This window comes from Gigantopelta aegis, chromosome 9 (assembly GCF_016097555.1).
Source record: "Gigantopelta aegis isolate Gae_Host chromosome 9, Gae_host_genome, whole genome shotgun sequence".
Classification (NCBI taxonomy): domain Eukaryota; kingdom Metazoa; phylum Mollusca; class Gastropoda; order Neomphalida; family Peltospiridae; genus Gigantopelta; species Gigantopelta aegis.
Genome location: NC_054707.1, coordinates 80,070,060 through 80,193,836, shown reverse-complemented (window position 1 = coordinate 80,193,836; position 123,777 = coordinate 80,070,060). Strand labels below are relative to the sequence as shown.

General features: G+C 37.1%; 3 protein-coding genes across 3 annotated transcripts; 2 read left to right on the top strand and 1 right to left on the bottom strand.

Annotated features, from left to right (window-relative positions):
- The first annotated feature begins 2,896 nt into the window (after window positions 1-2,896).
- Window positions 2,897-6,864, top strand: LOC121381782 (aminopeptidase N-like). The gene is made up of 4 exons (XM_041511136.1): window positions 2,897-3,172; window positions 5,921-6,000; window positions 6,432-6,536; window positions 6,693-6,864. The coding sequence occupies exons 1-4, from the start codon at window positions 3,137-3,139 to the stop codon at window positions 6,862-6,864; spliced, it is 393 nt and encodes a 130-aa protein (XP_041367070.1). The 5' UTR covers window positions 2,897-3,136.
- Window positions 6,865-7,566: 702 nt separating this feature from the next.
- Window positions 7,567-11,884, top strand: LOC121381781. Its single transcript, XM_041511135.1, has 3 exons — window positions 7,567-7,741; window positions 10,964-11,039; window positions 11,732-11,884. The coding sequence occupies exons 1-3, from the start codon at window positions 7,611-7,613 to the stop codon at window positions 11,882-11,884; spliced, it is 360 nt and encodes a 119-aa protein (XP_041367069.1). The 5' UTR covers window positions 7,567-7,610.
- Window positions 11,885-14,781: 2,897 nt separating this feature from the next.
- LOC121380593 lies at window positions 14,782-64,083 on the bottom strand. Its single transcript, XM_041509478.1, has 22 exons — window positions 63,962-64,083; window positions 63,524-63,599; window positions 60,451-60,693; window positions 58,978-59,145; window positions 56,364-56,483; window positions 54,282-54,396; window positions 53,033-53,197; window positions 50,178-50,300; window positions 38,120-38,242; window positions 36,934-37,198; window positions 36,287-36,352; window positions 34,795-34,871; window positions 33,017-33,091; window positions 32,224-32,373; window positions 30,736-30,776; window positions 28,745-28,919; window positions 28,211-28,364; window positions 27,882-27,943; window positions 25,109-25,180; window positions 24,034-24,073; window positions 21,767-21,858; window positions 14,782-20,522 (listed from the first exon to the last, which is right to left on the bottom strand). Exons 1-22 carry the CDS (start codon window positions 64,081-64,083, stop codon window positions 20,365-20,367), a joined length of 2,682 nt encoding a protein of 893 aa, XP_041365412.1. The 3' UTR covers window positions 14,782-20,364.
- Between the last annotated feature and the right edge of the window lie 59,694 nt (window positions 64,084-123,777).

Here is a 123,777-nt window from a genome sequence, read left to right as displayed (position 1 = left end):
TTAACTCAATCATTTTATTTATTTTGTGTCCATTTTCTGTTTAGGTGATTGCACCGATTAATAGAGCACAAATAATAAACGATGCTTGGAATCTAGCTTCGTAAGTAATTGTCTAACTATTAACTTCTTTCATAATGAATAGTAAATATTTAGTAAATGCACAATGTTTAAGAGCACATGAATTTTTCTGCGAAAAAGGAACACTCAACAAAAAGTATTGCAATTTGAATTTTATTACATAGTTATCCAATCTTACTATAGTGATAAAGACATTTTCAAACCATGTGATAAATAGAGAATACTACATGAGTGGCCGCTAGATACCGTTTATCTCACAAAGAGTTGTTTTAAAATGTATCTAACGAGCGAAAGCAACGAGTTGTGAGATAAATGATATATAACGGACACGAATGTATTGTTCTAGTTCTTACATATCCTCAAAAACCAGGTTTTAAGCAAATTTAAAAAATATTTTTCGACTAAAGGTTATTTACAGCCGTTGCACTTGAAGCTAATTTACGAATTACAGACCCATGATTGTCAGGTTAACTATACGTCACAATGTAATCGATTTTCATCGTGTAGTTTTTCATTGGATGTATGGCAGTGATGACCTGGTCATCACCTAGGAGCAGCCAGTCGTATGTCTTGAAATTGTTAACACATGCACATGAAAACAACCATGTGTTATCAAAAATAACGCATGGTGTTCTCACCAGCGAGGGTGTAAGAAAGTTATCTTGTATCACACACATGTGCGATCTGGACCGGAACTTGTAAGTGGGGAATTCTCTTTTTAATTAATACTGGATTTATCGCCTTCATATCTGACGTCATATCTGATTTACAAATTACATCACATCGTATTTCAAACATTACACAAGATTGCCGCAGATTATGATTCTTAACGTTGAGTAAATCCATAAAAGGAGGATTGATTAATAGATTTAAGAAAGTGTAGTTTGGACGTTATATTAATTTCGGTTTTAGTCATGTATTCGTGTATTGTAGTATATAGGTTATAAGTCCAACTGAGTTAAGAGGGAACGGATGAATTGCAATGTAACTTCATAATGAATAAAGTTAAAACTCGTAAAACAACATGTTATTAAAGGGACATTCCTCAGTTTAAAATATTTCTACGATTAAACTTACATATTAAATATATTTTCTTATTTAGAATATCAGTGTCTGTATATTCAATTTGTTTCTGGTCGTCTTAATATTTGTAAGATGCCCAAACTGTATTTTGTCTTCAAATAATTTCGTACGTACCAAAAAATATATTTTAGGAAATAAAATGAAATTTAACCTAGTACAATATTAGAACGATCAGAAACACGTTTAATATACAGCCACTAATATTTTATGCAGAAAAATATATTTGATATGTAATTACAATCGTTAAAAAGTCTCTATTAGTCGACACAATCTTAAAAATTGCAGCAAACTCAGTAATGTCCCTTTAAGTTTTATACCAATGTAAACTTAAATGATATTTTTAAACAAATGTTTGTGTAAATAAAAACGTTTCTTAACAAATTACCATTAAATTAGATATAGATTAAATCTCATTTTTAATACAGGGGTAAAGACAAAATGCTAAAATAACAAATGTATGCAGCTTCACTTGCATTGTCATTCGGTAATCGATAAAACGTTTTGTTGGGGGTGGGGGGGGGGGGGTGTTTTAACGACACCACTAGAGCACATTGATTTATTATTCATCGGTTATTTGATGTCAAACATTTTGTATTTCTGACATATTGTCTTAGAGAGGAAACCCGCTATATTGCTACATTAGTAGCAAGGGAACTTTTAAATACATCATCCCATAGACAAGATAGCACATATAACATATTTTGATATACCACTCGTGGTGCACTGGCTGGAACGAGAAATAGCCCAATGGGCCACCGACAGGGATCGATCCTAGACCGACCACGCATCAGGCGAACATTTTACCACTGAGCCCCTAGGTAAATCGATAATACAGTATGCGGAGGCAAAACGTGGAACTGCACGTGCTATAACAGCGGCTGTTACATCAGTTTAAAAACAAGATTTAACCCATGCAATTTGTTGGTAATTTGTACAGATTTAACCCATGCAATTTGTTGGTAATTTGTACAGATTTTTTTAATTTACATTTTTAAAAACATGCTATTTGAGTTGGTATGGGTTTAAAAGTTAATAATACATTTTTATATTCTAACTTTATTCATTATAAAGTTACATGCCAATTCATCGGTTCCCTTTTGACCCAAATGGACTATACGTATACAAGGTTTTGTATTAGTAGAATGTATAATAATATACAGAGATTTAGTTATGAAATAAAAGTGAATTAGAATGTTTTGGATCCGCCCTTGCTTCGTTATAATTATACTGCTGACAACCATATACAACTGTTCATGTGTATTTTATAACATTATTTTTTATGAAACGCAGAAAGGAAAATATGTGTTTCATTTTATTATTATAGTAAAGGGTAACCGAGTTTATAGCTGGTGTGGATTTAAATCAAAGTAAAACAAAATGTTAAAATAGGGCTATATAATACCCTGGCAACACACATTATTGTTTTGATTGTATGGTGTTGTTTTGTTACGGTTTGGTTTTAAAAAAATATTTTGTTGTTTTGTTTCTTTACTTTCTTTTCTGTGTGTGTGCGTGTGTGTGTGTGTGTGTGTGTGTGTGAGAGAGAGAGAGAGAGAGAGAGAGAGAGAGAGAGAGAGAGAGAGAGAGAGAGAGAGAGGTGCAGTGTTTCTCTCTCTCTCTCTCTCTCTCTCTCTCTCTCTCACTCTCTCTCTCTGTGTGTGTATGTTTCAGGGGGTGGATGTTTGTTTTTGTTTTTTTGTTGTTTTTTTTATAGGGGGTGGGGGGGGGTGAGTTGTGGTGTCTTTTCTTAGAATTTCGTTTTTCGTTTTGTTTGTATTGTTTGTTTTAAAATTTTCTCGCACCTCTCTAATATGTACTGTAATATCTGAGAAGTTTGTCAATGATAATATTTTAATATTTCAGAGCAGGCCTACTGAACGTGAGCATCGCACTGAAGACGTTAAACGTTCTAGCCAAAGAGTTCGATTACTTGTCTTGGGAGGCAGCGTGGACTTATTTGATCAGACTGAACAGAATGTTCGACAGAACGGACATATACGGCGCACTTCAGGTATCTCGGTTTATCATGCTATGAATAACCATAACTTGATGGTGTGGGGGTGACAGCAGTGGTTTCCCAGAAACAAACTTCAAAAGAGCGTCTAATGGGAGCGTCAACACGGGTAAACGTATTTGTACATTTCATGGACGAGGGACCACCCCCACCCCCACCCCAACCCCCACCAGGCCTCATGCCGTGCGTTATACATCTGCGATTCTGTACAATCTAGATTCTGACCGTATGTGTCGTTTTACTCACCACCCCACCTCACCCACTTACCCCCCCCCCCCCCCCCCCACTCCCCGCTATTTTTAGCTGATTATATTAAGTAGAAGTATGCTGAAATAATTATAATTATTCATTTATTTCCCAATAGTAATACTTCTTGAAACAGTCATTCACTATCGCATGATGAAAATAGCATGGTAATTCATCCACAGTGATTTATGTTACATGTTCATGCAATTTTTGAATTTTAAATACCTCGATATTTTAACAGCTTTTGTGTTCAAAGATCTCTTGCTATGAAGTTCGTACTGGAAGGCCATAGGCTACTTAATGCTGCAATAAAAATGTATCAGACTATCCTAAGTGAAGTTTGGTGGCTATCTAACTGATCGTAAAGGGACTATCCTGAGTTTTCGGCGATTGTTAAAGGGACACACCCTAGTTACGTTTATTTGTTAACCATTACGGCGTTGTTTTTCGCTATTAAACCCCATTTTTCACAAATAAAATTGCACTTTACTTACATTTTATTATTTAGAATACACATTTCCATTCACCTGAAGTGCTTTTTGGTAATCCTGATGTTTGTAAAACCACGAAATGCATTTTTTTCCATTTTTTCACAAAACGTGTTGTCGAGAAAAAACCGTTAAGCAAGCGAGGTCCAATCTATTTTTAATGTCACAGACGTTGGTATATCACGTGACCGTTATCATTTTGGTTCGGTTTGTTTTCTCGTGCACGGTTCGCGCAATCAACATCCGATTTGTTGTTGTTTATTTGTGAGATTTTTCATACAAAGAAATCTGTCCGTCGTTTCGTAAAATCAGTATGACACACCCGCTCGTGTAATAATCTCTATTTCTTGTATACTACTACCTAAGTTCAGATATAAACTGTTAATAGTCAATACGTAAATAATAGAACACATAATAGGAATACTTAATATATATATCAACGTTTCGATGTAAAAAAATATACCCTATTTGTGAAAATTTACTGGTGGTTGGGTGGGGGTAATTTAAAACTACGGGGGGTACTTTGAACCTAGGTTCAAATTACCCGGGGGGTAATTTGAACCTATTTCCTGAAAATCGATCATCACTGAAAAGTGTATACAGGACCCAAACGCGATTAATCGTTAGAACCCATGATGAAAAAAAAAAATGAATGTGAAGATCAAATGGTGAATGTTTGATAATGGAACAAACTAGTGATAAAACATCGAGTATGTGATATGCTAGAAAATGAAAGAAAGAGTGTGTGATAATAAAACGCGGAATGTGTCACGATGACGTATCGAGTGTGGATGATAGAACATCGAGTATGTAATGGTGAAACATCGAGTATGTGATGGTCAAGCATCGAGTATGTGATGGTGAAACATCGAGCATGTGATGGTCAAGCATCGAGTATGTGATGGTGAAACATCGAGTATGTGATGGTGAAACATCGAGTATGTGATGGTCAAGCATCGAGTATGTGATGGTGAAACATCGAGTATGTGGTGGTGAAACATCTAGTCTATGAGGATGAAACACTGAGTATAATTGTTGTGATGAAACATCAGGTGTGTTACGATAAAATAGTGCGTGTTTGACGATGAATCATTAGGTGTGTTACGGTAAAATAGTGCGTGTTTGACGATGAAACATCGGGTGTGTTACAATAAAATAGTGCGTGTTTGGCGATGAATCATTAGGTGTGTTACGGTAAAATAGTGCGTGTTTGACGATGAAACATCGGGTGTGTTACGGTAAAATAGTGCGTGTTTGACGATGAATCATTAGGTGTGTTACGGTAAAATAGTGCGTGTTTGACGATGAATCATTAGGTGTGTTACGGTAAAATAGTGCGTGTTTGACGATGAAACATCAAGTGTGTTACGGTAAAATAGTGCGTGTTTTACGATGAAACATCAGGTGTGTTACGGTAAAATAGTGCGTGTTTGACGATGAAACATCAAGTGTGTTACAGTAAAATAGTGTGTGTTTGACGATGAAACATCAAGTGTGTTACGGTAAAATAGTGCGTGTTTTACGATGAAACATCGGGTGTGTTACGGTAAAATAGTGCGTGTTTGACGATGAAACATCAGGTGTGTTACGGTAAAATAGTGCGTGTTTGACGATGAAACGTCAGGTGTTATGGTAAAATAGTGCGTGTTTGACGATGAAACATTAGGTGTGTTACGGTAAAATAGTGCGTGTTTCACGATGAATCATCGAGTGTGCAATGATAAAACATCGAGTATATTGTGATGAAGCGTCGAGTATTTGTGTTGTGGTGAAACATCGAATGTGTGGCGGTGCAACATCAAATATGTTGTGATGTATCACCAGGTTTGTGACGAAGAAACATCGAGTGCGTGATGATACAACACCGAGTATGTGATTAAATCATTGTATGTGATGATGAATATGATGAATGAGAAACAGTAAGAGTGAGATGATGAAATCGAGTAAGCGATGAGACACAATGACGAGAACGTAATGAGTGTATGTTTAGTTTGATTTTGGTTTCCTTCAGATTTTCCTGACAGACCTTGCACGGGACCAATATGCCATGCTGAACGGGGACAGTGCTACGGACAAGACCCCAATCGACCGGTAGGATCTCTTCAAACAGATTGTTTCTTCTTACAATAGCAGTTTAAATCTAGTTTAGTCATGGTATTTACATTATTAATTGAAATGCTGTTAAACATGCATACCTCATGCATGTATGAATGACGTCAGGCAACTCTGTTAATATCTCTATCAAAATTATGTTCATTTAAGAACTGAGAAATTAAATATTCTTTAATATTTGGAACCGAAAATTAATCAAATTAAAGTGTATCTGGCACTTCCAATTTATGCATCTTCTCGTATGACTGAAAATGTAATATTTACGATTTAACTTCCGAGAATGCATTATTCACGGTTTCAGCAAAAACATATACATGTATATATACTATATTGCAGTTTGTATTGTTTTATTAAGAACACTATGTACAGGTTCATTATATTGCAATTGCTCATTTGTTCTTCTCTTTTAGTCTGTACAGACGAAAGATGACCGTAGTAAGCTGTTCTGGCCAGAATAAGAGATGTCTGAACGATTCTAAACACATCTTCACACAGTGGATGCAACACAATGCAAGGTTAGACATTAAATGTGTTGTGCATGTGTTATTATTGTTTCATGAACATATTATGCCTACTAATTAGGTGCCTCCGACATTGTCATAGGTACTGGGTCAACCTTTTTTCTGTCAGTATTTTTCTAGTGAAATCTAAAATAATTATTATATTTTTAGGATAGATCCGAACTTGCGAGATGTGATTATGTGTGAAGGAGTAAGGTATTCTGGCTATCGCGAATGGATGTACACACTTTCAGCTTATGAAACGTCACAGGACAGAGTTGATCAAGCTTACCTCGTGGCTGCTCTGACGTGCACAAAAGAGGCGTGGTTACTTAAACGGTGATTATTTTCAAAAATATATTGTTGGTGGTTACATTTAATGCACAGAAATTGAATGAGTGGAATGATAAATTAGCTGTCAGGAGTAAGGAATCATAATAATATGAATCATATAACATACTGCTATGTGTGTTTTAAACGATACAGACATATTTTTTAGAAGTTCATACTTTCCTAAATACATGTCGAAAAGTATTTTAAAATGTTGTGTTTTCACAACTTTAAGAAAGAAAATAAATTAAATTAAATTAAAAAACAAACAAAAACGAAAAACACATTATAGGTAGAAACATGAGATTTCTTCAGAGATGCATGATGATGATGATGATGATGGCGATGATGATGGTGATGATGATAATGATGATGATACTGATGATGATGATGATGATGATGATGATACTGATGATGGTGATGAAGATGACGATGGTAATGATGATGATGATGGCGATGATGATGGTGATGATAATGATGGTGATGATGATACTGATGATGGTGATGAAGATGATGATGGTGATGATGATAATGATGATGATACTGATGATGGTGATGATGATGATGATGATAATGATGATGATGGCGATGATGATGGTGATGATGATGATGATGATGATGATGATAACGCTACTACTACTACTACTAATGTTTAATGTTTATATGAGAGTGAAATGAAATAGAGAATATGTTAATAACACTCATTCGAAGTCTTTACAGTGTGTTTATCAAATTTCTTTTAAATTTAGGTTGCTGAATATGTGTCTGAATTCGTCGGAGATGCGACCAGAACACATAACTATGACGATTGCGTTAATCGCCAAAAACCAAGCGGGACGCGACATGGTCTTGCCATTTATTATTCATAATTTGTCAGAATTCTTGAAAAGGTAAGAGGATAAATAAGCATGTTTTTATGAACTGAAATTAATGTTTCAATAAAGTTCAGGATAGGATTGGATACCATATAAAAGTTCAGGCACGTCTCTCCCTGGCATAATATCTGTCTTCGCTAGTGACCGAGTCCAGGACAGAAGGAGGGGTGGGGGGGGGGGGGGGGGGGTGTGTGGAGAGAGTGCCCGGCCGCAAATTATATAATTTGCATCATTTCAGGACAGTCCAAAAATAATGAGAGAAAGAAGATATATACAAAAAAGAGAGTAATTTTTACATGATATTTTGAACAAGGCCGCTATGGTACATGGCTTGTATTATAGTAATCGGAGGCCTATCAGACTTCGTGAAAATACTAGCAAAAATACCAAAATTTGTATTTGCCCAAACTGGATTTTACCTCCAAATGATTTCATAAGTGCCAAGAAAAAACTACAAAGAAAACCCCAAACAAACAACAACAAACAAACGAAAAACAATAAAACAACACAGCATGTATTAGGAAATACAATAGTTTGAGCTACGCCAAATATTAAGACGACCATAAAACATTGGCTATACAGACACTGACCGGCCTAGTTTAAACACGACAATGCATTTAATATGTACCGTTAGTCGTTAACAAGGGCTCTGTTAGTCAGTACCATCTTATATATAACTTAAGCAAACTCATGACAGTCCCTTAAATCTATAATAAATCCGTCACTGTAGACTATGAAATATATATTTGAAATCACCCGGGTTTTCTTTGCTTCCATGCGTACGAAAACCTAAAGAATAAGTACTGAAAGTAAAATTAGCATCAATTGTAAGGCCTATCCAGATGAATACATGAATAGACGCATAGTCCTAATAATTTAAATCCTAAGATAGTAAGTAATCTAATCCATTGTTCATAGTGGCAGATCCAGTGTCAAATCGAGCAGGGGTCACAACCAAACTGTGAAGCTGGCGGGTGGGGAATGGTGAGTGGTAGTAATATTGTAGTGCTTAAATATTGTTATATACAGGCAGGGGCGAATGCAGGGTTTTTCTAGGGGGGTGGGGGGAGTGCAATGCTTAAAGGGGGCGCCTGGTAACAGTATTCATAAGTACACTAACAATGTTATTACATGTATTATCTATGTGGTAATCTTCCACACAAATATCAAGCTGACCACTGTAAACATGTACCCCTCTAAAAACAATAAATGCACTATGTTTATCTGCTGGATTTTTCGTGGAAATTTTGGAGGAGTGTGTACCTCCACAACTCACGTGGGCAGTCTTTACGATTAAATTAATGCAATAAACTGAATTGAACTGAACTGATTTATAGACAGGGTAGAACATGGGGGCCATGGCCATCCTCAGTCACTGCCCCCACCCCTTTCCCCATACACCCGCAAACAATGCGGATGGCCCCGCAATATAAAACCCTCACTACGCCAATGCCAACGCACCCCAACTATGATTTCAACGATCCTGATCAACAATCAATCAAACAAACAAACACTTACCTCAGTTGATAGCCACTCAACACTTGTAGGAAACACTGCAACAGAACATCACAGTAGGTAACTGTCATCATTTGGTAGTATTAGATCCATGCACATATATATTTCACATTTATAGACATACGATTATTAAATGACAAACAGCGATCCTGTTCGCATATTTCTGAAGTTAAAACTGTAATTAGAAGAATGTACATACTATCGTTTTGACATCAATAATCATATTAAAATGTCATAGCATTGTTGACGTCACGTCAAAGGACTGTTGGCGTTTTTATGGCAACGTTTCCGGCCATTTTCGTAACTTAACGGAAAATGTCGAAATGTTTAACCCATTATGATCCCTTTCGATCGGCGCTTGATGGGAAATAAAGGTAGCCCAGGACATCGTACAGTAATAATCTATTGTCTGTCAAGGGTAGGATTGATTATGCTAAGAATATAAAGTACATAAAAAGTATTCAAGCATTAAAATAACAACCAGTTGTTTCTTGTGTTTTGTTTGTTAATCTGTCAAATTCAAAATGTAGCGTTATTATTGGGTGTTTTAATAATGCAAATTAAAAAAAGAAAGAAAATGAAATTGTTTGGATGTATTTTTGTTCATTGGCGTGAAGTGTTTTTTTTGTTTGTTTGTTGGGTTATTTTGTTTGTTTGTCGTTTTTTTGTGGGAAGGGGGTAGAAGGAATGGATATGTAATTGAAAGTATAATCTTTCCAAGTTACAAGAAAAAATCATATGGTTATTAAGTAACTTTGAGAGTGTCGCTTTAAGTGAATATATATTAAAGCCGCAATCAAGAGGTTTATTAATTGTCTTACTGTCAACAGCATTTGGCTACACTCGTTATACATGACCCTCAACATGTATTCTTCTCCACTATAAAACCGTTAAGCGGACTGCTGTTTCACGATTTCGTCTACATCAGCGAGTGACTATGATTTGTTATAGGACGTTTTTAATGGGATTCCTAATTTAGGTGCTTTCTCAATTTGTTGAGCCTATCTAATATAATTTAAAAAAAACATTTAGGTGTCACCGCATGCTTGTGGCCCTTAATGTCTTCCAAGGGTGGGGGATATGGATCCCTGTGACACCCCCTTGGATCCGCGTGTGTTAATTTGTTCGTGCAATTAGATTATAAATAAAATTCCAACCGATTTCCAAAAGATCAGGTTGTAGTCATACTGTCATACTATTGTATGTATCTCTAAATCATAAAATATTAGCGAAATTCAAATAAGTAACATATTAGCGACATAGACATTTAGCGAGGTCAGCATATATCAGAAACTAAAAAAAACAACAACGAATAAGCGTAAGTTGTAGGATCAGCTGAAATAATGTTCTTGACGTTACGCAGTTTACAGACATGTTGAATTTAGTAGAAAATTACAGTAATGTGTATGCTAACTAACTAGTGTTGTGTGCTATCCTTTTGGTTTAATCAATAGTATGTAACCATTACTATGCCTTCAGTTAATCACAGACAAAACGGTTTTTTTTTTTGGAACAATATATTGTATATCTCTTTAAATTTAGCTTCATGAAATATTAGCGTCTTGTATGGCCTCGCTAAATTCGCTATCAATTTATGCTCGCTAACATTTCCTGATTTACAGTACTTGGTAGTGTCATCTTATAGCGAAGCATTTCTGTTTGTTTTATTTATTAATTAAATATTTATTTTTAAAAATAATTTTAGTCGTTCTTTTGTTTCAGTATTGATGCCAGGGAAATTCCATATATGCTCGGGTCTATTTCTTCATATATGACAAGCTATGAACAATTATTACAGGTAAGTTGAAATTCAGATTGAACACATTTCAACACCAGATCCAAGTGTGGGGCACATGTGGACCTCTGCCCCCCCCCCCCCCCCCCCCCCCCCCCCCCCCCCCCCCCCCCCCCCCCCCCCCCCCCCCCCGACAACAGTTTTCATTTCTCGTATGCCAAACATTTATTGAGGTACACATTCTGGAGTTGGTCCATGTGTGCCCATTTATCCTTGGTCCCCTCTCTGTAATATTACCTAGGTCCGTCTTTGCTTCTTTTTTTTTCTCATGCACGTACACATATATGGTGTCCTGTTAGGGCCATTCGTGTCTTCGCACTGTCGGACCGGCCTCGGTGGCGTCGTGGTTAAGCCATCGGTCTACAGGCTGGTCGGTACTGGGTTCGGATCCCAGTCGAGGCATGGGATTTTTAATCCACATACCGACTCCAAACCCTGAGTGAAAGAAAGAAATGTTTTATTTAACGACGCACTCAACACATTTTATTTACGGTTATATGGCGTCAGACATATGGTTAAGGACCACACAGATTTTGAGAGGAAACCCGCTGTCGCCACTACATGGGCTACTCTTCCGATTAGCAGCAAGGGATCTTTGGTCCCCCCCCCCCCCCCCCCCCCCACACACACACACACATCCAATTTTGTGCTGGGAGTCGTTAAACTATTCATTCCAATCGTATGTTGTTTTACAGATCACGCCACTTCTGGCTTACGAAGAAGAGGCAATCGTATTGGCTGCTCAAAAAATGAAAACGAAAGTAACGAACAACATACAGTTTATACGCGACAACTACCCGTATGTGAAGACATGGCTACGCCAGAGTGGATACACCAACTACTTGTGATCGTTCACGGTTCAAATATCTCCAGACAGACAGAGACAGAGACAGAGAGAGAGAGAGAGAGAGAGAGAGAGAGAGAGAGAGAGAGAGAGAGAGAGAGAGAGAGAGAGAGAGAGAGAGAGAGAGAGAGAGAGAGAGAGAGAGAGAGAGAGAGAGAGAGAGAGAGAGAGAGAGAGAGAGAGAGAGAGAGAGAGAGAGAGAGAGAGAGAGAGAGAGAGAGAGAAGTTTGTTTTATTTAACGACGCCACTAGAGCACATTGATTTTTTATCTTATCATCGGCTATTGGACGTCAAACATATGGTCATTCTGACACTGTTTTTTTTTAGAGGAAACCCGCTGTCGCCACATAGGCTACTCTTTTACGACAGGCAGTAAGGGATCTTTTATTTGCACTTCCCACAGGCAGGATAGCACAAACCATGGCCTTTGTTGAACCAGTTATGGATCACTGGTCGGTGCAAGTGGTTTATACCTACCCATTGAGCCTTGCGGAGCACTCACTCAAGGTTTGGAGTCGGTATCTGGATTATAAATCCCATGCCTCGACTGGGATCCGAACCCAGTACCTACCAGCCTGTAGACCTATGACCTAACCATGACGCCACCGAGGCTGGTGTACAGAGAGAGAGAGAGACGATAACAAAATACCATAAAACATTACACCCCTGGTGTTCGCATGGACCCGTGATATACTCATGATTAGAATCAGTAGTTTGCATGGGTAGGCCGTTTTAGTGGCGAAGCGTGGGTGGGGGCACACGGGGGTCATGCCCCCCAATCAAACTTTTTTTGTTAAACTATTAAATTTTATAAAATCATACATACATACATGCATACATATATAGTGTGTGTTACAACGCCACACCCCACCCAACTAATACAGACAGACGGTAGACTTAAAACTGAGATGCAAGGACTTTCGGTACCTCTACATATATATACATGTCTACATACCGGTCTATATAAATATATATATATATCAGAGCCCTCAAAAGTACCCGGTCTCCGGCGGCAAATCGCCGTCTGAAACAGCTTTTGCCGCCGCCTACTTTTCGTTGATGGTAAAAAAAAAGTGTTCTCTTCTTTAATAAAGTCTCCTACAAAAGGGATCCAAACAAGGTGCCAAAATAGTTGTTTATTTGTCTTGAAACGCGATTAGTTCACATCGAAATTTGATTTTTCAAATGTTTCTTGGGGAGGTCCCCCAGACCCCCCGCTTTGCCCCCTGCTATCATCACTGTTGTAGCCTGCTACTTCTTAAACTATTGAGGGCGCTGTATATATATACATTGAAATGCACCCAATTGATTGCTATTGCTATATAATACACACTATAACCCTAACCCTTGTATATATTTGATTATATATTGTCTACCAGAATACACCCAGTTATACAAAATACGTTAAATATATGTACTCAGGGCTTCTAGATTATGGTAGCCCCACTCCCATGGCTTGCAATTTTCAATATTGGGCTAGTAAAGAACTACTGTCATGCCCGACGGTTAGTGAATTTGTTTGGTCAAATGTTGCAAAATATTTTGTAAATATGAATATCCTGCCCCCACCCCAATATTAGTGTTTTTAAGCTCCATCTCTCTTTAGGTGACATATTTGATTATTACTATTATTTAGTAAAATTGTATTAATTTAAGTAAAGTAGGACGGTGAATTTTTAATTGTGACTAGTGAATTTTTAATTGTGGCTAGTAAATTTTTAAATCACTTATCCCATGGCTGGTGTATTTTATAAAAATTCTAGAAGCCCCGATGTACTTTAAAAAAACATGATATCCGTTTTAAAAATACAATTCTGACTGATGCGTTTTTAATGGAGTTCAGTATATAAAACACGCCACATCCCTGTGCTTACATATACACTGTAGGGTACGTTTTATTAAAAAAAACCCATCAGCCAAGTTAATGAAATTAGTCAGGTGACCTCATTTACCTCCTCACCAACCTATCAACCTCATTCTACTAGATAACATGTGGATAGTGTATACAGTATGTATGATCTTCTTTTGTGCTTTTCATGAATCAAAAACTTCATTGCCTTGTTCACAAATGATTGTATCCAACTGTATGTATTCCACCAAGGTAATAATAATATGCAGATTAGGACCAGCCAATCTGGCCTTTTCAGCTGGAAGCTGCTATATCTTCAGTATATATCTTTTCTATGTTATTGAGCAATCTAGAATAGACCAGCCATATTAATTTGAATGGAACTTTTTTTCAAAAGCTCGTTAAAAACCAAAATTGAGAAATATGGAGAAAACCACAAAACTTGCATGTCCAATATGCTATGAGCGGTTATTTATGCACAGCGTTTACCTCAAACTGGGATTAAATCCCCTTAATATGGTTGATTTACGTAAGTGTTATATATATGAAGTTTAATTGTTTGTAACACAAATCATTGTTGCTGTTTGTTTTTTTCTTAAATTGATATCCCATAGATTTATTTGTAACAAAAACAAAAACAAAACTACACTTCAATTTTCTTACTATTGCATCCTATTCTTGGACATTATTTGTTTATATTTATAACAAATCAGTAAATGATGGTAATTTTGACATATAGTCTTAGAGAGGAAACCTGCTATATTTTTCCATTAGTAGCAAGGGATATTTTATATACACTATCCCACAGGCAGAATAGCACATACCACGGCCTTTAATATAGCAGCACCACCTTAATATACCAGTGGCAGTCATGGTGCACTGGCTGGAACGAGAAATAGCCCAATGGACCTACCAACGGAGATCAATCCCAAACCAACTATGCATCAAGCGATCAATTCACCACTGGGCTATGTGTCACGCTCATAAATGATGGTATGAGGCAAAACTGCAGTCTTAGAATGTAACCAAGTTAAGATGAGAACAAGACAAAACCAAGGAAATAGTTTATTTTATAATAATCAAATAACATGAACAAATTATGCACATGTGGAATATAACAAGCACATTAGGAACAAACCTTGCCTTCACACTCCTTACTACTTAAACTTGTAATACAAATGTGCATTCAAATCTTCGTGCAAAATGTTTTCAATATGGTGCTTGCAGAAAACGCCATGAACAGGTTAATAGAGAAACAGGCTTGATGTAAGAATTATAGTGGTCATACACTTTGGATAATCTTGTTTGTACCCAGTCATGTATTGTTCAGTGATAATTGTCCAACAGCAGGTGATATTGTGAAGACCCAACACTGGAATGATTTCTTTAATTTACTTATAATTAAGATTTAAGCACACAGTCTTGGGTATAGTACCTCAGCTATCTGAACTGTCTGTCGAGATCAGAGTTCAATGGTTACAGTGGTTAATGACAAGATATGTTGGTGCAGTGGCTTGTTAAAACTCGATCTCAGGTTGGAAACAACGCTGGGATGCGAATCCAGCACCTACCATTCTTAATGTTCATGGTTTACCCACTATTTTTCCACCTAAACCGGTATAGGAATTGTTACCAATTATACCGAGGACTTCATTGTACAATCTGCTTCTTGCTTCCTGATATAAAAACAATGAAATTTAAACATTGACAGGGATATTGAATCACTGATGATACAAGCTAAAAGAACTAAGTACCTAGTCAGCTATGAACCAGGACCCATATTTTCGAAGCAATCTTAGCCTACGAAATCTTAAAACCACTGTAAGCTGACGTTACTATGGCGTGTGCTGTAATGACGCCACAACCTACAATGGGTTTACGATTTCGTAGCACCAAGAAGACTTCGAAATATTGGTCCAGATAATATGAGAAACAAACCAAAAGCCAAATTTGGTAAAGTACAGTGTGTTACTTGATATTCTCATAGGGCAGGTCCTACTGGAAGCTATCATTAAATGTGCAACTTTAAACCATAATTATGATTATGTTCTGGGCTGCAATTATAATAATACTGGATCCCAATAGTTTGTTAAATTCGATCATTAAGGTTAGTGTTAGGTTTAGTTTAAAAAAAAAAAAACCCAAACAATGCTGGAGTATATTTTTGGATGTAATGTGTGGTATAATTTTTTTTCAAGTGGATTCGATATACAGTAGAATCTTGTTGGACTCCGAAGGGTCAAATATACCACAACTCTTGAACCAAAAATGAAGTCCCGAGTTAATACTTATATGTTGTTGACTGAACGGTTAGGTCGAACTACCCAATAGGTCAAGCACTTTCTCGAGCACTGACGGGGTTCGAGCCAACAGGATTCAACTGTATTATGAGTCCGATTCACCTACACGGTTGTGTAATGGACTAGCAACATACAAAGCACAATGTGTCTCAGGTTGACACGTAAATACTGTACAACTAATGTTCCCATTACCACCAACACCTGATCTTAAAGGCAGGATTGTGCAACAGTTGACTTACAAAATGGTTCAAGAAAATGTTGCATGAAAGTATTTAATCTGTCCCCAAAAGTACTTTACTCACCAAGCTACCAGTACATAGTAGCCCACCAATAGAGATCGATCCGAGACCAACAGTGCATCAGGCTAATGGTCCAACACTGGGCTACGTCCTTCCCCTTTGGCAAACAGCAAGTTAAACCCTGTAGTCATCATATGTCTCGTGTTATCAGTATTAACTAACGGTCCAACACCGGACTACGTCCTGCCCCTTTGGCAAACAGCAAGTTGAACCCTGTAGTCATCATATGTCTCTTGTTATCAGTATTAACTAACGGTCCAACACTGGGCTACGTCCTGCCCCTTTGGCAAACAGCAAGTTGAACCCTTTGGCAAACAGCAAGTTGAACCCTGTAGTCATCATATGTCTCTTGTTATCAGTATTTTGGTATATAACTATAAATCACAAGCCATAAACCAAAAAGAAAAAAAAAGGCAAACAAGATAACTTTGTTCATATAACTAATGCTAGTTATTTAACATATTCCAAAAATAGCATATGGGAGCAATCATTAGGCAAATGTACATACAGTATATATTTCAAATCATGTAATCCATACAACTTTGCCTTAGTAGCCCAAAAGCTGTGCAGCCGTGGCTTTAATGACAAATGGTTACTGTACTTTGACATCCTACTTAAGCTATCATTTCTGTTATATATCTGTTATATACATTTATGTGTTACCATGTAAACAGAAGTGCATGTAGGATAAACCATATTTTGACCTATTTCAAAGCTGAAATATTTATATCACTTGGTTTTATATATAAATGTAACCGTTTCATATTGTGCAGAATTGCATGTTGTACCTCTTATTGTACCTCTTATATTGAACTGAAAATGTTTATAATTTTATTATTTGAATTCTTGAGTTTATAGATATTAAACTTTATGCAATGATCAACTTATGTGTGTTTTTATATTTTGTTGAGAAATAAAAACTACACGTAAAACCCCCGCAAATAGCAGCATAAATGTTAATACTGAACAAACGTATTTGTGTATTTGTGTAAATACATAGAGTTACAGTTACCAATGAAATGTTACACCAAGAATTCTGTTACCCAAATAGTTGTATTTTCACCCTAGTTCCAAAATCAAAGCAATAATGGGAAAATATATAAATACATTAATATACACATTTAATTAGAATAAATTGGAACTGTTTGCTTACAAACCTGAACTGAAAGAGAAGAAGAAAAATACATGGAATCTCCGTTTTCAATGGCTGATATACAAGGGAATACAAATTTCATTCACATCCAAGTTAAAGACAGGATTTCAAAATTAGATGCAGGAACTGATTTATATAAAGACCGAAAAAAGAAGAAAACAAATTATATATATATATATATATCCATCGTCGATGAACTAACAAAACCTGGTATTTAAATGTTTTATGTTTTTAGGACCTGGAGACGACAAAATCTGTTTTGTTACAAGCTGATTCAGTGTAAAAAATGGTTCTTAAGAACTATAACATGGAAAATAAAGGCTTTGTTTTTAATGTTATAGTTGTTAAAGAGCCATTTCTTACACTGAATCAGCTTGTAACAAAACATTTTTTATTGTTTCCTGAAAAACATAAAAAGATGCAGATACTAACTTTTCTCAGTTCAGCAACAATATAAATGTATATTTTTCAGTAAGAAATCAGAGATTTAGTTTTTAAATGAATATTATGATTTAAGTGCATTATGAGCTCACATATTAAATATTAACTAATTTTAAAAAATATTATTATGGGTTATTTTCATATTTAACAATATCATCCAATTTTTTAAAAACTAAAAACCCCAAACATTTTCCATGAGAAAATTGATGATCATATACTGATTAAACAAAGTAATTGCTATCCTATCAAAAATTACAGGAATAAAACATATGCATAAATACATAACAAGCTTAGCCACTCGTAAAATAATTCTAAATTAATATATCACACCCAACTGAATATTACAGATAAAATCCACTAGGCAAGGTGCTCATCATAAAGTTTATTCTCAGATGCCAACACACAAACCACGGAAACAGAAATCTCAACAACCCGTCACAATCAAATTTTCCAAGGTCAGGTCAAGCAATTTGTTTTTCTCAGCACTATTATTCATTAAAGAAATTAATTTTTGAAATATAAAAAAAATCAAACATAATTACTTTTTGGAAGATATACTACCGACAAAAAATAAGGGAACGACTAATGTGAATGTAACTATCGTTGACATGCACTGTTACAATACAGTGGCGTTGCATCTGAACGCTTCATCTGATCAAAATGAAATTTCACATCATGCATGAACTGCATGTGATGCACGTGCACACAGAAGATCACGTGTATGTGTTTATGGTGGAACTCACAAACACCGATGCAAGTGAGGTAATCACATGCGTGAAAATGGCCCCAAAACGATACCTTAATGAAGAGACGAAATGGCGAATTGTCGGTACGATAGAGGGAGGTACGTCAATATGCCAAGTTGCCCGAATGTTTGGTAAATCAAAAAGTGTAATTTCTAGATTGTGGAATAAGTACCGTCAAACTGGCGGGGTTGCAACGAGACCTGGGCGTGGCAGGCCTAAAAAGACGACACCTCGACAAAATGGTACCATAACATTAATTGCTCTACGCAATAGATTCAAATCAGCTGCTGCTATCAACAGTAAATTCCGTACAATAACAGGAAGGCGAATTTTAACATCGACCGTCAAGAACAGACTCTACAAAGCCTGCCTGAAAGCGAGGCGTCCTCTGAAGGGTGTGACCCTAACAGCTCACCATAGGCGGCAACGATTACGGTGGGCTAGGCAACACCAGGGACGGGCTGTGTGACAATGGCGTTACACCATGTTTACAGACGAATCGAGGTTCTGCCTCAGATTCACAGATGGCAGAAAACGTTGTTGGCGACGTAGCGGCGAGAGATATGCCCGGGCTACAATTCTAGACCATGATCGGTATGGGGGTGGTACTGCCATGGTGTGTGGAGGGATCACACATGACAGGCGAACAGATTTGATTATTGTTAATGGAAATTTGACTGGCCAGAGATATCTGGACCACAGTTTGTGTCCTGTCGTTGTTCCAGTGGCGAGAAATATTGGCAGAAATGTTGAATTTCAAGATGACAATGCCAGACCACATCGCACTCGGATAGTCACTGATTACCTACGACAACAAGGCATACCGACAATCGACTGTTCGGGCGGAGTGTGTACGCCAGGGACCCAGCACCCGCCAACGTGGCCCAGCTTGCGGTAGCCCTTCAGAATGAATGGCGGGCAATACCCAGAGCAACCATACGTACATTAATCAACAGTATGCCATCAAGGTGTCGAGCATGCATTGCCCAAAATGGTGGACACACCAGATATTGATATACACGCCCCAAATTGGTTTTCCAGAAGTTAATCGAAATAAAACATTCACTATCATTTCACCCGTTCCCTTATTTTGTGTCGGTAGTATATTAGCCACTTAACTGGTGGTTGGGATGTTCAGACGTCAGGTTAATGTACAAAAGGAAAATCACGAACATTATGACACTGAAAACTGTCTCAATACAACCCTGAGTGGACGACACATACATGTATAAACACAAATGCCCAATTGTCAAGTCAAAGTTATTTGTATTCATGCCACCCTAACAATAATACCTCATCTTGGTTTTCAACTACATATTTGACGGTAAAAGTATCGGTAAACGTATCGGACTGTCAAATGCAACATTCTTTTTGGAGAATGCACATCACTGGCAGAGTTTAAGCTGTCATTTGTAAAATCATCAAATGCAAAAATTAAAGTTGAATTTAGTGAATACATTTCTTTATTAATTGAAAAACAAAAAAATTCGATTTAAATATTTTTTCCCCCAATTTTTCATTGACTGAAACTTGAAAATGGCTACATATTTTCTGATTCTGCTAATAATTTTTTGGGGGTCTAGCTTAAACCCGTACTTGTAAATGAAGCCTCCAATCACATGAATGGCGGTAAACATATGAGACTGTGGAATTGATCGTCTCTTGGGGAATGCACACCACCGGTAGATTAAGCCTCTAGTCCTCATCTTCCTCGGCGAGTGGAGCCAGCTTTGCATAGGTGACGGTGCGGATCATGGGACACCTCTCGTTGAGGTTCTCTATCAGGTGAGGGTGCACCCGCGTGTAGTCCAGGTTCAGCAGGGTCAGGTTTTTAAGCTTCAGGTTAATGATGCCTGAGAAACACACAAAATATATTAAAAATATCCACAGTAAATCCATCAAACTAGTTAAAGCCGAGGACACTATTTTTAAAGGTACATGTAATATGTACCTTTTCTGTTTTGTTTAAAATACATTTTTAGCTGCTACAAACAAAAGGATGACCAGAAACATATTGGACCAACCAAAATTAATAATATCAAAATGCTGTTGATAATGTATAAGTTAATGGTAAAAAGCTATATTAAAAACAATTTAAAACATGGGTTAAAACTAGGGTCAGGGGATTTAAAACATGCATAGTACACCAAATTTACTAAAATGTTTCACAGAAAATTCATTGATTAAACATTCATAGCAAATCTACCTACTTGAAGAGTGAACCAAATGAAAAGAGGAAACCTTTGGGCACTAAATGGAAATAGGAAATGTTTTATTTGATGACGCACTCAACACATTGTATTTACGGTTATATGGTGTCAGACATATGGTTAAGGACCACACAGATATTGAGGGAGAAACCCACTGTCGCCACTTCATGGGCTACTCTTTTTCGATTAGCAGCAAGGGATCTTTTATATGCACCATCCCATAGACAGGATAGCACATACCACGGCCTTTGATATACCAGTCATGGTGCACTAAATGGAAGCAGAAAATGATATTTTATATGCACTTTCCCAAAGACAGAACAGTACATACCATGGCATTTTATGTACCAGTGATTTGGTACTGGTTGTTACTGGAAAAAACCCTGAGTCCATCAAGGTGATGGATCTTACAACTAAAGGGCCTCTGGTGATCGCTCAACCACAGAGCTACATCCCATCCCCTAGTTTGACATAAAATGCACACGAAGCTACTAAAAACACTAGGATGACCACAAACTCTGGATTTGTCAAAACATAACTTTGCAAGATGTAATTACTGGGTAATGTGCAATTCAAAGGTAAAAAAATAGAAAGAAGCTATAATAGCCCAAAATATTTAACACTGAGTAATAAATGGGATCAGTACCGTTAACTGAAAATACGCCCTGACTATGCATTGTACAGATATGTGACTGAATGTGACAACAGTTTTATCATTTTCAGTCTGTTCTGATTTAACCCTAATATAGTGACACAGTGTGTTACTTTAATTATGTGGTAAACGTAAAGTGGTTCCATTAGTTTGATGTCTCGAAAAGGCTCAGTCCATGTGGTCATTCCAGAACAGGCACGAAAAGGTTAATAAAGTAAGATTTTTTTTAACAAACCTTTATCTGAGATGTTTGTTCTGCTGAGGTTCAGTTTGGACAACATCTGACAGCTGTTCAGTATCCCAGTCATGAGGAAGTGGCTCGTTACACTGAAATGTGTCAAACCATAAGCAATTGTTATTCATCCTTATTAAAGACCAGGTCATATAGAATACTACACTTGTTTTTGCTATATATCATGTTACGAAACGAGAAAACTTCCCATATTAGTATCTAATCGGACAAAATGTGAGGAAAGATACCATGGGAAATTCATGAGTTTAGTAAAAATGTTATCTAGTGAAAATGAGTGTTGTGTTTTATTTATTACCCACTGTCAAATAATGTAAAATCTGACAATTACTTCCAACATAACTCCACAAGACATGGAATATCACAAATGATAGACCAGGGAAAATGATGTCACTTACCTAAATGATATCACTTACCTAAATAATGTCCTTTAGAAACTAAACACAATTTGTATGACACACCCAGACGTTTACTAGATGGGTAATAAATACAAATACAAACCTATTAAAGGCCCCCCCCCCCCCAAATGTTTAAAAATATATTCAGTATACCTTTTTTTCCCTTCTTTTTTTTCTTCTAAATATTTATTGTCCCAGATCATATACATGTAGCAGCATCGGGATTGGGAGCCCCGAATCACTGCTTTACAAACAGATGCATGTTTTAAACAACAACACAAATATTTTTTTAAAATAACAAAACTAACAGTAGACCTTTAACTTGACCAGAAAAAGTAATTTATTCAGTTTGAACCCAACCCCACCATGCTTCAAACAGATGTTCCTTTTTTAAAATGTATTTTCAGGGAGAGCATGACCCGATTCTACCCCACAAACTTCATTCACCACCATCTAGCATGTTCCAATGATTGATTATAATACAAACTTGGCCGTTCTGGCTCTATCATGTGGTGATTGATGATAAATGTCCATAATCGACTGTGTGGGAAACTTTTAACTGTAATTATTCCAACAGTTTATGTGATGGAATTGATGTAAATATGTTGTAGTTGATCTTTGTTTTCGTGTGTACATTAAGAAAAAAATATAAAGTAAATAGTTATTAAAAGTAAAATGAGTTACTTGTAGGGGATATCCCAGTGAACACAACAATAGGTGCACGGGACTTGTAATTTAAATCATTTTTGTGTTCATATACATATAATTCTCACCGATTGTGTAATCGAACTTGATTGATTGGTGCAAACCGATTATAACCAATGATAGATGATGAAATTCCAACCGATTCCCAACAGTATCACAGTCTAGACCATAACTGCACAATTTACTGAACACACACCTGAGTAAACATTAGCTAAAGAGAAATGCACCCACAAATCACACAGTATAATTCTGCCTTTAATTTGTCAAATGTTTTTTTATTTTTTATTATTCCCATTTTTATTGACATATCCACACACAGATGTATACAGTACATACATGTATGATAAAAAGATCCACATGAAAAAAACCCCGAAGTAGCTAAGGAGATATTTAGCTAAGATCAAATATATGTGACTGACAATCAGACATACATGTATGAAAAATTCAAAAGGAGACTAAGGAATAATAAGTATCAAAAAAGAAGAGAAGAAATACAATCTAGGTTTTAAATATATTGTGACAAATTGACAATTTTTTTTTGAATTTATCATAGTTGCACACGGAAAAAGCTGCTGCTTTTGTAACTTAATAGTACTCAGTCAACTCTTTTTGGATCCTTTTCAAACTGGGTACATATGCATTAAAATGACTTTTAAATATTACATGTTATGTAACAAGTACAATGGCATTAATGGGATCATTATTTCTAGTTTTAAAGCCAAAAATTACATTTTCTTTATGATTGGTTGGTGCAAACCGATTATAACCAATGATAGATGATGAAATTCCTACCGATTCCCAACAGTATCACAGTCTAGACCCCCACTGCACAATTTACTGAACACACACCTGAATAAACATTAGCTAAAGAGAAATGCACCCACAAATCACGCAGTACAATTCTGCCTTTAATTTATCAAATGTTTTGTAACGTTGCCTTTAAAACCTTAATAAGATTTAGTATATTCAATAAAAATACATAACTGTTTTAAAACTGAGCATAAGTAAAAAAAAAAAAAAATTATTATAGTGAATATGTTAATTAAATAGCTGCCATCTTTATGACTAAACTTGTGCAAAGCTTCTATCTAGTTAGGTTTTTAAAAATATTTAATTCCTGTTTTACAAAACTAAATATAATAAGCTTACCTTGTAGAAGCCAAACTCAACTCCTCCAGTTTCGTGAAATCTATAAACAAACAGTGTGTGACTTGAGACTAACTTGATTATATACAGTCATTTAAAAATGGAACAAAACTATATGTATGTTTAGATTAAATAACAGCAATATATATACAGTCATTTAAAAATGGAACAAAACTATATGTATGTTTAGATGAAGTAACAGCAATATTTTCCCACAACATAAGTTGACAATAGTAAGCACATACACACACATGTATAATAACAACACTATATGAACTAAATTTTAGTGAAGGAAAATAGGAATATATTTGGTAAACCATATCAGAAACACATTTTAAACTAGGATAGTTACATTTAGGTGTCTGAGCCAGTTATTGTCATACTTGGTTCAGAGAGCAACAAAGTTTAAAGTTTGTTTTTGGTTAACGACACCACTAGAGCACACCGATCGATTAATGATCGGCTATTGGATGTCGAACATTTGATCATTCTGACAGAGGAAACATACTACATTTTTTCTAATGCAGCAAGGGATCTTTCATATGCACTGTCCCACAGACAGAAAAGCACATACCACAGCCTTTGACCAGTTGTGGTGCACTGGTTGGAACAAGAAAAAACCCATCAGCTGAATCAATCCACCGAGGTGGTTTGATCCTGCGACACAAGCACATCAAGCGAGCACTCAACCGACTGAGCTAAATCCCACCCTCAGAGAGCAACAATCCGAATCTGGATAACATTTATTTACATTAGTATTACTGCGAAACAGCTATATAGGGTTGCAAATGAATCACTACACATTTTGACATGGATTACAACTATTACTGTGGGTAGAATGATGGAAATACACAGTGAAAAGGTTTCATGCAAGCTCATTTTGCCTGAATATATGTATTTTTTTTCTCACAATTTTGAGGATTTGCTCCATCCCTGGGAGGGGACAGTTGTTGCCCTGCCTCGTATACTTATGAAACAGACAGATTCAGAGGATCAGTTCTCTGACGTACTGACTGCTATAACTCTGAATTAAATCCTGTTCATATAGCGCTTTGATAGTTGCTTCCTATAAACTTACGTTTGAATACTTGAACACCAACATCTGAAACCATCGTCCTATCTAAGTAAAGAACCTGTAGATTTGTGAGGCCTGGAACACAAAACAGACAATAAACTAAGTGACGGTGTCACATTCATATACAAGTGTCTAAACATGTTTTAAGCAGAGTATATCTACAGGGTTCATACACCTTGGAAACAAAAATATTCCAGACCTTTCCCAGACAATTTTTTTTTTTTTCAAGACATGTTACTCAATACATCTTCCCATGTTTTCGGGAAATTTGACAAAATGGACGATCTTTTTGTCATATGCATTGCCCAAGCGTGTACTTCAAATCTTCGGTAAATGTTGGCAATTGTTAGTCTCAATTTCCCAAATGCATGTTAGTCCAGAGATCAGAAAACGTCGTCAGATTCCATTGGTATCACACAACCAAAATTTTCTACATGATGCCGGAATTTTTTTTTATTTGTTTCCTATTACATGCTGGAAAAATATAGGGTAGGTAGGTAGGAAAAACATTTTATTTTGGAAAATAATTTTATTTATGGATATTAAATAAAGGTGTTGACTACCGGTATCCAAAATAACCTCTGCATGTATAGAAATGCATTATGCAAACCAACTATACCATTCATCACAGTGTTTTCCCTAGAAATGAAGTAAGGCATGGTAAAGTAACGTTTTGGGGGCATATTTTATGTGCAGTTTTAAGTATAAGGGCTTTTTTTTCCATTATACAATATTCAAAAGGACAAAAACCGTATGGCCATTTTATTTTCTATATCTATTTCATAACTTAATTTAAAAAAGAAAATATGTAGTACTATCCACCTAGGTGTGTTTAAAGGCTTCTTTTTAAATGGGCAACTTATAAATTTATAAAAGGCAAGGCATTTTAATTTTGAGGGCAACATGGTGCTAACCTATCTGTGGGAGAGTACATACAAAAGACCCCTTGCTGTTTAATAATAGGCAGAAGGTTTACTCTCATACTAACACTTAACTTCTGTACTGGTCCAGGACAGACTTGGTTGAACCGTAATTGGATAGAAACCAGTAAATAAGTTATAACAATTTCTTTTAATGAAAACTGAAAAGAAGGGTTCTATATTTATCTGTCCAACAATAACATTAAAAAAACATGTTATGAATATTATCTTTCCTAGTGTATCTAAGAAATGGTAGACTTACCAATTTTATAATTTGCAATGTTAGTTTTATTCTGTATGCATACAGTATTAAAGTACACACTTGGTTTGAAGCAATCAATTGGTCCAATGAATAGAAATGCAGTACAAATGCTCAGGATGCTCAAACGAATGTTGAAAAGTAAAGTTTGTTTTATTTAACGACGCCACTAGAGCACATTGATTTTTATCTTTAATATCATTGGCTATTGGATGTCAAACACATGGTCATTCTGACACTGTTTTTAGTGGAAACCCGCGAAGTTCCCAGTGACCACTTACTAAAAATAACGAAATGCATCGAGATCTTACTGACATATTTAATCATTTGATTTGGCAGTAAACTCCATCAGTATTGGTAAACATTCCCTCCCCTAGTTTATCGGGAGGTCACTAAATTTCTACAAGGCCAGTTTGTCGCTGGAGTAAATCATTAAATATAGTTGTTATTATTATTATTATTAATCGGAACACCTCGCTACGCTAGATGTAGAGTAAATCGGAAAAGATCGCATATATTCGTGAAAAAAAATTTCCGACTCTTTGCCCGATATCTCACGAAAGTTACTGAACTTCAATTTGAAGGGAAGTAACTCCATCAATCAATTGTTAGAAGAAAACATTTTGTGGCTAACGGGTCGCCAATAAAGCTAAATTTGCGACAGTAAAACCACCGATATACGTCTGCAAATCGGAAAACACAGTAGGGTTATCCCCTAAATTACACCAAATTAGTGCTTGTGATAGTTTTGGAACGTTTTCGTGGAAATCGTTGTTATATTAAAAAAACATTTTTGGATATACAAAAAAAGTTTTAGGGTCGGCAGGTTCAAATTAGGGTCGGTCAGGTAACCGGAAACAAACAATATTTTATGATACGCCTGAGTCCTAAAGACGAATTTCCATACTTTTTCCAAACCAACTCGCAAAAATTGTATTTTTCCATACTTTTTCCAGGTCTGGAAAATGGATTTTCAAAATTCCATACTTTTAAAAATGTTCCAGACTGTACGAACCCTGTATCTAGATCAACTGATAGGTGTGATTAAGTTTTTTCACCAACCTCAAAGTGACTGCAGGGATGACATTAACAAGTGGTAGGTGACTGTACTTTGCCACCTATTTACTAAACTGTTGGGTATCGGACTTCCAGGGATATATAGTTCCTGAATGATGTTGATTTTTTTAATGATTTAACTTGTGCTTACATGCATCTGAAATCTTATTCCTGACTGGTTATTGTTATTTGTATGTATAATGTCAATGGTTAAGTTAAAACAAAGCCATCAAGTCTTTATCAGGCTTTGGCATCAATCTGCCGTGGCCGATCCAGAAAATCCATACAAAAAAAATCATTCAGTTAATTTTATAACATTATCTTATTACCAATTTGAAAGACTTAATAACTTGAACACAATATAGCTACAGATATGACAAATACATCTTACTGAATATACCTGCAAACTTTATCCATTAATGTTATTTCTAAGTATTAAAACCTGATAAATGGAAATGAATTAACAAAACTGTCTATATTGAAGAAAATGGTTTAAAAACATACTTTATGCCATTAAATATATATATATATACATATATACCTTCCAAATAGAACATTCCCTCATCTGTCAGCTTTGTGTTGCTCAAGAGAAGTGTAGTAAGACTGAAAACACAAAAATAACTATTAGTAAAAAAAAACATTTCAAAATTTCCGAAAAAATAAACAAAATACTGCTGAGAAAATCAACAAAAATTAAAAATACAAAACAAAAAGATGAAAAATTAAGTAATGAGAAAAAGAAATGACATTTTGTTTTAGTGACACTGTATAACCAGTGAATACCTTGTCAAAGAATAATTTATTAACTGGAATGACAGCTACGTATTTTCAAACACTTACGTTATACATGACCCTCTCACCATAACTAACCTGGTTATTTTTCCAATGTGTTGTAAACCATTATCATTGATGTGGATAAAGTTTGTCAAATCCAATGCTGTTAGCTTCATGTTCACCAGATGGCTGAGCCCGCGACTTGTTGTTGAATGTCGACTTGGCAAGTACAGTGTGTGTAACTTCAAACCTAGTAACACAGTAACAACAAAGCTGTATCTGCACTGAACACAACAATTTATTTTAGAAACCATTTGTACTAGATTTACACCAGATGCAAACAATTGTTTTGTTTATGTTACACAATGTCATGAGACATGAATAAGAATTGATCATATTTTTCAGAAACAAAACAGGTATATAATAAATTACAGGACTAGCTCTGCCACTCGCCAAATTCGCCAATTACAAATTTTAAGAACAAATGGCAAATTTTATTTTAATTTGACAAAAACATTTGTGTAATAATTGGTATTTTGTAGGGAAATAGATGCAGGTTTTACATTTTTGAGATAATTTGACGACATTTTGTGATCACCCAGAGCTAGCTCTGTTAAATTCTCATAATACCTGAGATATACTGCAGGGCCAGGTCACCCACGATGTTCTCGTTGTTGGCGATGCTAAGACAGGTGAGCGCCGGGTGATGCTGAAGACACAGCAGCGACTCTGTGACGATAGTCGTCTGAGCAACGTCCAGTACCTCCAGCTGTTTCAGATTCTCTATCCCCGATAAACTGTGTATCTGTCAATAAAAAACATCAACTGTGTATCTGTCAATAAAAAACATCAACTGTGTATTTGTCAGTCAAAAACATCACTTGTGGATCTGTCAATCAAAAACACCAACTGTGGATCTGTCAATAAAAAACATCAATTGTGTATCCGTCAGTCAAAAACATCAATTGTGTATCTGTCAGTCAAAAACATCAATTGTGTATATGTCAGTCAAAAACAGCAACTGTGTATCTGTCAGTCAAAAACATCAATTGTGTATCTGTCAGTCAAAAACATCAACTGTGTATCCATCAGTCAAAAACATCAACTGTGTATCTGTCAGTCAAAAACATCAGCTGTGTATCTGTCAGTCAAAAACATCAATTGTGTATCTGTCAGTCAAAAACATCAATTGTGTATTCGTCAGTCAAAAACATCAACTGTGTCTCTGTCAATCAAAAACATCAACTGTGTATCTGTCAGTCAAAAACATCAACTGTGTATCTGTCAGTCAAAAACATCAACTGTGTATCGGTCAGTCAAAAACATCAACTGTGTATCTGTCAGTCAAAAACATCAATTGTGTATCTGTCAGTCAAAAATACATCTTGTAATCAGTAATTAAAAAACTATCAAACTTGTTATAATTTATCAACAACAAACAAATATAAATAGAAAATGTATTTACACTGCATGTATTTTACGTACATGTATTTGCATTGCAGTGTACTTTAATTTGTATTCACTTATTGTAAATTTTGTTCAAATGATTTATTTTGTATATTACAATAATTATTATGTTTTGCTTTGTTTGTTTTGTAACAGAGGGTCTCAGGGAAGTTTACTTCGAACTAACTGTGCCAACTTTATTAAATAAAGTGTTTATTATTAATATTATTTTTTAATTTATTAAAATTGTTAGTTATTATTATCATTACCAAAAATGAACTTGGAACACCAACATCTGCAACCATTTTTACTTATCATCAAAAACAAACATATTTCTTTTTATGTATTAAAAATGATCATAATTCCTATGACTTATGTATGAAAAAAAATCACTCCTCAGTAAAGTGTCTTGAACATCCATTAATAACATACTTTCAATATATTTCTAACCATGAGGAGCTTAATAATAAATATAGTTGGAACAGAAGTCCAGATATAAGAACATATAATGTATTTAGATAGTTGAAATGATCAATCCCAGTCTGTGTGCCCAGTGGGCTATTTCTTGTTCTAGCCAGTGCTCCACAATTAGTTTAACAAAGGCTGTGGTATGCACTATCCTCACTGTGATATGCTGCATATAAAATATCCCTTGCTGCTAACTGGAAAGAGTAACCCATTGCATGGCGATAGTGGGTTTCCTCTCTTATTGTCTGCGTGGTTCTTAACCATATATTTGACGCCATATAACCATAATTAAAGTGTTGAAGAAAGGAAGGAAATGGTTTATTTAACGACGCACTCAACACATTCTATTTATGGTCATTTACATTGGACATATGGTTAAGGACCACACAGATATTGAGAAAGGAAACCCGCTGTCGCCACTTCATGGGCTACTATTTTCAATTAGCAGCAAGGGATCTTTTATATGCACCATCCCACAGACAAGGTAGTACATACCATGATCTTTGATATACCATTCGCGGTGTTAAAGTGTTGAGTACATTGTTAAATAGCATTATTCCTTCCGTTCCTGCTGTAAATAAAAGGCACAATACAAATTATCCCAAAGGATACATGTAAGCAATGCTTTGAAGACAACATTAAACAATCTGTCCCTTTTACAACCATTTCTACCTTACCATAAGGTGTTGTGCCTAACCTTAACTCACTTTTGTTTGTTCCAGGTACAAGGACTTCAAACTGGGTAAAACTGAAACAGAACAAACAGAAAAAACATTGATTATCTAATCAACTGTCAATTATAAGAGCTTAAGCAGCATGCAAAAAAACTTTCACAGAACATTCGAACACCTCCCCTAACACTACTATAATAGTAAATGAGTTAACATCACTTAACCAGTAGGGGTGCATAGTAGGTGGTTACAGGTGCCTCTTAACAATGCCAGAAGTAACTACTGAACACTCCCCGAAGTGGCCAGACTAAGCCCACAGCTAAAAGCTGATGGGGAATGGCACCTGTCATGGTTGGAGAGACGAGGACTGGCATGTGGAGGTGGACAGCGAAAAAGTTGAAAGATATGAGGAGTTGCCAGATCAGGAAGAAATGAGATGGAATTCAAAGGAGAGAAAGGAAAGGGGGCAGTGGGATAAAAATAAAAATAAATTAAAAACCCCAACAAAACAACAACAACACCACCCCCCCCCCCCCCCCCCCCCCCCCCCCCAAAAAAAAAGAGAAGAAAACCCATCACTTAAACACTCCCTATAATATGCCACATATTGATACCAAATAGTCATAATTTAAAAAGTGCTCAACTCTTAAACCATAAAGAACTGAGTTGTGTGACCAGATCAGCCTTGGTGACACAGTGGTTAAGCCATCGGACTACAGGCTGGTAGATACAGGGTTTGCAGCCCGGTACCGACTCCAACCCAGAGCGAGTTCTTAAGGTCTCAATGGATAGATGTAAAGCCACTACACCCTCTTATCTCTCACTAACTACTAACCAACTAACAACTAACCCACTGTCCTGAATAGACAGCTCAGATAGCTGAGGTGTGTGCCCAAGACAGCGTACTTGAACCTTAATTGGATATAAGCATGAAAATAAGTTGATATGAAATGTGTGACCAGTGGAGCATATTTGAATTGTAACTGAATATAAGCAAATATACTCAGTTAAATAGAACTATACACAAAAGCCAATGCTACTCCCTTTATAACCCCTCATCTGAACATTCACATTAAACAATACCCAGGTTCACAGAATGACACACAAGCTCAAGCACTCCCAATAAAACAACTCAACCCTCTGCCCCCAAAAATGCATCCAATCACTTAACAAAACTACACATTCCAAAGACTTTCCCATTCCTTCCTTGTATTGATAGCAATATAACAGAAGCATCAATGTTTTAAATAATGTCAATGAAAACAATCGTCACTAAAGCAGTCTGTTAACTAGTGACAAACATAGAATGTCTCAAAAGTTAATAGTAAAATGAAATAAAAAATTTTACATTGTAACTGCATTGCAATCTTTATTCTTGATTAACATATTCCTCAGATCAAACAAAATCTGTTACACCAAGATGAAATATGGTAAAATAATAAAGCGGAAGAATTCAAACAAAAACAATCCTTGGTTGCATTTTTTAAAACCACCCCTATGTGCAAGCCTTGTTAGAATTATTACCGTGTAGATGTGGAATTATACTGTGTGTGACCTGGGTTCGATTCAGATTAAGGTTCTGAAGATGCTTGGTACAAGTTGACAAAAAGTCTATAATGCCTGAGTCAGTTACTCCTGTGTCCTCCAGATTTAGACCTTGTAAGTTTGGCAATTCTGCAATAGGAAGGAAATGTTTTATTTAACAACACACTCAACACATTTTATGTTTGGTTATATGGCATCAGACATATGGTTAATGACCATACAGGTATTGAGAGAGGAAACACTGGCTAGAACGAGAAATAGCCCAATGGGTCCACTGATGTCGATCGATCCTAGACCGACCGAGCATCAAGCAAACGCTTTACCATTGGCCTACATCCCGCTCCTTCTACAATAGAGAATGCTTATTAGAATAATCTTATTATGCTTTTAATGTGAGTACATATTATTTTCAATAAAAATACACGATATAAAGTTATAGTATATAACAATTACATAGTTCAGCTCATACAGATCTGTTAAAACTCTGTCATTAAATATTATAATAACTGGGCCCATATTTTCCAAGCCATCTTAGTGCTACGAAATTGTAAAATCATCATAGGTTGTGACATCACTACAGCACACGCCACAGTGATGTCATAGTTTACGATGGTTTTACAGTTTTGTAGGCTAAGATTGCTTTGAAAATATGAGCTCTGGTCCATAATTAAGAAAATCATTTCTATGCACAAAGAAAAACAAAACCCATCACTGTTATTCATTTGCTATACATTAAAACAGGTTTTAAGTCAAACAAATACAAAGTTTTTACCTGAAATTACAGTCAGACATTTGTTGGTCAACTGTTTACAGGAGCCCAAATTCAGAACTTTCAATTTCTTCAAACCTTGTAAAAGAATGGCATCGTTTTAGTCAAGGACACTTCAACACACTATTTAATTAACATACATGTCTCAAACAGGTGAAATGAACGTTTAGAAATACAGTTAATCATACTGAAATGTTCCACTAAAATACCTTTGTGAAATCAATTTTTTTTATTCAATGTATATATACTGATGGAAAGAAATAAAGGATCACACAGATAGCAACAAGAAATAATGACTGCATCAAAAATCAATTGATATTGTCAGAAGTTGACTGGGAACATATAGGCAGCTCATTCAACACTACAGACATTCAATCTCATATTACAACTTGGTATGAAATACAGACATTATTACACTTGTAGTGAATTAAATATGGTGTACAATTTGATGTGTTCCCTTATTTCTTTCCATCAGTACATGTATATGACAGAACAACAGACCTCGCCATTTAAGGGAAGCATCACTCTCACTACCCATCACTCCTCAAGGAGAGTAATGTTTATCTCCCCTGACCATGTAAATTTATATGGTATCAATATGGTAATACATTGTATCTCAAATGGCTCCCCACCTGTATGTATATGTATGCATACAGGTATGTGTTTGTTTTCATATGTATTATTATTATTATTATACCGGCCTGGGTGGTGTCGTGGTTAAGCTATCGGAAATAAGGCTGGTAGGTACAGGGTTCGCAGCTCAGTACCGCTCCCACCCAGAGCAAATTTTAAACCAACAGTCGGTAGATGTAAGACAGCTTCACCATCTTCTCTCTCACTAACCACTAACAACTAACCCACTGTCCTGGACAAACAGCTCAGATAGCTGAGATGTGTGTGCCCAGGACAGCGTGCTTGAACCTTAATTGGATATAAGCACAAAAATAATTTGAAATAAACAAAATAATAATAATTATTATTATACAATGTATTTTCATGTCATTATTAATTTGTTGTGTAGCCATGCTATATGGATATATAGTGTGATCTGTAAATGTGGCATGTTATGAAATAAGTAATAAAAAAAACCCAATAATAATAATAATAAAAAGGCTCCCCATAATCTAAGTATGGGGAGCAATTAATCACTCGCCTCTATTTTTTTCACGGGGAGGTCTGACCAATGACTGTTATTGTATTGAAATTCCAATCTGTATATGCGAGTTGAGGAACCCTATCACAATGTTCTGCATATTGCCTGCTACACCTGATACTACACAAGTAGCCATGACAATGGTTTTTTTAACAAAATACAAAGACAGATAGCCCGCTCCAGTGGATAGTCGACAGACTACATGCTTGAAACAATCATGTCACATAAGCACCATGAACACTGTACGAATACCTGACTGGGTAAACTGATTGCTAAGGAGTTGTTTTGTATTGTAATTTCCACCTAAAATAGCATTCTAATATACTGGTGGGATTTTTTTAAAGTTTAAAGTTGATTTTGTTTTATTATAAAATCTGTTTGAAACAAATATTTTGATTTGTCTCCATGTTTTTAGCCCTGAGAAACAGAAATGATCAAACAGACAGCACCATCTGGTTTTCCCCGGGGAGTATTTTTTGGTGGTTTAAAATGTATAGCCCGCAGGCAGCATGTGGGAAATTACGGTAATGTATAAAAACCTGTTTCTGTTTATCAGATAGGTAGCTGATCTCTTATATTATGACATCTTAATATCTGTACAATGAAAACATAAACAATGCATACATACCTGTTATTGCTTTAAGCCCATTATCGGTTATAAGAGAACACGAATTTAAACTAAGGTTTTTCAAATGAACATGGTATCTGAAATTAGAAAAATAATACAATATATACCACCACAATAAAGACCGTAAGTTTAGCAATTCGTTAAAATAGTTACGGTATTATACAGATAATTATAAATATCTTTAAATATTAGTTCACCTATTATTTTTTTAATATACATATATATAACACCTCACTCTAGTGTATACAATTAAATACTATGCAGAAAAAGACTTGTTGCAATAATTATTGGTTAATAGACACCCAATTGTAATCAATTATGTGATTCACTCAATTTTCTGTGAAATAAAGAATCAAATTTAATCAGGGGATAACCCTACTGTGTTTTCCGATTTGCGGACGTATATCGATGGTTTTACTGTCGCAAATTTAGTTTTATTGGCGACGTGTTAGCGGAGCCAATAAAACGGTAAATTTGGGACTGTAAAACCACCGATATACGTCCGCAAATCGGAAAACACAGTAGGGTTACCCGTATTTAATTAAACCGTTTGCTGGTTGATTTTAAATAGGAATTTGTCACATTTTTAGTACGAATAAGCATATAAACGTCACCAGCTGGTGACGTCATTAGGCAAACCCATTAACAGACGATGGGTGGTCGAAAAGTTAGCGGTTCGAACATACATATAGGTATGTAAGTTGACATATTTAATCAACTCTCGTGATTAGATAACGACTAATAAAGAATATGTTCATTTCTGACATAAAAACATCTCAGTATTTAACGACTTCTGTACGTAATATGAACCTACAGAAATTGTCTTTATGATCCAATCAGATTTGTTCTTACAAATGTGTTGAATAAGAAAATAATTCACACGTTTATTGCTTGGATAATTGTTTGGCATAACAAAATCAAGTAACTAAAACTAATAAACAGTCATCAGTGTAGCATACATGTATGAAGCATCCTCTAGTAGCTTCTGAAGGTGCAATTCAAACGAACTGCCATTATTTTAGTGTGGAACTGAGATTAAATATAAACATGTTAAACCTCTATCCTGATACTGATGCCAATGTGCTAGTCTTGTATTTCATGTCATTTCAACATATTTTCGTGCTTATATCCAATTAAGGTTCAAGCACGCTCTCCTGGGCACACACCTCATGTCCGATGGCTTAACCAAGACACCACCGAGGACGGTGCTTGTCTTGTAGTCTTGTATAATAAAGCTAATAATTCTTTGCATAATGGCAGTTTCATCCAAACAAATATATATATTTTACAGAAGACACTGTGATATCACTTGACAAATATAAAAACAAAATGAATAAGTCTTAGTTGTAAACCATTTTATACTATTCATATGCTCCAAAATAAAATTTGATGTCCCCACCCTTGATTTCTTTTGGAACAGTGTTTCAGAAGATCCTGGAGAGATTTGTACATAAAAGCCTACTTGTTGTCATTCGAAGAACTACGCACTTACTTAACAGTGTTCAGAAGGTCATTGGTAGCATAAGGATAACAATCCAACAGCAGTTTGGTTAAATAGCTGAAAAACACACACAAATGAAAAACAAATTTAGTATAATTTACAGCAACATAAACAGAAGTAGTCAATATTTGATATAATGGAGGCCTACTGCAATATTTAATTACAAACTGACTAAAGTTCCATTCATTCCAGTAACTCCCATGTAAATACCCCAACCCTCATTCCATTACAGTATGAAGAAGATTGTTTTGTTTAACGACACCACTAGAGGACACTGATTTATTAATAATCAGCTATTGGATATGAAACATTTGGTAATTTTGACATACAGTCTTATAGAGGAAACCCGCTACATTTTTCCATTAGCAGCAAGGGATCTTTTATATGCACCATCCCATGATAGCACATAACACAGTCTTTGATATACCAGTCGTGGTGAACTGGCTGGAATGAGAAATAGCCCAATGGGCCAACTGATGGGGAAACAATCCCAGACCGACCACACATCAAGTGCTGTACCATTGGGCTACGTCCACCACCATTACAGTATGAATGTAAACCAACTGATAAAAAGTTTAAGAAATAGGAAATTATAACTACATGAGTGTATGCACAGATGTGCATTATGAAGAACGTACCAAGGAACAAAGAGCTGAAGAATCTTTGGTTTCAACGCTCTGTCTTTGAGCAGCTGACTGATAAGCTTCTGTGCCAGGTCCTCAGCAATCCCACCCAGCGAGACATACGGGTTCCGGGGGTTGCTGAGACGACATGACACGTGGTGTAAACACAGCTGTAGCAGACTAGTTGGGTGGTACATCAGGTGTGAACAGCTCTCGTCTGCAGCGGGCTCTGGGGCTTGTGCTACATCAGGAACAGCAAACCGGCCACGGGCGGCCTCGGCTGCACCAAGGAAATAAATAATATTAATAATAAGACGATAGCAGAGTAGTCAGTCTGAAGAAAAAGTCTGATTTGTTTAATGACACCACTAGAACATATTGATTAATTTACCATCAGTTATTTGAGGTCCAACATTTGATAATTTTGAGAGTCTTCAGAAGAAAACCAGTAGCCAATAAACAGGAAAATAATATTGTGTCACAAACACCTCACCATATAAACTACGGCTATGGAGGCCTAAAAATGTGTTTCTGGGAACCAATCATACCAAGAAAAATAGGGTTGACTATAATTCTTTTTACAATATTTTCTTTTTCCCTGATATTTTATATTAATATGTAGGTGAAAAGAATACATACATAACATTTTATCTGCCATACCTGCCATATCGGGAATGCACCGGCCTTGGTGGCGTCGTGGTTAGGCCATCAGTCTACAGGCTGATAGGTACTGGGTTCGGATCCCAGTTGAGGCATGGGATATTTAAACAAAATACCGACTCCAAACCCTGAGTGAGTGCTCCGCAAGGATCAATGGGTAGCTGTAAACCACTTGCACCGACCAGTGATCCATAACTGGTTCAACAAAGGCCATGTTTTGTGCTATCATGCCTGTGGGAATTGCAAATAAAAGATCCCTTGCTGCCTGTCATAAAAAAGTAGCCTATGTGGCAACAGCAGGTTTCCTCTAAAAAAACAGTGTCAGAATGACCATATGTTTGACATCCAATAGCCGATGATAAGATAAAAAAATCAATGTGCTCTAGTGGCGTCGTTAAATAAAAGAAGCTTTTATCGGGAGTGCAGTAACTTCTCTTCTGTCTTTCAATGATCAGGAATTACCCATACCTGCCATATTGGGAGTGCAAGCGAGTGCAGGAACTTCAGTTCTGTCTTACAATGATCAGAAAGCTACCCTTACCTGCCATCTCGGCAGCAGTCCTATTCTGATGACGTCGCTCATCACCGGGATGACCTTCTGGCACCAACACCTGACCCACACCCTGAAACACCTGTCCATTGGGGTCCTCTCCCCAAGCCATTCCTGGAAAATACAAATAATATAAAAAATATACACCCCTAAACATCTTCCACTGTGGGCTTCTCCCTAACACATTTATAATAAAACAACAATCTACATTCTGAAATATCTGCCTCTTGTGGTTGACTTCCAACTAATTCCTGAAAAATGTAAAAATAATTGTAACAACGTACATTGTTAAATATCTATCCATTGTGATCTACTTTGCAACCCATTCCTAGAAAATACAATAATCATCTATATTCTCAAGTATCTGTTCATTATGGTTGACTACCCAACTTATTCCTGAAAAACACAAAAATAAAAACAATCAATATTCTCAAATATCTGTGTATTATTGTTTTCTCCGCAAGCCATGTATTTAAAACATCGGTATAATTGAAAGACACTGTCTTATAAGTTTAATCCAGATGTACTGTGTATAGTGCTGTATCTGTATATATGCACCTCTTCTCTGATGTAAAGTGTCCACCGTATCAAAACATGAGGGTTTTTTTACTACATTGTTCTCACTAACCACTAACAACTAACCCATTGTCCTGGAGAGACAGCCCAGATAATTGAGGTGTGTGCCCAGGACAGCGTGCTTGAAGCTTAATTGGATATAAGCACGAAAATAAGTTGAAATGAAATGAAAAAAGAGATAGAGAGGACTGTATGTAAACAAACCTGCATTGAGGCCTCTCATTAGTGGAAACTGGTTGTATCTAAAAGACTACTGGGTGTTAAACAAAGAGATAGAGAGGACTGTATGTAAACAAACCTGCATTGAGGCCTCTCATTAGTGGAAACTGGTTGTATCTAAGACTACTGGGTGTTAAACAAAGAGCTAGAGAGGACTGTATGTAAACAAACCTGCATTAAGGCCTCTCATTAGTGGAAACTGGTTGTATCTAAAAGGCTACTGGGTGTTAAACAAAGAGCTAGAGAGAACTGTATCTAAAAGGCTACTGGGTGTTAAACAGAGCTAGAGAGAACTGTATCTAAAAGGCTACTGGGTGTTAAACAGAGCTAGAGAGAAGGACTGTATCTAAAAGGCTACTGGGTGTTAAACAAAGAGCTAGAGAGAACTGTATCTAAAAGGCTACTGGGTGTTAAACAAAGAGCTAGAGAGGAGGACTATATCTAAAAGACTACTGGGTGTTAAACAAAGAGCTAGAGAGAAGGCCTGTATCTAAAAGACTACTGGGTGTTAAACAAAGAGCTAGAGAGGAGGACTGTATCTAAAAGACTACTGGGTGTTAAACAAAGAGCTAGAGAGGAGGACTGTATCTAAAAGACTACTGGGTGTTAAACAAAGAGCTAGAGAGGAGGACTGTATCTAAAAGACTAAAGGGTGTTAAACAAAGAGCTAGAGAGGAGGACTGTATCTAAAAGACTACTGGGTGTTAAACAAAGAGCTAGAGAGGAGGACTGTATCTAAAAGACTACTGGGTGTTAAACAAAGAACTAGAGAGGAGGACTGTATCTAAAAGACTACTGGGTGTTAAACAAAGAGCTAGAGAGGAGGACTGTATCTAAAAGACTACTGAGTGTTAAACAAAGAGCTAGAGAGGACTGTATCTAAAAGGCTACTGAGTGTTAAACAAAGAGCTAGAGAGGAGGACTTATTTAAAAGGCTACTGGGTGTTAAACAAAGAGCTAGAGAGGACTGTACCTAAAAGACTACTGGGTGTTAAACAAAGAGCTAGAGAGGACTGTACCTAAAAGGCTACTGGGTGTTAAACAAAGAGCTAGAGAGAATGACTGTATCTAAAAGGCTACTGGGTGTTAAACAAAGAGCTAGAGAGGAGGACTGTACCTAAAAGACTACTGGGTGTTAAACAAAGAGCTAGAGAGGACTGTATCTAAAAGACTACCGGGTGTTAAACAAAGAGCTAGAGAGGACTGTACCTAAAAGGCTACTGGGTGTAAAACAAAGAGCTAGAGAGGAGGACTGTATCTAAAAGACTAGTGGGTGTTAAACAAAGAGCTAGAGAGGACTGTACCTAAAAGACTACTGGGTGTTAAACAAAGAGCTAGAGAGGACTGTACCTAAAAGGCTACTGGGTGTTAAACAAAGAGCTAGAGAGGAGGACTGTATCTAAAAGACTACTGGGTGTTAAACAAAGAGCTAGAGAGGACTGTATCTAAAAGACTACTGGGTGTTAAACAAAGAGCTAGAGAGGACTGTATCTAAAAGACTACCGGGTGTTAAACAAAGAGCTAGAGAGGAGGACTGTATCTAAAAGACTACTGGGTGTTAAACAAAGAGCTAGAGAGGAGGACTGTATCTAAAAGGCTACTGGGTGTTAAACAAAGAGCTAGAGAAGAGGACTGTATCTAAAAGACTACTGGGTGTTAAACAAAGAGCTAGAGAGGAGGACTGTATCTAAAAGACTAGTGGGTGTTAAACAAAGAGCTAGAGAGGAGGACTGTATTTAAAAGACTACTGGGTGTTAAACAAAGAGCTAGAGAGGACTGTATCCTAAAGACTACTGAGTGTTAAACAAAGAGCTAGAGAGGACTGTACCTAAAAGACTACCGGGTGTTAAACAAAGAGCTAGAGAGGACTGTATCCTAAAGACTACTGGGTGTTAAACAAAGAGCTAGAGAGAAGGACTATATTTAAAAGGCTACTGGGTGTTAAACAAAGAGCTAGAGAGGAGGACTGTATCTAAAAGACTACTGAGTGTTAAACAAAGAGCTAGAGAGGAGGACTGTATCTAAAAGACTACTGGGTGTTAAACAAAGAGCTATTGAGTGTTAAACAAAGAGCTAGAGAGGAGGACTGTATCTAAAAGACTACCGAGTGTTAGACAAAGAGCTAGAGAGAACAGAACAGAACAGAACTTTATTACACTCAGGCCATTATGCAACGGCGTTAGAGGAACATACATATTCTGATTTTGACAAGATGGTTAACATGAGAATACAAATAATAGGAATACATTGCTTGGTACATACCATATACGCAAATATTTTCGCGGCTAAAATAATTCGCGATCGGGCTTACATTTTACATTTTCACGAGGAATTATTTTTGCGATTGTGTCCCCCGATAATAAAATCAAAATTACCCATATTTCATTTGCCAAACTCTTTTCAATGACGATTTCACGAGCATGCTGTCAGCTAGACGTCAATGTTGTATGTATGTCTGATAAGACATGTTATTGATGGAACACGCACATGCTGTCAGCTAGACGTCAATGTTGTATGTATGTCTGATAAGAGTCTTAAGACATGTTATTGATGGAACACGCACATGCTGTCAGCTAGACGTCAATGTTGTATGTATGTCTGATAAGACATGTTATTGGTGGAACACGCACATGCTGTCAGCGAGACGTCAATGTTGTATGTATGTCTGATAAGACATGTTATTGATGGAACACGCACATGCCGTCAGCTAGACGTCAATGTTGTATGTATGTCTGATAAGACATGTTATTGATGGAACACGCACATGCCGTCAGCGAGACGTCAATGTTGTATGTATGTCTGATAAGACATGTTATTGGTGGAACACGCACATGCCGTCAGCGAGACGTCAATGTTGTATGTATGTCTGATAAGACATGTTATTGATGGAACACGCACATGCCGTCAGCGAGACGTCAATGTTGTATGTATGTCTGATAAGACATGTTATTGATGGAACACGCACACGCTGTCAGCGAGACGTCAATGTTGTATGTATGTCTGATAAGACATGTTATTGATGGAACACGCACACGCTGTCAGCGAGACGTCAATGTTGTATGTATGTCTGATAAGACATGTTATTGGTGGAACACGCACATGCGATAGACAGAATTGAAAAACACAGATATCAGAAGAAATAACTTTTAATTATTGGTGGTACCCAAAACCTTCCATTCAAGGTTACAAAGAAAACTGAGGTTACGTAACAACAGACTTACGCTCAACTGTGTGTCACTTCGATCAAATCCACGTGGACCTCTGACTGCTTGATTTTGATATGTGTTGGGCGTGTAGAGATAAGACTATATATTATAAGGTAAATAATATTATACCAAATCGGAAATAATTTCGCGCGTAATTAAATTCGCGGTGCTATCAAAGTGTTCGCGATTTTCGCGGTATATTTTATTCGTGAACATATTTGCGTATACGGTATATGAATACAAATACAAAGATATGTGTATTAATAATATAAATACATGATATTGCATTATAGAGATATGTGTATTAACCATATAGATGCATTCTGCGATGTAACAAAGTAGAGGTATATTGTAAAATATAATTATTCAAAAAATTTCAGTTACAACTGTGTACTTTATAATTATTGGTATTACAATATATAGGTATAAATAAAATAAATAAATAATAATAATAATAAAAATTAAATTTTCATAAAATAACAATAAGACATAAAATAATGTAATACGATTTAAAATATATCAAGTATAGTTCTATGTTGACCGTTAGTTTCATTAACTGGTTAATGTATGGTAATTTTGGTTGTTCTTGGATATTGTTGTTATGGGCGTTTAAATACTTGAAAAATTATATTCATGAATTTGGCTAATTTTTTTAGTGTGCTTATTCTTTTACTGATCATAAGTTCTCTGAATTTATATATATTAGGTCGTATATAATAATATGGACGTAAACATTCTTTCCGGGTATTATTGAAAAAATTACATACAAATAAATAATGAAATTCGTCTCCTATGTCGTTTTCATCACAAATAGTACAAAGTCTATCTTCTAATAGAACTGTATTCCAACGTCCAGTCTCAACAGGTAAATAATGGTTAGAAGTCCTAAATTTTATCATAACAGTCCATAATTTTTCAGGAATAATATTAAGATAATTTTCAAAATTTAGTTGGTCTTTGAAATATTCATAGGTTTTACCTCTCGATGATTCTGAAATATTATTTTTCCATTTTTGTAAATACTGGTCATTTTGTCGTATGCTAATTTGTTGTGATAGCCATTTTACTGATAGAAAGGTTTGTGATAGCCATATATTACTCATTCCTAGATAATCTAAAATATTTTTAACAGCAGTAATCCAGTTATAGTTAGTTCCATTGCTAATATGGTCTCTCATCATTGATTTGTATAATAATAGAGATAGTTTAGATTGTTTCCCCGAGATAATTCGTGCCCAATAACAAATTAATCTTTTGTGGATAGTCAACTCGACTGGCATTCTACCAAGTTCACCATATAACATGCAAATTGGGGTAGCTTTTTTCACAGGGAGAATATGTCTAATAAAATTGATTTGAACAGAGTTATAGATGTCGTTGTTTTCGAATCCCCATATTTCACATCCATATAATAATATTGGCAGAACCATCGAGTCAAACATTTTGAGTTTACATTCTATTGATAGATGATGATCTTTTGCTTTTGCCAGAACGAAATACATAGCCTTTGTCGCCTGTTGTTTAAGTCTAAACTTAGTATTTTTGAATTTATTTAGTTTAGTAAAAATGGCACCTAAATATTTGTATTCTTTGACATTTTCGAGAGTAGTTTTTCCAATCTTAAAAGTATATTTATAATCTTTAGAATTTCCATTAAAAATTAAGACTTTTGTTTTTGTAGTATTTATTTTAAGTTTCCAAATATTACAATACTGATCGAATATATTTAACGTGTGTTGTAAATTGACTGCACTTGTTGCTAATAAGCAAATAAGATGTATTCCAATGTCTAGTGTGTTATTTTAATTATCTGCGATGGAAGAAACACCTTCACAACAGTGGTTAAGTAAATAGTTTTCTAGATCATTTAGATACAGGGAATATAAAATCGGGGATAAATTTTCACCTTGACGTACACCATTATGGCATGCGAATAATGGTGATTTCTTGTTATTTACAAATATTAATGATTTTATACCTTGATACATTTGATATATGATTCTAAAGAATTTACCATTTATGTTATTTTCTAGTAACTTGTGCCATAGATGTGCTCTTGGGATCATATCGAAAGCTTTTTCAAAATCCACAAATGCGCAATATAGTTTCTTTTTCTTTTTTTTCAAGATATCAATTAGTGAATGAAGTGTAAATAAGTGATCTATAGTCGAATAACCTCTACGGAAAGCAGCCTGGGCTTCGCTCATAACATCGTTGTCTTCAATAAAAGTAGTTAACCGGTTATTTAATACTGTTGTAAATAACTTTGAACAGCAACATAGTAATGTAATTGGTCGATAGTTTTCAGGGGATGAACTACTACCTTTATTTTTAAAGATTGGTATAATTATTCCAGTCAGCCATTCTTCTGGATACACACTATGGTCTAAAAGTATATTAAAGAGTTTAACATAGAATGGGAGCAATAAGTGGGCTGTCGATTTAATATATTCGTTAATTATTTTATCTACACCTGCTGCTTTATTGTTTTTTAGTTGTTTTATTGAAATAAGTATTTCGTCCTCGCTGAATCTTCCATTTATGATATCATCGTTGCTTACTTGGTCTACGAGATCATCAATATTTATGTCGGGCACTGTATCAGCCGATAGGTCCATAGGAGGACTGTATTTAAAAGACTACTGGGTGTTAAACAAAGAGCTAGAGAGGAGGACTGTATCTAAAAGATTACTGGGTGTTAAACAAAGAGCTAGAGAGGACTGTATCCTAAAGACTACTGGGTGTTAAACAAAGAGCTAGAGAGGAGGACTGTATCTAAAAGACTACTGGGTGTTAAACAAAGAGCTAGAGAGGAGGACTGTATCTAAAAGACTACTGAGTGTTAAACAAAGAGCTAGAGAGGAGGACTGTATCTAAAAGGCTACTGAGTGTTAGACAAAGAGCTAGAGAGGAGGACTGTATCTAAGACTACTGAGTGTTAAACAAAGAGCTAGAGAGGAGGACTGCATCTAAAAGACTACTGAGTGTTAGACAAAGAGCTAGAGAGGAGGACTGTATCTAAGACTACTGAGTGTTAGACAAAGAGCTAGAGAGGAGGACTGTATCTAAAAGACTACTGAGTGTTAAACAAAGAGCTAGAGAGGAGGACTGCATCTAAAAGACTACTGAGTGTTAGACAAAGAGCTAGAGAGGACTGTATCTAAAAGGCTACTGAGTGTTAGACAAAGAGCTAGAGAGGAGGACTGTATCTAAAAGACTACTGAGTGTTAGACAAAGAGCTAGAGAGGACTATCTAAAAGGCTACTGAGTGTTAGACAAAGAGCTAGAGAGGAGGACTGCATCTAAAAGGTTACTGAGTGTTAGACAAAGGGCTAGAGAGGAGGACTGTATCTAAAAGACTACTGGGTGTTAAACAAAGAGCTAGAGAGGAGGACTGTATCTCAAAGACTACCGAGTGTTAAACAAAGAGCTAGAGAGGACTGTATCTAAAAGACTACTAGGTGTGAAACAAAGAGCTAGAGAGGAGGACTGTATCTAAAAGACTACTGGATGCTAAACAAAGAGCTAGAGAGGACTGTACCTAAAAGGCTACTGGGTGTAAAACAAAGAGCTAGAGAGGAGGACTGTATCTAAAAGACTAGTGGGTGTTAAACAAAGAGCTAGAGAGGACTGTATCTAAAAGACTACTGGGTGTTAAACAAAGAGCTAGAGAGGAGGACTGTATCTAAAAGATTACTGGGTGTTAAAGAAAGAGCTAGACAGGACTGTATCCTAAAGACTACTGAGTGTTAAACAAAGAGCTAGAGGGGACTGTACCTAAAAGACTACCGGGTGTTAAACAAAGAGCTAGAGAGGACTGTATCCTAAAGACTACTGGGTGTTAAACAAAGAGCTATAGAGGAGGACTGTATCTAAAAGACTACTGGGTGTTAAACAAAGAGTTAGAGAGAACGGTATCTAAGAGACTACTGAGTGTTAAACAAAGAGCTAGAGAGGAGGACTGTATCCTAAAGACTACTGGGTGTTAAACAAAGAGCTAGAGAGGAGGACTGTATCTAAAAGGCTACTGGGTGTTAAACAAAGAGCTAGAGAGGAGGACTGTATCTAACAGACTACTGGGTGTTAAACAAAGAGCTAGAGAGGAGTAAGCAGAACAGCTACATGTACTGGTTATCTCAAGAGCCAGTAGAGGTCAGATTTCATCCAATCAGTGATGACGTTATTAATCTCTTTGTCTAAACATGTGCTAGCTCAGGTTGTCAAATGCTTCAACGGTGCGATCTTTTATTAATTTTAAGGACACAGTACTGAATATTCGTACTTTTTATACATATAAGGGATTTAAATTCATAACTTTTATTCCTTTTTTATATTATTTATTCCATTATGTAAAATATATTCAATTTGTGGGGTGGGTTTTTTTTTCCCCTCCTCCCCCCCACCGTTAACGATGACATCAAGTGGGACCGATTGACAATTTTATTTTTCCCCACCCCTGACATGTATATATACAAGGGTTAGGGTTATAGTGTGTTTTATATAGCAATAGCAATCAATTGGGTGCATTTCAATGCATTTCAGTGTATATATATATATATACATATGTATGTAGACATGTATATATATATGTAGAGGTACCGAAAGTCCTTGCATCTCAGTTTTAAGTCTACCGTCTGTCTGTATTAGTTGGGTGGGGTGTGGCGTTGTAACCCACACTATATATGTATGCATGTATGTATGTATGATTTTATAAAATTTAATAGGTTAACAAAAAAAGTTTGATTGGGGGGCATGACCCCCGTGTGCCCCCACCCACGCTTCGCCACTAAAACGGCCTACCCATGCAAACTAGTGATTAATATTCTACTTTTTACCTAATCATTTATAGAAACCCTTTTTAACCCTTTGTATAAACACTTTTTAACTTCCTTGTAAATAAAGTTTATTTAACCATTAATTAGTATTTTTATCTAATCAAATGTATAAACGTTTTTAAATTTTTTATTTTTTTTTACTAACACTCTCCCCACCCCTCTCGTTGTGAGCACAGTTTCTGGCCCTAGTCAGAAATCGTGCTCGGAACGAGCGTGCTTGAACATTAAATTGATATAAGCACGTTAATTCCCGACATCTGACCTGACAGTCATTTGTGGGCATACATACATACATACAAACAAAGAGCTAGAGAGGAGGACTGTATCTAAAAGGCTACTGGGTGTTAAACAAAGAGCTAGAGAGGACTGTATCTAAAAGACTACTGGGTGTTAAACAAAGAGCTAGAGAGGACTGTATCCTAAAAGACTAGAGAGGAGGACTGTATCTAAAAGGCTACTGGGTGTTAAACAAAGAGCTAGAGAGGACTGTATCCTAAAGACTACTGAGTGTTAAACAAAGAGCTAGAGAGGACTGTATCCTAAAGACTACTGAGTGTTAAACAAAGAGCTAGAGAGGACTGTATCCTAAAGACTACTGAGTGTTAAACAAAGAGCTAGAGAGGAGGACTGTATTTAAAAGGCTACTGGGTGTTAAACAAAGAGCTAAGTCTTCAGAGGACTGTATCTAAAGGAGTGTTAAACAAAGAGCTAGAGAGGAGGACTGTATCTAAAAGGCTACTGGGTGTTAAACAAAGAGCTAGAGAGGACTGTATCTAAAAGACTACTGGGTGTTAAACAAAGAGCTAGAGAGGAGGACTGTATCTAAAAGGCTACTGGGTGTTAAACAAAGAGCTAGAGAGGACTGTATCCTAAAGACTACTGAGTGTTAAACAAAGAGCTAGAGAGGAGGACTGTATCTAAAAGGCTACTGGGTGTTAAACAAAGAGCTAGAGAGGACTGTATCCTAAAGACTACTGAGTGTTAAACAAAGAGCTAGAGAGGAGGACTGTATCTAAAAGGCTACTGGGTGTTAAACAAAGAGCTAGAGAGGACTGTATCCTAAAGACTACTGAGTGTTTAAACAAAGAGCTGTAGAGAAACAAAGGAGAGGAGGACTGTATCTAAAAGACTACTGGGTGTTAAACAAAGAGCTAGAGAGGAGGACTGTATCTAAAAGGCTACTGGGTGTTAAACAAAGAGCTAGAGAGGACTGTATCTAAAAGACTACTGGGTGTTAAACAAAGAGCTAGAGAGGACTGTATCTAAAAGAGAAACTACTGTATCTAAAAGGTACTGTGTTAAACAAAGAGCTAGAGAGGACTGTATCCTAAAGACTACTGAAACAAAGAGCTAGAGAGGAGGACTTAAAAAGGCTACAAAGAGCTAGAGAGGAGGACTGTATCTAAAAGGCTACTGGGTGTTAAACAAAGAGCTAGAGAGGACTGTATCCTAAAGACTACTGAGTGTTAAACAAAGAGCTAGAGAGGAGGACTGTATCTAAAAGGCTACTGGGTGTTAAACAAAGAGCTAGAGAGGACTGTATCCTAAAGACTACTGAGTGTTAAACAAAGAGCTAGAGAGGAGGACTGTATCTAAAAGGCTACTGGGTGTTAAACAAAGAGCTAGAGAGGACTGTATCCTAAAGACTACTGAGTGTTAAACAAAGAGCTAGAGAGGACTGTATCCTAAAGACTACTGAGTGTTAAACAAAGAGCTAGAGAGGACTGTACCTAAAAGGCTACCGGGTGTTAAACAAAGAGCTAGAGAGGACTGTATCCTAAAGACTACTGGGTGTTAAACAAAGAGCTAGAGAGGACTGTATCTAAAAGACTACTGGGTGTTAAACAAAGAGCTAGAGAGGACTGTATCCTAAAGACTACTGAGTGTTAAACAAAGAGCTAGAGAGGACTGTATCTAAAAGACTACTGGGTGTTAAACAAAGAGCTAGATAGGACTGTATCCTAAAGACTACTGAGTGTTAAACAAAGAGTTAGAGAGGAGGACTGTATCTAAAAGGCTACTGGGTGTTAAACAAAGAGCTAGAGAGGAGGACTGTATCTAAAAGGCTACTGGGTGTTAAACAAAGAGCTAGAGAGGAGGACTGTATCTAAAAGACTACTGGGTGTTAAACAAAGAGCTAGAGAGGAGGACTGTATCTAAAAGACTACTGGGTGTTAAACAAAGAGCTAGAGAGGAGGACTGTATCTAAAAGGCTACTGAATGTTAAACAAAGAGCTAGAGAGGACTGTACCTAAAAGGCTACCGGGTGTTAAACAAAGAGCTAGAGAGGACTGTATCCTAAAGACTACTGGGTGTTAAACAAAGAGCTAGAGAGGAGGACTGTACCTAAAAGGCTACCGGGTGTTAAACAAAGAGCTAGAGAGGACTGTATCCTAAAGACTACTGGGTGTTAAACAAAGAGCTAGAGAGGAGGACTGTATCTAAAAGACTACTGGGTGTTAAACAAAGAGCTAGAGAGGACTGTATCCTAAAGACTACTGGGTGTTAAACAAAGAGCTAGAGAGGAGGACTGTAGCTAAAAGACTACTGGGTGTTTAAACAAAAAGCTAGAGAGGAGGACTGTATCTAAAAGGCTACTGGGTGTTAAACAAAGAGCTAGAGAGGACTGTATCCTAAAGACTACTGAGTGTTAAACAAAGAGCTAGAGAGGACTGTAGCTAAAAGACTACTGGGTGTTTAAACAAAAAGCTAGAGAGGAGGACTGTATCTAAAAGGCTACTGGGTGTTAAACAAAGAGCTAGAGAGGACTGTATCCTAAAGACTACTGAGTGTTAAACAAAGAGCTAGAGAGGACTGTACCTAAAAGGCTACCGGGTGTTAAACAAAGAGCTAGAGAGGACTGTATCTAAAAGGCTACTGGGTGTTAAACAAAGAGCTAGAGAGGACTGTATCCTAAAGACTACTGGGTGTTAAACAAAGAGCTAGAGAGGAGGACTGTATCTAAAAGGCTACTGGGTGTTAAACAAAGAGCTAGAGAGGACTGTATCCTAAAGACTACTGGGTGCTAAACAAAGAGCTAGAGAGGAGGACTGTATCCTAAAGACTACTGGGTGTTAAACAAAGAGCTAGAGAGGAGGACTGTACCTAAAAGAGTACTGGGTGTTAAACAAAGAGCTAGAGAGGAGGACTGTATCTAAAAGGCTACTGGGTGTTAAACAAAGAGCTAGAGTGAAGGACTGTATCTTAACCGACCTGCGTTGAGGCCTCTCATTGGTGGGAACTGGTTGCCCATCACCTCCATCAAGCCGCGGTTCATCCCTCCGAACTGGCCGGCATCTTCATCAGAGTCCTCATCCTCTGCACCCTCCATGTCCTCTGAATCAAAGCACAAACAATTTTATTACACAAGCCTCAACACATTTCCCATTCCTACCTTCACAGGATAAAGATGATATCCTACATCATTAACTAGTCATTCTCTATTTGTTATACCTTCGAAGACATCTATTATACGTAATATTTCAAATATTAAAAATGTTTTTTTGTTTGTGTTTTTTTAAATGAATGATTTAAAGACAACAGAGAGGTTTTGCTACCACACCATTACTGACAGTAATATGTGACCACTTTGAGTGTAGGACGTGACATGACAGCAATTTGCTTTCCGCCTGCTATATGTAATACATTTCGTAGCCAATATACAATTTCAGAAAATAATAATAAATTAAAAAAACACTTCTAACAATGCTGCCATCCATAACCTTCTGACTACTACAGGCGAGATATCTCGCTGGAGGTCACATCAGTCAACATACTGTATACTGCATTCTACAATTCATATTTCTAGCCGTTTTGCACATGGCACTCACTGGAAATGGAAATATGATAAAAGAAAAAAGATTTCTTTTTAAAATGGTGGCTTTTATTTTGATTTTTTCAAATGAAAATACCTTGAAATTATGAGTTCAAAAAGTGGTTTTTGGCAAGTATTTTCACTTGACAACAATGGCGGCACATCGCGGTCATTTTCAGGGATCGATATCTGATTGTGACAGCTAATTTGATAATAAATTTGATCGTTTTACCAACAACGAAAATCACCAGATATTGCAATATGAATCATAGTTCAGGTTTTAAAAAACATTCTGGTCAGAAGACCACTGTTATCGGGAATAATGGACATAAATACTGGACAGCTGGCCACAAATGCCCATAAGTAAACACAACTTTTTCTAGTTTTTGCCTAATTTTAATGACCATTAACTGATCTAAAAATCATAAAAATTACAAAAACCCATGAAAACAATACTTACCGATTCATATATGAACTTTATTTCATGTACCGTATTTTCCGGCCTATTACACGCACTGGTGTATAAACCGCACCCCTTGTTTTTAGACGCAGTTCCTACCTTCGTTTGTACATAAACCGCACCTTTAAATAAGCCGTGGTTAAAATAAAGCCACAAACTTAATTACAGTTAATTATTGTTTGTATTTAATAATAATAAAGAGATCCAATCTCCCCTAAATACAAACAATAAATAATTGTTGATTGTGCGGCTTTCAGTTTGATTTCACCTAATGGGAAAGTTTTGTAAACAAACCCCGCTATTTTTACAAAACATTTTATGCACTAGAACTTGATAATGCTTTGTTCGTAATCTTGTATCAGTTGCAAAGAAAAAAATATACATGATAACATTTTATTTGTTCCAGTATGATTACAAATCGTGAACCGAAAAAAGTGCACAAGTGAAAATTACTAGTAGATCTACTCACTCGATTGCAAAACACGTTTCTCTCTAACCTAACTAGCATGTTGTGTGCAAAAGTTACATATTCAAACGAGGTCGGGTCAAGCTGGATATGTAGGCCAGTGGCAGCGAACCGAAACTAAGCATGGTCCTATCGATCGTTTACAGTTTCGACATTGTTTTATAACTTTTAAACGACGGCCTTTAATATATATATATATATATATATATATATATATATATATATATATTTGCTGAGAATTATATATGTATAATAAATATATAATTACATGTAATATAATGAAATACATTACAACAACGTTATGCTCTGTATAAATTAGCGGGCTAATTAGATTGGGAATGTCGACATTTAATACAAACATTACAGGTACTCCGATTATGTGATTTTAGTACTGAACTTAAATTCTGATATATTAATTAAAAACATTACAAACAATTAAGAAACAATGGCGTTAAAGATATCAAGAAACTGTTTTTGATGTCATGAATGGCCATGACATTGTAATTGTATCATATGACATTGTTTAGGCTGCCACTGGCTTTTTATCTGCAATATCGAACATGCAAGTGGGGTGTGTTTACTACAAAGTATAACAACATTACTTTGTATTATATGAGGCGACTTACTTCATTTTAGAACATCAGACAAACCCATCTGATGTAATGTACTACTAATAATAAATGTTACAGAAATCAAAACTAAGAAAGTTCGCGGATGAGTCCATTTTTGAAACTGTAAGTATAACAATACACAAGTGTACTGTTTCTAGCCTGACTAGACTATTAATAAAGAGCCATTCCATCATAATACTTCAGTCCCAGTCATTTGGTATGCTATATTATTATGAGAATGAAAAAAAAAGGTACCGTTTATACACACAGCGGTTACCGTAAAATTCTTAAATAAAGTGCACCATTTTATAAACCGCACCTTGTAATTCACAGTACAAAAGTAGCGGCTTATATGCCGAAAAATATGGTGTTTATAAAAAAAATAAGTGAATATATGTGCGTAAAAATTATAAACTTGTACCCACTCAACGTAGTTTTTGTTAAAAATTAATCCAGTAGTCTATTTGCCAAATGATCAGTACTGTTACTTAATCATAGCGGTCCGAATCTAAGAGCTGCCTGTTTTTCTTAAAAGCATTAAAGCATTGTAAATGTATGTAGTTGCATGCATGTGAGACCTAAACAGGTTTGTAAATTTGGTCCATTATGATTATCCATAACGGCAATGGTGTTGTTGCCATACCTCTATAATATAAAATCACTTGGTGACAAAAACAGATTTACCAGCCCTAGTCAGTGATCTGTTTCCATACTAACCCTCTGTGTTTTCAACAGCAGCAGCATCTAGCCGGTGTCCACGTCCCCACTGCTGACGCGGTCCAAAGCGCTGGTTTATTCTCTGTTCAAAACCGTCTGTGTCCATTCTTTCTGTGTCTTCATTCTCGTCATTCTCTGCTTGTTCATCCTGCATTTGCACAGACTCTGCACCACAGAACAATCAGGAAGGAAGGAAATGTTTTATTTAACGATGCACTCAACACAAGTTATTTAAGGTTATATGGTGTCAGACATATGATTAAGGACCACAGATAAATTGAGAGAAGAAACCAGCTGTCGCCACATCATGGGCTTATCTTTTCGATTAGCAGCAAGAGATTTTTTATATGCACCATTCCACAGACAATGTAGTACATACCACAGCCTTTGATATGCCAGTCGTGGTGCACTGGCTGGAACAAGAAATAGCCCAATGGGCCCACCAACGGGAATCGATCCCAGACTGACCGCGCATTGAGCGAGCGCTTTACTACTGGGCTACATACTGCATCCATAACAGTCAGATTATAAAAACATGTAAGTACAACAAAACGAGAGTTTATACAAAATTATTTTAATAATCATGAAAACTATCATATCATCAGCCTCTTAACATAACTACCTTACTAATTTTTAGAGCTTCTGAGACAAATGGTGGAAAAAGAAGATTTTTATATAAACAAAAATGAATCCTTTAAAAATTATTTGTTACCAAAAAAAAGTTAATCTTTAAAAAAATTCAATTCTGTTTGTATAAAATCTGGGGGGTTTTCACTGGTCTCAAAAGCTTTAAAAAATTAATTAAGCAATATGCTAAGAGGCTGATTCACGTTTTAATTGCCAGATTAAAACAGGCTGAAGTAAGAAATTAAATAAAAATGTGACCATTAGTGTACATTTATTGTAATAGATGTCAGGCTATTGGACATTTTTCATGCTTATTATTATTATACATGTCATTAGATTCCAGCAGGGTTCCTGATACCTATGTCAGTGCATGAAAAAAATATCTGTTCAAGAAGTCTAAAACCCAGGACCCAAGATATTACCAATTTGTACGTGCACAGAAGAATTCATTCTTAATAAACAAGAAGCATGTTAAATAATTACCCACGGTTTGGTTTTCAGTGTAAGAAAAACAATATATTAAGGAAACATAAAACTCTTAATTCTTCTAAGTACCCAGTAATCCATGAATAGAAGAATCGAGTCCCATGACATAAAGGAGGGAGGATGTAAAAAGATTTACCCATGGCTTGGTTTTCTTGTGGTTTCTTAAGAACGAGAGATCCAGACGGGGAGAGACCAAGCTGCTGTAAGGTTGAGCTGAAATCATCTCGGGTGAATTCTCGACGGGGAAATGGCTGATTAAAGTAAATAATTAAGAATATCAAAGGAACCAATAAATAAATTTCTTAAAGAAATGTATGTACAACAGCACACTAACGGACGTACAACAGCACACTAACGGACGTACAACAGCACACTAACGGACGTACAACAGCACACTAACGGACGTACAACAGCACACTAACGGACGTACAACAGAACACTAACGGACGTACAACAGCACATTAACGGACGTACAACAGCACACTAACGGACGTACAACAGCACATTAACGGACGTACAAAACCACCGAATTACATGTACTATTTAGCAGGGCTAGCTCTGGATGAGTAAACAAATTCAACAAATTATCTATGCCTATCTCATGGTCCATTCTTTGATGTGGTGAGGTACATGTAGCTTGCATGTCTCAATGACTTGGAGAGCTTTGCCAGCTGGAGCATCAGCTCCTGGTAGGGTCACCCAAGCTGGACTGGTCAAAGGGTAGAGACTAGACTAATATTGACTGGACAGACAGAGGACTGTCTATGAGAAGCAAACTCCAAAATCAAAACTGGGCTGGAGGGGCTCAGAATCCTAGTAAGGAAACTCTCCTAGGAGAAGGAAAACTCCAAACTCAAACCAAGTCCACTGAAGTCAGAGTACAGAAGCTCATCATCATCTATGCAACTTTAAAAATGGCAGAAATCCAGTTATTTTTCAACAAAATATTAAGAAATGCAACATTTCCTTGGTAGCAGAGTTAACCACCTTTAATACATGTAAAATCATCGAAAAATTTAAGTCATTTTTAAATATCACATTGCTAAAGGTACAAAATTATACGTGTAGATCTATAGAAACAATGAACAGTACTTCTGACTGCATCTTACAGTTTCCTGCTTATAATATTATTAGTGGTGTACATCTGGGGTTTTCTTGTGCTACAGCTCAAGACAGCGTCATGATGTGACTTGTATTTAGCATGTGCCAAAAGTTTGAAGATACCGGAGTTTTGTAATTACCTTTTAGAACTATCTCCTAGTGAATTGTCAGGATGTGTGACAATTCAGGAAACATCAAATGATGGTAAACATATAAGCATATATACTAAGTTTATTTCCATATAACATTTGAAAATTTTACATCTGGAGAGCCGGCTAAATTGATACATGTAGTTGATTATACCCTCAGTAATAAATATAATTGCATGACTAGATGAGAAAAATTACTATTTCAAGTAAGAAATTAAGGTTCAGCACACAATGCCATAGAGTGTCCTACCTTCAAAATGCATTGAAAACTACTAAATAATCCAAACTAATAGTGTATACATGTAGAAGACATTTACTGAAAACATATGCAATACACATATCAATGAACAGCAAACTTAATGTAGTTTTTTCACAACACAATAATACCAACTATAAAAAGCCGTTTAGAAAAAAAGCAAAATGTATAATTGACCTCTTGTAAGTCGGACAGAGTTAAATCTTATCCTTATAATGAAATAATGAAAACAAAATTAATAATAATAATTTCTAATGTTATGACAAAGAAAGAAAAGAAAGAAATGTTTTATTTAACGACGCACTCAACACATTTTATTTACGGTTATATGGCGTCAGACATATGGTTAAGGACCACACAGATTTCGAGAGGAAACCTGCTGTCGCCACTACATGGGTACTCTTCCGATTAGCAGCAAGGGATCTTTTATTTGCGCTTCCCACAGGCAGGATAGCACAAACCATGGCCTTTGTTGAACCAGTTATGGATCACTGGTCAGTGCAAGTGGTTTACACCTACCCATTGAGCCTTGCGGAGCACTCACTCGGGGTTTGGAGTCGGTATCTGGATTAAAAATCCCATGCCTCGACTGGGATCCGAACCCAGTACCTACCAGCCTGTAGACCGATGGCATACCACGATGCCACCAAGGCCGGTCTCTTACGACAAAACAAGTTCAACACCAATCTGATAACTAAAGATTGTGTAATACCTGCATGAAACACATCTGACTGGTGCCCTTAAACTTGGCATACACAAAGTCCCACACGGAGTTCAGTGTCGCGTCCGGAGCAAATGATTCACGCAGACATCGGCCATCAGGAAGACGAATCTGAGGACAACAAAACATTATAACGTTCATATTTCACTCTGAATACACTGTCACTTGATTTTCCTGCTTAAAACATAACGTTCATATTTCACTCTGAATACACTGTCACTTGATTTTCTTGCTTAAAACATAACGTTCATATTTCACTCTGAATACAGCAGATTTTCTTGCTTAATACATTTAACAAGCATTCTGAGAGTGACAGTATTGCCTAAATCAATACACGGGGCTAGCTCTGCCACTCGCCAATTGCAAATTTTAAGAATAATTGGTTAATTTTATTTTAATTTGGCCAAACAAATAAAGTAATGATGGGTATTTTGCATGTTTTTTAGATAATTTGGTGAAATGTTTTGCTAACACAGAGCTAACCCTGAATGCATAATTGCATGCAACAAATTTAATGTATCTTTTAAGTTCAAGGGCTATAACTCTGTGAAAAATGGGTATGTTGTCATGAAAGTCAAACTGGATCAATAACAGTATATTGTAAAGCTATACACAAAATCTTGAGGCATTGCGAAAAAAAGTTTTAAAAACTCTATGTGGGACAGACAGACATAAAAATTAAACATACAGTCCCCTCTGGTTGGACCAGTAGGGGATTAATAAAGGTCCAAGTATATGTTATACTTGCCACACATCCATACAGTAAGTCCAACTCGGGATGCACTGTTCAGTGAAGACGTGTCAAGCCATTACACTGACCTCTCTCACTAATCACTGCCCAGGTCAGGCAGTACAAATGGACACATGCTTGAATCTTAACAGGATATATAGAGGGGATGATTTTTTGCGATTACGGAAAAACGGACGGAATCGCGGAATTTAGTAACTGAAACAGAATTTGTGATTTTTAAAAAATAACCTTTAAAAGTTGTATTTCTGGTTCAAGCACCATAATAAATATTTTTGGTAGTTTTAAGATTCAATATTGATAATATACGCATAGTGTTTTGGTATGCAAACTTTCATGGAGTGCACTGTATGCCTAAATATTTTCAGAACCGTTAATTCTCGGAAGTTACACTTAATTGCTGTAAGCTTACAACAAAGCATGTGACTGTTCACCCGTGTCACTTTACACAGTGAAATTTAACTTGAAATATAGAAATAAACATGTACTAATACAATTTTAGAATGTTGATTATATAAGATTTCTAGTACATTCAATTTCGATATTTTTCAATAATACTTATGACAATTCATAAGCATAGCCAATTCACACAACGCTTTCGTTGGAAAACATAATTTCGTAAAACTTCGGGCATATTCGTTAATCTGTACGGAAACATTTCACATTTATAGTCCGTCCCACGGGGAACGCCCTTTTTCATGCTACGGAATTTACTACACACGTTATTTATTTAAATTGCACACAAAAATAGCATTTTACTTTTCTTCTCACCGGTTTATTATTGTAACACATGTAGCACGTGCTACAGACCCTGTGGTTCAGGGGGCCCCGCGGTGAGGCATTGTGTACATTTTCCCCAGGTCATTTTTCCCCCCTCTCCCCGAGGGGGTTGCAAAATATATATCTTGGGAACCGGGCCCAGCTATTATTTGTGCTACAGGCCCCGCTGATCCTTAAACCGGCTCTGAATATATAATTCTAGGCAAATATATATATTTTTTTAAAGTTATAAAATAACGTCGAAACTTTAAACGATCGACAGAACAGTGCTTAGTTTCGGTTCACTACCACTGGCCTATATCCAGATTGACCCGACCTTGTTTGAATACGTAATTTGTGCACACAGCACGCTAGTTAGGTTACAGAGAAACATACATGTGTAATTGAGTGAGTACTAGTAATTCTTACGTGTGCCCTTATTTTTTTTTGGTTCACACTTTGTAATCATACTGGAACTAATAAAATGTTCTCATGTATTTATTTATTTATACATATTTTTTGGCAACTAATGTAAGATTACGAACAATACATTACCAAACTTCTTGTTCATATTTTTGTGAAAATAGCGGGGTTTGTCAATGGTGTGTTTTGTTTATAAATGAAACTTACCCATAATCCATCAGATGAAATGAAACTGAAAGCCACACAATCAACAATTATTTATTGTTTGAATTTAAGGGAGAATGGATCTCTTTATTATTATTAAATACAAACAATAATTAACTGTAATTAAGTTTGTGGCTTTGTTTTAATCATGACTTATTTACGGATGAAGGTGGGAACCAAGTATTGCGGTTTATACACTTCTTTTTTGTTTCAAATATTTTTTTACAGGTATTTAAAAAAACAGCAATAGCAAACCAGCTCAGAGCTGGAACAATAAAAATATATATATAGTTTATAACAATAAAACATGACATTAATTGAACACAAAAATGGAAAAAAACCGGAACTTGCAAAAATCTGAAACGGAATGTGGCAAAATCTGAAACGGAAAATGATCCCCTCTAGATATAACTATTGAAATAATATTAAAACTGAATTAAATGCTTAACAGATCTGATCCAGCCAAATTACCTGTAACAGACACTTGTCACCTGCCGGTTTCTGTGGACTGGAAGAATCTAACTGTGACTGTTGTGGTGCTGATGATGTGGAGGAAGTTTCACCACGTGGTGGATTCACTCTCATCATCTTCTGTTTGTCCCGGTCCTCGGCAATATCCTTGAGAATCCTCTCATGTTCCTAGGATAACAAGATAACAACAATAACGACACATCAGCACATTTTACCATTCAGGTATTCAGTGTATTTCGACACTTGGTTGAACTAAAGAGAAGACCTACCAATACCACACAGACTACATTTCTGAAAAGCAGCGAGGGACTTGTAATATGTACTTTTCCCATAGCTAATATATAACTCAGCCTTCAATGTACTGACTTGGGGCACTGGCTAGGATAGGCAAAACCCCAGTCTATCATGGTCATCATGAAATCTTCAATGCTGACTAAAGAAGTAACGTAATGATATTTTTAAAAGGATGACTATATTTCAACAGTTTCATTTATTAAAATGTGGTAATGTGTAGAATTTAGAAACCTGCAATATCAAACATGTACATGCAAGTCTCCTTGGCGTCTAGATTATTGAAGCTCCACTCCCATGGCTAGCGATATTAAGATTGGGCTAGTGAATAACTACTATCACCATGCCTGATGGGTAATGAACAAAAGTTGTCAAATGTTGCATGTTTAGACTATTTTGTAAATATGAATATCCTGCCTCCCCAATCTAAGGATTTTTTTTTTTTAGGTGACATATTCGACTTACTGTTAGTAAAATTTAATTTACTAATAGTAAAGTAGGGATAAGGTATTTTTAATTGTAGCTAGCAAATGTTTTAATCACTGATCCCATGGCTAGTGTGTTTTTATAAAAATTATAGAAGCCCTGGAGTCTAACTGAAATCTCTTATAATCTTGTTGGACATGCAAGAGTGATATACTGTGTAGCACTATGACCAGAGTTACAGACTGCACTAAAGTCAAGGCAATGAACAGTGTGCCAAAAATATCCACACCCAAATAAGGACAAACATGTCTCCTCAAACCCACTGGAATGTTAAGCTTTAATTAGATTAAAATAATCTAAAATTTATTTCTAAATATCTATAACCCTAACTGCTGTTAGCACCATTACTGCATTCAAAAGACTTCACTGTACATGTTGCACCCAAATTGGTTAGATTTAAAGCTGGACATGCATTTGACATTATGATTATAAATTGCAATTTAAATACAATGGATGTAATTTTATTATCTTAATACAAATACACAAATATGGAAGAAGATACAAGTCTGGTAATTTTGAAGACAAACGAATCATAATTATATACTCCACAATAATGCATTTAAGTAAATGGCAAAATACCATCTGAAGATATTCTGTTATAACTACATGTAACTAAACAGACATAATAGATTTTTGAATAATCAGTTTGTATTACCCCACTATTAGGCCCTGAATTTGAAGACAAAAACTTCTTACCTTTTTAGCATTGATCTTTTCCTCCCTGGCCCTTTTCTGTGCTGCCTGTCTGCACTTTTCATCATAATCTTTGCGGAACTTTCTCTGTCCGTCATTCATATGCAGTCTGCTGACAACGTCTGACTTTTCGCTCTGTGACTGTTCTCCAGTCCCGGCATCACTGGACGGGACAGGAAGAACTGGAATTGGAGCAGCAAATGGGTTGTGTGAAGCACCTGCTAGAACTGGCTCAGCTGTCACACTCTGAAAGGCAGAAATATTCATTAATTTCAACTTACATGTATTTCCATGCTTATATCCAATTACGGTTCAAGGACACTGTCCTGGGCACACACCTCAGCTATCTGGGCTGTCTGTCCTGGACAGTGGGCGAGTGGTTAGTGAGAGACAGAGGGTGTAGTGGTCTTACACCTACCCACCGAGTCATTAAAATTTATTCTGGGTGGGAGCCGGCACTGGGCTGTGAACCCAATACCTACCAGCCTTATTTCTGATGGCTTAACCACGATACCACCATGGCCGGTAGACATAAACCATGCAATATGCTCAAGTTGTATGTTAAAAGTATATATGCATGAGAACAAATGAAAAAGACATAGCAACTCATTCGACGCATAAGATGTTACAAATTTCTAATAAACGAAAACACCAACGCAGGTTTTATTACCAAATGCGACACCAGTTATGAACTGTAGCCTTATTTAAATGCAAATGAATGGATGAGGCAATGAACATTATTAATTATGTCTTCTACTATGTACAGAAGAATCAAAGTTCCATATTAAAACTCTAACTTAGTCTTTAGTCTTAGACTAATTCACTCCAGTCTATGCCCAGCAAAGATAACAGAAGCTACACCCAAAATAAAATCAGTCACGTGCAAACACTTTATATACGATTCTCTTGCTTTTGAGTAGAGTTGCAAAATCCCCTATATATTTGTACATGTGAAATATCAACAGTATGTATCTGTACTAGAGGTCAGAGTTTCTAACAGAGAGTAAAATGGGTAAAACATAAGCTGAAATATATTGCAGATGAGTTTGTTTTAATAATGAAATCATCTTTTCAGGAAATAAAAGCATATTGTAAACTCAGTGTTCTCACTGCTCCATTTAAGCGGGGCGGCCCACCCTGCTATTCCATTTTGCCACCCTCCTTTCACGTTCTCCGCCCTCCTTTATTTTTGTGCACCCCTCTTTATTTTCCAGCACCTATCTCCGCTATTTCCAAATGCACACTTTTTCCACACAAAAAACTATCAGTCTGCACACTGGACATCAATGGAAACAAGCCGCGTTGTGTACAGGTACTGTAATGTAATTTAACAGTATTTTTAACAGCCTCCATTTTGTCCCATATCTGTATCCATTTGTATGTTTAATAGACACAATAAAAGTTATATTTTATTTGAGCAATGAAAACATTTTCATTTTTTACGGATTCGACAATCTCCGATTGAAAAACCCCTCAATTATTTGGCGCCAGATTTGTCACGTGATCAGAACGGTCATTCTGTCTTTTGTTTCCACTAACTATTGTCTGATATTTTGTCCTCAATTGCAGATATAATTCGTTGTAACTGATGATTTTCACTTTCTGTCATTTCTGTCATTCTGTTTATTCAGCAGTTCTTTATAAAATATTTTAAACTTTTAATTTTGGGGAGATATGAACGCTTATAAAAACAATGGAAGTGGTAGTGTTTATCATTAAAACCATTTACCGTGAGTGCCAAATAATATATACACCGCCTTTACAAAAACGAAATTACTTTTTATCACAGTGATCAATTCATTTGATGAAGATGGAAATAACAAAAAATGTATTCAATATTAGGGGATCACTTTACAATCAACTTTATTGTTTTTCGTATATCTTGAAATCTTTATTAAAAATAATATTAAAACTTTGATCGATTCAGCAAAACTGGAACTGCCCGTGAATGTCAGACCAGTATCATCTTCGGTTCAGTTAAAAGATGAGTCTGCTTGTATTTCGTATTTATAAACCTTTTTGTTGGCAAAATAAGGAGTATGTCTTTTCACAAAGTCTACCAACACACAACAATATGGTAACCAACCTCCCCCCCCCCCCCCCCCCCCCCCCCACCTTTTTGCTTTTCGTTTATTGGTTGTTGGGTTTTTTTTGAAGGGCAAAGTGCCGAGCGGCCGCCCTCCTTTAATTTTCACCCAGCGAGAACACTGAAACTCGATTAATATTGACTTTAAGCATATAGATATTTAAACATTATAAACCTAACTGGAATAAAAATGTAAGTACCTCATTGAGATGAATTTAGATTTTAAAACTCAAAGAAAATGGCTACTACTAAACACTGCGTATATACCCTCGCTATTTTGTTTTCCTCTTGAAACCATGGAAATAGGGTACTGTTTGCCCTAGCTTGCTTCAGCATGATTCAGCACCATGTCTCCTCAGTAGTTTACCACTATATTGCCTTAATCAGCACCATGCTGTCCTCATATTAAACAAGGTTTTTTCAATAATTATTCTAAAACTGCATTTATAAAACATTCAGAAATGTATTATTAATTTATAAAATATCTATTTTGTAATTCATTTATTATTTAAAGCAAAAACATTAATTACATTTTTTTTTTTTTTTTTTTTTTGTTGTCTTCAATGAAAAAAACAAGAGCCCTGAATATAGTTCAAATGCCCCCAGTGTTTTGTCTACCATGCCTTGCTGAGGGTAAAATTATGTACACTAAAATTGTGGAAAAATTGGATATATATTTTTTTTTCTTCAGATAAATGATAACAAGAGAACTGTTGTTTAAAATTTATATATACATGTAGTATAAGAAATAAAGACTCATTTTCATAACATTTCAAATTCATAACACCTAGTAGGGGCACTTGAGATCTGATTTATTTTTTATTGTGTAGTGTACCCTCAAATTATTTTCTGGCAGAAAACCTAAATAAGGGGAAGATAAAGTGTAGAAGAATCACATATCTGTAGTGGAACAGGTTTATGAATAGGTGTACAAAATGCACCTATCTAAACTGAACTAAATTTATTGAAAGATGAGACAAACAGACATACCCGGTTTGGGTTCAGTTTAAGAGAAGGTGTAGAGATATTCGACCCTTTGACAAATCCAGGTTTTCCAGCTATCAGCCTGCAAATATTAACTGAAACTAAGACTACATACAATGTATATATTAGCCTACACATTATTTCTTTTTTGAAATGTCTCGAGTGAAGAACACAGATTTAAAAACTTCAGCACCAAACAATTAAAATTAACTTGCAACAACACCTTAAGTGTTTGACTTTTTATACATTAAAAAATAAATTAACCGTCACTAAAATAACTAAATTTTAAAGATTAAAATGTTATTATAAAAAATTAAAATAACTAATACTAGTAAGTACTACAAACAAATCTTCAAGAACACTTTCACGTTAGATCTTCCAAAATAATCTGCAAGCTACAGTTTAGTTATATTTTAGTTATCCTTTCTTCAATGTCCTGCCTACCATTCTACTGCTGTTTCCACAGTGACCTTGCCCTGCTGTATTGCATCGTGACAATCGTCCAGTTCAAATCCCATGGACATCAGTGCCACAATCAGGTCATCCACAGTCTGAAAAAAATACATGTGTCATTCAAGTGTCTGCAATAAATGTCAACTACCGGCATTAAAGGCTAACTGGAATCACCAGTTGGTTGTACATGAATAACATGTCTATTAATTTATTTACATGTGTCATTCAAGTGTGTGCAATAAATGTCAACTACCGGTATCAAAGGCTAACTGGAATCACCAGTTGGTTGTACATGAATAACATGTCTATTATTTTAATTACATGTGTCATTCAAGTGTGTGCAATAAATGTCAACTACCGGTATCAAAGGCTAACTGGAATCACCAGTTGGTTGTACATGAATAACATGTCTATTAATTTATTTACATGTGTCATTCAAGTGTGTGCAATAAATGTCAACTACCGGTATCAAAGGCTAACTGGAATCACCAGTTGGTTGTACATGAATAACATGTCTATTAATTTATTTACATGTGTCATTCAAGTGTGTGCAATAAATGTCAACTACCGGTATCAAAGGCTAACTGGAATCACCAGTTGGTTGTACATGAATAACATGTCTATTAATTTATTGACATGTGTCATTCAAGTGTGTGCAATAAATGTCAACTACCGGTATCAAAGGCTAACTGGAATCACCAGTTGGTTGTACATGAACAACATGTCTATTAAGTTAGTAACAGGGCAGCTCTGGCACTCGCCAAATTCACCAATTGCGAATTTCAAACACATTTTACGAATATTATTTTAATTTGGGTAATATTAGTTTTAATTTGGTGAAATAGTTTCATGAAATAATAGATATTTCATTTGAAAATAACTGGGTTTCTACAAAAACATTTAATAGGTAATTTGTGAAAATTTTCTGCAGACCCAGTGCTAGCCTGGAGTTATTTTTTAATTTATTCATAATTCATGAGCAACAGTGCATTATTAATTGCAGAGTGAAGGCTAGGTGACAACCAAATCAAAAGAAATATAATATGTGATTGAATTAAGACTATAATTTTATTTTAAATTATTAAATAGATTTTGTACTTGTAAGCTGTAATGCATTTGCAGGTTTTGTAGGTTATATTGGGCAGTATGCAGCCCAGTGGTAAAGTGCTTGTCTTAACCGGTCGGTCTAGGGCAGATCTGCCAGTGGGCTCATTGTGCTATTTCTCATTCCAGCCAGTGCTCCACAACTGATATAACAAAGGTTATGGTATACACATACTATCCTGTCTGTGGGATGCTACATATAAAAGATCCATTGCTGTTCATTAGAAAATGTAGCCCATTGTGTGGCAACAGCAGTTTTATTTCATTATCTGTGTGGTCCTTAACCATATATCTGATGCTATATTACTGTAACTAAAAATGAGTTTAGTGCATTGTAAAATATTCCTTGTTATTTTGGATCAGATTGTGCTACATGTGTCCTGCATAAAAAAAATGAGGATACACTGCAGGAAGGGGGTTACAGGCTTAAGCATTTCCCAAATTCAACTGGGTAGATGTGTAAACATGTCATATAATACTCGCAAACTGGCAAAACAATTGCGTCTTGACTTGAGGTGTATAACGAAAACTGATTACGTGTTGATGAGAAAATAGCATTACATCCAATTTATGATTATTTCTGTTCCTGAAAAGTAATGCATAATAAAATTAAAATAGTTTTATGGTACATAGCTGTTCATGCAACAGGGTGTGTTATGTTCTTAATAATAATCAATGTATGCTTGTACATATTCCAACGATTTGTTGTCAAAAACCTAATACCTGCGATGCCATTTTGTTTTTCTTCTGTGAACGTTTCCTCCGTCAGCATTACCACCGATGCCTCGGACATAAGACAGGTAGGTACTAGGCATTGGGTTCGCAGCACGGTACCAACTCTCGTCCAAAGCAAGTTTCAGCGACTCAATGGGTAGGTGTAAGACCACTGCACCCTCTTCTCTCTCGCTAAACCACTAACAACTAAAAATTAACCCACTGTCCTGGGCAAACAGACCAGATAGCTGGGGTGTGTGGCCAAGACAGTCTGCTTGAAACTTAATTGGATATAACTTATAAGCACAGAAATAAGTTGAAATGAAATGAATGAATGACCTCCGATGAGTCACTGTGGCTTTGTATAGCTCTCAGTTACATTAATTAATATTATTCTTACACAGCTCTAATAAAAGGGACAGCCTTCAGTTTCTGCAGTTATTTTGACTTGAAAATTCAGAATTGTCATTACTAAATTTTTAATTCTGTAGTTTATTAAATGTTAATTGTGTCAGGGCTTCTAGATTATGGTAGCCCCACTCCCATGGCTAGCAATATTCAATGTTGGGCTGGTAAATAACTACTATTGCCATGCCCGACGGCTAATGAAATATTTTTGGTCAAATGTTGCAGTTGTCTATTTTGTAAATAGACCGGCCTCGGTGGCGTCGTGGTTAGGCCATTGGTCTACAGGCTGGTAGGTACTGGGATTAAAAATCCCAGTCGAGGCATGGGATTTTTAATCCAGATACCGACTCCAAACCCCGAGTGAGTGCTCCGCGAGGCTCAATGGGTAGGTGTAAACCACTTGCACCGACCAGTGATCCATAACTGGTTCAACAAAGGCCATGGTTTGTGCTATCCTGCCTGTGGGAAGCGCAAATAAAAGATCCCTTGCTGCCTGTCGTAAAAGAGTAGCATATGTGGAGACAGCGGGTTTCCTCTAAAAAAACAGTGTCAGAATGACCATATGTATGACGTCCAATAGCCGATGATAAGATAACAAAAATCAATGTGCTCTAGTGGCGTCGTTAAATAAAACAAACTTTGTTTATTTATTTTGTAAATATGAATATCCTGACTCCACCCCAACCCCCAATGTTAATGTTTTTAAGCTCCATTTCCCTCTTTAGGTGACATATCTGATTATTACTATTATTTAGGAAAATTGTATTAGCTTAAAGTAAAGTAGGGCTAGTGAATTTTCAATTGTGGCTAGTAAATGTTTAAAATCACTGATCCTATGGCTAGTGGATTTTAAGAAAATTCTAGAACCCCTGATTGTGGATATTTATACATGAAATGTCGAATCTTTTATTTTTATGAATGACAAGTATTTTGACATATAGAGAATACTAAGCGAGTTCTGGTAATATACTCTTCAAAAGAAGAAACGCAAAACCACATTGTCGTAACATTTGGAGAATTGATTTAATTATTGAATGGTGAGTCCGATAATTACCAAATGTTGCAGGATTGTTCACAATTCACTCTAGTCCATTGTGAGTAAGTGATAGGACACACCACCAAGGTCGAGGTCATCTGGAGTCAATACCGGGTGTGGCCTCCGCGTGTGTTGACAACTGCCTGGCACCGCCTGCCCATTGAAGCAACCAGAGTACGGATGACGTCCCGGGGGATGGTGGCCCACTCGGCCTGCAAGGCTGCTGCCAGCTCGGGCAGGGTCTGGGGCTGTGGTTGTCGCTGTCGGAGGCGTCGGTCCAACTCGTCCCATAGATTCTCAATTGGGTTCAAATCCGGTGATATCGATGGCCAAGGAAGGACATTAATGTTGTTGTTCTGTAGGAAAGCCGTTGTGAGACGTGCTGTGTGAGGCCTGGCGTTGTCATGTTGGAACACTGCGTTGGCGTTGGCCATAACTGGAACGATGTGTGGCCGGAGGATCTGGTCAATGTAGCCCTGTGCATTCAGGTTGCCCTGCACGTGGACCAGGTCAGTTCTGCCAGTGTGTGAGATGGCTGCCCACACCATGACACTACCCCCGCCGAATCTGTCCACTTCCTGCACGCAGTTTGCCGCATAACGTTCACCACGACGCCTATACACGCGACATCTTCCATCATGACGTCGGAGCAGATATCGGGACTCGTCACTGAACCACACCTGTCTCCATCGCAGTTGAGGCCATTGTCGATGAATCTGGCACCACTGCAGTCGGAGTCGACGGTGTTGTGGTGTTAAGATGACACCTCGAACTGGACGTCTGGCACGAATTCCTACCTCACGTAGGCGGTTCCGTACGGTCTGGTCGGATATCCTGCGCAAACCTGGTATTGCTGCGGCTGTGGAGGTGGCAGTAGTCAATCGTTCCCGAAGGTGGCGTACCCGGATGTAGCGGTCCTGCCCGGGGATAGTGACCCGTGGTCGACCGGATCTAGGGAGGTCACGTGTTGATCCATGTTGCTGGTAACGGTCCCACAGTCTGGAGATGGTGCTTGGGGACACATGGAATGCCCTGGCAACGGCCGTTCTGGATTCGCCTGCGTCTAGTCGGCCGATGGCATTGTTTCTCTGCGGTTCACTGAGACGAGGCATGTCCTGGATTGTCAACTGTCGGCCAGATACAGAGGCCAGGCAAGCGAACACCCTGCACTTTTATACTGTCGGTGTTCATGTTGCACGTGCAGACAACGCACGTGCAGTGGTGACATGGTTTGCACGTGGCTGCGTTTTTGCGAATATTCACATTTTGGAACTTTATTGTACAGTAGCTGCGTTTTATCGAATGTAACCGTGGGAATGTGTTTGGGACATGCAATGACCTTATATTCACAAAGCATGAACCGGTAGAAAACATAAAATCGGAGTTATAACCCATTTGTACCCTTTTGCGTTTCTTTTTTTGAAGAGTATATAATTTACATTACAATGCCTTTCAGTCAACTTGACTGAACGGCATTGTAATGTTAACGACGTTCACCCTCGGTAGCCTCATTGGGCTTTTACTCGTTTCAGCCAGTCAGGTCAGGTCAGGTCAGAGTGTTTAACGTGCACATCCAGAGCAACTGTTGTAGCGCACGCCTGTCCTGGGCACAGGTGCGGGCCTCGGCCGGCTCCTCCGTCCAGGACAGGAAAGGGGTTGGAAGGGTTGAAGGGGGGACCGCCTGCATTGGCGGGTGCAAGGGAGCATCAGCAGTGCGACCAAGGCCGGTAACCGGCGGACGGTGGTATAGGATAACCCACGACTGCATATGTAATGTATAGTAAAGGTCGTGGTATGTGATGACCTGTTTGTGAGAGGTGTATACGAAGGATCCCTTGATTGTAATGAAAACAAGTAGCAGGTAAAAATATCCACTGAAAACTATGTGCCAGAATGATCAAACATGAAATCTAGTAGCTGATAATTAATTAATTAATTAATATTATACTCACTAGTTGTTAGTTGTAATGGAATCGTTATACAAAGTAAACTTCACGATGTATATAATGATGGACAACTCACGAGTTGTAATGTAGATGGTATCTTAAAATTGAAGTGAAGTATTTTATACTGGATGTTAAACATGGTAATTTGATAATAGATATCTTCTAGCGTGCTAAAATTTCGCATTCACTGTGCACTGCCATAATAAAGTAAGTCACCTCACCAGCCTTTATTTTTATTTTTAACACCATCTTAACTAGTCACTTTAAAAAAACACAGTGTTCACGTATTCTCTCATATAGTCGATGGGTCCATTGGCTGTTTCTCGTTCCATCCAGTGCACCACGACTGGTATAACAAAGACCGTGGAATGTGCTATCCTGTCTGTGGGATGGTGCACATAAAAGATCCCTTGCTGCTAATCGAAAAGAATAGCCTATGAAGTGGCGATAACGGGTTTCCTCTCTCAAGACATGTTTGGTCCTTAACCATATGTGCGACGCCATAGAACCGTACATAAAATGTGCTGAGTGCGTCGTTAAATAAAACATATTCTTCCTTCCTTCGCTCATATATTAAAAATGTCTTCCTGTTTTTAAAAAGTAGAGAAATGCAGAAAAACTTATTAACAAACAAAACGCTGTTGTAAAAGCCGATATAACCACGTCAGATAATCGTAATAATACCTAGATCGGAAGTGCTAGTAAAACAAAATGTAACATGTTTGTGTTTCTTTCTGTCTATCTTGTTTTCTTCCGTAGTCAAAGCGTGGAAAATGACTGAACAGATTGAGCATCTTCAACTGTAATACAAAAGTAGGCCTACTATCAATATAGTTGTTGCTTCCAGTACATATTTTTTTTATGAGAGAGAGAGAGAGAGAGAGAGAGAGAGAGAGAGAGAGAGAGAGAGAGAGAGAGAGAGAGAGAGAGACATAAATACATACATACATACATACATAGATAGATATATATATATATATATATATATATATATATATATATATATATATATATATATATATTCAAAAGGGCATCTTGTCGGGGGGGGGGGGGGGTATCCGCTTCTGTTTATATATATATATATATATATATATATATATATATATATATATATATATATATATATATATATATATATATATATATATATATATATATATATATATATTCAAAAGGGCATCCTGTCTGAAGGGGGGGGGGGGGGGGGGCGTATCCGCTTCTGTTTATATATATATATATATATATATATAGCACAGCTGTATAATTTAGATCTACCACTTCACACAACAATTATTCACCATGTTCGTAGCGAACGAACAACAAAGCGCCTGAGATATAAATAGTTAATTACTAAATTAGTAAAAATAAGCATTTTCTTTATGCTGTGTGAACTGCACGAAAACGGGAAGTATTGGAAGTTGATCGGTTACCACCGGTTTCAAAACAATAAACGAATTTCACGGAGCCAAGGCTGAAATATTTGGTCAAGGTGAACCCTTCTGCTATACTTCTTAAACCATTTTTTATTTCAAGTTTATTACCTCAGACGTTATGAGATGTTGGTCTGCTCTGTGAAATACATTGCGAATTTTATATAGGGCACATATTCCATGGGCACTATTGAATTTTCTAAAACTTATTTTTATAAAATGTTTCGACGTGGTTTTTTGGAAAGTTGTATCACAAATGATGCAAACTAACAGAATATAATGTTTTAGAGTATTTTTTTTATATATATCTACCAGAGATGGGGCGATTACTTGACAAAAGTAATCGATTACGATTGCGATTACTTTAGAATGTCACGATTACGATTACTGGATAATTGAAAGTAATCGATTACGATTGCGAATACATTGTCTAGCAATCATGATTACAATCATGATTATATTTCCACAAATCTACAAAGATAATGAAATGATGTTACCACCATGAAGTTATGCACTTTATTTTACAACCATATCGATTTCATTCATTGAAAGACATAATGGATAATTTTGGATTATTTATTAAATTATTTCAAACATTTATAAACGTATGTATACTGCAGGGAGGGAATCAGTTTCCAAATCCAGATTTATTATTCTTAAATTTGGATTATTGACGAAAAGGTACCCATAACCATAGGTATAATTATTGTATGAATGCATAACATATATATTTTGTTATATTATTGAAATAAGCCATAATTAGTAATTGCAAACTGTCTGATCACTATTACTTGTTGCGTTTTTATTGTTTGTAGAACGTATACCATTTAATACCATCCACAAATTAAAATAAATAATTATTTTGAAAAAATCTATAAATGAAGAAATAAAGAACGAAAGAAAAGAACGAACAAGTAAATAAATAATTAAATTGATATCTGCATACATATACATGTGCACAAGTTGCTCATTGCATTTAATTGTTGACATTCGAAAAATTACTATTATTAATGAATCAATTTGCAGTCATGCTTGCCTTGTGCCATATTATAAGGATCCAATTGTATCGGTGAAAATTACAAGTATCTTGGTCTGGGTGTGTTTAATTTGGTATCATTAGAAGCGCCGCGTTTCGTAGAACATCTATTAAAATCAGTTTTTTTTATCAGACGTATTAATATTTTAAGCTATTTTAAAGGAAAATAAACCAAGGTTTATTGTGAAAGACTACTTTCAACTGGGTGTTTGCTTAATTAGTTACGTTATTTGTGGTTGTGTCTGCGACAGGGTGAGGATGACTGCCCATGGAATCCAGCTTGATACGACTGGCTAGCAGACGTAACCATAATAAAAGAAAAGAAAGTTTGCCACGGTACCAATGGTGGACTTTCACACCTGTGACAAAACGAGTTATTGTCAAGCGTTTCTTAGTTGAATTCAGACCCGTGATAACGCTGTATATGCATTCAGAGGAACGCAAGTGTTTTATTATAAAAACAAATATATATATATATATACATGTATATACATATTATTCATTTGTTTACAGCAATGAATTAGGACACAAAATTAGGGCATGGTGCAGCGCCCTTTTATATATTGCTAGCTAGAACACTGTATTCATTCAAGTGGTTTTATAGTAAACGTAAACACGATAAATATCATTATGTGAATGTGTGTCTTCATCCCCTGGGTAACATTCATTTGATAATCCAGACGTTATGATCCCTTGTTTCTCACGGCAAATAATAGTTCTACTATGAGAGTAGTAGTCAATGAGAGATCAGTTCTACTGACTGACCAGTACTACTTCTAACTATAGGCATTGTTACTGGAGTTGATGCTAAACACATCTAAGTTTAGTAAATAATTATGAGTAATCATGAACGTAATCGCTGATTACGATTACATTAGCAATGTAATCGATTACGATTGCGATTACATGACATTCTCAAACAATGTAATCGATTACGATTGCGATTATATGAAAACATATACATGCATATATACATATATATATATATATATATATATATATATATATATATATATATATATATATATATATATATATATATATATATATATATATCACGAGACAATGTATTGTAATGACGTAGATAAAAAGCATTATTATTAGGTATTACGTTTCCGGTGACTTTGGCGACAGTGTCAACGCTTACATTTAACTCGAAAGTTAAATTTACGTTTAGCTCCATTTCTCAAAAATTAAAAGTCCTTCATCAATAAAACTTGGTTTATAGCTGCGCCTATGTATGTTTATCACAATGTATGTTTAAAAACGTCTTTCAAAGTTATTATTTTAATTAAAATACTATTAATTAGCATTTAGCTCAGTGTTACATTTTCACATTTATATCAAGTTTTCGCATTTACGCCAGTTTTGTATAGGATATAAGTCCTAGATTATTTAATTCTGAGGAAATGTAGTCTTTTATTGTTGTGTAGTTGTTGAGACTCAAATGTGACACGTGTTTAAGATACATGTGTCATATATGTTATCAAGAGTGGAACAAACAGTACATTTCCGAAGAAATTATATGAACATAATGAAATTTCATAAATACATTTGTACTAACACTTGAAATAATTATTATGCACCAGCTGTTGTTGTTATTGTATACACTTATTCATTATATAACTCAAACATGTTCGTGTTTTTCATTTCTGGTGTTGACACTTCTATCATTGTTGAATCGACCGTCACGTATACAGTCGTTCAAGCAGCCATTCTACAGATTACCATATTTTAAGGGGGGAGGGGGGTGCTTATTTTTACCCGAATGTTTGAATTTGGATAAAAACATTTATTCATATATTAATATCATCACCAAACAGCTATATAGGGTTTCAAACGAATCACTTTGAATTTTTACATGGATTTCAACTAATATGAGAAGAATGATGGAAATACAGTTTTCGTACGAGCTCATTTTGCCTGAATGTCTCCATTGGTTTGGCCCGAAGCGAATATTTGCTCTAGCACTGGTGTGGGGGTTGACCCCCTGATACCCCTCGTTTCCTACGTTTATTCTTCTCTGGTTGTTCTCCACATAAACGTCAAACAGCATGTCACATAATTATTGAGTCTTGCACGTGAGTATGACTGAAAATATGTTCGTGTTCTGCCTATACACAAAATGGGACTAAAAAGGTATGTCTGGTTACACAGACTGTATGAACAGATTTATCTAGCCACGGTTACTTAGTCACCTTAAAGGTACAGTACCAGGGATTACACAACTAGTGAGTATAATACGGTGCTAAGCACAATGCCTGTTAGAGCTTGAGTATCCACCCCACTCATGTCTGCGTTGCTGAAGACGGAACCTATTTATACATATAACCATGCATGTTGAGAGCTGGACACAATCTCACAAAGCATCGTAAGCCTAGTTTTGCACGTAAACATACATCTACGACTAAATCACAATTCTTATTACTATTATAGTACGACAAATATAGTTAGAAATACACATATTTCATTTTCTTTTCTCCTTAGAATACTCCATTTTCCGTAATGATGTAATTTTCATCGTGAAATAGACGCCAAACACTTGTAAATGTTTGTCCGGTATAACTGCTAGTTGCAGACGTAAACTTACGATGTTTTGTAAATGTTTGTCCGGTATAACTGCTAGTTGCAGACGTAAACTTACGATGTTTTGTAAATGTTTGTCCGGTATAACTGCTAGTTGCAGACGTAAACTTACGATGTTTTGTAAATGTTTGTCCGGTATAACTGCTAGTTGCAGACGTAAACTTACGATGTTTTGTAAATGTTTGTCCGGTATAACTGCTAGTTGCAGACGTAAACTTACGATGTTTAGTGAAATTGGCCCATGTACTGGTAAATGTGTATATGTCTGATGATGATAAATTTAACACCTACTATTTTCAATACAAAAGGTAGGTGTATCAAGCTATACCGACTATACTGTTCAACGAAGGACACATTGGCAACAAGACGAATGAATGAGTGAATGAATGAATGTTTAACGGCACGAAAAAATACATCGGCTATTGGGTGTCAAACTATGGTAATGCAAACAAGAATTCAAGATTTAAATAAAAACAGTGTAAAGAACTGTGCAAAAATATCACAGATAGATACTGACTTTTACTCAAAATTTAAATTTTGTGCTGTATTGGCCATTCTCAAAGAGAATGTTACACCCCTGCACCACGGTGAGGTTACAGCACGCGCAGGGGTGGCAACGAGACTGTTAATGGTGTATAAGCATCACTACTGTGAATAGGCACATATTTACCACAGTTCTTTGAGGCCTGGTATGTGGATACTGTGGTAGGCCTACCTACTAAAAACATCAATGTTGGTAGCCTGCAAAACCAAAATCAAAAATATAATTTGTAGTGGCCTAAACCTTAAGGCAGAAATGAATTTTACTATTAGAATGCAGGAAATTGCATTTAGGACATCTAGTTTTCACAGTTTTACGGGGGACCATACCCCCTAGAAACTTTGCTTTGCGTCCTGGATTTCAGTCAGCCTCCTCCTCTCATGTCTGTTTGCTTCCGCCGTGCCTGATTATGTGATACTGACCTTAAAATAACAGGTGCGGTAGGTGGGTGTTTTTTTGTGTTTTTTTAAGGACCAGGGCATGTTTTATCCAGACGAAAAAAAAAGAGAGATATTTTCAACAACAAATGGCAGGTTTTTTGTTTGTTTTATAATTATAAGCCCTGGTAATATCATCCTGCCTCAGTTTGGTACGCAGGCGCGTATGCAGGCCATTGTGCAGGCCATTATGCAGGTAGTACTAAATCAAATAATATCAGGCTGGGTCAAAGTTCGAGGTGCAACAAACTTTTAATACCACAAGACCTACAATTGGTGATAAACGTGAACGTGTGTTGTAAAACAAAACTAGTTTCATCAGGAAAAAAAATGTATGCAAATTCATTTCATCTAGTTCCACTGTATCATGTAGCCTTGTGGTTAAAAAATGTATGGGGTACCTGTAAAAAAAAGTACTAAAATGTTGTGCAAAACTAGGGATGTTGTAAAAACATCTGGTTATATCGAAAATGAGCCATGGAAGGTACCATTTTCTCCAATTAATACTTTGAAATAGGGCTTGTAGTACTGATATTTATGGGTCGTAGTTTGGTTGATATATTGCATATATAGTGTTTTTAAACACAAACGTTAACATGGTCGCCTATAGGATTTTATTTGGTATAGTACAACCTGCATGGAGATTGTCGAGTCATGAACATTTTTTAAATTTCGATCCTCGAAACCACTTCGTGACACGCGCGTGGTATGGCCCTGGTGGCGGTAACGTATTTTCTCTTTGATAGTAATCCATTAATCCGTGTCTTCCTTATTACGACAGATACGAGTATGCGCTATATACATGTAAGATTGACATTATCAAAGCATTATGCTATTTCTGTCCAAATTAAGAATTGAATTTCATTTTTACTAACGCGACTAATGAGCTATAACGATGTGGAAATTCTATATATAATTATTGTGTACAGAAACCAATAATCTGGGAAAACTATGGCATTTTCCTGATTTATTAATGTTTTATTGAATTTTATGTGTGTACTAATAATATTATACTACACAAAGAACTGATTGTCAAGCTCACCGTCACGACTTGAGGCTATGCCACACGATACGAGTGTCTCGTACGCACTGGCGTAGCCAGGATTTTAGATGGGGGGGGGGGGGGGGAGGGAAAGGAGCACCCACACTATGTATGTATGTATGATTTTATAAAATTTAATACAGTTTGAAAGGTTCGATGGGGGTGAGCATGGCCACCGTGCCCCCCCCCCCCCCCCCACACCTTGCTACGCTACTGCTTGTACGAGAATATCTGATTGTGACAAAACTAACGTTACGATTTCATCTGTTGCTATGTAATAGGCTATTCTAGTAGGAAGCACTCGTATCGTATGGCGTCGCCTTTAGAAACAGTAAACTATTTACTAGTTAAAAATAGGTTTAACATGTGTTGCAGGAGTTTTTGCACTTTAGTAGAACAGCAAATGCAGAGAACAAACCAATTTTTTTTTTTTTTTTTTTTTTTTTTTTTTTTTAAATGGCGTATGTGGAATTATTTAAGTTAGGTCTACTTGAGAAAGGGGTCCAACCTAAACCGTATGACACATGCTTGAACTTCATATACCACTACCAAAATGGCGGACAAAGCTCGCTTCGCTACACGACGGTGAGTACATTTTGTCTTACAGCTACATGATGGATGCCTTTCTGATTAAAATAATATTGCGATACGGCTCTAGAATGAATGCTCTATCCATATGTTTACGTAATTCTCGATTTTGTTGAACCACAAAAAAGCTATTGAAGAAAAACCTCGTTGTTTTGACAGTCAAAACAAACATGATCAAATCTTTTTGTGTTATTTTAAGGAAACGAGTTATATTTATATACTTAAACGGTGTCATGATGAAAGTTTGTATACCCTGAAAGCTAAATTAAGCAAATACGTTTAGTTTTGGAAAGTTATTTTATAATTTTCCGTCCAAGATTTTTCTTATAGTTTAGGCATATCTTCGTCTGCTCCCCCGGGTTTAGGACACCTAATCGTATGCTCCAAATTTAGTTTTTCAGAACAGTTTGTGAAGACTGCGGCCAACAATACTCTGGAAGGTCTGCTGTCCGCAGACATATGGTTGTCCATCACGGCAGACTAGGCGGGCACCAGTGCACTGACTGTGGACGAGTGTTTTCAACTAGAAGTCATCTCCAAGGACACCGCGTTTCCAGATTCGTTGGAATGAATGATCTAGTTTTTATATATTGTTTAATAAATCGACATTATAATGCAATGTATTATTAGTTTGTTATTAATCCCCCACTGGACACACTAAAACAGCAATCCTAGTATATGGATACATGCCGTGTATCTCGAATAGGTCAAAGTGACCTTGACTGACCTTTGACCTACATCTGGGTGTTTTCAGCTGTTTAGACACAATTTAATGACAATATGATGTATTGTGTACATAACGGTTCCACAACGAGTGACGGTTGATTATTGTATTTATTTCACCCTCGTTAATTAAGACATGGGCTTTAGTCTTAGGTGACGTTTTGAAAATTAACTAACGTGAGTGATATAAGTAAGATAGTCAACATTCATGAATTGAGAAACTTATTTCATAAATGAGGGGATTTACATTACATTTCTGTTGCCATTCTACTAAAAACAATAATTGATTTTCCAAGCTGAACACAGAAAAAAATAGGAATTACAATTGTGACGTCACATTAAAATATACTGCATCACAATGCGTTTTTATCCAATCCAAAGCCTCTGAGATGTTTCTCACATGGAGTGTGATAACCTAAATGTTTCATTACTGCTGCCAGTGGTATCACAGTGTCAGTGATGTACTATTCTGGCTGCCTTTCAGTATAATTGTACATGTAATCAAATCATAACCAATTATATATCAGCATTCACAGGTTTCGAACAATACTTGGGTGAGGTTTTTTTTTAGAGATAACAACGCATTTGAATAGTTGAAACTTAGTTTATGTGTATAATTTAATTGCATGTAACATCTGAACACATGAGCATATTGTCCTTGATTCCAAGTCATTATGAAGGAAGTATCGTTCCTTCATCCACCTTGTAGTTGGCACGTGCAGGTTGAACTCCTTGAGGTTGTCCAGAATATATCCCGGTGAGAAAACCCTCTCATGAATCTGACAAACTGACCTCCAAAAACAATTTGCCTGTCCATAATACGTCCTTGTTTGCGTCAGAATACCTCATACAGAACGAATTACCGTGACAGTGCCATTTTAGCGTATCTTTAAATAATACATAGGAAATGTTTGGGGGTGGTGGAAAAAAGGCCATTTTGAACAATGCCTCTGAAGAGTGATATTGTTTCTGTTATATCATCAATATACATGTCTGCATCAAGGGACGGTTCATCTAACACTTAAAATGTATGATTATCATTAGTTACACTCTGATATGTGAATGACCTCTTCTTAAATCGCTTTTCTCCTTTCTTTTGTGATGACCTCTGCTGTGGTGGTATTGGAAATCTCTTGTTGGATGTAGGATTTACATCAATGGGTGTTGATATGGAAGATGCTTTCTTAAATGCACTGCTGATACACATTTATTTGTGCAGTTTGTAAAGTCTGAGGTACGACGATCACACGGCCTTTTGCCAGAACTGGATCTCCTTGGTGTCAAGACTGGAAACAACTTTCCTCTTTCGTGATTGGTAAAGGTCTAACTTACTGGCCAATTTTTGTATCTTCCTATTACTGAAAAAAATATATAATTACGATATTTTAGGGTACAAATTCAAATATAATTTTTTGTAGTAAACGAAATCTTGGCTTAAACCCGGGGGAGCAGACGAAGATATGCCTAAACTATAAGAAATGTCTTGGATGAACAATTATAAAATAGCTTTCCAAAACGTATTTACTTAATTTAGCTCCCAGGGTGTACAAGCTTTTATCATGACACTTTCAAAGTATATAAATATAAATTGTTTTGGTAAAATAACACCAAAAGTTTTGATCATGTTTGTTTTGACCGTCAAAACAACGAGGTTTTTCTTCAATAGCTTTTTTTTGGTTGAACAAAATCGAGAATTACGTAAACATATGGATAGAGTATTCGCTGTAAAAGTTAATGTTTGTTTTATTTAACGACACCATAAGAACACGTTGATTTATTCATCATAGGCTATTGGATCTCAAACAGTTGGTCATTTTGACACAGTCATAGAGAGGAAACCCTCTACATGTTTTCATTAGCAACAAGGGATCTTTTATATGCACCATCCCACAGACTGGATATCACATATCACGGTCTTTGATGAACCAGTAGTCTAAGTGGTGCACTGGCTAGAACAAAAAAGAGCCCAATGGGCCACCAACAGGGATCGATCCTAAATGACCACTTCCAACCGAGTAATCATAACTGACACACCAATTCCCTCCCAATGAGAAAGAAAACGTATGGACCATGTTACGTTTCACATCAGTCGACTGAGTGCTCGCTTGAGGCGCGTGCGTCACAGGATCAAACTACCTCGGTGGATTCATTCAACTGATTGGATTATTTCTCGTTCCAACCAGTGCCCCATAACTGGTCAAAGACCGTGGTATGTGCTTTCCTGTCTGTGGGAAAGTGTATATAAAAGATCCCTTATTGCATTAAGAAAATGTAGCAGGTTTCCTTTGATGACCGACTATGTGTCAGAATTACCCAATGTTTGATATCCAATAGCCGATGATTAATTGATCAATGTGCTCTAGTGGTGTCGTTAAACAAAAGAAAATTGAACTTACTTTTCACAAGTTATCCCTTCACTATGGTATACAATGTCATCATAATTTTCACAGTTTGAAAGGAAGGAAATCTTTTATTTAACGACGCACTCAACACATTTTATGTACGGTTATATGTCGTCGGACATATGGTTAAGGACCACACAGATATTGAGAGAGGAAACCCGCTGTCGCCACTTCGTGGGCTACTCTTTTCGATTAACAGCAAGGGATCTTTTATATACACCATCCCACAGACAAGATAACACATACCACGGCATTTGATATAGTAGTCGTGGTGCACTGGCTGTAGTGAAAAATAGCCCAACGGGCCCACCGACGGGGACCGATCCCAGACCGACCGCGCATCAAGCGAACACTTTACCACTGGGCTTCGTCCAGCTCCCCCCCTCCCCACAGTTTGGAATACACAGGTAACCGTGGCCCTAGTGCGGGTAAACGTATATAACTAACTGTCAGAAGCAGATTACTTTAGACGAGAAAGAATGGGCATGACGCCTAAAAGTAATTTGGTCAGTGTTTGTTAGCCACATTTATAATTATAAGTTTCCTACAGTAACCTTAACAAACCCAGTCGCAAACTACCGAATATTAAATATACAGACACTTGGGCATTACCATTTGGTGCTTGTAGGTTTGTTGCCATTGATCTTCCCGCGTTCCTCTTCAATGTCATCTGCCCAATATTTATGAGCACGATCTGTTCCGTTCGTTATTAAGTGGGGCAATACACAACTTAAGTTCATTACGGCACAATTAAAGCAAAATGGACAACGGGATGTCGCTTAGTTGTGTGGCATAATTAACGTAGTCACCATCAAAATGCAAAATAAATAAATAAATAAATAATAAACAAAAATAAATAAAATAAACAACCACAAAACAAAACAAAGAAACACACAGAATGTTAGAATGTCGTTCTGGTAGATGGTATAGCAAGGAGGTCTACTCTGTCATATTTAAGTGTTGATTAACTGTGTTCAGAATAAGACTTGTGGTCGTGATCACATCGTTTCTTGACATCCGTCTTCAGGTATGTGAATATTGTCAGTAAAGTCACAGGGGCGGATCTATGACTGAACAACAGGGTTTGATCTAGGATCCTTTGTTTTCTGTGCTTGGAATGGTGCATTCTTGAATATTTCTAACCAAAAAAGGGGAAGGTTGGGTGTACCATATGCCCTTCAATCCGAGCCTAAAGCACAATGTCACAGAGCACACATACGGCCTCAGATCACAGTTATCTTCCTATTTTGTTGTCCAAAATCCAAACATTTGTCCGCACAAGTAGTCTGCTGTTTGACTGTGATTATTTCATGGCAGACAGCTTTGAAGTGGCAACCATTTGACTGAAATTGACAGGGGACAGCATGTAGTTTGTAAACATGTGTGACTTGTTGACACTGAAGACTTGTTTGTGGTAATTCTGGCCCATGCAAAAGTAGTGCATTTTGTGTAAAATGGGTGTACTCCGGCCATGTTTAGTGGGTGTGTTTGTTTAAACCAACCGACCTCGGTGGCGTCGTGGTTAGGCCATCGGTCTACAGGCTGGTAGGTACTGGGTTCGGATCCCAGTCAAGGCATGGGATTTTTAATTCAGATACCGACTCCAAACCCTGAGTGAGTACTCCGCAAGGCTTAGTGGGTAGGTGTAAACCACTTGCACCGACCAGTGATCCATAACTGGCTCAACAAAGACCATGGTTTGTGCTATCCTGCCCGTGGGAAACGCAAATAAAAGATCCCTTGCTGCCTGTCGTAAAAGAGTAGCCTATGTGGCGACAGCGGGTTTCCTCTAAAAAAAAGTGTGTCAGAATGACCATATGTTTGACGTCCAATAGCCGATGATAAGATAAATAAATTAATGTGCTCTAGTGGCGTCGTTAAATAAAACAAACTTTACTTTTTTGTTTAAACCAATATCATGGTGGAAAGAGCTGGACAACAGGGGTTGTCCTTTTCAGGGTATGTTTCCCCCAGGCAGGCAAAGGTACATACAGACATCCATGGGCCTGCTGATATTAATAAAAATGTTATAGTCACTAACGCTATATATAAACATATGGTGTAATTAATTGTGGTCTGTGGACATACCCAAAAACAATAATCCTGGATATAACGCTGATATTACATATAATAAAGGTATATAATAGTATAAACCCAGCATTACCTGCCATGTTTATTCTTTAGAAGTACACGTATTGACTGCAAGTTATGTATAATGTAATGTTGTTTTGTTTAACGACACCACTAGAACACATTGATTTATTAATCATCGGCTATAGGATGTCAAACATTTGGCCATTTTGACATGTAGTCTCAGAGAGGAAACCCGCTACATGTCCCCATTAGTAGCAAGGGATCTTTTGTATGCACCATCCCACAGACATGATAGCACATGCCACGGTCTTTGATAAGTCGTCGCAATGCAATGAATAGAAACTGTAACAACTCTGAAATAAAACTGTTTAAAGATAAGGCCTAATTTTCACGTTTTGACGGTATCGACAACAGTAATTTAAAAGTATTTTGCCCTTCAAACACTTACATTTGTTGTATTTAATATATATTCACATAAATGTGTGTTACAGACACATATTTTTTTTTTTTTTATTGTCCCCAGAAACATAAGCAAGGTCAAGGTTGGGGCCTTGAATCATTGCTGTACATGGTATTATTGTATACATAATTAAAGCTATACACTCGTATATAAAGCACTTATTAAACAATATGTGTATACATATGCATGTGCGTGTGTGTGAGAGGGATAGAGAGAGAGAGAGAGAGAGAGAGAGAGAGCGGGGGGGGGGGGGGGGGGGACAGACAGACAGACAGACACGGACGTGTGGAGTAACAGGGAGGAAGCCGAAGATAGACAAAAGGGAACAGAAACGGCGCGAGCCGTATGCACACATACATAGTATTCAATATTAAGATGAAACAGATAGGCTTAACATGATATTGTAAAACAGGATATTAGCCATGCAAAAGCCTTACATAACTGAAGAGGAAATATTCTGGAGACTAGGAAGAAGAGTACTAGAAATAGAGACAAAGAGTGAGAGAAAAAGAGAAGAAGAAGAAGAGAAAAAAAAAAGAGAGAAAAAAAAAAAAAAAAAAAAAACAACAATTCTTGAAAGATAAATAAGATCAATGCGATCTTTTAAAAAAAGAAATTATAGAAAGTCAATATACGTTTTCCGAACTGGCGATATTTTGCATAAAAGTATGTTTATTAGCTTATTCGTATATTTTGCTATTAATAAGTTTATACATGAATTTATACAATTTGTTTGAGGAACTGCTGCCACGGTTCCCACTGATCATCAGTCTTTATACAGGCAATTTTTATAAAATATATATTTTTCAATCTGTATTTTATCAATAATGAATCTTAGCATTGCGTTTTTATTTAATCTGATCTTTTGTAATTTCGTTCTATATATATAATACTTAATATTAATAATGAACCAATTAATAAAACAATGCTTTTTTGTTATGATACCAAATAAAACTATGTTTTTATCCAACTAAAATTGTTCACCTTTTTTTAATGCCCATTCTTCTACTGCTTTCCATAGGACAGTAACTTTAGAGCACTCATAAAATAAGTGTTCCAGTGTTTCTGGCATAAGATGGCAAAAATCGCAAATATTAGAATCAACATATTTTATTTTATTTACAAATATATTTGTAGCTATTATCCTGAATAAAATTTTATACTGAAACCATAATAAAGATGGGTCTTTAATAGTTTTGAATGGTAGAGCATAATACTTTCCCCATACTTGTGAAGTGAAGTCAAACCCCAATACTGAATATCTTTACACATAGTTTCATTAGTACAGCAGTTTACTTACTAGCGATGTATGATGAACACGCAACAGTATCAATATAAAATATTAGCTATTTTGTTGTGTCGAGAAGTATAGAAATCTTTTAACCGGAAGTTATATATCCACGCATTTATAGCAAATCGATAAAATTAGCTTCATGGTAGCTGAACAATTGGCTCGAGTTACTTATATCTCTGGCCAACAGTAACCTTAAAGCGGTTCCGCTTTCAGTAAAAGCCAGCAATCACGCGAGAGAAATTGCAAGAGAAGAACATTTTAAAAAGCAACATAATAACTCGAAACACATCCTACTGCAAGCTCGGACTAATTTGCGCTGTTGAAATCCCATAATCCACATCATACAGTAAAAAATCAAACGGGGTTGGTGTATTGCAGGCGGAAGCGTTTGATGTTTGTCGTATTTCAGCTTGCAGTAACCATTTTGTAGTCATTTTTATATCACGGATTTTAAAAGCTTGATTAAGTGTAGGGGAATGTCCTTGTAACTCTCCATGCCTGAAAAATAATGGAGTTTAGGCCCGCTATGGTTTAATGCTACTAATGTAGGTGGGTTTTTTCGGAAGGTGACTAATAAGGAGGTATGTTTTTGTTATTGTTTGATTTTTGTGGGGGTTTTGTTTGTGTGTGGTTATTTTTGTGTTTCTTTTATTTATTATTTTGTTTTGCCGTGTTTGTAACAGAAAGGTACATGTACCTACATTAGTCGACCTTGACTGAGTGGGTCGAACTGTATCGCCCTGGTGACCTGCTGGTTTTTCTCCTTCTCCACATCTGGTAGGCTATATCAATGACCGCGGTAGGTGTTGCCTTGTCTGTGGGAAAGTGCATATCTAAGATTCTTTGCTGCTGTTTAGTATGAGTTGCCAGTTTGTCGCTTCTGCCCTGGATCAAACCACTGGCTATGCCAGAGGTAGAGGCCAGGGCGTAGTGGTGGTGGTGGTGAGTTGGGGGTGGTCGACATGCCCGAACCTTGAAAGGATGTAGGCATCCATGTGAAAACTGTTTCAAGTTCAAGCTGTCGCAAACCTAGCTCAACACAGTCAGCATTAACAGTGTTATAAGCATCAGTCTTGTCTATTATCTTAGAATATTCGAAGGATTTTTCTAACATGGCAGGCATGATTATTTTGTGTTCGTGCAAAACACTACAAACAATAATAAAACGTATGTATGTCGAGGTTGACTGTTACATACAAAGATATTAACGCACTGGCGCAGGGGATAATTAAATCCTTTCTGGCCTCACGAATTGTCCGGTGCCGTTGCTGGGACTCGAACCTATGGCACCGAATACACACACACACACACACACACACACACACACACACACACACACACACACTTTAATGACGGTACACAAACTGGTATAATGTGACGTTTCCAATATAATGTCATTTTCTGTGCGTCTTCTTTTACGTTTTGGGCCGAGACGTAGCCCAGTGGTAAATTGCTCGATTGATGTGCCGTCGGTGGGCCTGTTGGCTATTTCTCTTTCCAGCCAGTGCACCACGACTGGTATATCAAAGGCCGTGGTATGTGCTACACTGTGGGATGGTGCATGTAAAAGATCCCTTGATTCTGAATGAAAAATGTAGCGGGTTTCCTCCCTAAGACTATAAATCAAAATTACCAAATGTTTGACATCTAATAGCCGATGATTAATAAATCAATGTGCTCTAGTGGTGTCGTTAATTATTTTTTCTTTTACGTCTTCATTCATTCATTTTATTTATTTATTTGTTTTATCTTATCCATTTATTTATTTATCTATCTATATAGCTATTATAATGTATTAAGCCAACTGCAGGTTTCTTGACACGTGTGTTGATACAGTGACCAGCAAAATCACTTTAAGAGCGATTAAAAAAATTATAACACTCAGATAATTAACCTATTTAGATTATCACATACATCGTCAAACCTAAGTTATCCTAATATTGCATTAAGCGACGACGAAAAGTTGGGTATGTAACTAATACTATTATAGTTACAATGTAGATTTGTTACCTAGATTTAAATTATAATATAAAAGATATATATAAACCCGAAAGACATAATATTATACGCGTTACTCGTTCCTTGTATTGCTACTAAATATGACAAGCATCAGACACTACAGCAGAATAAAACACATTACCAGCAGGGATGGGTATTACGATACAGGAACCTTAATTGCGATACGTACCACAATTTATTACACACCAGTGTAGGATATTGCTCATGTCATATCAATCACTCAATATCTAACTAGTGTAACATTGGCGTGACGTGAGCGTGACGTAGATCACTTGCTGATCCAATTCGTAGAAATAACGTGTAGCAGGTCTCGACATCTACTTACTTCTACGTTGCGGCTTGTTTGCAGTTGGTTTGTAATAAATAAAATACTAAACTAGCTTACCCGTCACATCATTTTTATGAAACTCGCTTTCGCTCGTTATATACCAAAACTGTTCACTTCTTTCATAAAAATGGTCGTTTAGTATTCTATATGTATTGCGAAGACCAATTATTATTAGAATTTATAAAGTGCTTTAATTTCATGTACATTTCACTAATACATTTCAGTCCTTCACATTTGAAAATACCATGCGAGTGATAAACTTGTGAGTGATTTGCATTGCACAGGGAAGATCTTAAAGGGACAGTCCTGAGTTTCCAACCATTGTAAAATGTTTCCGACCGAGTCTTTTTGATGACGTAACATACAAATTAAGTACATTATCATATTTAAGATATCAGTGTCTGTATTTACAAGGTGTTTGTTGTTGTCCTAATGCTTGTAGTAGCCCAAACCAGATTTTATCTCCCAATAATTTCGTACGTACGAAACAATATATATCACGAATTAAAGTAAAAACTGAGTGCTACAAACATTAGTATACGACCGCACACATATTCGATATACTGACACTAGTATTCTAAACAACAAGAAAATGCATTTAGTATGAAATAGTAGTCGCCAACAAGGCTCTGTTATCGCAAACATCTTACAATGGCTGCAAACACAGGACAGTCCCTTTAAGTAAAGCTTGCACACACAAAAGTGACATACTGACACAAAGAAGTTTTGAATAGCACACATTGAACAATTACTGTAGAGGAAATATAATTATACCAGTATCCAAACACTGGGGTTAAAGCATCTTCTGTTTAAATATCCATCGAGAGGTGCGCTGAAACCATGTTTTTGTTTTCATTTAGGTGGGCGATAAAAAAACTCTTCTGAGATAAAAATTAGGGTGCACTTGGGGACACAAGTGCGATCGCGCACCTCAGATGTGAAGGACTGACATTTTGTATAACTTAATAAAATTATATCAATCGAGATTCGTTCCGAAAAGAAAATGAACCTATTGTTTCTTTTCTCAAACTGGTAGTTTTTGTTTAAAAATATAATGCATGTGCACTAACGCACGTACAACAGATATAATGTTATAGGGTGTACACTACCAATTCAAATCCCATAGACGACACTAGTAACATATGTGGATAAAGCTCCTGCCTGCAGCGTACCAATCGACATAAACGCCACGGATATAAATACTACCACCCCTCACCATTTAAAGTGAATCAGAAAAGGGGGGGGGGGGTGTCAAGCTGCTCATTTCTGAAATAACGGGTAGCATCTATGACTACCCTAGTTCCGCACAAAATTCGAATACTTCTTTTTACAGGTACCTCATACATGTTTCAAGCACAAGGCTACTTGACACAGTGGTACAAGATGAAATAAAATTGCATATTGTTTTACCAGATGAAACTGTTTTATTTTACAACCAACACACTCACATTTATCACCAATCACAGGACTTGTGATGTTCACTTCTCTATCAAACCTCTATGCACCTCGAACTTTGACCCAGCCGGAAGTTATTTGGTTTAGTACTACTTATAAGGGCAAATACCGGTACGCTGGGAAAATATTGCGATACGCATTGTTCAAAATTAATATTACGGTATAACGGTTATACTACGCATCTCTAATTACAGGTATCTTAATCTGTGTGATGGTGAGGGCAGTGTGTGTGTGTGTGTGTGTGTGTGTGTGTGTGTGTGTGTGTGACTGTGCGTGTGTCTGTGAGTGTGTGTGCGCGAGTGTGTGTGACTGTGCGTGTGTCTGTGAGTGTGTGTATGCGTGTGTGTGTCTGTGAGTGTGTGTGTTTGTGAGTGCGTCTGTGTGTGTTTGTGTGTCTGTGAGTGTGTGTGTGTGCGCGCGTGTGTGTGTCTGTGCGTGTGTATGTGAGTGTGTGTGTGTGTGTGTGTCTGTGAGTGCGTGTCTGTGAGTGTGTGTGTTTGTGTCTGTGAGTGCGTCTGTATGTGTTTGTGTCTGTGAGTGCGTATGTGTGTGTTTGTGTCTGTGAGTGCGTATGTGTGTGTTTGTGTCTTGAGTGCGTATGTGTGTGTTTGTGTGCCTGTGTGTGTCTGTGTGTGTATGTGTGTGTGTAGTGTGTGTGTCTCTTTGTGTGTGTGTGTGTTTGTGAGTGCGTGTGTATGTCTGTAAGTGTGTCTGTGTGTGTGAGTGTGTGTGTCTGTGAGTGTGTGTGCGTGCGTGTGTGTGTCTGTGAGTGCGTGTCTGTGAGTGTGTGTTTTTGTGTCTGTGAGTGCGTATGTGTGTGAGTATGTGTGTGTCTGTTAGTGCGTGCGTGTGTGTGTGTGTGTCAGCGCGTGTGTCTGTCTGTTGCTTGTGTGTGTGTGTGTGCGCGCGTGCGTGTGTGTGTGTTTGTGTGTGTGCGCGCGAGCGTGCGTGTGTGCGTGTGTTTGTGTGTGTGTGTGCGCGCGCGCGTGCGTGTGTGTGTGTGTGTGTGTGGGTGTGCACGCGCGCGTGCGCGTGTGTGTGTGTTTGTGTGTGTTTGTGAAGTGTTCGTGGCACTCACTACATGTATATTATACACACTACACAGAGACCATAGAACAGTTTCGAAACAAAGAACATATTTCATATTTAATAGTCTGTCCATACTCAATCTTGGCACATATTTTATAACTAGTTTTATCATGAGTGCTTACTTTCTATGACAATTCACATTTTATAGGCATCAGTGGAAAAACAAATCGGGGTTGGCTGTCCTTTTGACGATGCACTAGATAGAGATTCACGGAATCAATTATTGTTTTCAATTCTATTATTGCTTTAAATTACGAGCTAATCAGCACAGCAGATATTCACACACACACACACACACACACACACACACACACACACACACACATATATATATACAAGAGAGATTTCGTTTATTAAATTGCACGTTGATTAAATATAGGGAACCTTAGTGACAACGCACCAATCATATGTCGCTGAGATAATGATCAGTAAAGAAATAATAGTACATTTAACTGTAAAGTGTTTTATAACTAGATGTTATCTTGTAGGTGTTACGTAACCTCTAAATCGAAAATAAGGTTAGAATTATTGTATATTATATAGGAAAAGAGAAATAGCAATAACAACTGATCACCGAAAGATGCGTTTTCATTGAAGTTCAGTATATTTGTGATATACATGTGTATTGTATATGCATATGTATTGATAACAACGATAATACAATAGATAATCCAGAAAAAAATATCTATATGTATAATACAGCCTAAAATTGTAATACATGCCTATGGGATTTAGTAATCACATTAGACATTTCATTTTTTTCATTTCAAATTATTTTTGTGCTTATATCCAATTTAGGTTAAAGCACGCTGTTTTGGGCACACGTCTCAACTATTTGGGCTGTCTGTCCAGGACAGTGGGTCATTTGTTAGTGGTAGAGAAAGAGAGAGAGAGAGAGAGAGAGAGAGAGAGAGAGAGAGAGAGAGAGAGAGAGAGAGAGAGAGAGAGAGCGAGAGAGAGAGAGAGAGAGAGAGAGAGAGAGAGAGAGAGAGAGAGAGGGTGTAGTGGTCTTACACTTACCCATTGAGTTGTTTAAATTTTCTCTGGGTGGGAGCCGGTACCGAGCTGCGAACCCAGTACCTACCAGCCTTATGTCCGATGGCTTAACCACGACACCACCGAAGCCGGTTAGACAATTTGTGTGTCTTAACATGTATGTATGCCAACCACTATTTTACCAAATACTCATCTGACTTTGCATTGTACAGAGATATGGTCTTGATCAGCGCTAACGGTCCTTTTCGTTCTGATTTCATCGGTTGTGATGTCTACTTAACAGGATTTCTGGGATCATGCGATCAGCTGTAGTTCCGTGACACTAACGAATTCAGGAAAGGCGCTGTATACAAAATCTCTCTTTTTTAAAGTACGTGATAACTTGAAGATCTTTGTACTCTGTGGCATCCTTGTGAACTAACTCATCAGCTGGGCAGAGGTTAACGAGGTAGGTCTGCTTGACCCCGGGTATCCCAAGCACCACCGTTGATGCTACGAAGGGCTTAATATCAACTATTACTGGCACGAAACTCAATTAACCGAGGCGACCCAGTCCATTTTCTATTAGCGTGTGAATAAATAACGTACCATCTTGCTAAGGCCTGCCAGCTCGGATCAAACAGGGTCTTCGTTATTGATTGAGAATTACGCGATAGCTAATCCTTTCACAGAAAAAAGTCGTTCTAGCCAGTGCTCCACGACTGGTATATCAAAGACCGTGGTATGTGATATGCTGTCTGTGGGATGGTGCATATAAAATATCATTTGCTACTAACGGAAACATGTAGCGGGTTTCCTCTCTAAGACTATATGTCAAAATTACCAATTGTTTGACATCCAGTAGCCGATGATTAATACATCAATGTGTTCTAGTGGTGGTTAAACAAACCAAACTTTAACTTTTACAGGAAAGAAAAAATATTGCTTATTTAGTACATTGCATAGAGAATAACTAGTTAAAGGCGTCGGATATCTGCTTTATCCTGTGAAGGTACGAATGCGAAATTCTGCGAGTATCAGACTCTATTAGAGTCTCGAGTCGGGACTATAAACGTCTTATCAGCACCAGGTCTTGTGGAGTGGCGGTCCACCTATATACAAAAGCCACATCATATGTTCATGAAAGCAGTCATGACCTCGTCGTAACATCCCTGTGGCTGGTTTTTGCAGAAATTCGCATTTGTAATGCAATAATAGTTTTGTCGTTTAGCTTTCTAATTCACAACGCTAATAAAAAGCAACATCGCATCGTCGTTTAAGTTTTTTGACATTGCACTGCCAGATCGCAAAGTTGCGAGAGTTTAGTCAATTACGCCCCAGATATATAGACATTGGGAGTTCATTTTACAGACATTACTTAAATGAAGGAAATTGGTACCACATTTGGTAGTCAACACAAAATACCCAATGTGAAAGCCATCCTTTAAATGAGTCAACAGACTGAGGCTATTAAGGACATCTTAATATAGAGAATAACCAGTTAATGACGTCGGATATCTGCTTTATTCTGTGAAGGTAAGAATGGGAAATTTCTCATTCGTCCTGAACAGAATAAAGCAGATATCCGACTTATTAAATGGTTATTATCTTTATCCTGCAGACCATAAAAATTAAGGAGAAAAGCTATTATTTCTGTTATTTCAGCCATGACCTTAGAGGTCAAATGAGCGATTTTGTAATGTAGCTATGCGTGACGTGACATGAGAGACGTCAATAGAGATTATCTCGCCTTCATGTAAAATTCTTTAATCTCATTGGTTGTTTGCCGTTGGACAAATCCCTTATACCCCTGTGGGCGGAGCCAAATTCTCTTATACCCCGTCTGTAATTTCCAACAGTTTCCAGCCACCCTAGTTAATGTTAAAGCAATAATTAGATTATAAATAACATTGATAATCAGTAAAGTATACATATCTGTTTCAGACAATTTCGTATTACAAACATTTGAAGATAAAAACTCGTTTATCGATGGAACTGTTTTTTGTCACTGGCAAGTGGTTTCGTTCGCGTCCGCGTGGTACAGCTCCGTTAATAAATTGTTAACAATTATTGTCTGGCGTTATTTTGATTATTTGGCTATATGATTTAACATGTCGGCAAGATAAATTCGTTGTAGAAGCATCTCTCGGGGTATATGGCTTTTTATGTACCATCTGTGTGCTCTTTTACCCCCTCGCCTTCGGCTCGGGGTAAAAGAACACACAGAGGGTACATAAAAAGCCATATACCCCTCGTGATGCTTCTACAACTTATATTATTATACGAGCTAGTGTGTCTACTGATTTTACGAAAGGAGTGTCAGGATTATTGTGTTACCCGAGCGAGAGCGAGGGTAATACATGAATCCTAAAACGAGTTTCGTAAAATCAGTACGACTCACACGCGAGTGTAATAATTTCTTTATTATCCACATTATCCAAACTATTAATTTTATGAATAACAAGCTAGGACCATTTCAAAACGTTTGAAGCGTAACTAAAAAGAGATGACGAAATGATGTCATTTACCGAAATGACGTCATTTTGATAAGCATTTACACTGAGGAAGCCACATTAAGTTATGACGTTGCTTCACAAAATTACGTCATTCGTGGTGCACGTGAAATCATTATGACAAACGTGGGTCATACTGATTATATTTCTCTGAATATCTTGAACTATGTGGATAATAAAAAGTCATATCCTGCTAGATACAGGAAATGACTTTGCTTTATCTGTCATCATATTCTGTCAATAGAAACAGTGGTTGCAGGATAAAATTACTTAATTAGTTTCATACGCAAAATAATTGTAACACTTCATCTAGATGCTAAAATACTGGACTAGAAGTTCTTTGCATCTGCGTCCGATGCACATTGAGACTGGGACCAAAATATATTTAATTTTTTTACATTCTCAAGACAGTACCTACGACCATTGTTTTTAGTGTGTATACCAGTTGTAGTCTTCTGGTTGCCTTTCACGGAACCCGGTTCAAACGGATTTAACAATGAATGATGTCTAACCTAGGCCAATAAAAGAACTAAAATAATCAGTAATCATTTGCATTATCGCCATTTGCTTCCATACTGCCTTTCCTATTCCACATTTTGAAGTAAAGTCCCGCTGCCCCCCCCCCCCCCCCCCCCCCCCCTCCACACACACACACCTGTGCTGGAGCCAATGTTTTCATTCATGCAAAAACGACGAAGACGTTCAGGCAACTCTTCGCATTTGGACAAATTCGAAGAATACATTTTTAACATGTATGTCCATAAGTCTACTCGTAATATTAGATGTTATCCATGTACAAAATGCGTGTTGATTCATTTGGAAACCTATATAGCGGTTTGGTAGAAATGAAAATATGAATACATGTTATTATTCAGATTCGGGCATTTGTTGGTTTAATTTGGACAAACGTTAGCCTTCCCCAGACAAAAAAGGAGCCTATACACCTATGCCAGAACATGTACAACTTATTAATTAATTATAAGTAATTCTGAAGTCGGGGGAACGGGAATTATCACTAATCCAGAGTGATACCAATAATGATAGATGGACCCAGTGATATTTGATTATACCGAGCTCTCTCCCATCAACTTACATATATATTCATATTACATAAAGATCCCTTGACGAAAATTGCATTTCATTTCAAATTAATGGATTTCCTGCCACCCTGCGGTGTCGCCTTTCTTATCTAAGAGCTGATGGTCAAAGCTCCACATCAAAACCAACAGCCAAAACCGGATTGGGGCGAAGGTTTTGATTGTGGTCACAGTTTTCGTAGAATTTCCACGATGGTCTTGTAGGATCAATAAAGAAAGTAAACGTGAGTTCGTGACTGTTCTTTCGCAGATGAACGCCAATCTAATTCGGAGAGGACGCCACACAAGTAATCAATGGCAAATCTATTTGGAAAGTAAGTGAAAAGAAACCATCCAAAAGCCTAGCAGAAAAAGTGTTTCAGTGTTTATAATTACTGCCCAATAATATTCAGCTTAGACGATTTGATCAGGACAGTTCCCTAGCGAAGTGGCGACCATCTACAGTAACCTTGCACGTGCTGTGGGGGCACAAATAGTGTTAGGCTACAAGCATTGTTAGACTACAATGTTACATGCAGTGGTAGGCAACTGACAATGTTAGCCTACAAATAATGTTAGTCTACAAATAATGTTAGTCTACAAATTAGAGTATGGTCGTTGCAGTGCTACAAATATTGTTTAGTACAAAGAAGCCACGGACAAAGTTTTGCAAAGATTACAATTACTATTAAGTCATAAACAATGTTAACCAAAAAACAATGTTGACCAATAAACAATGTTAAAGGCGCAGACCCTAGTTTCAACCTGTAAAAATGGACATTAAGTTTGGTTAAGTTACAAATTTGTAACACATTTGGATAACGTTACAAGAGAGTGAAACAAGAGTCTGTGAAGTTGAAACGGTGAAAGACTGTTAAAATTAGATTAAAACTCGACTCCATAACTATTACTTGTCAGACGCACATGCGTTCTTAAAAATATAAACAATGCATTTTGTGGTATTAGAAACACCAGGATACCCAGAGAAACTTCGGTTGTATGGTCATGGATAATCTAAACAATACGATATAAGTAAAGTTTGATTTCAGTGATCATAAACGGCTCTAATAGTGAAAATATGCCTTAATGTTTATAAACTAGGGTCTGTCACTTTAAACTAATAACGGTGTTTGACCGTCAACACTGTTAGAGCATGTATGTTAACAAATGTTGTTACACTAAACCAGGATGTCATGTATCTAGACTACAAAGAATGTTCAAGTCTGCAGCCAATAATATTAGACTACAACTGTTTGGCCGCAAAAATATTATTGTGCTATAAACCATCTTAGGCTACAAATAATATTAGGCAATAAACAATGTTGTGACGCATTGCCAGACTATTGCAGAAACGATTTTTGGTTTCCATGCAGTGAATCATGAGTGGCTTGTTTGTCACCGTCCAGCCGTTCGGCCGTCTGACTTTGTTATCAATTTAAAGTCAGATTAATACTTGAAAACCAAGTTTAGATTAGCAGTGCTAAAGGTTTATTAAGATGTCCTTAATAGCGTCAATCTGTTGAATCATTTAAAAGATGGCTTTCATATTTGGTATTTGGTGTTCACAACCAAATGTGGTACCGATTTCATCCATTTAAGTAATGTCTGTAAAATGTTCTACCAACTGAACTAATAGGGAAATTCCACAATACCTAACCATTACCAAGTAATCGGTCATAGTCATACATGTCTTAGGCCATACTACTTCAACATCTCTAAGCAACTGGAAATAATTACTATTGCGTCTTATGCAACACTGGTTCAGCATTACTAAGCAAATGGGAATATATCTGAGGCGTAATTTACCAAACTCTGGCAACTTTGCGATCTTTCAGTGCAATGTAAAACGACTTAAACGACTATGCGATGTTGCTTTTTTATAAGCGTTGTGAATTAGACAGCTAAAGGACAAAACTATTATTGCATTACAAATTCGAGTTTCTGTAAAAACAAAAAACAAAAAAACCCAGCCAAAGGGATGTTACGACAAGGTCATGACTGCTTTCATAAACACATGACGTGGCTTTTACATATAGGTGCACCGCCACTCCACAAGACCTGGTGCTGAAAAAAAGTTTAGAGTCCCGACTCATGACTAACAGAGTCTGAGACGCTAATGTCATGACAACTCCATACAAATTGTATGCGTGTGACGAGTCTGGACTCTTATAAGTTTTATAAGCACGGGCCCAGGAGTAGATCCTGGATATCTTCAAGGAGAAGGGTGTGTGTGGTGGTGGTGTGTGTGGTGTGTGTGGGGTGGGGGGTGGTGGTGGTTTTGGGTCCACGTTTGGATACATCCTTTGTCATTGGCGCCACATTCGAGATTAGGTCGATACATTTACAAATGTATAACGCAGAACTCCGTGGATACATACATAGACAACTGCGATGACATGATATCAGGTGACGGAAAGGCTAAGTAAACATTGTTTAAAATAGATCTAAACTACCATGAAAAACAAAACCTTACAAAAGCGAACACCACCCACCTCTGATACAGCGCTCAAGTATCTGAAAAACTGTGCTATTCTAAGGAGTGAAACCCGATACTTGGTGTTGCAACGTGCGCTAGTCCTTTGATTAGAAACAGGTTTTATATGGCATGCATTTTGTCACAGACATGATCAATATTAATAGCACATTCAACGACCTTTTAATACATCAGTCTGGAATCATCGTTTAACCCAGTCGACACTATGCGCAAGTCTTAGTGCAGAAGAATGTTGGGGTTCCAACCTTTCTCCTACTGCAAAGTTTGATTTGTTTAACGACACCACTGAAGCACATTGATTCATTAATCATCGGCTATTGGATGTCAAACATTTGGTAATTCTGACACGTAGTCATCAGAGGAAACCCACTACTTTTTCCCTAAAATGTAGCAAGGGATATTTTATATGCACCATCCCACAGACAGGATAGCACATACGACGGCATTTTATATATCAGTCATGGTGCACTGGCTGGAACGAAAAATAACCCAATTGGCCCACCGACGGGGATCGATCCCAAACCGACCGCATAGTAAGCGAGCGTTGTACCACTTGGCCACGTCCTACCCTTTTTTCAATGTATTTTCCGGGGACCTCCCTAAATGCAATTTCTTGCACACGCACCTAGACAGTGAAAGAAGACAGACCATGGAACATATCCCACTTGACACACAATCAGCACACTTTTATCTACATGTTTGGCGGTTTGTTTTTTCACTGTTGTTTAAACTGACAATCTGCAATATTCATCTACATGCTTGCTTTCCAAACTCGCATCCACAATCTGATGATTAGCGCAGTAAAAATATCACACAGCTTCACTTGTTTACAGGAAAATCTCAGTCCGCGTTTGCTATGCAAATGAACAATACACCTGAAAGTAATTAAATCAAATTACGTGCAGAAGAATATAAATAACTGCATCATTATGCATCGAGCTTTTTTTTGTATAGCTCGTGAGTCACCTTGCGCTATGTACTATTGAGCGTTAATACGACCCTTGTTTTCTTTTCAAAAAACAGGACAAAAAGGAAGAAATGTCAGCCTTCCATAATAGTATTGACAAAAAGATTAACCTTTTGGCAAATTAGATCATTGAAATAACATTCTCGACTGTGGTGATACACGCTACGTAAGCAATTACGTCTCACGTGTGTCTCACGGGGCAATCCATTACCTCCCGCACCGAAGAACTTGCTCGAGATTGATTGGGTGGTTGAATCAGATTCGATTTCGTTTTCTCATAACTCCTGGCTGTATTCGCATTAGCAGCAAGGAGACCAGCAAACGTCAGGACACTTCGTTTACTTAAAGGGTTTATAGATAAAGCACCGCAAATTAGTCTGCGACCAGCTTAAATAACTACTATCCAATACGCGAGTCTCGACCACCATGAGCAGATCGTTCCGCACGTCTTCTTTTAATATCCTCCTCTCTCCCCCACGGCCTACTTGACCATTAGTCTGTATATGAGGTGAGGAATTCGCTGAGATGGAAGTCATGTAGGACTGTTGGTGTTTTCCCGTAGAAATGTGGAAAGACATGATAGACTAAACACTTTTGAGACATTTTCACCATTTTCAGGTAAAGACAATTTTAATAAAAATTGAAATAAAAAAAGTAATTAATGTGCTTGCTTTAATAAATGAATGACAAAATATATAACAAGGATATTTGATTAACTAATAATATATTTTCTGGGTGTATCATATAGGCAATGTTAGAATTAATTATTGAAAATGGTTTGTTTAATCTCTGGGCAGCATGGTGTTGATTAAGGCAAGATGGTGCTAGACTAATGAGGCATGGTGCTGCACCATGCTAAAACAAGCTAGGGAAAACACTACCTATTACCAGTTGCATAGTAATGCTAAACCAGTGTGGCATAAGACACGTACGCAATAGTAATTATTTCCAGTTGCTTAAAGACGTTGAAGTAGTATGGAAGGAAGGATAGAAATGTGTTATTTAGCGACGCACTCAACACATTTTATTAACGGTTATATGGCGTCGGACATATGGTTTAGGACCACACAGATATTGAGGGAGGAAACCTGCTATCGCCACTTCATGGGCTACTCTTTTCGATTAGCAGCAAGGGATCTTTTATATGCACCATCCCATAGACAGGATAGCACATATCACGGCCTTTGATATACCAGTCGTAGTGAACTGGCTGGAAAGTAGTATGGCCTAAGACATGTATGAGTAATAGCGATTACTTGGTAATGGTGAAGTATTGTGAAATTGTCCTATTAGTTCAGTTGGTAGGTCATTGGACTCTGACGCCGGCCGTTTTTCCTAGGTGGGATCGAGTTCCCGAACGTAATGTGTCACACTCTGTGTAACCCTGCGGCAGGACGTAGCTCACTGGTACAGCGCTCGCCTGATGAGCGATCGGTCTAGGATCGATCCCCGTCAGTGGTCCCTTTGTGCTATTTCTCGCCCCAACCAGTGCTCCACATCTGGTGTAACAAAGGCCATGGTGTGTACTATCCTGTCTATGGAATGGTGCATATAAAAGATCCCTTGCTGCTAATCGAAACGAGTAGCCCATGAAGTGGCGACAGCGGGATATCTTCTCTAAATATATGTGTGGTCATTAACCATATGTCAGACGCCATATAACCGTAAATAAAAATGTGTTGAGTGCGTCGTTAAATAAAACATTTCCTTCCTTCCTGTAAATAACATGTGTTGAGTATGTCGTTTAATAAATCGTTTATCTCTATTTACTATCCATCCATCCGTCCATCCATCCATCCACCCATCCATCTATCTATCTATCTAGCTAGTTATCTATCTATCTATCTATATTTCTTTCTTTCTGAATGTATTTCATTCTCTTTTTTTTTCTTTATTTCTTTCGGACGTAAGATAAATGGTCAAGTCACAGTAAGACCTTTGCCTTTGTCTGCCGGTGAACGTGACATCTGGAAGCGATTTATTCTTTTGACATATGATCTTCGTATAGACTATCAAAGTTGCCATTTGATCATATTATGACAAAAGGTTATAACAAAGCGGAAGTGGTGGGTGTGATGTATTTGAACTTACTGAATTGCACTGTCAGTTTCCACCTAACGAATTATTGTTGAGGTCCATTGTCTAACAACATACTAGAGACGGAAACGTTTGGGGCAATTTTTAAGATGCTATCGACTAACAAAGACTTTTTAACGATTGTAATTACATATCAAATATATTTATCTGCATAAAATATTAGTGGCTGTATATTAAACATTCTAATATTTGTACTAGGTTAAATTTTATTTTATTCCCAAAAATAAGTTTTTTTCGTACATACGAAATTATTAGAACACACAATCCAATTTGGGCTTCTTACTGAGACGACGAGACCAAACGACGACCACAAACAGACTGAATATACAGACACTGATTTTCTAAATATGAAACTATATTTAATATGTAAGTTTAATCGTAGAAATATTTTATTAGTCGGAAACATCTTACAATGCAGCAAGCTCAGGAATGTCCATTTAACAGAATATTTTCATTCTCCGATAAAGTGTGTAAAGTTAAAGCATTTTTCTTATTGTCTTGTTATAATAAATTTCTAGTCCCAGCCAGTGCACCACGACTGGTATAACAAAGGCCGTGGTATGTGCTATCCTGTCTGTGGGATGGTGCATATAAAAGATCCCTTGCTACTAATGAAAAAAATGTAGCGTGTTTCCTCTCTATGACTGTCAAAATTACCATATTATGTTTGACATCCAATAGCAGATGATGAATAAATCAATGTGTTCTAGTGGTGTCGTTAAAAAAAAAAAACTTTATTTACTTTGTTATAATAATTTGGGGCTGGATGTAGCCCAGTGGTAAAGCGCTCGCTCGATGCGAGGTCAGTCTGGGATCGATCCCCGTCGGTGGGCCTTTTTGGGCTATTTCTCGTTCCAGCCAGTACACCACGACTGGCATATCAAAGGCCGTGGTATGTACTACCATGTCTGTGGGATGGTGTATATAAAAAATCCCTTGCTGCTAATCGAAAAGAGTAGCCCGTGAAGTGGCAAGAGCGGGTTTCCTCTCTGAATATATGTGTGGTGCTTAACCATATGTCTGAGACATATAACCGTAAATAAAATATGTTGAGTGCGTCGTTAAATAAAACATTTTCTTCCTTTGTTATAATAATTAGATAGATTTGAAGTGTTATCGAAAGTACTAAGAATCCTTTTGTTTCCCTAATCCTTATTATTTCCATACGTCAAACAGTCTTCTGGAACAACTAAATTACATTTGCACATTATGTTCTGAGGACTTAACTGAAGCAAGCTAATGTAAATGCCAAAAGCTACTGCACTAACCTGAACAATAAACTTTCTTTCAAGAATAGTTCCTTGGTTGTTATTGTCTATATAGTAAGTGCGGTATCTGTCTTAGTCTAGTTTGGGTGTTTCCCCGTCCCTTGCATTATCTATTCACTTGTGCTTTTTTTACTAAGTCTCGAAAAGCACTCCTAAAACAATATTATTATGTGAACCCCAGTACTCTAAAATTTAAAGAATTAATGACTAGTAATAAAATAAGTCCTAAGATTAGTCAGCAAATGTAAAAGACCATAGCTATTTGTATCAATATATACCACATCACTCGAGTTAAATATGCTTTATTATTATAGCACACGTATCCCTATTTTAATAAATCGAAATATACTAGTACATGTATAACAAATTATATAATGGACTTCAATTATTCTACTATACCTAATATTATTGACAGTATATATGTATTTTTGTTCTGTCCACTCATTGGATTTCTGTATACATGTATTTATATAATTTAACTATTCATATACTATATTATTTACTATTTAATGTTCTCCGGTAAACCCTGTTCTGTCTTGTCACATATTATATTATGTATTTGTTAGTGTTTCCCCATATTCCGTTGCCTAACGGCCTGGGTGTAATAAAGTTCTGTTCTGTTCTGCACACTGCCATTTCAAAGGCCGTGGAATGTGTTGTCCTGCCTTAGGGGTGTACTGGCAAAGTATTTCGGCTTTAAAGCAACCCGCGTATTTTGGGTGGTTGTCTTTTTTTCCTTTTGTCTAGACAACTTTCACCCCATCAAAATAATAGTTGAGCAGGCAGTCCTTTGTGTATGAATATATATTTTATTTCTAAATTGTAGACAAAATATTAAGTTGAATTTGAAAAAGATGAAAGTAAAACATTGTACAGTCCGTCAAATATAAGTTTTAAAATAATACGTTTGATAGCAGGGACGGATTTAGACATTTGTAAAGGGGAGAGGGGTGTCACATAATTGAAAAAGGAGCAAGCTAAGTTTGTGCAAGACAAATGAGCACTCAACACATTGTATTCACGGTTATATGGCGTCAGATATATGGTTAAGGACCACACAGACGTTGAGAGAGGAAACCCGCTGTCGCCACTACTCTTTTTGATAAGCAGCAAGGGGTCTTTTATATGCACCATCCCACAGTGTAGCACATACCACGGCCTTTGATATACCAGTCGTGGTGCACTGGCTGAAACGAGAAATAGCCCAATGGGTCCACCGACGGGGATCGATCCCACACCGACCGCGCATCGAGCGAGCGCTTTACCACTGGGCCTCTAGGTGCGAAAGGAATCCACATATATTCGTAATGAAGACGAGAAGAGACGCGTTTTCAGGACAGTTTACCACACCCCCATGTCCAGACTACGGTACGACCCTGCGTTTAATGGGAGCTGGTACAGGAAATAGGTACTGGGAGAAAAAAATTCGTCTAGTTTGTTGCTGCATACATTTGCATATATCAGAAAATATGCAGACTCGTCTTAATTGAACGCTATCAGCCTATTTGAAAAAATATTTTGTTAAAATAGAGTGGATTTAAAAAAAAAGAGTTGTTTTTGTTTAACGACACCACTCAAACACATTGATTTATTATTCATCGGCTATTCGATGTCAAACATTTGGTAATTTTGACAAGTAGTTGTTAGAGGAAACCCGCTACATTTTTTTTTCCTAATGCAGCAAGGGATCTTTTATATCGGATCCGCTTTCCCACAGACAGGAAAGCACATACCACGGCATTTGACCAGCACTGGTTGGAACCAGAAGAAAAACAAATCAGTTGAATGGATCCACCGAGGTGGTTCGATCCTGTGACGCTGGCACCTCAAGCGAGCACTCAACCGACACTTTACAAAAACCAAAAGTGTTACCATTTTATGAATTATTGATGTGGATGTAGCAATTTATGTGTGCGACTAGTTGTGGTCGAGGGCACTCTTAGATTTACGTCTAACTTTACTCGTAACTTACGTTTACACTTCTTTGTGAAATGCTCTTCAGTCGTATATTTACGTTTACATGCAAAACGTAGCTTACGATGTTTAGTGAAATTGGGTCCCGGCTGGAACGAGAATTAGCCCATTGGTCCCATCGACGCATCACGCTAGCTCTCTACCACTGGGCTACGTCGCGCCCTCAAAGTCCTCTATGTCGTGGTCGAAGGACTTGGCAATATTTAATAGGAGCCGCCATTTCATTTTCATTTCAACTTATTTTTTTACTTATATCCAATTAAGTTTCAAGCACGCTGTCCTGGACACACACCTCAGCTATCTGGGCTATGTGTCCAGGATAGTGGGTTAGTTGTTTAGTGAGAGAGAAGTGGGTGTAGTGGCCTTACACCTACCCATTGAGCCCTTAAGAACTCGCTCTTGGTTGGAGCCGGTATCGGGCTACGAACCCTATACCCACCAGCCTGTAGTCCGATGGCTTAACGACTGCACCACCGAAGCTGGTTAGGAGCCGTCAAAAACTTCACCAGTTTTACCAGGACAGGCTGTCCTAGGTTTTGAGTGGCGGGACGTAGTCCAGTGGTAAAAGTTTGTTTTATTTAACGACGCTAGTCCACTGGTAAAAGTTTGTTTTATTTAACGACGCTAGTCCAGTGGTAAAAGTTTGTTTTATTTAACGACGCTAGTCCAGTGGTAAAGCGCTCGCTTGGTGTGCGGTCGGTCTAGGTTTGATATCGGTCGGTGTCTCATTGAGCCATTCCCAATCTGGAGCTCCACGCGGTAAGACGTGTTTGTTTCGCGTGTGCACACTGCGCGTGCTTTCGTGTGCTCGACTTGGAGGTCCTTCATTTCGTTGTTTTTGTCAGCGAAATGAAGTTTTGTACTGGGATGTATGCGGCCATTGGAACTGATTGAACGCTGGAACGCTTCTCGTTTCGACAGCCTGCACCACCAGGTTGGATTCTTTGTTAGCGAGATTCATTGCCTCCACGTCATTTCTCCGGCTGACTGTCGACTTGGTTTTTTTCGTGACTCGTATGACGGCCATTCTGCAGAACGCCACGGTTGTTCGCGTTTAGTCTCTACATGTCCGAGCCTGTCCTAGCAGCACTGGAAGATTGACCGCCCCACTCTAAGAAGAAATAGGAAACGGGGTCGGCCCCTACTACTCTTTTTTTAGACTTTACCTTGCTTTATAGTGATACCATCTCGTATCCTCCGTAGTCGGGCCCGTCCGCACCACTATACCAAACCATGACGACTGGACTGTACCCTAGTCTGATACTCTCTCTCGTTCAGACGGATCCGGCTTCTCAAGATCTGTATTTCAGCACAGCACTACACCTTCAACGTCTTGACGGGATGCAACCCATCTCGTCCCTTTAAGCTGGCCTCAGACCACAATTAATTTCGCTATATATTTCTATATAGCCTTAGTGGCTATAACATTTTTATTAATATCAGCAGGCCCGTGAAGTTTTGTATGTACCTTTGCCTGCATGAGGGACACACACCCTGAAAAGGACAACCCCTGTTGTCCAGCTCTTTCTCCCAGCATATTGGTTTAAACAGACACACCCTCTAAACCAGGCCGGAGTACACCCATTTTACACAAAAAACACTACTTTTGCATGGGCCGGAATTACCACAAACAAGTCTTCAATGTCAACAAGTTACACATGTTTACAAACTACATGCTATCCCCTGTCACTTCAGTCAAACAGTTGCCACTTCATAGCTGTCTGCCATGAAATAATCACAGTCAAACAGCAGACTACTTGCGCGGTGAAACTTCCGGATTTTCGACAACCAAATGGGAAGATAACTGTAATCTGAGGCCAGCTGTGCACCCAAACGGCCTTAACGAGGCCACTCGCGTGGACATATCGATCGGACTTTAAACTTTTAGATCTGCGTTCAAACTTTTATGTCGAAATTACTTCTTTATTTTAAATATTATTAAATAGTCCGATCCTCTCTTCTTTCTCTTATTAAATTTTGGACTGTCCTTCTAAAATGCTCCATATTATATAAATATTCGGCCGAGCAGTCAATATTTTTTTATTTTTTTTATCTATTCTATTAACTTTTTTACTAATTGCTATTTTCAAAATTCTGCCCATTTTCAACCCCCCCCCCCCCCCCCCCCCCTCCATCCCGAGTCGGGCCACCGGTCTTATCGGAGGTCGGACTCGGGATGGGCGTGTTCGAAACCCTAGTGGTATATGGGCACGTTAAACTAGTTATCATCATCATCATCTCATTGAGCTATTTCTCGTTTAAGTCAGACTGAGACAGTGCACCACGACTGGTATATCAAAGGCCGTGATATGTGCTATCATGTCTGTGGGATGGTACATATCAAACCGGCCTCGGTGGCGTCGTGGTTAGGCCATCGGTCTACAGGTTGGTAGGTACTGGGTTCGGATCCCAGTCGAGGCATGGGATTTTTAATCCAAATACCGACTCCAAACCCTGAGTGAGTGCTCCGCAAGGCTCAGTGGGTAAGTGTAAACCACTTGCACCGATCAGTGATCCATAACTGGTTCAACAAAGGCCATGGTTTGTGCTATCCTGCCTATGGGAAGCGCAAATAAAAGATCCCTTGCTGCTAATTGGAAAGAGTAGCCCATGGCGACAGCAGGTTTCCTCTCAAAATCTGTGTGGTCCTTAACCATATGTCTGACGCCATATAACCGTAAATAAAATGTGTTGAGTACGTCGTTAAATAAAACATTTCTTTCTTTCTTTTTGGTACATATCAAAGATCCCTTGATACTAATGATTTTTTTTTAGCGTTTTCTCTCTAAGACTAATTATGTCAAAATTACCAAATGTTTGACATTCAATAGTCGATGATTTATAAATCAATATGCTCTAGAGGTGTCGTTAAACAAAAACAAACGTTAAACTTTACTGTCTTTGACATACCATTCGTGCTGCATTATCTGGAACAAAAGAGAACGTAAATTGGGCTTCCGACTGAAGTGGACTGTTTGACGAATGACACCACGCTCTAGACAATGTGTGTTGCTTTCTACGGCACGTAGCAATGGTTTCAAAACATTGTGGTGTTTTAGTCGAGTGTATTTTCCCCCAATCTTTATCCATTTTGATCTGGCATCAGACATTTTAAAGTAAAGGATCAAGTAATCGGCTTGTAGTAATAACACTAAGAGATCCGATCAAAGAGTCTGTAGACGAAATACTGTTTTCTCAAGGTCTTGTCTATCCCAGTCTGAAACACGTCCGGATTAAAAACACAAATTCTACATGTAGTTCTTACCATGATAAAGAATTGATATAAGTTACAATTTTATGGCATTAGAATATCAAATTAAGCTGCGCTGTGTGGAAATATTGAATTATCTACTTATCTTTTGTTTCTGTTATTTGTCAGCTAACACGATTTATGTTATGAAAAAAGCAATGAAAATAGTATCTTTGTAAATATTTAGTTTAGAAAATTGTTGTACAAAGCTGTGGTACAATAGTCAGCAGAAAATCTACAATAATTATTAAATGTGTTATTAATTATTATATAAGTTGGGTTGGATTAGGACTATATCTACATGTCCCTTTAGCGGTTTATTATTGTTTATTATTATTTATTATTATTATTATTATGTTATTTCGTACGTCACCTTTGGTTTAGATCTACGATTATCAAGATAGTAATAACTAATAATGTTGATGTTTATCATTTTAAAACAAAGACAGTGGCTAATTATTATAATACAATTTATCATTACAAAGGAAAAGCAATGACTAATTATTATGATAGGATTTGCCTTTGGATCTATAAGGAAAAAGCAGTAGTTAGTTATTACACTATGAAATTTATATGCTTAGTATGGAACCTTTGTATCATATATAACAGTGTTTACCCAGTGAAAACTTTATATTGTTTCACAATTCAAATGATAAAAAACCCCAGTGAAACATTACCATGACTAAAAATGCACATAAATACAAACCAGACAGGTACTATTGTCATTTGCAGGATATGGTGAGACCACAAACATACGGCCGTGCATACATTCATAACACGTGTTGTTCGATATTTGAAGCTAATTTCGTGATGGGACGTTTTCAAAATGTAGAGGCCTTGTCACCAAGGTCTGCGTTCCAGACAATAAACGAGTATTTGTATTTTATCCTTTGAAGCTTGAGTGGTCACGTGAACACATCACCTGGACTGCACGAGACTGGCTAAACGTGATGGATATAGGCGCAGTATATTCATTGTTTGGGATGGACTAAGAAATGAAGAAGAAAACAACTAACCCTGACATCTATGTTCTTAAAGAGAGAACTATGACAGGCATACAAGGATGTAAGTCTATCCATTGTACGAGGTTTTATGCTGGAGACATTGGTGATTATTTCATTCTGATGTATGGCAAACATGTACCTCAATCGGGAAACAATCAAGCGTATGTATTGGGCGACTCATTCTCCACATTTCAATCCGATAGAACATGCTTGATAAGTAGTGACCTTGCGGATTACCGTCTTGTACAGACACGAATCCTCTAGGTTTCGTGTTTATAAGACCATTAAACCGCTGACCATGCTTTGAACGTTAGATTCCTTTTTGTTTTGCATTACATTAATTTTTATGTACTATAAACAGAAGTGACATGTTCAGGAAGTCGAGCGCTCTCGATCTATTTGACTGGTACATTCGTCTTCTATCACATCACATTAAGCTATCATTAGGCGTAAAACTGGTCTAGTGGACGACTGCGATCACTTGCACTCCTGAACATGCCCTAGGACGGCCAGAAACGTGTAGGATAATTTCCACAATTGATACTTAAGCAAAACATAGCAAGTATTGTGTAGGTTTCTTTACACTGCCTACTAGTATTAACTAAGACCAGTGACAGTCAAATTTAGACTTAAAGCGTTAATGAAGTCTTGCCTATAATTGTTGCTAATCCAATATATATATATATATATATATATATATATATATATATATATATATATATATATATATATATATATAGCCCATGGTTTGGCGACAGCGAGTTTTCTCTAACGTTGTCTATGTGGTCCATGGCAATATTTCCGACGCCATATAACCGTACATATAAATGTGTTGAGTGCGTCATCAAATAATGCATTCCTTCCTTCCTGATTGAAGAGTGGAATGTGATGGATCAGTCAAGATTCAGAGACTTATTGGTGACAGTGACTGTCAAGCTTTTGAGACCTTGTGGCTAACGATACTGGGGGTACTGACGAAACGTGGATTATTTCTATATAATGTTTAATTAGGTGGTTTGCGTGTAAACAATTCCTTTAAACTAACTAGTGTTTGTTTAGACTTTATTAGTTTTTTAAACACGGGTCGCCAGAGTGTTTGTTAAGACCTCACTAAAATGTTTTAAGCACGGGTCGCCGGAGTGTTTGTTCAGACTTCACTAAAATGTTTTAAGCACGGGTCGCCGGAGTGTTTGTTCAGACTTCACTAAAATGTCATAAGCACGGGTCCCAAGAGTGTTTGTTCAGACTTCACTAGTTTTATAAGCAATGGGCCCCAGAGTGTTTGTTCAGACTTCACTAGTTTTATAAGCAATGGGCCCCAGAGTGTTTGTTCAGACCATTAATGCCATATGCGTGCCAGTTATTTTAACCTCACCGTTACCTATTAATATCTGTATAAATAAAGTAGGTTACTCACTAGGAATACGGAAAAAAGCTGATGACCCTAGAGCAGGGAAGCCATATATCATTTCTTTAAGTCGAACAGGTTTTTAGTGCCAAATTGTCGTAAAATTGTCTTAGTACTCGCAATGGAAACGCTAAACGGCTATTTATTATCGGAATGGAACACGAATAAAACTATATTATAGACAAAAAAGATTACCGCTTCGTAACGTAATTAGCTTTATATTTCTAGAGGGAAACGTTATGCGGTAGTAAAGCGAGACGGTATAAAGATGATGCCGCGGCGCGGAGTTCGGGATCTGAAGCTGCGTTATTGATAGAAGACGTTATTGATTACGGATCTACACCAAGTTGAAGCCAGTCAAGTAGTGAACACGTTTACCAGTTCGCCGAGTCGATAAACTTTCTTCCCCGCACAAGTAGCGACAATTGCAGAAGTGATCTGATTGAATGTAACATACATATATACATAGTTCCGTCTCCACAGGACTCTTGACATTTAGGGTATGTCGAGTAAACACAGAATTACCACATAATGGCGGGACGGAATTAAGTTCGTGTTATGTTCGATGGTAGCCAAGACAAGTGTTTATACGTCTATGCGAGTTTTAGCCAAGATGTCCGTCAAAGGAACGCGAACCGTCATGTTCTCACAATGTTTCCATGGAAACTATAATTACAGCACATTCTTGGAAAAAATCTTTATATACCCATCAAGAGTTCATTTATGTACGCGCGCACTTACGTTGTTGAGTCGCATTTAGTTGATGTGTGTTATAGGATAGATGCATTAGCAAACAAAATCTTGGGGAAGGACAAATTATAACAGAATAGAGCCAATCACAATAGCACCTAATTCTGGTCCCAGACCGGTTATTGTATGAAGTGGTCACAAAAATAGAACAGTTGTACTTTTACGACCTCAAAAGGAAAGTACGTTTTTGAAACAACTGACAAAATGTCTAAATCTACTCACCGCTTGTACACCAAAACAATACAAACTTTTAAAAGCAAGTATCATAAAACTAATGATAATTACAAATCTTCCTTTAGCATATTCAATGCGATACTCTCTCTGCACAAGACTACTTTGAAAACTCAGACCCTAGTTTCATCCTCTAAAAAGGGACACTATAAGTTTAGTTAATCTACATTTAGTTAGTTTATGATGTTTAAATGATGAAATATCATCTCAAATTAACTACAGCTTGTCTCGATAATCATTTGTTCTCAGACGAACGTGCGTTTTTACAATTATTAAAAATGCATTTTGGGGCACTACAAAAACATGGACGACCAGAATCACTTCAGAATATTTTTTTTGCGAGGGGACCAAGAACAAAAGGGCAAATGGGCTACATCCTGAAAGGGGCATCGCCAATAATCATTTAACATTCGTTAAATAAACAAATTGTTAATAAAGGGGAGTGTTGTAGAATTTAAGGGGGGTGGGGGGTGGGGGGGGGGTAAATCCGTTTGGTCAGCACTTTGGGTCCGCCCTCAGTTTACCTAGGAGAGCCGATTTTGACCACGATATATGAGACATGTTCAGCAGGGCGATGGATCGTGGTCGCTCGCTAGACTGGTTTTTGCGTCTAACGTTATATGCATTTGATGTAATAGATGAACGATGGTACCAGTCAAATTAACCGCCAGAGCTTGGCTTCCTGAACAGGCCATTTGTTCCGCTGTATTGCGTGCGTCAGTACAAATGTCAAATACGTGTACGTGTGTGTACGTGTGTGTGTGTGTGTGTGTGTATGTGTGTGTGTATGTGTGGGTATGTGTGTGTGTGTGTATGTGTGTGTGTGTGTGTATGTGTGTGTATGTGTATGTATGTGTGTGTATGTGTGTGTATGTGTGTGTGTGTGTGTGTATGTGTGTGTGTGTGTGTGTGTGTGTGTGTGTGTATGTGTGTGTATGTATGTGTGTGTATGTGTGTGTATGTGTATGTACGTGTGTGTGTATGTGTGTGTGTATGTGTGTATGTATGTATGTGTGTTGTGACGGAACATGCTCTTAATTTTGTTTTCGCCTGTGGCGATATTAATTGTTTTAGAAGGCCGTGTGCAGTTCCAAATGCACTTAGCCCAGATGGGCAATTTGTTACGTAATGCCTTATCGCGATCTGGCATTCTAATACACACCCAGCCCAGGTGCGGAGCCATGTGGCCAGTAGTTACGTAATACCTCCGCGAGTGCGGTTTTTACAACCGTGATTTGGCGACTTAGCGTCATTGAGTCTGGCGATATAAGAGAAAGATATGCCGTCTTGGTCGCTGTGGAAATTCAGATAATACGTGAGGTACCGCCTTGTACCCCCAGGCGATATTCGCTGTCTCTGAGAGTTTTGAATAAATAGCTAGGGTTTAGAGATATCTGGGACAACTAGGAAGGCTCCAGGGGATCACGGACGTCGTCCACTGAACGATCTATATTAGTTCAGACGGGACTTTGGTAAATATATATTTTCTGCTCTGTGTATAACCTTGATGTGATTGATGTGACTTTAAATATTTTAATACTGTATTATACCAATATTATTTAGACGATGCTGCCGGTCATCTGACGCAGTATTCTGTAGGCTCACCGTTCTGATATATATATATAAAGCTTAGCCAGTCATCCTAGAGGACCTAGGTAAACTGTAGGTTATTGTCTTTATTGTGATAGGTACCAGTATTAATTTTGTATTACAAGGTTATTGAATGAGTAGTTAGGGTTAATTAAAAATTAACCAGTTAGGAATAGTGTTGTAATTCCTTTATTAATTAAGTTCCCCTGGAAGCGTTTCTCCATTATCGCACATGTGTGTGTGTTGGCGTTTCTCAATTATCACACGTGTGGGTGTTGTGTCACGGTGAAGTGATTAGCATATTGTGTAAACTAGACACCTAGAGATTAACTAATTAAGTGATCAGTTCTGGGTTGTTATTATTGTTGTTATTAATTAACTACTGCGGCAGTACATTTGTCAGCGTAGGTTAATACAGATTCCAAAGTGTATTGTGTTTTTGTTGTGTTTTGTAGTGAACTAAACGTGCTATAATAATATATACTTTATATAAGATCTTATCTCTGATCATACCTAGACGAGCCATACTAGGGTTTAACCGTTAACCGTTACAGAGAGATCTAATAGATATACAGTTAGGAGAGATATTTGGATAAGCGTGTTTCATCCAGTTACGGGTATTATAGGATCCCCGTGACATGTGTGTATGTGTGTATGTGTGTGTGTGTGTGTGTCTGTGTGTGTGTCTGTGTGTGTGTGTGTGTCTTTGTGTGTGTGTGTGTGTCTGTGTCTGTGTGTGTGTCTGTGTGTGTGTGTGTATGTGTGTCTGTGTTTGTGTGTGTGTGTGTGTTTGTGTGTGTGTGTATGTGTGTATGTGTGTTTGTGTGTGTATGTGTCTGTGTGTGTGTGTCTGTGTGTGTATGTGTGTCTGTATGTCTGTGTGTGTGTGTGTGTGTGTGTGTTAGTGTGTGTGTGTGTGTGTGTGTGTGTGTGTGTGTGTGGTAGGGATGGAGGATTATTTTAGGTTTTTTGTTTACAACTTCCAGTGGCGGATCTAAGGGGGTGCATGGGTCCGGGCCTCCCTCAATTTGCGACAGTTATATTTGTTAATTGTTTACACTGGAGAATTCGAGGAATCCCTTCGGTAACGTGTGTGGCGTTCGGTCACATGTCGTTGGGTCGCTAAATAGATTTTCTGAATCCGCCACTGACTTCTTTAAACAAAGAGACATCGTAATTCACACACGGATGCGCATAGAATAATGTTTCGAACAACAATATCGCAAGTATTTTACAGAACTATTGTACATCCTATTTTGATTTTATGGTTGAAGTACCTTTGAAACAACACATCAAGAAAAAGCTAGAACAACATGCAAAATGGCATAACGATCGCTCAACGGGGTTGTCGAAACTAAATGGTATTTAACAAGACCAAATCGTAATTAACCAAGTCAAATGATATTTCATGAATCTAAATGGTATTTAATGAGGCTAATGTGGCTAAACGGTTTTTAACTAGATTAATTTGTAATGAACAAGACAAAATTGTGTACGGTTCGAGAATTAGTATTGAACAAACGAGAGTAAATGATACTTAACAAAAGTGAATGCTTTTGAAGGAGACTGAATTATTCTTAACGAGACTAGATGGTAGTGACCGAGACTAAATCATACTGAAAAAGACTAAGCGATAACGGACAACTCTAAATAACACTGAACGGAACTTGGTGATTCTGAAGCAGACTACGTCTTTCTGAACAACACTAAATTGTACTGTTCACTGACTATTACACATGATGCAGAAGAAGTTTGTGTTTTTTAACGACACTACTAGAGTGCATTGATTAATCAATCATAGGCTATTGGCAAGTTTGGTTTGTTTAACGACACCATTAGAGCACATTGGTTTTTTAATCATCGGCTATTGGATGTGAAACATTTGGTAATACTGACATATGGTCTTAGAAAGGAAACCCACTACATGTTTCCATTAGTAGCAAGGGATCTTTTATAGGTAGATATCTTTATTTCTTTATTTATGTCTAACCTCATATACAACATAATTACATTTAAAATAAACATATAAAGTACATAAGCCATTCGATGGGGAATTATGAGAGACGATATATACAATAAACAAATATTCACATTTAAAAACCAAAGATATTAATACTAATATATAGAGGCTATTTCATGGGGGTTTTTCGAATACGATTTTTATGTCAACGAGTGATGTGTGAAAACCATATGTTCACGAATTGCGAAGTTTTTGAAGCAATGAGTGAAAATATGGTTTTCACACATCACGAGATGACATAAAACTCGTATTCGGAAAAAAACACCATGAAATGGTCTATTTATTATATACATCTTTACTAATTTTTGACAATATCTTTCGCTTTTTGGTAATATCTTTCGCTTATCCTGTCGAAAATACGTAACGCAATGATATATTTCTTCCTATGGAACTTTTCCAGAAAATTTACTTGACCATAGACTTTTAAAAAGAAATTTGAATAAAAATTATCTTTGTTAACATTTATTTAACAATACTGCGGTGCAAACATACCTGACGAAGCGATCCTCCAAAAACTCCCACAAAAACAACACGAATCGAATGCCGTTAAATTCTGACACTTATACTCAATAACACTACATTGTGTCATCATTATTTAGCTTCGTATTCAATTCGTTTTAGACATTTTATCGTAATTGCACTTCTTATCCCTTTTTAATAGGCACAGTTGTTTAAATTACGTTTTTTAATTTTTCAAATACGATCAGATGCGCTGGTAATCATTAAACTTAAATACGAAGAAACGAGACAGAGGGAGATAATTTAATTATGCCCTTTTACAAAAAAGTAAATACAATTTCTATATTTTCACTGTAGCTAAAATACAGTGAAAATATGACTTTTCACCGGATACGACTTGTATGGTTTCCGTAGATCTATATATTTCATTGCTATGTATATAATAAATGTACATATGGGTACGTTATCATAATATTAAAATAAGTTTTTGACATTAGATGTTATACCACGGCCTTTGATATACCAGTCGTGGTGCACTGGCCGGGACGAGAAATAGCTCAATGGAGATCGAACATCAAGCGAGCGCTTTTCTACTGGTCTACGTCTCGCCCCTTCGGCTATTGGATGTCGAACATTTGCTAATTATGGCTGTAGTCATCAGAGAAAACCTGCTACTTTTTTCAGTTAATAGCAAGGGATCTTTATATGCACTATCCGACAGGCACGATAACACATACCACGGCCTTTGATACGTCAGCCGTGGTGCAATGGCTGGAATGAGTATAAGTAGAGTAAAGTAAAGTATGTTTTATTTAACGACGCCTCTAAAGCACATTGATTTTTTTCTTATCATCGGCTATTGGATGAGTGTAAATGATAGAGAGTCGCCGAACCATACAAAAACAAAATGAATATTTGCTTTACGAACCCTCGGAACATTTTAAAACTACGGATATTCGAAAGTTTGTTTTGTTTAACGACACCACGGGAGCAAATTGATTTATTAATTATCAGCTATTGGGTATCAAACATTTGGTAATTTGGACATATAGTCTTAGAGAGGAAACCCGCTACATTTTTCCATTAGTAATAAGGCTATTGGATATCGAACATTTGGTAAGTTTGGCTCATAGTCATCAAAGGGAACTTGCTACATTTTTCCATTAGTAGCAAGGAATCTTTTATATGTACCATCACACATCCAGGATAGCTCATACCACGGCCTTTGATATACCAGTCTTGGTGCACTGTTTGGGACGAGAAATATCCCACTGGGCCCCCAAACCGACCGCGCATAAAGCGAGCCCTTTACTAATGGGCTACGTCCCGCCTCTGAACCATACAAAAACAACATTAATGTTTGCTTTACGAACCCTCAGCATATTTTAAAAGGACGGATATTTGAAAGTTAAAGTTTGTTTTATATAACGACACCACTAGAGCACATTGATTTATTAATCATCGGCTATAGGATGTCATATATTTGGTAATTTTTATATATAATCTTAGAAAGAAACCCCGCTACATTTAGTGTATTAGTAGCAAGGGATCTTTTATATGCACCATCCCATAGATAGGATAGCACATAGCACGGACTTTGATATACCAGTCGTGGCCAGTGACTGGGACGAGAAATAGTCGACGAGGATCGATCCTAAACCTACCGCACATCAAGCGAGCGCTTTACTACTGGGCTACGACCCGCTCCACGGTTGTTTGAAGTCTGACGTATGGTTATTTCGACACTTGAGAGAGAGAGAGAGAGAGAGAGAGAGAGAGAGAGAGAGAGAGAGAGAGAGAGAGAGAGAGAGAGAGAGAGAGAGAGAGAGAGCACATTTCCTGTTCCTACCGAGCAAGGGATCTGTAATATGCACTTACAATAGACAGGACAGTACACACCACAGTCATTGACGTAAAGGTCATGAGGACCGTCTGAGATATGAAAAAAACCCATAGAGGGCGAACCACTCTGAATATCGAAATTCTGTTGGCTATGACTCAGTAAGCATTTCCAGTGACTCTTGATACGGTTGATTTTGCTATCAATAATTACAACCCCTAACCCCCCTTTCGCCCCCCCCCAAAAAAAAAAAGAAAAAAAGAAGAAAAAAGAAAAAAAAAAAAACCCCAAACAAACAGAACAAACAAAACACAAACCCAAAACAAACAAACCCCCCCCCCCCCAAACAACAACAACATGTTTGTTTTACTCCATGTGAAGTTAGGTCAGTGTGTCGTGTGTCGTTAACGCATGCTACATTAGTTTTTACGCTGTATATTAAATCGAACGGCCACTTTGGGATCCACTCAAAACAGTATCCTTGGCTCCTTGTCGATAATTGAAGAAAATTACACATGGTCATCACAAAGAAGAAGAAGACGAAATTACCTCATTGTTTTCAAATTTATAAGCAAATAGTTTTAATATATGTGCCGAATCTACTAGTATGGTAACTGAATAAGCTATGTAAAGCCAACCCAGATCGACAGTTTCATCAGCCATGATTAGATAAATCAAGTCAGACGGTTTTTCTCTTTCCAATAGTTTAATATTGTATGTATCCCGAAAATTTAAATGTGGTGGCCTTACATTGGCCAAAATACAACTGCCATATAAAATGCCAAATCTGGTTAGCCGAGACTATAAACAAGGCCGCCATTTAGATGTACATATAATCATTTTTATGTTAAGAGAGCAAAGCTAGGCGCCTCCATCGCTGTTGTATTTTTTGAATCCATCTTTGTGCGCAATATATAGCGCGATATTTTTACGGTAGTCGACTGGACCTAGACGCAGAAAGATCTTTGCGAAGTTCGGCATCGGGTAATTACAAAGAAGGATGTTGGCAGTACAAATCAACAGAAGTGAAGCGGTCAGAACGATAGGGATCTGTTAAAACGGGCTAGTGTATTATATTATAGATGCCCGTAAAAGGAAATACCTGAAATAATTTCTATTATTATTTAGAAACTGATGTGCAACAAAACTGCGGTACCTTGTAATCATCGACTGTTATATCTCATCCATACGGGATCTGTATTCTAGAGACGAAACCTATTGAGGATTACTCGCAATTAGCAGAAAAGTGTAAATTATACATTCCTACAAAGAGGACATAACATACCACAGCCCTTTATATATTAGTTGTGAAGCAAAGGTTGAAACGGAAATGATTTAATGGGTCCCTCGACGATGGCACCCCAGGCATGCGCACTACCTCTGATTCACATTCCATTCCATCCATATTAATTAATATCTCGAACGTTCTCTAGCCCTGCCATGTCTAGAAAAAAATCGAGCTAATTAGTAGTATCTTAAAGTGACAGACCCTAGTTTAAAAATAAATAAATAGAACGGCGTATTTTTCATTATTAGAGTCGTTTTTTATAATTGGAATCAGAAATAACTTAAGATCTTATTGTTTAAAGGGACATTCCTGAGTTTATTGCAATTTTTAAGATGTTATCGACTAACAGCTACTTTTTAAAGATTGTAATTACATATGAAATATATTTTTTTCTGCATAAAATATTAGTGGCTGTATATTAAACGTGTTTCTGATCGTTCTAATATTTGTACTAGGTTAAATTTATTTTATTTGTAGACAAAATCCAGTTTGGGCTTCTTACAAACATTAAGACGACCAGAAATTCATTGAATATACAGACACTGATATTCTAAACAAGAAAATATATTTAATATGTAAGTTTAGTCGTAGAAATATTTTATTAGTCGGAAACATCTTACAATTATTGAATGCAGCAAACGCAGGAATGTCCCTTTAAGTTATTCATTTCCCTGCATTTTAACTGTTTCTGGTCATTCTAGTGTTTCTAATACCACGAAAAACATTTTTGTCATATTTGTTTAAAACGCACCTATGTCTGTCAAGTAATGGTTATTGAGGCGAGATCAATTCTATTTTTAAAGAGTAGTTGGCCGTTTTAATGCCACAGACTCTTTGTTTCGCTCTGTTGTAACTTTACCAAAATGTGTTACACGTTTGTAGATTAATCAAACTTAGTGATGATGATGATGATGATGATCACGGGCTGAAACTAGGGTCTGCCACTTTAATACTCGGTGCTACTTCAGACATAAGCACATAGGCGTCAGTTGGCAACTCCACAAGGATAGTGTGCTACCAAAACGAACACTATCGTTTGTTCTCATTAATATATTGATAAAAGTTAATTACCACACATGAAAGAATAAACTGCACTGGGGATGAGGAAAACACACAGACCGGCTCCCTTTGGAATTCTTTAATTTAATTACAGAAGACTGCAAATGAAAGGCGATTCAATTATATTCATAATTCAATTATGATATTGGAGTTTTTAGGCAATAAAGTATTAAATATAACTAAGCTGAGCCTATCCGTTTTTTGGATAATGCATTATACAGTCTAACAATAGGTACATTTTAAAATATTCATTACATGTGTATATGGTTGCATGAAGCTTGTTTGTTGTAGGCACGAACATAGAATTGCTCGGTAATACATGAAAAAAACCCGTTTGATGTAAATGTTAAATTTCATGGTTAAAAGTATTTTTATAATAAAAATATTTTCTTGAATTAAGCGAATTAAAATATCTGTATCTAAAATTACAAGTATATCTTATTTGCATTAATTAGACAGGAAAGGTTGGACGTAGCTAGGTGGTAAAGCGCTCACTTGATGCGCTTTCGGTCTAGGGACTATTTCTCGTTCCAGCCAATGCACCACGACTGGTACCTCAAAGGCCATTGTATATGCTACCCTGTCTGTGGGATGTTCATATAAAAGATCCCTTGTACTAATGGAAAAATGTAGCGGGTTTCTTCTCTAAGACTATATGTCAAAATCACCAAATGTTTCACATACAATAGCAGATGATTAATAAATCAATGTGTTCTAGTGGCGTCGTTAAACAAAAGAAACTTCAGTGTTTTTTATTTTATTAGAAATGATGTCATTTTCATTCCTAAAATATATAGATTCTGCAGAAACACAACTGTATTAATGACTATATTTGAACATGTAGAAATTCACGAAGGCAGTTATCGTAAATGATCAAACAGCCGATTCCCCTTTCAAACGACTGCCAAAATATACACAGCTGTGTTGATGAATGCCACCGATTACAAGTGGGAACATTCATTTCTGAAGCCTTTTAGCATCGGCATACACGCTACTTTGTCGACGAATGCCGAGGATCACAAGTCAAAACATCCATTACTGTCGCCTTTCGCATCAGTTGCATGATCAACAACGATAACGATTAAATGTTTAACGAGATCATTTTGATCAACAAATATTTCGACCTCAGCTCTGCACACCATAAATCAAGAAAGTGGGTTCTGTGTGAGACCCTCACTTCTTGAAAGTCATTGACAATAATCAATAATCATGCAACACAGTCATTGCAAAAGAAACTCTTGTTATTTGCTTCCGAAATAACAGTTTTTCCCAAGTTGGAGCCTTTGATTCACTTACGTCATAGTTTCCAAAGTCCTGTAATAGACTGTGTATTACCAGCTTTACTAATAGTCTTTGAGACTTCCATGTTGACTATTTGCTCTTCTCGGTGGAAAAAACCCTGGAATTTCTAGCTGGCTTGATTTTAATTTAGATCTGAGCTGCATGCCTATCTCAATCCAGGCATACAATTTCCTTAATGGAATGATCAGCAGCGCTATTTGCCCACCCCGTAGTGTAAATAATCTTAAGGAAAAGCTGGATCTGACATCACGCAAATGCTGTATTTAACATTAGTGGTAAAAAAAACCCCTCAAACACATTTTCTTGTAGACGAACGCATCACTGGATATTATGATTCAAAACACTTTATCTGTACCAAATCATTTGAAAAGAAAACATTCTTTCAGGTAAACATTTGACGAGAGATTTTAATACAAAACTGCATTTTCCGGCATTAGAACATATTCATTCCCACCACTTTAACAAAAGAAAAAATTATAGAAGAAAACGAACATAACCAAATAATTATTTTCAAGATGATAGTCCCAGCAATTATTTCAAAATTATTAGTCGCATGGCAATCATCTTGATATTGTTCTGAAGACATCTTGTCTTACTCGGGTTTAAAATTCAAACTTTAATTGTTGAATATATTAACTGAATGTTCTTCGCTAACTAACTTCCTTGGCCATTTCAAAGTTCTATGCATTTGTATATGTTACAGATAACGTGCAAACTCAATCACTCTACATAATGTCAGAATATTCCGGCAATCACTAAAGTGCTTCATTCAATGAAGTAATTTGCAAATTGCCTTGCCTAAATAATTTTGACAAACTACAAATTGCCTGACTGTTCTGGATAAATGTCGAACGCGTTACCTAAAAAGAAAGATCTAAAAACCATAACATGTTTTGTAGCTATAAGTTGTAAGACATCAAAGTGATCAAAGTAAAACTATATACATTTTACGGTATTGACTGGATCCATAATTTAATAATTTTGCCATGCACCAGAAGCCAGGATTAAAGGTAATGCAAATGTTATAACCGGTTCTGTTCAAAAGCCTTTAATTAATCAACTGGAAGCCATAGTTGTACTCAGTAGTCTTTGTTTTAATTTGTTTTTATTTTGTTGTTGTTGTTGTTGTTGTTACTGTTGCTGCCACTGCTATTTTTGCTGTTGCCGTTTTGTGTGTGTGTGTGTGGGGGGGGGGGGGGGTCTTTTTTGTGGTGGGGGTACATCTAAATATGAAGCATGACAAGTCGATTCTGAATTAGGCACAGGAAATAAAAATTGTTATTTGCAAAGAAGGCTGATGATGCCACGTCAGTGTGGTTGACTAGAGAAGGATATTTACATTTGATGGATGAGCGGAATAAAGTTTATTCATTGAACGTAAAACCGACAGATAGCAGGGGTCGAAATTGGCTGAAATTCTTGACGGATAGTCGGCCCGACATGCTACACATTGTACCGGACCGAATGAAAACATGCCGGACCACACATGACAATAGCGTATAAAGGTAGACTAATTTCCAGTCCGGCGGAACGGCAGGCAAAATAGATAATACATAATATGTGAAAATTACGAGGGAAATTATTAAACCCTTGAAGATGATTAGAACTGTTAGAATACACGTAAATGTGTTATTAGTTATTGCAAATCCAATACTGACAGATGTTTGGATCGCGAGAACATCTAAGCAGCATGCAACCCTTGGTGATGAAACATAGTTCGCGTTTAAATTAGACGTACACTTGATTCACGAGACACGATTTAGTTCAGTCGATAGTCTTCACGTGACCAACATTTCCGTAAAATACTTACAGTTTCGAAATATCATTCTATGGGCATTTGTGTAATCAGCGATACAGACAAGCTGTAGAGACCATGCACCGTAAACTGGCAGTCCTCCCACAGACGGAGATGAAACCATATATGGTGGTCAAGATCAGCTCTCCTCTGTAGATAAATCACCTGGCAGTGGGTCATTCTTGTATAACCGGTAACTGCTTTTGGAATTAGTCGTGTACAAATATTCGATACTGAATATGCTGATGGCAGATTCACGTTTTAAAACAGATCTGCCATCAGATAAATGGTATCTAACAGCCATTCATGTAGTATTATCTATGTATGTTACCCGCTTCCATTACATTTCTCTTTTTCGTATGTCTGTGGTGAGTAGAACAACGCATATTGTTGTCAAGTTTCGGGAAGGCCATGACTTCCGTTTGAAGTGAAAGTACCTTTAACAGTCAGGTAAGTCATCCTGCAAGGCCTAGTTCAACACTGAGACACGGAATCTATGGCGTCTCTGTACGGCAAAACGTATTCAAAATCCTATTTGTGTACAACGCAGAGTCCAGAAGACGTGACTGCCCTCATGAATCATATCAATATCAAGTGCTTCTTCTGTAGGACAGTCACACTACAGGATGATAACTTTGTCCATTGCACTGAATTCATGGGTTCCCAGTCTCGTGCCCAGAAACAGATTGTAGCTACGGTTGAATATAAGGACATACGGTGAGTTTTAAGTTGATACAGGCTGAATGCGGCGCGTGCGTGCGTTCTGGATAAAAAACAGTGGAAATACATTAGTTTCAATGTGAGCGTCTAGACTGGATGTGTGCGTGTGTAAACGCACGCGGCCAGCGGCAGTGAAATAATCCTACATGGTGTAAACGCACGCGGCCAGCGGCAGTGAAATAATCCTATATGGTGTAAACGCACGCGGCCAGCGGCAGTGAAATAATCCTACATGGTGTATACGCCTAAAACACAAGCGGCAGTGAAATAATCCTATATGGTGTATACGCCCAAAACACAAGCGGCAGTGAAATAATCCTATATGGTGTATACGCCTAAAACACAAGCGGCAGTAAAATAATCCTATATGGTGTATACGCCTAAAACACAAGCGGCAGTGAAATAATCCTATATGGTGTATACGCCCAAAACACAAGCGGCAGTGAAATAATCCTATATGGTGTATACGCCCAAAACACAAGCGGCACGCGCTTCATCTAGTATGAATAAGCCTTTACGTCTCAGATATATACGTTTTATAACCGTTCCACAAAGTAACCGTAGGATAGGTGTAAGATATCACTAAGCGATTAAAATCGTTCTTGCCAGGGTAAATTACACCTTCGTTATCGACTATGGGTAAAATTCAGGAAATCTGCTAGTCACCTCGTTAGTTGGTTTTCGAAGTTATTACAAGGTTTAATACAAGGTCCATATATATATAAATATATATATATATATATATATATATATATATATATATATATATATATATATATTACGTATTATGTATATACTAGATACGTTTTGACAGAAGTAAGTTTGTATCTTTATTTAAAAACATTCTTGCTTTCATTTGGCATATACGTTAGTGGATTATGGTAGGGGTGACTATTGCGGTCAGTTTTACTATTGCAATTGTATTGCGATAGTCAAAATACTATTGTGATAGTATTGCAATAGTGATAATACTATTGGAATAGTATTGTGATTCTTAAATCGCTTGATAACAGTAATATGAATAGCTATTTCGCAAAACTATTTACCACAGTCTTCCAATATATATGTATGTATGTATGTATGTATTGTATGTATGTATGTATGTATGTGTGTTTATCTCTGTGAGTGTACGTGCGCTCGTATGTTTGTGTTTGTATGTATGTCTGTGTTTGTACTTAGTTATTTGTAATAATGTCACTAGGTAGTGAAATGATATTTAATAAATTTATGAGATAAAGACCACACATTGTTGTTGTTATGCTTTCACTATGCGTATTATCGAAACTATCAATAGTTGAGCAAACAATTGCGATAGTTATTGATAGTTGAATTAACTATCCATGCATTGCTATCGAGGCTCTGACTATCGCAACATATCGATAGTTCGATGTATTGTTACACCACTAGTTTCTGGATGTCTAATTTGATGCAGTAGTAAATCACAGCGGTGTGTGAAAAAGGCTGCTATTGGTCGGGAGATATTTACGACGATCATTATATTTAGATTGATCTGTGCAACGGGACCTCTGGGGCGCACATTGTCTGGAGGAATTTCATCGCAGCTTGTGGTACCGCGACACATACGTAACATTTAGTTAAATAATCACGGGTGCGAAGGTGCTATCTCGTTCCATAAAACCTTTTTGTCGTTTCGCTTTACAGATACTCTTGGTTTCTCTTTACGGCTGCCAACCAACAATATTAATGTCGCAGTCAAAGTCGAAACACTTTTATCACCATGCATATATCCACTTCACGTAAGGTTCACGTTCGACCACCACTAGTCCAACTTCTGACAAAGCCAACAATATGATCTTCATAAGGGTGTATCAGGTGTGTAAGGGTGTACCAAACCAAATCCCGTAGACTACCATAGTAACATGTGTGGCTACAACTTCTACCTTCAGCGTATCAATCGACATAAACACCATATACGTATAAATACTACCACCCCTAATCCTTATAGTGAATCAGAAACAAATGGGAGGGGTGGGATGGGGTGGGGTGGGGGTGGGGGGTCAAGCTGCTAATTTCAGAGATAACGGGAAGCGTCTTTTACTACCCTAGTTCCGCACACAATTTGGGTATTTTTGTTTTACCAACATGTTTTGTCCAACTAACACACTCATATCTATCACCAATCACAAGACTTGTGGTATGAACTGCTCTATTAAAGGTTGGGAGCACCTCGAACTTTGCCCGGCCGAACGTTATTTGATTTAGTGCTACACACACTGATAACATACATTTTTCTAAACGTGTCCAGATATGTGTTTTCATGACAACCAGGATCTGGTCTTGACTGACATTATCTGACAACATCACTGAACTGTTGCTTCTACAGTGCAACCTAATATAATGCACACCGCATAAGGCATATATATTGTATACAGTTTTGTACAAATGCAATATGTCATATTTCCACACACACAAAAAAACTTGTTTTAAATAATACTCCTGAAGATATTTACTGTCAGTTAGGTGTGTGTATGCTCAGCTATATATGTAGAGACAACCTGGATATTCTGAGTACCTCAACTCCTTTGAATAATTCCACTGAAATACATGTACTTGACTGGCTCCTAGATTATGAAGATCGTAACAGGCACACCTAATAAATATCACTATTAAAAAATGCAATGTCTGATAGAACATACCATGGTCTTTGTTACACCAGTTGTGGATCACTGGCTGGGCAAGAACTAGCCCAATGTCTGATAGAACATACCATGGTCTTTGTTACACCAGTTGTGGATCACTGGCTGGGGCAAGAACTAGCCCAATGTCTGATAGAACATACCATGGTCTTTGTTACACCAGTTGTGGATCACTGGCTGGGCAAGAACTAGCCCAATGTCTGATAGAACATACCATGGTCTTTGTTACACCAGTTGTGGATCACTGGCTGGGCAAGAACTAGCCCAATGTCTGATAGAACATACCATGGTCTTTGTTACACCAGTTGTGGATCACTGGCTGGGGCAAGAACTAGCCC

What these genes read in the sequence shown, in the direction of transcription:
- LOC121381782 (XM_041511136.1), top strand. Translation starts at nt 3,137, where the DNA reads ATGTTCGACAGAACGGACATATACGGCGCACTTCAG. An exon ending in ACATATACGGCGCACTTCAG is followed by an intron (nt 3,173 to 5,920) that starts GTATCTCGGTTT and finishes GGTTTCCTTCAG; the next exon opens with ATTTTCCTGACAGACCTTGC. An exon ending in GACAAGACCCCAATCGACCG is followed by an intron (nt 6,001 to 6,431) that starts GTAGGATCTCTT and finishes CTTCTCTTTTAG; the next exon opens with TCTGTACAGACGAAAGATGA.
- LOC121380593 (XM_041509478.1), bottom strand. Translation starts at nt 64,083, where the DNA reads ATGTATTTTTTTCAGACTGTGGATGACCTGATTGTGGCACTGATGTCC. An exon ending in GACTGCTGCCGAGATGGCAG is followed by an intron (nt 37,199 to 38,119) that starts GTAAGGGTAGCT and finishes TCCTTGGTGCAG; the next exon opens with CCGAGGCCGCCCGTGGCCGG. An exon ending in ATGTCTGACTGTAATTTCAG is followed by an intron (nt 32,374 to 33,016) that starts GTAAAAACTTTG and finishes TTCCTATTGCAG; the next exon opens with AATTGCCAAACTTACAAGGT.
- LOC121381781 (XM_041511135.1), top strand. Translation starts at nt 7,611, where the DNA reads ATGTGTCTGAATTCGTCGGAGATGCGACCAGAACACATAACTATGACG. An exon ending in TTGTCAGAATTCTTGAAAAG is followed by an intron (nt 7,742 to 10,963) that starts GTAAGAGGATAA and finishes CTTTTGTTTCAG; the next exon opens with TATTGATGCCAGGGAAATTC. An exon ending in GCTATGAACAATTATTACAG is followed by an intron (nt 11,040 to 11,731) that starts GTAAGTTGAAAT and finishes GTTGTTTTACAG; the next exon opens with ATCACGCCACTTCTGGCTTA.